At 48.0% G+C, this 139,883-nt stretch overlaps 5 protein-coding genes, 1 non-coding gene and 1 pseudogene across 45 annotated transcripts in view; 5 read left to right on the top strand and 2 right to left on the bottom strand.

Annotated features, from left to right (window-relative positions):
- The window catches only part of CAVIN1 (caveolae associated protein 1), a 21,057-nt gene extending 19,621 nt beyond the window's left edge, over positions 1–1,436 (bottom strand). Inside the window, exon 1 of the mRNA XM_016931785.4 lies at positions 556–1,436. Within this exon, the coding sequence (XP_016787274.1) occupies positions 556–1,026 (471 nt within the window). The 5' untranslated portion in view covers positions 1,027–1,436. The remainder of the gene's footprint in view (positions 1–555) is intronic.
- Positions 1,437–18,148: 16,712 nt separating this feature from the next.
- Positions 18,149–18,210, bottom strand: LOC112206135 (U7 small nuclear RNA). Its single transcript, XR_002940338.1, has one exon. It is a non-coding gene; the product is annotated as a U7 small nuclear RNA (small nuclear RNA).
- An 18,738-nt stretch (positions 18,211–36,948) lies between these two features.
- ATP6V0A1 (ATPase H+ transporting V0 subunit a1) lies at positions 36,949–100,931 on the top strand. 39 transcript variants are annotated; one of them, XR_010152856.1, is made up of 23 exons: positions 36,964–37,080; positions 38,965–39,128; positions 44,537–44,615; positions 46,121–46,218; positions 48,200–48,328; positions 55,784–55,866; positions 56,587–56,713; positions 58,792–58,874; positions 61,151–61,244; positions 65,254–65,466; positions 68,849–68,999; positions 72,691–72,830; positions 73,389–73,543; positions 73,979–74,069; positions 77,296–77,414; positions 79,076–79,292; positions 79,566–79,673; positions 85,853–85,960; positions 92,198–92,315; positions 92,626–92,797; positions 93,155–93,319; positions 95,113–95,290; positions 99,364–100,930. XR_010152856.1 is itself a non-coding variant. In XM_054670877.2 (23 exons), the coding sequence occupies exons 2-23, from the start codon at positions 39,012–39,014 to the stop codon at positions 99,455–99,457; spliced, it is 2,610 nt and encodes an 869-aa protein (XP_054526852.1). In that variant the 5' UTR covers positions 36,967–37,080; positions 38,965–39,011; the 3' UTR covers positions 99,458–100,931. The 39 variants fall into 39 exon arrangements, 19 of the variants coding, with proteins under 19 accessions (XP_001165063.1, XP_016787273.1, XP_063654632.1 ...); XR_010152850.1 differs by having other exon boundaries at positions 36,967–37,080; positions 55,763–55,866; positions 92,626–93,027; positions 95,113–95,238; XR_010152847.1 differs by lacking the exon at positions 93,155–93,319 and adding an exon at positions 86,905–86,922 and having other exon boundaries at positions 36,967–37,080; positions 55,763–55,866; positions 95,113–95,238.
- Positions 100,932–111,759: 10,828 nt separating this feature from the next.
- LOC134808859 (protein tyrosine phosphatase type IVA 2-like) lies at positions 111,760–112,453 on the top strand (annotated as a pseudogene).
- A 2,113-nt stretch (positions 112,454–114,566) lies between these two features.
- NAGLU (N-acetyl-alpha-glucosaminidase) lies at positions 114,567–122,595 on the top strand. Its single transcript, XM_523654.8, has 6 exons — positions 114,567–114,982; positions 115,725–115,872; positions 116,667–116,813; positions 116,998–117,083; positions 119,258–119,514; positions 121,174–122,595. Exons 1-6 carry the CDS (start codon positions 114,600–114,602, stop codon positions 122,382–122,384), a joined length of 2,232 nt encoding a protein of 743 aa, XP_523654.2. The 5' UTR covers positions 114,567–114,599; the 3' UTR covers positions 122,385–122,595.
- Positions 122,596–124,469: 1,874 nt separating this feature from the next.
- LOC100614183 (estradiol 17-beta-dehydrogenase 1) lies at positions 124,470–127,060 on the top strand. The gene is given in 7 exon segments (XM_016931783.4): positions 124,470–125,006; positions 125,099–125,266; positions 125,413–125,583; positions 125,752–125,845; positions 126,342–126,519; positions 126,606–126,646; positions 126,648–127,060. Coding segments are annotated over 7 exon segments (1,041 nt in total). The 5' UTR covers positions 124,470–124,909; the 3' UTR covers positions 126,940–127,060.
- Positions 127,061–130,946: 3,886 nt separating this feature from the next.
- On the top strand, positions 130,947–133,346 carry HSD17B1 (hydroxysteroid 17-beta dehydrogenase 1). 2 transcript variants are annotated; one of them, XM_024350290.3, is made up of 6 exons: positions 130,947–131,160; positions 131,255–131,422; positions 131,570–131,749; positions 131,926–132,019; positions 132,537–132,714; positions 132,801–133,346. In XM_024350290.3, the coding sequence occupies exons 1-6, from the start codon at positions 131,064–131,066 to the stop codon at positions 133,068–133,070; spliced, it is 987 nt and encodes a 328-aa protein (XP_024206058.1). In that variant the 5' UTR covers positions 130,947–131,063; the 3' UTR covers positions 133,071–133,346. The 2 variants fall into 2 exon arrangements, with proteins under 2 accessions (XP_024206058.1, XP_016802347.3); XM_016946858.4 differs by having other exon boundaries at positions 132,537–133,346.
- The last annotated feature ends 6,537 nt before the right edge of the window (positions 133,347–139,883 follow it).

Genomic DNA, 139,883 nt, shown 5'->3' with positions numbered 1-139,883 from the left:
GGGCGCAGGGTCTGGGGAGGAGGTTGGCGGTCGCGTTCCCCGCTTGGCACAGCCCCTGCTGGTGCGTGCCTGAGCCCTGAATCACCCGCTATATCAGGCCCGCAGGCGCAGAGGCCCCAGGCCCGGGCCCCGCAGCCAGTGTCCGCTTACAGCGGACCCCAACGATCGCCAGGGACCCCTGAATTTCCTAGAAACTTCCCCCAAGTAGGAAGAAGTTTGACAGAGCCAATTAGGGAGGGAGCGGTCTGCGAGGGGCAGCGTCCTCGAGTCCACCCGCTAATTCGGTTCTGCTACAAGTTTGGGACCGGAGGGAAGGATCTGAGTGGGGCGGTTCGAGGTGCAGAGCGCGCCCCTCTACGAGCCCCAGGAGTCCTCCGCTCCCTCCACCCCATCCCACCCCAGCCGCGCTCACCGGAAGGAGGGTGGATCTCCCGGGCGCCCGGGCCAGGCTGGGAGGGGAGCAGCGCCACAGGCAGGTCTCCCCACCCCAACTCCCAGGCAGGGGACGCGGGCCGGGCGCGGGAGCTCTGGGCGCCTTCCGCCCCGTGGGCTCACCTGGTAGATCATGACTTTAAAGTTGCGGCGCCGCAGCAGCTCGGCCTCGTTGACTTCCAGCTTCTTGATCTGCCCCGCCTGGCGCTCCAGGCTGCCGCGCACGGTCTTCACGTTGACGCTGACCTTGCGCACCTTCTCCAGCAGCTTGCTCACCGTATTGCTCGTGGTGGCGTGCGCCTTGCCCAGCTTGCTCAGCTCGCCCTGGATGCTCTGCACTGCGCCCTCCATCTCCGCCTGCCGCTCCTCCAGCTGTGCTTGGGTCAGCTGGATCTGGTCTACGGCCCCGATGATTTTGTCCAGGAGGCTCAGCACCAGCACGCCGTTCACCTGGTCCGACTTGATCAGCTCTTCTGAGCCGGCCCCCGACGGCTCCTCTGCTGCCTGAGCCCCAGCGGAGGAAGGCTCCGGGGCCTCGGCGTCGGGGTAACCGGGAAGCGGCCGCTCGACAATATAGAGCGTGGGGTCCTCCATGGCTACCCGGAGCCGTGCAGGACCGGCCGGGTGGAGCTGGAGCTGGAGCGGGAGACCCGGAGAGAAGCAGGAGCGGAAGGGGGGAGAGCTAGCGGGCGAGAGCGGAGAGCAGAGGAAACTCGAGCCACGTCCGTGCGCACCGGGACAGCGGCCAGAACTGCTGGGCGGGGGATCGGTGAGCTCCCCAGCTCCCGGGCCAAACTCCGGAGTCTGATCGCTGATTGGCTGGCCCCACCCCAGAAAGGGAGGAACCAGGGCAGAAGGGGAGATCGACGAGGCGGGGCGGCGGAGGGGGACCCAAGAGCCGAGCGCCCCACCCTTCCCGGGATGGTTGGAATAGTTGGAGCGGGAGACTAGGGCCTCCGCTGGCGGCGGGAGCGGGACGGGCGGAGGAATGCGAGCTGAGGAACGGAATCAGGTTCTAAGAGTGTTGCTCTCTGTTCCCCTCTCTTGAATTGCTCATCCGGAAATCCTCAAGATCTGGGAGTCGGGTGGACCAGGAGATTCTGAAATTATAGGCAAAATCTTGTATTTGCCTTTACCTAGTTTTTGAGCGCAAAAGGACCCTTGCCCTTTACAATATTTTCTAAGAGGCCTCTCGGATTTCCTCATCACCAACCCCAACCAGGTTACTAACTCAGGGGTAAGCTTAGGGGGTTGTTTGTGGGCGGGGGGGGGAGAAAGAGAGAACGTACTTGGGGTCACGGTGGTGGTGAAGGGCTGCGAAGCTCCTCTAAGTTCTTTTTAGAATTGCCCTAACAGAGTAGAATTAAGATGGGCAATCAAACAGAAAATAAAGCCCACCTCCCAACCCCCCTTTTTGAGACAGGGTGTCACTCTGTCACCCAGGCTGGAGTGCAGCGGTCCGATCACAGTTCACTGCAGCCTCGACCTCTTGGGCTCAAGCAATCCTCCCACTTCAGCCTCCTGAGTAGATGGGCGCTTGCCACCACGCCCAGCTAATTTTTTTCAATTTTTATTTTTTTCAATTTTTTTTTTTTTAAGAGACGGGGTATACACTATTTTGACCAGGCTGGTCTCGAACTCCTGAGCTCAAGTGATCTGCTGGTTTCAGCCTCTCAAAGTGCTGGGAGCCACCGCGCCTGGTGTAAAGCCCTTTTTAAAAGCCCACCTCTCTTAGGCCAGGGGCGGTGGCTCATGCCTGTAATCCCAGCACTTTGGGAGGCCCAGGCGGGTGGATCACGAGGTCAGGAGTTCAAGACCAGCCTGGCCAAGATGGTGAAACCCCGTCTCTGTTACAAATACAAAAATTAGGCCGGGCGCAGTGGCTCATTTTGGGAGGTGGAGGTGGGTGGATCACCTGAGGTCGGGAGTTCGACCTCAGCCTGACCAACATGGAGAAACCCCATCTCTACTAAAAATACAAAATTAGCCAGGCGTGGTAGCGCATGCCTGTAATCCCAGCTATTCGGGAGGCTGAGGCAGGAGAATCACTTGAACCCGGGGGGCAGAGGTTGCAATGAGCTGAGATTCGCGCCATTGCACTCCAGCCTGAGTGGAATTCTACAGAGTAGAATTCCTCTTTTTTCCAAAAGCTTTTTCAATCCTTAGTAGAAGGAATTTAAATTACTTTAATACATTTCTCCTAAATTCTAAAGTAAGTTGGTAATCTGCCAGTTGGTAATCCATTGTCTGAGTGCAGACAGAGTGAGACTCTGTCTCAAAAAAAAAAAAAAAAAAAAAAACACAAACAAAAAAACAAAAGCAACCCAAAAACCCACCTCTCACCTCTCTCTAAAACTCACCTTTCCCTGTGTTCCCCCTCCCACCGCCCCCTCAGAGGCAGCTGACACCAATCTCAGTGAGCAGGATCTAGGAGTCCATTTCTTTTTCAAGATTCCAGGGACTAACAGTAAGCCATCGGAGAGACCATCAAATCCCACCCCCTCATTTGACAGACAGGAAAAGGAAAGCCTGCAGAAGACAGGTGGCTTGCCAGAGATCACTCGCAGGTTAGTGTTGGCATTGGCACTTGAACCCAGGTCTGGACTCCTGCTTTCATGCTCTTTCCACCTTCTGCTCTAAGCCTTCCACTGGGGCAGGGAGACAGGCACCCACAGCCACTCCCCAACTCCCATGTGCTGTTTCAGAAGATTAACCAAAGCATATTTTCATCCATGCTGGGTACAAGGGAGCAGGCAATTCTGAGCAGGCCCAAGGAGGGTCCTTAGTGCAGAAAGTCCAGAAATAGGGAGGCTGCCCATCCTCCCCCATTTTGCTGTCTAGCACAGCACTGGTGCTGTGAGTGTCTGAAGTGGCGCCAGCTCCCTTTCCCACAGAAAAGCGGCAACCCTTTTCCCTCCTTAGGAAACCACACTTGGGTTTCCCCAGCTGGCTGGATGATGGTCCTGGCAAAAGGTCACTTCTAGTCTGGTATCCATTATCATTAGGAAGAGTGAAAAACTGGTCTATGGGGACCCAGGGCCTCCTCAACCCAGACAGAGAACCCACCAACTCAGAAAGGAGACCGACAGTGCAGGGACTGGGTTAGTGCCCTAACAACATTGTAGGGTTTTTTAAGGGTTTACAACACCATATTTGTTATCCGAAATTCTCATAGAAAATGGAGCCATCAACTAGGGCTGTTTATCAGGTTATCCTGAAGTACTGTTTCTGCTAGAAAGGCAAGATACGTGGTTACTGGTAACCTCTTTTTTTCCTTTTTTTTTTTGAGATGGAGTCTCACTCTCTCGCCAGGCTGGAGTGTAGTGGTGCAATCTCGGCTCACTGCACCCTCCGCTTCCTGGGTTCAAGCGATTCTTCTGCCTCAGCCTCCCGAGTACCTGGGACTACAGGCACGCACCACCACACCCAGATAATTTTTTTTTTGTATTTTTAGTAGACACGGGGTTTCGCCGTGTTGGGCAGGATGGTCTCAATCTCTTGAGCTCGTGATCCACCCACCTTGGCCTCCCAAAGTGCTGGGATTACAGGTGTGAGCCACTGTGCCCCGCCTTTTTTTTTTTTTTTTCTTTTTTTTTTTAAGACAGAGTCTCACTCTGTTGACCCTGCAGCCTCGAACTCCCGGGTTCAAGTGATCCTCCCACCTCAGCCTCCCGAATAGCTGTGACTATAAGCGCACACCACCACACCCAGCTAATTTTTGTATTTTTTGTAGAAATGGGGTTTCACCGTGTTGCCCACGCTGGTCTCAAACACCTAGGCTCAAGGGATCCACCTGCCTTGGCCTCCCAAAATGCTAGGAATACAGGCGTGAGCCACTTCAGCTTTGTGTTTTTTCCAACTTTTTTTTTTTTTTTTTGAGACAAGGTCTTGCTCTGTCATGCAGGCTGAGTGCAGTGGCACAATCACAGCTCACTGCAGTCTTGACCTCCTGGACTCAAGTGATCCTCCCACCTCACCCTCTCAAGTAGCTTGGACTACAGGTGTGCCACCACACCGGGTACCCTAACACTTCAATAACTGTTTTCTCACAAACAAATGGCTTTCTCATTTGAGGCTCAAGTAGAATTAAGCTAGTATATAAGATCATATATACACATATAACTGCTAGAACTGGCAGATTACCAACTTACTTTAGAATTTAGGAGAAATGTATTAAAGTAATTTAAATTCCTTCTACTAAGGATTGAAAAAGCTTTTGGAAAAAAGAGGAGTGACAGTAGAGAACCTTATAGGACCTTCATTTCTTAAGTGTCCCATAAGATCCTTAGATGATGATGATGATGATTATTATCATTTTTTTTTTGAGATGGAGTCTCTCTCTGTCACCCAGGCTAGAGTGCAATGGCACAATCTCGGCTCACTGCAACCTCCACCTCCCGGGTTCAAGCGATTCTCCTGCCTCAGCCTCCCAAGTAGCTGGGATTACAGGTGTGTGCCCCCATGCCCAGCTAATTTTTTTTTTTTTTTTGAGATGGAGTCTTGCTCTGTTGCCCAGGCTGGAGTGCAATGGCATGATCTCAGCTCACTGCAGCTTCCGCCTCCTGGGTTCAAGCGATTCTCCTGCCTCAGCCTCCCAAGTAGCTGGGACTACAGGTGCCTGCCACCACGCCTGGCTAATGTTTTGTATTTTTAGTAGAGACGGGGTTTCACCATGTTAGCCAGCATGGTCTCGATCTTCTGACCTCATGATCCGCCCGCCTCGGCCTCCCAAAGTGCTGGGATTACAGGCGTGAGCCACTGTGCCTGGCCTCGCCCAGCTAATTTTTTGTACTTTTAGTAGAGACGGGGTTTCACCAGGTTGGTCAGCCTGGTCTCGAACTCCTGACATCAGGTGATCCACCCACCTCGGCCTCCCAAGGTGCTGGGATTACAGGCATGAGCCACAGCACCCGGCCTCTAAAAAGTTTTATCTCTATCCCAGCAACTAGTTTCTTTTCCAGGAGACATCAATTATTACTATATTCTCTTTTTTTTTTTAGGTGGAGTTTTGCTCTTGTTGCCCAGGCTAGAGTATAGTGGCACCATCTCGGCTCACTGCAACCTCTGCCTCCCAATTAGCTCCCAATTGTTCAAGCAATTCTCATGCCTCAGCCTCCCAAGTAGCTGAGATTACAGGCATGTGCCACTACGCCTGGCTAATTTTTGTATTTTTAATAGAGAAGGAGTTTTACCATATTGGCGAGGCTGGTCTCGAACTCCTGACCTCAGATGATTCACCCACCTCGGCCTCCCAAAGTGCTGTGATTACAGGTGTGAGCCACCATGCCAGGCCTATTATTACTATTCTCTTGCAGAATCTTCTATAGACTATTTCTGCATATATGATCATACATATATATATAATATATATACACATATATATTTCAGCACTTTCCTGTTTTCAGTTATTAATATGTTTTATGGATAGTTCCATATCAGTACATGTAGAACTGCCTTGTTTTCCAATGTATATGTCTACTATATTTGTTTAACCAGTTCCCTATCAATGGACATTTACAGATTACAATTTAAATCTCATGGGGGAGGAATTGCTGAAGACAAGTGGGATTTTTTTTGTTTTTGTTTTCTGCTTTTGAGGCAGGATCTCATTCTGTTGCCTAGGCTGGAGTGCAGTTGCTCAATCAGGGCTTACTGCAGCCTCGAACTCCTGGGCTCAAGCAATCCTCCCAACTCAGCCTCCAGAGTAGCTGGGACCACAGGTACACACCACCACACCTGGCTAATTTTTAAATTTCTTGTAGAGACAGAGTCCCAGCCACAGGGTTTTGCCACGTTGCCTAGGCTGGTCTTGAACTCCTGGGCTCAAGTGATCCTCCCGTCTTGGCCTCCTGAAGTGCTGGGATTACAGGAATGGGCCACTGTGCCCAGCCTCATCAGGAAAGTATTTCTATACCACTTCTTCAAACAGGAATGTCAGAATTTGTGGATGAGTCAAGTTATGTCCCAGGGGTAGTCCAGTGAATACATCTCTGACTCATTTAATGCCTCCTTAATGGATGGTTTCTGTAAAAGGGCCCTACCCCTGCATGCCTATGTTGGAGAAAAATCTGCATCAACAAGTTTCTCTCACATTCCTTTTCTTACTAAATGCCAGCTAAGTCCAACAGGGGGCATGCTGAAGCTCATTGTACTAGCTCTACCAGCACAGATGCTGCAAACTAGAGCAGAGCAGTCCTTTCCAGAGCATTTCACTCCATTCCAGTGAAAATAAGCAGTTTCTCTTCATTTGTAACTGCATTCAGCATGCCATTGCCTGCATTCAGGGTTGTTGGTTTGCATTTTCCATTGCTCACTCTATTTGCTTGCTGAAAGGCACACTGTTCCATTGTGTGCTTTCAGCCACTGAGACAGAATCCATTAAAGGGATAGTGAGGTCAAAGCAAACAACCCCTTTGGCCCAGAAAAAGGACACCAGGATGCAACATGTCAGCAGTTAGAATCTTACAGGGTGCTCTATCGTATTCTTCCATCCATCTACTTCTTCAATAAAACATGACTACTTAGCACTAGCTATTTACTGGGCTAGGGACTTTAATGAGGATAAATCAAGTCTAGTCCTTTTTTTTTTTTTTTTTTGAGACGGAGTCTCACTGTTGCCCAGGCTGGAGTACAGTGGCGCCATCTCAGCTCACTGCAACCTCTGCCTCCCAGATTCTCCTCCCTCAGCTTCCCAAGTACCTGGGATCACAGGCACCCACCACCACATCTGGCTAATTTTTATAGAGTTGGGGTTTCGCCATGTTGGCCATGGCTGGTCTTGAACTCCTGATCTCAGGTGACCCGCCTGCTTCGGCCTCCCAAAGTGTCGGGATTATTGGCGTGAGCCACTGCACCCGGCCTTTTTTTTTTTTTTTTTTTGAGACGGAGTCTCGCTGTGTTGCCAGGCTGGACTGCAGTGGCGCAATCTTGGCTCACTGCAACCTCCGCCTCCCGGGTTCAAGTGATTCTCCTGCCTCAGCCTCCTGAGTAGCCGGGATTACAGGCACACAGCACCATGCCCAGCTAATTTTTGTATTTTGAGTAGAGATAGGTTTTACCATGTTGGCCAGGCTGGTCTCAAACACCTGATCTCAGGTGATCCACCCAAAGTGCTGGGATTACAGGCATGAGACACCACGCCTGGCCACCCCCAGCATTTTTTTTTTTTTAAAAGACAAAGTCACATTCTGTTGCCCAGGCTTGAGTGCAGTGGTGCGATCTCAGCTTGTTGCAGCCTCGACTTCCTGAGCTCAGGTGAGCCTCCTATCAGCCTCCCATGTAGTTGGGACTACAGCTGTATGCCACTACACCTGGCTAAATTTTTTTTTTTTTTTTTTTTTTTTTTGTAGAGATGGGGTTTTGCCATATTTCCCGGGCCACTCTTGAACTCCTGGGCTCAAGTGATCTGTTCACCTCGGCCTCCCAAAGTGCTGGCGTTACAGGTGTGAAACTCTGCACCTGGCCAGATGCATAGTGTCTGACACAGCTGAAAGCTCCCCCCCCAGCATAGGGAAAGCAGTCGCTACTCTCAGGAAGAGTGGGGAAGGGTTCACAGGTGAGGGTAGGTACAAAGGAGGGGGAAAGGACCCCCTCCCAAACCCAGTATCTTGCGGTGTGAAAGGGCACTGGGGAATAGCCAAGCACTGCTCATCTCCTCTTATCATGGTTCTGCCATAAGTCTTATCAGTTTACATTTAGGGAGATCCAGCAAAGGGTGTAATATGTAATATGTTCTGTTCAGTTTTGAATCTGTGCTGGGAGAGATCCCAGGGAGACTGTGTGTTTTGTTAATAATAAACAGCTGGGACGAATGATGTATCTTCACATTGGGACAACCGTCTCACATGGGAGGCTAGCCCTCAGCAACTGGCTCACAGCTGCCACAAACAACAGTGATTTTTTTTTTTTTTGCCAGTTTTATAGGCACTATTCTTGTCTCTCTGATATACATATATGAAAAATGCCTATAATATTTGTATATTTCTCTTTCTCAAAATCCCTTCCTTTTTTTGCCTTCAAATATTAATATATAGGGTAACTTCCCTGAACCAGAAAACAGTCAAAATTATTTATTAAGTGCTAATTTATGCATAGTTTGGTGCTAGAAACCATCCAAAGGACACAACCAGCACTTTTGCTGTGGAGTGGGAATTTTAGTTTCAGAGAAGCAGTGATTCAGGCTAACAAACAGAAAATACAAAAAAAACAGGAGAAGGGGGCTGCAGAAAATAAAGCAAAATACATACAGTTTTACCAGCCTGGGCAAAGTGGTAAAACCCCATCTCTACTAAAAATACAAAAATTAGCCAGGCATGGCAGCGTGTGCCTGTGGTCCCAGCAACTCGGGAGGCTGAGGTGGGAGGATTGCTTGAGCCCAGGGGGCAGAGGCTGCAGTGAGCCAAGATCGCACCACTGCACTCCAGCCTGGGTGACAGAGTGAGAACCTGCCTCAAAAAAAAAAGCAAAACTAAGAAACCCTAGATTCCACCAATTGTTTCTCCTTTTCTTTTCTTTCTTTCTTCTTTTTTTATGTTGTTGCCCAGGCTGGTCTCAAACTCCTAAGCTCCTGCCTTTGCCTCCAAACTGTTGGGATTACAGGCATGAGCCACCACACCCAGCCTTTTCTAATTTTATTTGAACTCTGATTTAGCACTGCTGACCAATTTATCTTTGAGATTCTTCCCTCTTAGCCTTGGACACTGTACTATTTTTATTTACTTCTTGTCCCATTTGCTAGCTTATTTTTTCTTCCTTTCATTTTCTTTTTTTAAATAGCTTTATTTATTTATTTATATTGAAACAGGGTCTTGTTCTGTTGCCCAGGCTGGAGTGCAGTGGCATGATCACAGCTTACTGCAGCCTCAACCTCCCAGGCTCAAGCAATCCTCCTACCTCAGCCTCCCAAGTAGCTGGGACTACAGGCATGCACCACCACACCTGACTAACTTTTGTATTTTTGTAGAGACAAGGTCTCACTATGTTCTCCAGGCTGGTCTCGAACTCCTGAGCTCAAGCGATCCACCCACCTCAGCCTTCCAAAGTGCTGGGGTTACAGGCATGAGCCACTGTACTCAGCTAATTTTCAAAAATTGTAGAGCTGGGATCTCGCTGTTTCCCAGGCTGGTTTCAAACTCCTAGGCTCGGCTTCCCAAAGTATTGGGATTACAAGCATAAACTGGTACATTTGGACAAAAAAAAAAAAAAAGCTTTTAATACTGCTTTAAAAGGTTAAACAATATAACTTTATTGAGGTAGAATTCACATACCACACAATTCACCTAAAGCATACAATTGAATAGATTTTACCATATTCACAAAGTTGTGCAAGAATCAACTTTCATCAGCCCCCAAAAAGCCCCCGACAAAGAAAACACACTAAAGGGACACTTTATCCTAAAGAATGTTTGCAAGGAGGGGAAAAAGACTGTTGCAATACAGGGAGGGAGTCTATTGCAATAGGGAGAAGGATCGGCCCATAGTTCTGCAAATGTCTTAAGGGCCAGACCTTTTTCCTTTTATAGAGAGGAGTAAACAAAGCTAGAAAGAACCAGGTGTAGAGAATAGGAGGAAAGTGGCCTGATGAGAGAATAGATCAGAGAATGTTTTACCCTGAGGTTAGGGTATCCTCAGGAGGGATTGTGTGCTGGCTCAGGCCCAGTGAGGGTGGGCCAGAGTTCAGGGCCTGGAGGAAGAAGAAAAGCTTAAACAAAATGTGTTGTTTTTTTTTTTTGAAACAGAGTTTCGCTCTTGTTGTCCAGGTTGGAGTGCACTGGCGCTATCTTGGCTCATAGCAACCTCCGCCTCCCAGGTTTAAGAGATTCTCCTGCCTCAGCCTCCCGAGTAGCTGGGATTACAGGCATGTGCCACCACGCCCAGCTAATTTTTTGTATTTTTAGTAGAGACAGGGTTTCTCCATGTTGGTCAGCCTGGTCTCGAAGTCCCAACTTCAGATTACAGGCTTAAGCCACCGAGCCCAGCCTTTTATTTATTTATTTATTTTTGAGATGGAGTCTCACTCTGTCACCCAGGCTGGAGTACAATGGCGTGATCTCGGCTCACTGCAACCTCCGCCTCCCGGGTTCAAGTGATTCTCCCACCTCAGCCTCCTGAGTAGCTGGGATTACAGACACACGCCATCATGCCCGGCTAATTTTTGTATTTTTGTAGAAACGGGTTTCACTATGTTGGCCAGGCTGGCCTTGAACTCCTGACCTCAGGTGATCTGCCCACGTTGGCCTCCCAAAGTGCTGAGATTACAGGTGTGAGCCACCACGCTGAACCAACAAAATTTGTTTAATGAGCATTTTGTTCATCGTGATCAGTGTTGGGAAAACCAGTTTAGCTGGTCATTCATGAGGCAGAGAATAAGAATTTGAAGTTCTGTGTCTGTTCCTGTCACAGGTAAACAATGGGGGGGCATCTGCGAGTCACATGGGGAAGGGTGGTTCTTGGCAGTAAACAAAAACATAGGGGATTCCTTTAACCTTGGATGTTTTCCAAGAGCACAGGGCTCAGGTGAAATTCACCACTGTTACCCCATACCCATTAGCTGTCACTCCCCACTCCTCTCTTCCCCGTCCCCTAGCAACCAGTAAGTTTTAAGTCTCTATAGATTTTCCTGTTCTGAACACTTCATATGAATGGAATCATACAATTTGTAGCCTTTTGTGTCTCGCTTCTTTTACTTAGCATGTTTTCAAGGTTGATCTATGTGTAGCATGTATCAATACTTCATTCCTCTTTATGGCTATATTCCATTGTATAAATATGCCCCATGGTGTTTATCCATTCATCAGCTGATGGACGTTTGAGTTGTTTCCATTTTTTTGTTTTTTTAAGAGACAGTCTCCCTGTTGCCCAAGCTGTTGTGCAATGGCACAATCATGGCTCACTGCAACCTCAAACTACTGGTCTCTAGCCATCCTCCTTCCTCAGCCTCCCAAGTAGCTTGGACTACTGGTCACAACAGGCTAATTTTTGTTTTTAGACGGAGTCTTGCTCTGTCACCCAGGCTGGAATACAGTGGCACAATCTCGGCTCACTGCAACCTCTGCCCCCTGGGTTCAAGCAATTCTCCTGCTTAAGCCTCCCGAGTAGCTGGCATTACAGGTGCGCATGACCACGTCTGGCTAATTTTTGTATTTTTAGTAGAGATGGGGTTTCACCATGTTGGTCAGGCTGGTCTCGAACTCCTGACCTCGTAATCCACCCACCTCAGCCTTCCAAAGTGCTGGGATTACAGGCGTGAGCCACCATGCCCAGCCTAAACCAAATATCTTTCCTCAAAAACTAGAATGCTTCTTGGCTTATTTCTGTTGATGGTGGGACCGTCCTATCAAACACCAGAGACTCCAACCTTAGAATTATATTTATCTCCTCTCTTTCTCTCATCTACTAAAGCAAATGAAATCCCAAATCCTGCCTTCCTTCCTTCATTATCACTCCCCTGTAATTCCCATTTCTGTGACTGTCTGTCTGATCCTGTTGTTACCAGCTGATGGCTGTTACTGTACTTTCCTAGTTTGTCTCTGTGTCTCCAACCTTTTCCTTCCAATTCATAATGCATTTTAGAATGAAAATTGATTTGAAAAACTGTAAATGATAGTTTGGAAGGTGCTGGGACTAGAAAAAAGGAGATCTAACAGGAGACTACTGCAATAGTCCCAGCAGGGGAAGATGATCATTTGAACTAGAGCATTACGGGGCACAGAGAGAGGACTGATGGGTGAGCACTATAGCATGAAAACCATCAGGGCTTGATGAATGAGTACATGTAGATACTGAAGGAGAAGGAGGAGTCTAAAATATTACAATTTTGGCTGGGTGCAGTGGCTCACGCCTGTAATTCCAGCACTTTGGGAGGCCAAGGCAGGCGGATCATTTGAGGTCAGGAGTTCAAGATCAGCCTGGCCAACATGGTGAAACCCTGTCTCTACCAAAAAATACAAAAACTAGCCGGGTGTGGTGGCGCATGCCTGTAGTCCCAGCTACTTGGGAGGCTGAGGCAGGAGAATCACTTGAACCCGGGAGGTAGAGGTTGCAGTGAGCTGAGATCACGCCACTGTATTCCAGCCTGGTTGACAGAGGAAGACTCTGTCTCAAACAAACAAACAAATTGGCAAATAAAGAGAATCAATGAAGCATTAATCCTACCTTTTCTGGCCGGATGAAGTAGCTCACGCCTGTAATCCTAACACTTTGGGAGGCCGAGGCAAGAGGATCACTTGAGGTCAGGAGTTCAAGACCAGCCTGGCCAACATGGTGAAGCCTCGTGTCTACTAAAAATACCAAAATTAGCTGGGCGTGCTTGTGCACACCTGTAATCCTAGCTATTCGGGAGACTGAGGCAGGAGAATCACTTGAGCCCAGGAGGCAGAGGTTGCAGTGAGCCGAGATCACTCCATTGCACTCTTGCCTGGTGGACAAGAGTGAAACTCTGTTCCAAAAAAAAAAAAAAAATCTTACCTTTTCTGTTTGGATTGTACCTCTGTGTAACCAAATAGCGGCTGGGTGAAGGAAAGCACTTATTTATAAAATAATTTCAGCTCATAAATAAAGAAGGAATGATGGATTTAGAATGTCACTATTTTGTAGCCTCTAGTGAAAAAATGAGCTAATGATCATTAATGCCCGCTAAAACTATTAGGCAGAAAATTGTGGGGAACTCTATTATATCAAAGTAACAACTCAACCCACTCACTAATCTTTGTATTTATTTATTTATTTTTTTTGAGGCGGGAGAATGGCTTGAGCCTGGGAGGTCGAGGCTGCAATGAGCTGGGCTTGTGCCACTGCACTCCAGCCTGAGCGACAGAGTGAGACCCTATCTCAAAAAAAAAAAAAAATTAAGTATGATAGCAGCATTGTGGTTATGTTTTTAAAAAATTCGTACATTTTTTAGATATATACTGAAGTATTTACAGATGATATGATATCACATCTAAGATTTGATTCACAATAATTCTGGCGGAAGTAGATGGGATATAAATGAAACAAGCTGGACTATGTTGATTATGGTTGAAGCTGGGTGATATGTACATAGGGATTCATTATCCCGTCTCTGCCTTCTGTATCCTTAGGTTCCACACCCATGGATTCAACCAACTGTGGATAGAAATTATTAGGAAAAAAATTCCACAAAATTCCAAAAAGCAAAATATGCATTTGCCAAGTACTGTGTTGAATCCACAAAAATGAAGTGATGTGTGGGCATCGTATTAGGCCTAAGTAAGCTAGAGATGATTTAAAGTATATGAGAGGATATGCATTAGGTTATATGCCAATACTACACCATTGTATTGTATTGTATTGTATTGTATTGTATTGTATTTTTTGAGACAGGGTCTTGCTCTGTCTCCCAGGCTGGAGTGCAGTGGCACGATCTCGGCTCACTGCAACCTCCGACACCTGGGTTCAAGCGATTCTCCTGCCACAGCCTCCCGAGTAGCTAGGTTTACAGGCACCCACCACCACGCCTGGCTTATTTTTGTATTTTTATTAGAGACAGAGTTTCACCATGTTGGCCAGGCTGGTCTCCAACTCCTTACCTCAAGTGATCTGCCCGCCTCAGCCTCCCAAAGTGCTGGGATTACAGACGTGAGCCACCAAGCCCCGCCTGAAGTTTCCCATAATAAAAAATACTAAGGTTGTTTTAAGGATGAAATGTGTTCACATCTGTAAAGGGACATATCAAAATGTTTGATACACAATGTGTGGCAAATAATGTGCATGACCCTTTTCCCTTTCTCTCACTTGAACCAATTCAGAACTGGTGTTCAAAGAGACTGTTTCTGTTAAACCCATTTTGTTGCACAAGAGAAGAGCCCCTTCCTTTCAACTTTCCAGTTGGAACCAAGACCAGACCTTTCAAACAAGCCACTTTCAGTAAACGCAGTAAGTGTTTAGCAGCTGTGCATATTAAAGCAAAACCATTTCATTTGTGGAATCGGGCCCTTTTCCCAGGAAACGGTGTTTCCATTTCACAACCTAACAGAACAGGAAGAGTGTAAACTCTTGTTCAGTTACAGATTCCTTGTGCTTCACTTAGATTTCCACATTTCTATTGTGCTCTGAGTGTGAGAGTCCAGCTGTGCGTTGGTGGAGTGACTCATTTTTCCATGGAGACATGTATTCCTATGAATCCCAGGGGCCTCTGATTGGTATGAAAGAGCAATCAGCACAGATGTAGTCCACAGATCCATCATATGACTTAAGAGAGATGATTTAAACGGTTTTTCCATGGGCTTAAATTGAAAGCAGCAACTGAGCTAGTCAGATTATTCATATGCTCCAAACCCTTTAGTGTTTACAAGTGGCTAAGAGTGGCTACTTGAGACCACAAAGGAATATTAATACAAGAGAAACAAAAGCATAATCTGTATTCTTTGGGTGTTTAAAAATCTCAATGAGGGCCGCGCGCGGTAGGTCATGCCTGTAATCCCAGCACTTTGGGAGGCCGAGGCAGGCAGATCATTTGAGGTCAGGAGTTTGAGACCAGCCTGGGCAACATGGCGAAATCCCGTCTTTACTAAAAATACAAAAATTAGCTGGGCATGGTGGAGCGCGCCTGTAATCCCAGCTACTCGGGAGGCCAAGGCAGGAAAAGGTTGCTTAAACCTGGGAGGCAGAGGTTGCAGTAAGCCAAGATCATGCCACTGCACTCCAGCCTGAGTGACAGTGAGACTCCGTCTCAAAAAAAGGCCAGGCGTGGTGACTCACGCCTGTAATCCCAGCACTCTGGGAGGCCGAGGCAGGTGGATTGCTTGAGGTCAGGAGTTCGAGACCAGCCTGGCCAACATGGTGAAACCCTGTCTCTACTAAAAACACAAAAATTAGCCAGGTGTGGTGGTACATGCCTGTAATCCCAGCTACTTGGGAGGCTGAGGCAGGACAATCGCTTGAACCTGTGAGACGGAGGTTGCAGTGGCCAAGATCGCATCACTGCACTCCAGCCTGGGCGACAGAGCGAGACTCTGTCTGAAAAAAAAAAAAAAAAATCTCATTGAGGAAATAAATGTTAAGAAGTAGAGGAAGAATTCCCAAATAAGCAAATTATATACAATACAAATGGATATAAAATATATCAATCAATGTTTAGCAGCTCCAGGATAAGAGTAATCAAAATTGAAGTGGCTATCTGGAAAAAAAATTCACTTTTATTTTTTTTTATTTATTTTATTTTTTGAGACGGAGTTTTGCTCTTTCGCCCAGGCTGGAGTGAAGTGGCACAATCTTAGCTTAATGCAACCTCCACCTCCTGGGTTCAAGCAATTCTCCTGCCTCAGCCTCCCAAGTAGCTGGGATTATAGGCTCCCGCCACCACGCCCAGCTACTTTTTGTATTTTTAGTAGGGATAGGGTTTTGTCATGTTGGCTAGGCTGGTCTTGAACTACTGACCTCAGGTGATCTGCCCACCTCGGCCTCCCAAAGTGCTAGGATTACAGGCATGAGCCACTGCGCCCGGCCAAAAAATTCACTTTTAAAACGTTTAAATTATTTTAAACTTACAGTGTTTTTTTTTTTTTTTTTTTTTTTTTTTTTTTTTTTGTGAGATGACGTCTTGCTCTGTCGCCCAGGCTGGAGTGCGGTGATCTTGGCTCACTGCAACCTCCACCTCCCGGGTTCAAGCAATTCTCCTGCCTCAGCCTCCTGAGTAGCTGGGATTACAGGTGCATGCTGCCACATCTGGCTAATTTTTTTGTATTTTAGTAGAGATGGGGTTTCACCATGTTGCCCAGGCTGGTCGTGAACTCCTGAGCTCAGGCAATCTGCCCGCCTCGGCCTCCCAAAGTGCTGGGATTACAGGCGTGAGCCACCGCTCCCGGCCCAGAATTGTTTTTTAAAGTACAAAAGTATTATTTCTTCATGAACTATTTGCAAGTAAGTTGACAACCTGACAAGTTTTATCACCCCCAAATACTTTAGTGTGTATTTTCTCCAAACACACATACATAACCATATAGACAACATACATTTTGTAACCATAATACAATAATCAGTATCAGGAAATTAATCCTCAGCAGCTGATAAAATTTCACCATTTATCCCAATAATGTCTTTTATGCATAAACGATCCAATTAGACGTAATGCTTAGCAGTTACTGCATCGTTTTAGTATCCTTCAGTCAGGGAAATATTCTTTCTTTGGCTTTCATAACCTTGACACTTTTGATGATCATAGGACAGTTAATCTGCAAAATGTTGCTCAATTTGGACTTGTCTGATGTTTCCTCATGATTAGATTTAGGAAATGTATTATCTTTAGCAGGAATAGCATGAAAGGGATGCTGTGCTCTCATTGCATCCTGTCAGGTGGTACACAATTTTGATTTCCCCATTACTAGTGATGTTAGCCTTGATCATTAGGTTAAGGTGGTATCTGCCAGACTTTTCCAGTGTCAGGTTATCTTTTTTTTTTGAGATGGAGTCTCGCTTTGTTGCACAGGCTAAAGTGTAGAGGCACGATCTCGGCTCACTGCAACCTCCACATCCTAGTTTCAAGTGATTCTCCCACCTCGGTCTCCCAAGTAGCTGGGATTATAGGCAAGCGCCACCACCCCTGGCCAAATATATATATATGTATATGGAGAGATAGAGAGAGAGAGAGAGAGATGAGGTTTTGCTATGTTGCTTAGGCTGGTCTAGAACCTCTGGGCTCAGGCTGGGTGCTGTGGCTCAAGCCTTTAATCCCAGCATTTTGGGAGGCTGAGGTGGGCAGATCACTTAAGGCCAGGAGAGACCAGCCTGGGCAACATTGGCGAAACCCCGTCTCTACTAAAAATACAAAAACTAGCCAAGTGTGGCAGTGCACACCTGCAGTCCCAGCTACTCAGGAGGCTGAGGCAACAGAATCACTTGAGCCTGGGAGGCAAAGGTTGTAGTGAGCCTAGATGGTGCCACTGCACTCCAGCCTGGGCAACAGAGGAGACTCCATGACAAAAATAAATAAATTAATTAAATTAAATTAAAACAATAAATAAAACCCCTGGGCCCAAGTGATCCTCCTGCCTCGGCCTCCCAAAGTGCTGGGATTACAGACGTGAACCACCTCACCTGGCCTTATTTATTTATTTATTTATTTGAGATGGAGTCTCGCTCTGTCCCCCAGGCTGGGCTGGAGTGCAGTGGCACAATCTCGGCTGACTGCAACCTCTGCCTCCTGGGTTCAAGCAATTCTCCTGCCTCAGCCTCCTGAGTAGCTGGGATTACAGGTGCACACCACCATGCCCAGTTAATTTTTGTATTTTTAGTAGGGACGGGGTTTCATCATGTTGGCCAGGCTGGTCTCAAACTCCTGACCTCAAGTGATCCGCCCTCCTTGGCCTCCCAAAGTGCTGGGATTACAGCCACTGTGCCCAGCCCTTATTTATTTTTTTGAGACAAAGTCTCACTCTGTTGCCCAGGCTGGAATGCTGTGCCATGAACATGGCTCACTGCAGCCTCAACCTCCTGGGCTCAGCAATCCTCCCACCTCAGCCTCCCAATTAGCTAGGACTACAAGTACATGCCACCTTACCTGACTAATTTTTTGTGTTTTTTGTTTTTTTTTTGTAAAGACAGGATTTTTTTTTTTTTTTTTTTTTTTTGTAGAGACAGGATCTCCCAGGCTGGTCTCAAATTCCTGGGTTCAAGCAATCCTCTGGCCTTGGCCTCCCCAGCTGTTGGGATTACAAGTGTCAGCCACTATGCCCGGACTATTTAAAAAAAAATTTTTTTGGAGAGTTTTCTGGTAAAAACTGGAAAACCTGCTAGACAGATTCTAAAAGAGCTGTAATACTTGATTTCTTTGACATTTTAATTTTTAGTCTGAAATTTTCATTTCCAAATTTTCAATTTCTATGCACAAAATTCTTTTTTTTTTCTTTTTTTTACAGTTTTTCCTCCTCTGCTGAGGTTTCTTTTTTTTCCTTTTTTTTTCTTTTTGAGATGGAGTCCCACTCTGTCGCCCAGGCTAGAGTGCAATGGCGTGATCTCGGCTCACTACAACCTCCACCTCCCCGGTTAAAGCGATTCTCCTGCCTCAGCCTCCCGAGTAGGTAGGATTACAGGCACCCAGCATCATGCCCGGCTAATTTTTGTATTTTTGTAGAGATGGAGTTTCACCATGTTTGCCAGGCTGGTCTTGAACTCCTGACCTCAGGTGATCTGCCCAAGTTGGCCTCCCAAAGTTCTGGGATTACAGGCAGGAGCCACTGCGCCCGAGTGGAAAGTTCTAAAATTAATTGTGGCTATGGTTGCACAATTCTGTGAGTATTAAAAATTGTTGACTTGTATGCTTTAAATGGGTGAGTCATATGGTATATGAATTATATCTCAATAAAGCTATTACAACAAAAGATTCAGCAGTTTTCAAAATAGAACATATATATACTTTTTTTTCCTTTTCTTTTTTTTTCTTTTGCAGAAACAGGAACTATGTGTCCCAGGCTGGTCTCAAAATCTTGAGCTCAAGTGATCTTCCTGACCCAGCCTCCCAAATCGCTGGGATTACAGGTGTGAGCCACCATGCCTGGCCTGAAAATAGAATATTTGGAAATAAAATGATAAATTCAATAAACGAAATCCCCAAGATTGGAGGAGACCCTAAACTGAATGAAAACAGAAATTAACTCATGTTACAAATGAACAACAAAACTGTACTGAAGGAGAAGTGGTATGGGAATAGCAATTATGACATTATATTGTGCATATTATAGAATTAAGCAAATGACATATAAAAGAATGTGGAAGCTAGAGTTCTCACTGTAGGAAAAAAGTAGATTTAAATATGAATTAGGGAATACAAAGGAATCTTAGATGGGTAGAACTGGTGTTAGAGGCATCAGTATAAACCCATAATTTCATATACATCTGTAGAGATAGAGCTAGAGGTTTGGCCTCTGTGTGTTGAAGGCTTAGAAGCAATAACACAATGTAACAATGAGCAGGCTTGGTACCAAGATCTTGGTTTCTAAATATTATTCCTCACAACAAGGAAACAGCTTCTTAGAGAAATGGATGACTTTAGGGCTGGAACAGGGAAAGTATAAGCTAAGCTTAAAATATCCTGTTGTGATAGAAATTAAGGAAGTCCCCTGCCACCCCCAACACCCCAGCAAAATGATGGGAATATGTCAAAAAACACAGGAGGAAGTTCCATTTCCAATTATGGCTGAGTAATTCCCATCACACCAAGTCTTCTGTAAATAAGAATGATAGACTCAGAGCAAAATATTAAAGAACAAACAAAAACTACCTGAAGGCATTAGCAAATAACAGGAGGAATATACTGCACAGAGGTGGATACCTGGAAGAGAAGAGGACTGAATGGGTTTCCTGTGTTTTTACAGCTTTTAGTCTAAGGGAAGTCCAAAGTCTGCAAAGTGAGTGGTTAAAACAAAGCTGGGGGTAGTGGTGTGCGCCTGTAGTCCCACCTACTCAGAAGGCTGACGTGTGAGGAAACCCTGAGCACAGGAGTTCAAGGCTGTAGAGCACTAAGATTGTGCCTGTGAATACCCACTGTATTCCAACCTAGGCAACACAGTAAGACCTCATCTCTTTTTTTTTTTTTTTTTTTTTTTTTTGAGACAGAGTTTCACTCTGTTGCTCAGGCTGGAGTACAGTGGCGTGATCTCAGCTCACAGCAACCTCTGCCTTCCGGGTTCAAGTGATTCTCCTGCCTCGGTCTCTTGAGTAGCTGAGACTACAGCTATTTTTAGTAGAGACAGGGTTTCACCATGTTGCCCGGGCTGGTCTTGAACTCCTGACCTCAGGTGATCCGCCCGTTTCAGCCTCCCAAAGTGCTGGGATTACAGGCATGAACCACTGTGCCCGAGATCTTATCTCTTAAAACGACAACAACAACAACAAAAACAAAACAACAAAAACCCAAACCCCGCAGTCTTACTAGCTTGAATTGTTCAGGGCAACCCCAGCAGGTGGAAATAATGGGAGGAAATCCTATCAAAATAAGAGCCACAGAGAGGGAGGCTCAAATTCTGTGCATAAACTATAGTCCCAGCTACTCGGGAGTCCCAGTACCTGTAGTCCCAGCTACTTGGGAGGTTGAGGTGGGAGGCTCGCTTAAGCCCAGAAAGTCAAGGCTGTAGTGAGCTGTGATGATGCCACTGCACACCAGCCCGGGTGACAGAGTGAGACCCTGTCTCAAAAAAAAAAAAAAAAATTCAGAACTTTAAAAAATCACCCTGAAAAGAAACCCCATGCCCTTTTATTATTTTTTTCACTTTTTTGACTTTATTATTTTTTCTTTAAAACAATATTTATTCTTTTTTGTTGAGACTGGGTGTCACTATGTTGCCCAGGCTAGTCTTGAACTCCTGGGCTCAAGCCATCTTCCTGCCTCAGCCTCCCAAAATGCTGAGATTACAGGTGTGAGCCACTGTGTCTGGCTAAGAAACCCCATGCCCTTTAGCCATCACGTTCCATTCTCCCCATCACCCCAGCCCTAGACATTAATAATCCACTTTTTGCCTCTATAGATTTGTCTACTCTAGACATATCATATAAATGCAGTCACATATGTGGTCTTTTTTGACTGACTTCTTTCACTTACTATGTTTTCAAGGTTTTTGTTGTAACATGTGTCATTACTTCATCCCTTTTTATTGCTGAATAACATCTCATTGTATGGCTATATGACATTTTCTTTATCCATTCATCCATTGTTGAACATCTGGGTTGTTTCCAATTTTGGGCTATTGTGTATAATGCTGTTATGAACATTTGTGAACACGTTTTTCTGTGGACATTTGGTTTTTATTTCTCTTAGGTGTATACCTAGGAGTGGAATTGTTGGATTATATGGTAACTCTATGATAAGCCTTTCAAGAAATTGCCAGACTATTTTCCAAAGTAGTTGCCCCATTTTACATCTTCACCAGTAGTGAATGGGGGTTCTGATTTCTCCATATCTTCACCATGAATCTTTTTAAGAAAATAGATTATTGACCAGAGGTCAGGCATTCGAGGCCAGCCGGGCCAACATGGCGAAATCCCTCCTCTAATAAAAATATGAGTATTATTGGCTGGGCACGGTGGCTCATGCCTGTAATCCCAACACTTTGGGAGGCCGAGGCGGGTGGATCACGAGGACAGGAGATTGAGACCATCCTGGCTAACACGGTGAAACGCTGTCTCTACTAAAAATGCGAAAAATTAGCCAGGTGTGGTGGCGGGCGCCTATAGTGCCAGCTACTTGGGAGGCTGAAGCAGGAGAATCGCCTGAACACAGGAGGCGGAGGTTGTAGTGAGCTAAGATCATGCCACTGCACTCCTGCATGGGTGACAGAGTGAGACTCTGTCTCAAAAACAAAACAAAACAAAAAACAAATATTAGCAGGCTGTGGTGATGCATGCCTATAATCTCAGCTACTCAGGAGGCTGAGGCAGGAGTATTGCTTGAACCCGGGAGGCAGAGGTTGCAGTGAGCTGAGATTGTGCCATTGCACTCCAGCCTGGGCAACAGAGCAAGACTCTGTCTCAAAAACAAAACAAAACAAAACAGATTATTGATATATAATTCACATACCACACAATTCACTCAAAGAGTGCAATTCAATGGTTTTGGTATATATCATGTTAATTTTTAAAATTGTGGTAAAATATAAAAGTTGCCATTTTAACCATTATATATATACGTGTGTGTGTGTGTGTGTGTGTGTGTGTGTGTGTGTGTATATATATATATATATTTTTTTTTTTTGAGACGGAGTCTTGGTCTATTGCCAGGCTGGAGTGCAGTGGCATGATCTTGGCTCACTGCAACCTCTGCCTCCCAAGTTCAAGCAATTCTCCTGCCTCAGCCTCCCAAGTAGCTGGGACTATAGGCACACAACACCATGCTCAGCTAATTTTTGAATTTTTAAATTCTTACTCCTTCTAGGACTCTGATGACATAATTTTCTTTCTTTCTTTCCTTTTTTTTTTTTTTTTTTGAGGCAGAGTCTCACTCTGCTGCCATGTGAACTATGTTGGCCAGGATGATCTTCTTGATCTCTTGACCTCGTGATCCGCCCACCTTGACCTCCCAAAATGCTGGGATTACAGGTGTGAGCCACTGTGCCCGGCCATATATATATATATATATATATATATATATTTTTTTTTTTTTTTTTTTTTTTTTTCTTTTGTAATATAGAGACGGAGCCTTGCTATGTTGCTCAGGCTACTCTTGAACTCCAGGCCTCAATGTATTCTCCCGCCTCAGCCTCCTAAAGTTCTGGGATTGTAGAAATGAGCCACTGTGCCTGGTCCCCATTTTAACCTTTTTTTTTTTTTTGAGATGGAGTCTTGCTCTGTTGCCCAGGCTGGAGTGCAGTGGTATGATCTCGGCTCACTGCAACCTCCGCCTCTTGGGTTCAAGCAATTCTTCTGCCTCAGCCTCCCGAGTAGCTGGGATTACAGGCACTCGCCATCACACCCAGCTAATTTTTGTATTTTTAGTAGAGATGGGGTTTCACCATGTTGGTCAGGTAGTGCTCGAACTCCTGATCAAAGGTGATCCACCTGCCTCAGCCTCCCAAAGTGCTGGGATTACAGGCGTGAGACACCGCGCCCAGCCTTAACCATTTTTTAATGTACAATTCAGTGGCATTAATTACACTGACAATGTGCGTAACTATCACCACTATTTATTTCCAAAATAAAAGAGAAATTCTGTTCCCATTAAACAACAATTCTCCATTCCCTGCTTCTCCTAGCCCCTGGTAATCTGTAATCTACTTTCTGTCTCTATAAATTTGCCTAGTCTAGTCTAGTCTAGATATTTCACTTAAGTGGAATCATACAATATTTGTCCTTTTACAATCTGGCTTATTTCACTTAGCATGTTTTCAAGTTTCATCCATGTTGTAGCATGTGTCATACTTTCATTCCTTTTTATGAAATTTAATTTTAATATTAAAGAATATTTCAGTCCAGGTGTGGTGGCTCATGCCTATAATCCCAGCACTTTGGGAGGCTGAGGTGGTCAGATTGCTTTGAGCTTAGGAGTTTGAGACCAGCCTAGGCAACATGGCCGAACCCTGTCTCTACTAAAATACAAAAATTAGCCGGCCATGATGGCGGGCGTCTGTAATCTCAGGTACTCGGGAGGCTGAGGCAGGAGAATTGCTTGACCCCGGGAGGCAGAAGGCGGAGGTTGCAGTGAGCCGAGATTGTGCCACTGCACTCCAGCCTGGGCAGCAGAGCGAGACTCTGCCTCAAAAAAGAAAAGAAAAGAAAGAAAGGGGAGAGAGGGAGAGGGAGAGAGGGAGAGAGGGAGGGAGAGAGAGAGAGAGAGAGAAAGAGAGAGAGAGAGAGAGAATTATGTCGTCAGAGTCCTAGAAGGAGTAAGAATGTAAGACCGAAAACTTATTCAAAGAAATAATGGGCTGGGTGCGGTAATTCACGCCTGTAATCCCAGCACTTTGGGAGCCCGAGGCATGAGGATCACCAGGTCAGGAGATCGAGACCATCCAGGCTAATACGGTGAAACCCTGTCTCTACTAAAAATACAAAAAAAAATTACCCGATGTGGTGGCGGGCGCCTGTAGTCCCAGTTACTCGGGAGGCTGGGGCAGGAGAATGGCGTGAACCCGGGAGGCGGAGCTTGCAGTGAGCCGAGATTGTGCCACTGCACTCCAACCTGGGCGACAGAGCGAGAGACTGTCTCAAAAAAAAAAAAAAGAAGAAATAATGGCAGAAAATTCCTCAAATTTGACAAGAGACCTAGAACTACAAGTTCAAGAAGCTGAGAAAACCACAAACATGATAAACTCAAAGAAATCTATGCCAGGACACGTAATAATCTAACTCCTGAAAACTAATAACAAAGAAAAAATCTTGACAGCAGTAAGAGAAAAACATCTTTCTCATAAGGGAAAAACAGATTGAACCACAATAGATTTCTCACCAGAAACTAAAAAAGGCCAGAAGAAAGTGGCACAACTTTTTTCAAATGCTAGAAGAAAAAATCTATCAAAAATGAAAGAGAAATCAACACATTTTCAGATGAAGAAAAACTAAGAGAATTTGTCATTTGTAGATCTACCCTTTAAAAAAGTGGCTAAAAGGGGGCTGGGTGCAGTGGCTTATGCCTGTAATCCCATCACTTTGGGAAACCGAGGCAGGCGGATCACTTGAGGCCAGGAGTTTGAGACCAGCCTGGCCAACGTGGCAAAACCTAGTCTCCACTAAAAATACAAAAATTAGGCAGGCATAGTGGCACATGCCTGTAGTCCCAGCTACTCTGGAGGCTGAGGCAGGAAAATCGGTTGAACCTGGAAGGTGGAGGTTGCAGTGAGCGGAGATCACACCACTGCAATCCAGTCTTGGTGACAGGGCAAGACTCCATCTCAAAAAAAAAAAAAAAAAGAAAAAAAAAAAGCTAAAGGAAGTTCTTGAAAAGAAAGGGAAATGATAAAAGAAGGGACCTTGGAACATCAAGGATGAAAAAAGAACGTGGAGTGGCCCACACTTGTAATCCCAGCACTTTGGAAGGCCGAGGCGGGCGGATCACGAGGTCAGGAGATCGAGACCACGGTGAAACCCCGTCTCTACTAAAAATATAAAAAATTAGCCGGGCGTGGTGGCGGGTGCCTGTAATCCCAGCTACTCGGAGAGGCTGAGGCAGGAGAATGGCGTGAACCCGGGAGGCGGAGCTTGCAGTGAGCTGAGATCGCGCCACTGCACTCCAGCCTGGGTGACACAGCGAGACTCTGTCTCAAAAAAAAAAAAAAAAAAAGAAAGAAAAAAGAACGTGGAAAGCAAATATATGAGTAATTGCAATATACTTTCCTTCTTGTATTAGTCATCTAGGGCTTCCATAACAAAATACTGCAGACTGGGTAACTTAACCAACAGAATTTATTTTCTCACAGTTCTGGAGGCTGGAAGTCTAAGACCAAAGTGTTGGTAGGTTTGGTTTTTCCTGAGGCCTCTTTTCTTGGCCTGTAGATGGCCACCTTCTTGCTGTGTCCTCCCATGGCCTTTTGTCTGTGTGTGACCACTCCTGGTGCTTTTTCCTCTTCTGAAAAGGACACTGGGCCGGGCACGGTGGCTCACCCCTGTAATCCCAGCACTTTGGGAGGCCAAGGCAGGCGGATCACCTGAGGTCGGGGGTTCGAGACAAGCCAACATGGAGAAACCCCGTCTCTACTAAAAAAACAAAATTAGCCGGGCTAATCCAACAGGACTGGTGTCTTGCTCTGTTGCTCAGGATGGAGTGCAGTGGCACAATCTCAGCTCACTGCAACCTCCACCTCCCAGGTTCAAGTGATTCTCCTACTTTAGCCTCCCGAGTAGCTGAGATTACAGGCATATGCCACCACACCCAGATAATTTTCTTTCTTTTTTTTTAGTAGAGACGGGGGTTTCAACATGTTGGCCAAGCTGGTCTCAAACTCCTGACCTCAAGTGATCCTCCCACCTCGGCCTCCCAAAGTGCTGAGATTACAGGTGTGAGCCACCAAGCCCGGCTGGTGTCCTTTTTTTTTTCTTTTTTTTTTTTTTGAGACGGAGTTTCACTCTTGTTGCCCAGGCTGGAGTGCAATGGCATAATCTCGGCTCACAGCAACCTCTGTGTCCCGGGTTCAAGCAATTCTCCTGCCTCACCTTCCCGAGTAGCTGGGATTATAGGTGTGTGCCACCACTCCTGGCTAATTTTTTTGTGTTTTTAGTGGAGACAGAGTTTTGCCATGTTGGTCAGGCTGGTCTCAAACTCCTGACCTCAAATGATCTGCCCATCGTGGCTTCCCAAAGTGCTGGGATTACAGGCGTGAGCCACCGTGCCCGGCCCTCATTTAATCTTAATTACATCTTTAAAGGCCCTGTCTCCAATGTACAGTCACAATAGGGGTTAGGGATTCAACATATGAATTTGGGAAGACAAAATTCAGTCTATAACACTTCTCCTCACTCTCCCTCTCCCTCTCCCCACGGTCTCCGTCTCCCTCTCTTTCCACGGTCTCCCTCTGAGGCCGAGCTGAAGCTGGACTGTACTGCTGCCATCTTGGCTCACTGCAACCTCCCTGCCTGATTCTCCTGCCTCAGCCTGCCGAGTGCCTGGGATTGCAGGTGCGCGCCGCCATGCCTGACTGGTTTTCGTATTTTTTTGGTGGAGACGGGGTTTCGCTGTGTTGGCCGGGCTGGTCTCCAGCTCCTAACCGCGAGTGATCCGCCAGCCTCGGCCTCCCGAGAAGCCGGGATTGCAGACGGATTCTCGTTCACTCAGTGCTCAATGGTGCCCAGGCTGGAGTGCAGTGGCGTGATCTCGGCTCGCTACAACCTCCACCTCCCAGCCGCCTGCCTTGGCCTCCCAAAGTGCCGAGATTGCAGCCTCTGCCCGGCCGCCACCCCGTCTGGGAAGTGAGGAGCGTCTCTGGCTGGCCGCCCATTGTCTGGGATGTGAGGAGCCCCTCTGCCTGGCTGCCCAGTCTGGAAAGTGAGGAGCGTCTCTGCCCGACCGCCATCCCATCTAGGAAGTGAGGAGCGCCTCTTCCCGGCCGCCATCCCATCTAGGAAGTGAAGAGCGTCTCTGCCCGGCCGCCCATCTTCTGAGATGTGGGGAGCGCCTCTGCCCCGCCGCCCCGTCTGGGATGTGAGGAGCGCCTCTGCCCGGCTGCGACCCCATCTGGGAGGTGAGGAGCGTCTCTGCCCAGCCGCCCCGTCTGAGAAGTGAGGAGCCCCTCCGCCCGGCAGCCGCCCCCTCTGAGAAGTGAGGAGCCCCTCCACCCGGCAGCCACCCCATCTGGGAAGTGAGGAGCGTCTCTGCCCGGCAGCCACCCCGTCCGTGAGGGAGGTGGGGGGTCAGCCCCCCGCCCGGCCCGCCGCCCCATCCGGGAGGGAGGTGGGGGGGGTCAGCCCCCACCCGGCCAGCCACCCCATCCGGGAGGTGGGGGGCACCTCTGCCCGGCCGCCCCTACTGGGAAGTGAGGAGCCCCTCTGCCCGGCCACCACCCCGTCTGGGAGGTGTACCCAACACCTCATTGAGAACGGGCCATGATGACAATGGCGGTTTTGTGGAATAGAAAAGGGGGAAAGGTGGGGAAAAGATTGAGAAATCAGATGGTTGCTGTGTCTGTGTAGAAAAAAGTAGACATGGGAGACTTTTCATTTTGTTCTGTACTAAGAAAAATTCTTCTGCCTTGGGATCCTGTTGATCTATGACCTTACCCCTAACCCTGTGCTCTCTGAAACATGTGCTGTGTCCACTCAGGGTTAAATGGATTAAGGGCGGTGCAAGATGTTTTTGTTAAACAGATGCTTGAAGGCAGCATGCTCGTTAAGAGTCATCACCACTCCCTAATCTCAAGTACCCAGGGACACAAACACTGCGGAAGGCCGCAGGGTCCTCTGCCTAGGAAAACCAGAGACCTTTGTTCACTTGTTTATCTGCTGACCTTCCCTCCACTATTGTCCTATGACCCTGCCAAATCCCCCTCTGCGAGAAACACCCAAGAATGATCAATAAAACAAAAAACAAAAAACAAAAAAAACACTTCTCCTCTTGAGTTTTCTCAATTATGTTTGATGGTTGAAGCAGACTGTGTAACATTGTCCAATGTGGTTTGCAAAGTATGTTGAGGAAATATTTAAGACAATTATGTTGTAAATGGGAAAGTAAAAAGACTAAAATGGAGGTAAGAGTTTTATACTTCACTCAAGCTGATAAAAATATTGACATCAGTTGGCCAGGCACAGTGGCTCACGCCTGTAATCCCAGCACTTTGGGAGGCCGAGTCAGGTGGATCACCTGAGTTCAGGAGTTCAAGACCAGCCTGGTCAATATGGTGAAACCCTGTCTCTACTAAAAATACAAAAGTTAGCCGGGCATGGTGGCACATGCCTGCAATCCCAGCTACTCAGGAGACTGAGGCAGGAGAATCGCTTGAATCTGGGAAGCAGAGGTTGCAGTGAGCCAAGATTGCGCCACTGCACTCCAGTCTGGGCAATAGAGACTCCGTCTTAAAAAAAAAAAAAAAAAAAAAGAAAGAAAGAAAAAAGAAAAAATATTGACATCAGTTGACCGTGATAATTTATATATGTATAATATGAAACCCATTACAACCACTTAAAAAATCTACACAAAGAGATACACTCGGGCCAGGCGCGGTGGCTCACGCCTGTAATCCCAGCACTTTGGGAGGCCGAGGCGGGCGGATCATGAGGTCAGGAGATTGAGACCATCCTGGCTAACACGGTGAAACCTCGTCTCTACCAAAAATACAAAAAAATTAGCCGGGCGTGGTGGCGGGCGCCTGTAGTCCCAGCTACTCGGGAGGCTGAGGCAGGAGAGTGGCATGAACCTGGGAGGCGGAGCTTGCAGTGAGCTGAGATCGCGCCACTGCACTCCAGCTTGGGCGACAGAGCGAGACTCCGTCTCAAAAAAAAAGAGATGCACTCAAAAACACTATAGGAAAATTAAAATGGGATTTTAAAAAAAAAGGTACAAGTAGCCCACAGTAAGCCAGAAAAAATAAAACACAGAGACAACAAGAGGAACAAGCAGAAAACAAAAAATAAAACAGCAGACTTAAACCTTTTATTTATTTACATACTTATTTTTTTAGCAATGGAGTCTTGCTGCAAGAGAGCAGTGGCATGATCGTAGCTCACTACAGCTTCGGACTCCTGGGCTCTAGTAATCCTCCCACCTCAACTTCCCAAGTAGTTGGGACTACAGGTGCACCTGCCACCACTCCTGGCTAGTTAAAAAAATTTTTTTTTTTTGTAGAGATGAGGTCTTGCTATGTTGCCCAGACTGGTCTCAAACTCTTGGGCTCAAGTGATCCTTCTGCCTCAGCCTCTCAAAGTGCTGGGGTTACAGGCATGAGCTACCACACCTGGCCTTTAAGCCTTAACGTATCAATAATTACATTAAATGTAAACAAAGTGCACCAATTAAAAAGCAGACTTTGGCCGGGCACGGTGGCTCATACCTGTAATCCCAGCACTATGGGAGGCCAAGGCAGGCGGATTACTTGAGGTCAAGAGTTTGAGACCAGCCTGGCCAACATGGTGAAACCCCGTCTCTACTAAAAATACAAAAAAATTAGCTGGGTGTGGTGGTGGGCGACTGTAATCCCAGCTACTCAGGAGGCTGAGGCAGGAGAATCCCTTGAACCCAGGAGGCAGGGGTTGCGGTGCGCTGGGATGGTGCCACCACACTCCAACCTGGGTGACAGAGCGAGACTCAATCTCCAAAAATACAAAAATAGGCCAAGGGCAGTGGCTCAGGCCTGTAATCCCAGCACTTTGGGAGGCCTAGGTGGGTGGATCACCTGAGATCGGGAGTTCGAGACCAGCCTGACCAACATGGTGAAACCCTGTCTCTACTAAAAATACAAAATTAGCTGGGCGTGGTGGCTCATGCCTGTAATCCAAGCTACTTGGGGGCTGAGGCAGGAGAATCGCTTGAACCCGGGAGGCAGAGGTTGCGGTGAGCCGAGATTGCACCATTGCACTCCAGCCTGGGCAACAAGAGCGAAACTGTCTCAAAAAAATTAATTAATTAATTAATTAATTAAAGTTAAAAAAGCAGACATTGACAGTGGATTAAAAATATGACACAACAATATGTTTTCTTTTCTTTTTTCTTTTTCTTTTTCTTTTTTTTTTTTTTGAGATGGAGCCTTGCTGTGTTGCCCAGGCTGGAGTGCAGTGGCACTATCTCGGCTCATTGCAACCTCCGCCTCCCAAGTTCAAGGGATCCTCCTGCCTCAGCCCCCCTAGCAGCTGAGATTACAGGCATGCATTACCATGCCTGGCTAATTTTTGTGTTTTTAGTACAGATGGGATTTCGCCATGTTGGCTAGGCTGGTCTCAACTCCTGACCTCAGGTGATCCACCCACCTCGGCCTCCCAAAGTGCTGAGATTACAGGCATGAGCCACTGTGCCTGGACAACAATATGCTGTTTTCAAGAATCTCATTTCAGGCCAGGTCCAGCGGATCACATCTGTAATCTCAGCACTTCAAGGGACTGAGTAGGAAGGATCATTTGAGTCCAGGTGTTTGAGTGCAGCCTGTGCAAGATAGTGAGACATTGTCTCCACAAAGAATCAAAAAATTAGTCTGGTTTGGTGGTGTGTGACTGTGGTCCCAGCTACTCAGGAGGCTGAGGTGGGAGGACTGCTTCAGCCTGGAAGTTGAAGGCTGCAGGGAGTCATGATTGCACCATTGCACTCCAGCCTGGGCAACATAGCAAGAGAGTCTTTAGAAAAAAAGAAATGGTTTGGGCGCCGTGGCTCATGCCTGTAATCCCAGCACTTTGGGAGGCAGAGGCAGGCAAATCGCCTGAGGTCAGGAGTTTGAGACTAGCCTGACCAACACGGTGAAACCCTGTCTCTACTAAAAATACAAAGATTAGCCAGGTGTAGTGGTGTGCACCTGTAATCCCAGCTACTCGGGAGGTGGAGGTTATGGTGAGCCAAGATCGCAGCCCTGCACTCCAGCCTGGGTGACAGAGCAAGACCCCATATCTTAAAAGAAGCAAAGAAAATTTTACTAAGTATATACTGAATACCAGGTACCAAAATAGGCAGTGAGAATACAATAAGTGAGATACGCAGGGTCCCTTCTCTTGGAGCTTTATGTTCTACTGAAAGTTAGATCTCTCCTTTGAACATTGAATCAACTAGATCTTTTCTATTAGAATTTTCCGATGTATTCATTCCACGTCTCCCTTTCTTTCTCGAAGTCACTAGAAACCCAATATAGAAACATTTGCCAGATTTTCCACTTCAGAAATCTCGAACTAGTTTCTCATTTTCCTGGACAAATATTTCAGGTCTAGTGTCACAGATGTTTTTCAGCCTTGTGTCACTCAGCCCTTTCCCTCATTCCCATCCCAAGATTTCTCATGTTTTCCAAATTTCATTTCCTTAAAAAGCCTCTGCATAGCATTCTTAACTTCCACAAGTTAAGAGGCTCACTGCCTCATGTGTCTGTCACAGGAGTCATGAGGGTTGCATAAAATAAAATGTTACATGCCTTAGGCTCATTTATATCTCCTTGTTCATGCAATCATTAGCAGAGCTTCAGAGGAAGTCTCAAAATCTATTAGGTTTTTACTTTTTACCAAAAGGCCTTTATCTTAAACACTCACAGGTTTGAAAGTAAAAGCAGAAGTATTTTAAGGAACTCACAGTGAAGTTGTAAAAGGGACTACTTCTATGGAAACAAACTGCTAATCAACAGGTCACCTAAAGGTTGTAGTGGTAGAAATGTCTCAATGAACGCTCATATCAGATTCTTGGTAGAATAGTTTTAAGAATCAGAATTCATTTTCACATAAAAAGAAAACTTTTAAAAATGGAATTCTGGTTGCAAAAAGGAAAACATAGGGCAGGTGTGGTGGCTTACGCCTGTAATCTCAGGACTTTGGGAGGCAGAGGAGGGCAAATCACTTGAGGTCAGGTGTTAGAGACCAGCCTGGCCAAGATGGTGAAACCCTGTCTCTACTAAAAATACAAAAAAATTATCCGGGCGTGGTGGCAGGCCCTGTAATCCCAGCTACTCGGGAGGCTGAGGCAGGATAAATGCCTGAACCCAGGAGGCAGAGGTTGTAGTGAGACGAGACTGCGCCACGGCACTCCAGTCTTGATGACAGAGTGAGACTCCGTCTCAAAAAAAAAAAAAAGGAAGAAAAGAAAAAAAAATTCATGTATAACGGGGAACCTGTGAAGGTGGCCTCATTTGGAAATAGGATATTTGCAGATGTAATCAGGTTAAGATGGGATCATACTGGATTAAGTGGTGCCCTAATCTAATGGCTGGTGCCCCTATAAGAAGAGGAGAATTTGCCTACAGACAGAGACACATAGAGAAGGCCGGGTGCAGTGGCTCACTCCTGTAATCCCAGCACTTTGGGAGGCTGAGGCGGGTGGATCACTTGAGGCCAGGAGTTCGAGACTAGCCTGAGCAGTATGGCGAACCCCCGTCTCTACTGAAAATACAAAAATTAGCTGGGCGTGGCGGTGCACACCCGTAATCCCAGCTACTCAGGAGGCTGAGGCAGGAGAATTGCTTGAACCTGGGAGGTGGAGGTTGCAGTGAGCTGAGATTGCGCCACTGCACTCGTCTGGGCGACAGAGCAAGACTCTATCTCAAATAAAAAAAAAAAAGACATATAGAAGAAAGAATACCATGTGACGATGGAGGCAACAATTGAAATGATGCATCTATAAGCCAAGGAACACCAAGGATTTCTGGCAACCACCAGAAGCCAGGAAGAGGGAAGAAAGGATTCTTTCCCAGAGCCTTTGGAGATACCATGCTCTGCAGACACCTTAATTTCAGACTTCTAGCCTCCGCTGTGAGAGAATAAATTTCGGTGTTTTTGTTTTTTTGAGACAGGGCCTCACTGTGTCACCCAGGCTGAAATGCAGTGGCTCAATCACGGCTCCCTGCAGCAGCATCAACCTCCCTGGCTCAGGCTCAAGCCATCCTCCCACTTCAGCCTCCTGAGTAGCTGGGTCTACAGGCACGTGCCACCATGCCCAGCTATTTTTTTTTTTTTTTTACAGACGTGGGTCTTGCTGTGTTGTCCAGGCTGGTCTCAAACTCCTGGGCTCAAGCCATCCTTCTGCCTCGGCCTCCCAAAGTGCTGGGATAACAGGAGTGAGCCACCGTGCGTGGCCAATTTCTGTTGTTTTTTGTTTTTTTGAGACACAGTTTTGCTTTTTCATCCAAGCTGGAGTGAGGTGGCGCAATCTTGGCTCACTGTAGCCTCTGCCCCCTGGGTTCAAGTGATTCTCCTGCCTCAGCCTCCCAAGTAGCTGAGACTACAGGCGCCCACCACCACGTCCTGCTAATTTTTGTATTTTTAGTAGAGATGGGGTGTCCCCATGTTGGCCAGGCTAGTCTCGAACTCCTGACCTCAGGTGACAGGCTGGCCTCGGTCTCCCAAAGTGCTAGGATTACAGGCGTGAGCCACCTCGGCTGACCTGATTTCTGTTGTTTTAAACGCTACCCAGGTTGTGGTTATTTGTATGGCAGCCTTAGGGAAACGAATACTGGAAGCCTGTGGAGAAGACACTGGAGCAGATATGTATTTCAAAACACCGGGCTTAACGTTAAAACTCTCCTCTAGGCCCCATCTAGGAATCTAAGTGGGATAAGCTAAGATGAGCTAGCTGATTCTTCACTGGTGGAAATTTGGACAATTGACACGGATTCATTCAAACTAAAAATTAAAGATAAAAAACCACATTTAATAATTTCACTACAGTGACAATTCTTGTAACTTTTTGAGACTCTATCAGTTAGATCCCTACCTCTGTTCTATTCTTTTTGTGGTAGTGAAGAACTAATCTTTATAACTGTTTTTTTTTTTCAGACTCAGTTTTGCTCTTATTGCCCAGGTTGGAGGGCAATGGCGCGATCTTGGCCACTGCAACCACCGCCTCCTGGGTTCAAGTGGTTCTCCTGCCTCAGCCTCCTGAGTAGCTGGGATTATAGGCGTGCACCACCATCCCCAGCTAATTTTTTGTATTTTTAGTAGAGACGAGTTTTCACCATGTTGGCCAGGCTGGTCTCAAACTCCCGACCTCAGGTAATCCACCCGCCTCAGCCTTCCAAAGTGCTGGGATTACAGGCGTGAGCCACCACACCTGGCTTTAATTGTTTTTTAGCCATTTTCACAAATGCTAGGGAATAGCTCGGTTTAGATACTCGGAACTGTGTCACTGGCCAAGCCTCATATGGAATTGCTCATGTCTTCTAGGGCTGTAGGTGTGGTCAACAGCATTTTAAATTTGATCTTATTGGACATATGCCTCAGTTTTACCATATCATCTGTTATATGGGGATAATAATAGTAACTGCCTCCTAATGTTGTTGTGAGGATTAAATGAGTTCGTATTTACCAAGCATGTAGAAAAGTGCCTGGCACATAGTAAGTATTAATCACTGGACTCCTCTCTCTCTTGCCATTTGGGAAGTTTCTTTCTCACTGAACCATGAGCTCTCCAAGGATAAGAAGCATGTCTGTTTCATTTTCTATCCCCAGCACCTAGTACCCCTCTCTGGCACACAGTAGGCCCTCAGCAAGCATCTGCTGCCTAAAAGGCACTATCAAGCAGGCAGTATGAAATTCCATTTCTGAGTCTTGAAGAAGGAAGTCAGGTGGAAAAACAGATATGAGTCCTACACATAAACGTTTAAGCTTGACAACACGCAAGACCATCAAGGAAGACAGCATGGAGGGAAAATAAATAGAACACTGAGGAAAGATTGATGGCAGGAGATGGAAGCAAACAGAAAAGGAGTTCTGAAACAATATTCTTTCAAAGAAGCCGTGAAAAGAGTTCAAGGGAATTGAAGTAAGTCCACAGGAAAGGCTGTCTTAAAAGTGGAGTATGAAAAATTTGTGGTTAGCAAGCAGCTGACTGAGGTTAATTTTTTTTTAAGTCTCAGAGGAAGGAAATGACATTGTGTAACAGTTTTCTCTAACTTGGCAGGCTTTTAAATGTGGGTCCCGATCTGTCTTGCCAGAAGGGTTGAGAGCTAGGGAGCAGGGAGAAGGAGGGTATGGGTCTCTCCAAGACTCTGTGTCTTAAGAAGGTTGTATTGAAGTCAGGTTATATCTTCACTCACAATATGAGACAATAAATTCAAATAAAACATCCATTTTTGTCCCCTTATTATTTTGTTTAGGCTGGTAAAGCAGGTTTGATGATGTTTTTGTCAGGTTGACAAAATTATCAGCAACAAGTTTTTATCTGGAATATCTCCCTCATTACACTTGAATTTCAACAGAGTTCCACTACCCAGGAAGACAGAATAACCGGTTTTCTGAGTTTTTCCTGATACGATTCTGGTTATCACAAACGACCTGAGATCCCTACTCTTCTTTAAAAGGGCAAGAAAAGGCCGGGCGCGGTGGCTCACGCCTGTAATCCCAGCACTTTGGGAGGCCGAGGCGGGCGGATCACGAGGTCAGGAGATCGAGACCATCCTGGCTAACACGGTGAAACCCCGTCTCTACTAAAAATACAAAAAATTAGCCGGGCGTGGTAGCGGGCGCCTGTAGTCCCAGCTACTCGGGAGGCTGAGGCAGGAGAATGGTGTGAACCCGGGAGGCGGAGCTTGCAGTGAGCCGAGATCGCGCCACTGCACTCCAGCCTGGGCGACAGAGCGAGACTCCGTCTCAAAAAAAAATAAAAATAAAAAAAAATAAAAGGGCAAGAAAAGGGAATCAATATCAATATTTGATAATGGCATTTAAAAAATAATAGACATCACTTTTGCGTTTAAAAAATGTTTTTCAATATTTAATTTACAAGTTGAGTACAAGCCATAAAAAATGTTTTAAAAATAAATTTGAGGAATTGAAAACTCCTAAGTGGTCAATTGAGCCCACATGTATCTACCAAACAAGACTGAAATGTACTTTCACAACATATGGTCTGATGAGGTTTTTCCTGTTAAACAGAGAAAAATAGACCCAGGGAAGTTGCTGGAAGGCATGAACCATGTACCATTTAAAGAGAGGTTTTCCATACTTATGCGAATGAGACCCCGTTAAAGACTCTACTACAGGATCTAAAGCTAGCCGCTCCCCAGTCTGGGGCTCAAATGTTCTCATCTGTAAAATAAGGGAAAAGAGAAAGGGTGGTATATGTGTCTGCGTATTAATTATTTGGGTGTGTCTGTGAATTCTTTGGATATGAAAATAAAGAGAGGGCCGGGCGCGGTGGCTCACACCTGTAATCCCAGCACTTTGGGAGGCCGAGGCGGGTGGAGGCCAGGACCAGTCTGGGCAACATGGCGAAACCCCATCTCTACAAAAAATACAAAAATAGCCGGGTGGCGTGGTGCGTGCCTGTAATCTCAGCTACTAGGGAGGCTGAGGCAGGAGAATCGCCTGAACCCGGGAGGCGGAGGCTGCAGTGAGCCGAGAACACGCCACTGCATTCCCGCCTGGGAAACAGACCATCTAAAAAAAAAAAAAAAAAAAAAAAAAAAAGGCCGGGCGTGGTGGCTCACGCTTGTAATCCCAACACTTTGGGAGGCCGAGGCGGGTGGATCACGAGGTCAGAATTCCAGACTCAGCCTGGCCAACATAGTGAAACCCCGTCTCTACTAAAAAAAAAAAAAAAAAAAAATACAAAAATTAGCCAGGCATGGTGGTGCGTGCCTGTAGTCCCAGCTACTTGGGAGGCTGAGGCAGGAGAATCGCTTGAACCCGGGAGGTGCAGGTTGCAGTGGGCCGAGATCACGCCACTGCACTCCAGCTTGGGCAACAGAATGAGACTTCAAAAAAAAAAAAAAGAAAGAAAGAAAGAAAGAGAAAAGACAACCTACCCCAGTATAAGGGGTAAGAAAAAGGATTCAGGGAGGCTCAGGAACTTAAGGCCTCGAGCACCTGCACCTCCAGCCCCACCCGCTAACCCTCCTCCCCAGCCTGGAGACACAGCACAGGGGCCAACATGGCGTCAGCACGCTGGGTCTCGCCTGCGACCCCCGTGACTCCGCACTGCTGCAGCCCGGGCGAGGCCGCGCCCCATTGGCCAACTGCAATGAGGTAATTGCGGGGGCGGGGGCCGGCGGCGGCGCAGGGGCGGGGCTTTGCGGACGCAAGCACGTCGAAGCGCTGCTCCTGGAGCCGCGGAGGCTGCGGGTTTGGCTGCGGCGGTTTCTGTGGCGGTTGCTGTGGCGGAGTTTGGAGGTGAGCGGGGGTTGTAGGTTTAGCGCAACAGGGAGCGGCCCTCGATGGACGTAGGAAATCCTTCTAAGAGCCCCCTTGATTATCAGAGGAATTAGCGGGGATCTGACGTCTTCGAGATAAAATGGGGGTTCGCCCCCTCCTTGAGCACCCCTCCTCTGCCCTGAGGAACCGGAGGCTTACTGCCCTTTGGAAACCCCGCATCTATTCCCTGCTTTAAGGGGTAGGCGGAGGAACCGGAGGTTATTGGATAGGCAGAAGAATTTAGGGGGCTTCTTAAAGGGTTTCTCAGTTTGGGGGTTTTCCTCTCCTTTTTTCCCATCTCAAGGTAGATGAGCCTGAGTCCAGAGAATTCCTGCTCATTGGGTAGACAGGAAATGAAGCAGGTGAATACCGTGGGAGGAGGCGAGGACCGGATGACAGGAGTGAGATTCTTCGAGGCAGGGCGCGGGGGCGCTGTAGTTGGACTCATCTTTTGCAGAATTGCTGTTTCTTCATATTTTGTTTTGTGATCGTCCAGAACTACTTTGGCCTAATTAGTTTTCTGTTAGCCTCCATTGCTATAGAGATATTCTTGGGAGACCTATAATCATTAAAGAGCAGGAGGAGGAAGGCGACTCGTTGGAGGCTTATCATTATCCACAGCTCCTGAACTATGCTGACCAGGCCTAATTTTATGTGTTTAGAGGTTGTAGAATCTCTCTTTGTTTAAGGGTGGTGCCGGTAACAGCTGATTTGGATGATTCAGATGTACAGAATCTTAAAGTCAGCCTGCATATTCTCTTGAGAAGTCCTTGCTTATGTCTGAGCGTGTGTTACTGTCTTGAACATCACATGCACAAAGGTTTGTTCGTTCAGATTTCTCAAAATGTCTCCCAGCCTTCCAGAAGAGTAAATCTTCCTTTGATGTCAGACTCATCTATCAGTACTCAGTATAGATGCCCTTATGACACTAAAAATACTGTGCATTTTTCTGAGTTTGGATACTGGACAGGCTGTGCCTTACATTAGCTGATCGAGAATAAATAATTGCAGTTTCAGGACCACTGATAGCGCCAGTTGTCTCATACCCGGCAACAGTAAGACAGCACTAAAACGAAACCTTTATTGGCTCATGAGATTTGACAGATGGAAGAATGTAATTAATCTTGAAGGTAGGGATGAGAAACAGAAAGCTGCAGAGGTGGAAGGCTTATTCTCTGTGGCTTGATAAAACTGCTTTGTCATTATCAGTGTGTTCCTGTCATGCTTGATTTGAAATTGAGCTTAATATGCAAACTGGTTGCTTTTTCCAGATGATGGTTATTTGTTTGAATTCCTAAGTGGGGAAATATTGTTTTCTGAGGAATCTGGAAGATTAAACCCTTTAGTGTAGCCATAGCTTTAGGATAGTGCCAGAACTTTGGGCTTTTAGAAATGCGCATTGTCAGTAGAAGGGAGAAGGATAGTTACAAGGCAGACATCTTTATGAGAGGGTATTGAAGGCCTCTTCTGTTTGTTTCCTGCACTAGCAAAAACAGATTGAGCAGTGTGAAAGTCACTGCCTCAATATTGTGTCCTGGGTATTTAAAGAGTTGTTTGAGGTTCCCAGTTCCTGTCTTTAATCTGGATACATTCTTATCTGTTGAGTTGCCCAAAATAAGTGTCATTTGATCCTGATGTTGACTGGAATGGAAGTGACTTTTCATCTGACACTCTGTGGGACAGAATTCAGGAACTGCCTTTGCAATTTCTCCTTTCCATCTTTCTAGACAGGGTGTCAAAAACAGTTGTTGACCTGTCCTCATGGGGTGTTAGAAATGTAAATGCAAGAGCCGTAGTGGGGTGTCATTTGCTCTTAGCCCTCGTGGTAATTTCCAAAGTTATGTCATTTTCTCTTTGCTTCAGGTTGGAGAGAAATCCAGGTACTCACTAGACTGGTACCTTCTGCCACCATGGGGGAGCTTTTCCGGAGTGAAGAAATGACACTGGCCCAGCTTTTTCTACAGTCAGAAGCTGCTTATTGTTGTGTCAGTGAATTAGGAGAACTTGGAAAGGTTCAGTTTCGTGACGTAAGTAGTTGTGGGGCTGCGACTTGATTACTGCTGAACTCTATTGCTATCGTGGTCAGATGCCTTGTGATGAATGTTTTGTTTTTTATTTGCAAAAATAACATTATAGCACTGACTTCCTATTGGCAGAATGCACATTTTGAGTTGTCTTTCTAAAGGTGAGAATGTTTTGTGCCAATCTTTACATGCTTTTGCTAGCTCCCACTTTCAGAACAGTCCTAAGCATTCTCCAGGTAATTGTTTGGGATGCAGGGAGAGGTTACCAAACTAACCTGATCAAGGCTTTCACTTGCTAAATAGCAAGGTATTTAAAAATATATATTGCAGTTTTTCCATATAGTAGGACATTTAAAAAAAAATAAAATTTGAGGTATCCAGCTATAGATATATAGTATATAAATAAGCATATACTGAATATTCATTATTTTGGAATATTATACTGGGCACTTGGAGAAGCTATCTAAAGAATATGGACAATCTAGCCTGGGTACAGTGGCTCATGCCTATAATCCTAACACTGGGAGGCTGAGGCGGGCGGATCGGGAGGTCAGGAGTTTGAGATCAGTCTGACCAACATGGTGAAACCCCGACTCTACTAAAAATACAAAAAAAAATTAGCATGGTGGCGCAGGCCTGTAATCCCAGCTACTCGGGAGGCTGAGGCAGGAGAGTCACCTGAACCTGGGAGGCGGAGGTTGCAGTGAGCCGAGATTGTGTGATTGCACGCAGCCTGGGCGACAGAGCAAGACTCCGTCTCAAACAACAACAACAACAAAAAACTTGTCATCCTTAATTTGCAGTTCTTCATCTGGTCCTATGTTGTCCCTCTGCTTAACATCTATTGGCTCTATTCAGCCTTCTTTTCTTTTACTTACGCTGTACTTCAGTCATACAAAAAAAAGAGATAGGGGCCAGGTGCAATGGCTCACACCTGAAATGCCAGTACTTTGAGAGGCCAAGGCAGGAGGATCGCTTGAGCCCAGGAGTTGGAGACCAGTCTGGGCAACATAGGGAGATCCCGTCTCTGCCAAAAAAAAAAAAAAAAAATGCCGGATGTGGTGGCACGTGCCTGTGGTCCCAGCTGCTTGGGAAGCTAAGGTGGGAGGATCGCTGAAGCCCGGGAGGTCGAGGCTGTAGTGAGCTGTGATTATGCCACTGCACTCCAGCCTGGGTGACAGAGCATGACACTGTCTCAAAACCAAAAAAAAAAAAAAGAGGTGGGGGGAATATTATAATGACCACCTATGTTTCTACTATCTGCTTAAGAGGGAAACATTCCGTGTATAATTGAAACCTCTGTTTCTCTTTGCTCCATGCCAGTCCTTTCTTCCACCCCAGAGGTAACCCATACAGTGATTTGTTTTGCTTTTATTTCTCCTATGTGTGGTTTTTGTTGTTGTTGTTGTTGCTTTTCTTTTTGAGACAGAGTCCACTCTGTCGCCCAGGCTGGAGTGCAGTGGTGCGATCTCAGCTCATTGCAGCCTCCGCCTCCCAGGTTCAAGCAATTCTCCTGCCTCAGCCTCCTGAGTAGCTGGGACTAAAGGCATGCACCACCATGCCCAGCTAATTTTTGTATTTTTTGTAGAGACGGGGTTTCACCACATTGGCCAGGCTGGTCTCGAACTTCTGACCTCTGGTGATCCACCCGCCTCGGCCTCCCAAAGTGCTGGGATTACAGGCATGAGCCACCATACCTGGCCAACAGATATTTCAGTTTCTTCTAGTTCTGTTAATTTTTTTTTAATAATAAAATTTATAACATCAAGAAAAAAAATAGAGATGGGGGTCTCGCCATGTTACCCAGGTTGGTCTTGAACTCCTGGACTCAAGCGGTCCTCCTGCCTCAGCCTCCCAAAGTGCTAGGATTACCGGTGTGAGCCACTGTGCCTGGCTGAAATGTACACATCTTAAGAGCACAATTTGCTGAATTGATAACTTTATGCACCTCTGTAACCAGCACCCCAATCAGGATATGGAACTTTTTTTTTTTTTTTTGGAGACAGAATCTTGCTCTGTCGCCCAGGCTGGAGTGTAGTGGTGCGATCTTGGCTCACTGCAACCTCCGCCTCCTGGGTTCAAGCAATCCTGCCTCAGCCTCCTGAGTAGCTGGGACTACAGGCGCACACCGCCGAGCCCGGCTAATTTTTTTTTTCTATTTTAGTAGAGATGGAGTTTCACCATGTTGCCCAGGCTGGTCTCGAACTCCTGACCTCAGGTGATCCACCCCCCCCCCCCCCAGCCTCCCAAAGTGCTAGGATTACAGACGTGAGCCACCAGGCCCAGACTGAACATTTTCATCAGTCCAGAAAAGTATCTGTGTCTACTGCTAGTCAGTTGCTACCCTTCATAGGTAACCTCTGTTTTGATTGCTGTCATCATAGGATTAGTTTTCCCTGTTCTTGAATTATATGTAAATGACTCATACATTGCAAACTCTTATGTCTGACTTCTTTCACTCTGCCTCTGTTTCTTGCATGTATCTGTAGTTCATTTTTAAAAATTGCCGAACGGTAAGTAGTTCATTGTATGATTACACCACAGTGTTTTCGTCCTTTCTTTTGTCATTACTCTTTTGGGGCTATTATGATTAAAGCTGAAGTAAACATTATCATAAAAGTCTTTTTTTTAGTTTACAAGTTTTGATTTTTCTTAAGCAAATACAGTTGATCCTTGAAAATGCAGGGGTTAGGGGTGCCAATCTCCCCATGCAGTCAAAAATCTGCATACAATTTTGACTCCTCCAAAACTTAACTATTGATAGCCTGCTTTTGACCAGAAGCCCTACCAATTTCATAAACAGTCGATTAATACATATTTTGCATGTTATATGTATTGTACACTGTATTCTTACAATAAAGTAAGCTAGAGGAAAGAAAATACTGTTAAGAAAATCATAAGGAAGATAAACTGTATTTACTGAAAGTGGATCATCATGAAGGTCTTCATCCTTATTGTCTTTATGTTGAGGAGGCTGAGGAGGAGGAAGGGGAGGGGTTGGTCTTACTGTCTCAGGCTGGCCGAGGTGGAGGAAAATCTGTGTGTTAGTGGACCAGCAGAGTTCAAACCCACATTGTTCAAAGGTCAACAGTAACTGAGTAGTGGAATGTTCAGTCATGGGTTGCGTAGGTGTATGTTTAACTTTGTAAGAAACTGCCAACAGTTTTCCACATCTTTTACTTCCTTTTTAATAGCATTTATCACAACAAATTGTAATAATTGGTTTGTGTCCGTCTCTTCTGTAGAGCTGAAGACTGGGACATAGCTTATTATTAATCTTAATTGCTAATAAAAATTTTTGCCTTAGATTCCTCTAATATTAATATATTGAGTTCTCGAAGAGAGAAGTGTTGAATACATGGATATGTATGTGTGTGTTTGTATTTTTTTTTTCTTTTTTTTGAGACTGAGTCTAGTTCTGTCACCCAGGCTGGAGTGCAGTGGCACGATCTCGGCTCATTGCAACCTCCGCCTCCCGGGTTCAAGCAATTCTTCTGCCTCAGCCTTCCAAGTAGCTGGGATTACAGGTGCCCGCTGCCACGCCCGGCTAATTTTTTTGTATTTTCAGTAGAGACGGGGTTTCACTGTGTTGGCCGGGCTGGTCTCGAACTCCTGACCTCATGAACTGCCTGCCTTGGTCTCCCAAAGTGCTGGGATTATAAGCGTGAGCCACTGTGCCCGGCCAATGTGCTTGTATGTTTCTATGTGTGTATGCATATAATATATATACACACATACATGATTAAGCTAATAAATTGTGTTGTTCAGCTTTTCAAAGCTAGGACATAGCTTATTCTTTGTATTTTCCCCAGTGCCTAGTTCAGTATCTGACACCTATTTGGTGCTTCATAAATGTTGAGTAAATATAGTTCTTTATTTGTGTTACTTTTATGGAATTTATCACATACTATTTTATTGGTTGGGTTCATCTTCTTCTCTATTAGATTGCAAGCTTTTAATTTAATTTAATTAATTTATTATTATTATTTTTTGAGACAGAGTCTCGCTCTGTTGCCCAGGCTGGGGTGCAATGGCACGATCTTGGCTCACTGCAACCTCTCCCTCCCAGGTTCAATTGATTCTTGTGCCTCAGCCTCCTGAGTAGCTGGGATTACAGGCATGTACCATCATGCCCGGCTAATTTTTTGTATTTTTAGTTGAGACAGGGTTTCGCCATGTTGTCCAGGCTGGTCTCGAACTCCTGAGCTCAGATAATCCTCCTGCCTCAGCCTCCCAAAGTGCTAGGATTATAGGCGTGAGCCACCGCATCCGGCCTATTTATTTTTTTGAGACAAAAGTCTCACTCTTGTCACCGAGGCTGGAGTGCAGTGGCATGATTTTGGCTCACTGCAACCTCAGCTTCCCGGGTTCAAGCGATTCTTCTGCCTTGGCCTCCCGAGTAGCTGGGATTACAGATGTACGCTACCATGCCCGGCTAATTTTGTATTTTTAGTAGAGATGGAGTTTCGCCGTGTTGGCCAGGCTGGTCTTGAACTCCTGACCTCATGTGATCCGCCCACCTTGGCCTCCCAAAATGCTGGGATTACAAGCGTGAGCCACCGTGACCGGCCAGATTGCTAGCTTTTTAGTGAGTTGTTACTTGTTTTGTTTTTATTTGTATATTCCAGAACATCTGTCATATTGCTTTGAAAATTACTTATGGTGCCAGACGTGGTGCCTCATGCCTGCAATCCCAGCACTTTGGGAGGCCGAGGTGGGTGGATCACCTGAGGTCAGGAGTTCGAGACCATCCTGGCCAACATGGTGAAACCCTGTCTCTACTAAAAATGCAAGAAAATTAGCTGGGCATGGTGGTGCGCACCTGTAATCCCAGCTACTCAAGAGGCTGAGGCGGGAGAATTGCTTGAACCTGGGAGGCAGAGGTTGCAGTGAGCCAAGATCACGCCACTGCACTCCAGCCTGGTGACAGAGCAAAACTCTGTCTCAAAAAAAAAAAAAAGCAATTACTTGTGGTGTATGAATGAATAAACTAAAGCCTGTCACTGAGAAGGTAAAGGCCTTGGGACAGAAAAACAAGAGAAGTTCCTCTTGTGCTTGGAAAGAAAGAAGGAAAACCAGAGAGAGCTTCTGTGATATTCATTGCCCAAATTTTAGGTGGTGGGAAGGAAGCTCACTGAGACTCTTGCCTAGGAAGAACATTTTTGTACCATTGTGTTTTACCTAATTTGCCTCCATTCCAGTAATGTTGCAGCAACGAAGGAGGAAGTTTTTATCCTTAGCTGGTGTGACTGGCCATAAAGCAGTTTTTTTGGATCAGTAGACAGTTTTGATTAGTGTTGCATCATGCATTGACACAAAATTAGTTTTTCGCTTTGCAGAATGTGTTGCTTGAGAAACAGAAGAAATAGATACAATATTTCAATGTTTGGTATTGTGTTTTTATTTTTCAGTTAAATCCAGATGTGAATGTTTTCCAACGGAAATTTGTGAATGAAGTTAGAAGATGTGAAGAAATGGATCGAAAGCTTCGTATGTGCACTTTGGTCTTGTGTAATGTTCCTTTAATGAATCATTTGTCTTAGATTAGTGACATTAGTCCTCTTAATAGAGGAAGAAAATGTTATAAGAGAAAAGGGAAAAATCTTGCAGTTAAGATGCCAAGGTGTATTTCTCGTATACGAGTAGATTTTGTGGTCTTTGGGCTAAGTAGTGCTTAATGGAAACCTCGTTTGAAATAACATGCTGCAAACTGAAAACTGGTTGTTTTTTTGTGAGATTTTAATAACAAAACTACATTATAGAATTTTGAGAAATAGGACCCAGCACACCATCAGTTTTTGTCAGCAGAGCCACCTTTTAATTTGAGCTATTTAAGAGGGAAGAAACTGGCTGGGCCCGGTGGCTCACACCTGTAATCCCAGCACTTTGGGAGGCTGAGGCGGGTGGATCACAAGGTCAGGAGATCGAGACCATCCTGGCTAACATGGTGAAACCCCGTCTCTACTAAAAATACAAAAAATTAGCTGGGCGTGGTGGCAGGCGCCTGTAATCCCAGCTACTGGGGAGGCTGAGGCTGGAGAATGGCATGGACCCGGGAGACAGAGCTTGCAGTGAGCTGAGATCACACCACTGCACTCCAGCCTGGGCGACAGAGCGAGACTCCGTCTCAAAAAAAAAAAAAGGGAGGAAACTAACATTTATCTAAGTTCTCTTGAGGGCTAGGTTGCTCATATACATTACTTTATTCATTCTCCACAACATTCCTTCAAGATGGGTGTTATCTTATTTAATAATTGAGGAAACTAAAGATCAGAGAGGCTTAATGACTTGCCCTAGATCATAAACAGTTATGATGGAATCAGTATTTGAAGCCAGGTTGCTCTCTCTGGCTCAAAAATCCATGATCTTGCCACTCTACTAAGCCAGCTTATGGTTAGCTGATAAGTGAATTTGGTCCCCACTCTAAAAAACAGTTGTAGTTGTTACCTGAAACACTCTTCTCTTCTGGTATTTTGTGTCCTTATTACCTGTTCTGCTTTTTCATTTTTTTTTTTATGCTTAAAACTGACCTGATTGTTTTCAAATTTAATGAACCCCTTTAGATCTAGAGTTGTCTCACTAGTGTGTTAAGTGTCAAATATTCTATTGCATTATACTCTTCTTCATAACTCTGCTTTGCCAATAATATCTATAAGCAGAACTGTCATACTTTGGAGTGGCATTCGGGTATGGAGGAGAGGTGTGGCCTTGAAGGCCAGTGTTAAGACCTGAAGAAGGAAAGAAGGCAGTTGTGGGATGACCACCCTTTGGAGTAGCTTTAGAGAATGTGAGGAAGGAGAAAGAGGGATGGGGAGAAAAAAGATGCTTCTTTCATGTTAAAAGATATTATATCTTCTATATATATATATATATAAAGTATCTTTTTTGAATAAAACTTTTTGTAGCCAGGTCTTAGATGTTAATTCTTTTCCTTAAATAATGGCAATTACGAGCATGTGCAGTTAGACATGAATGTTTTGATTCTGTCATTTTAGGATTTGTTGAGAAAGAGATAAGAAAAGCTAACATTCCGATTATGGACACCGGTGAAAACCCAGAGGTTCCCTTCCCCCGGGACATGATTGACTTAGAGGTAAACACTTCTGGGAAAACCAGAAAAGTTTCTTTCTACTTGAACGCAGAAATTACTTTCCTGAGCAGATAGAGAGTAAAGTAATTCTTGCTAACTTTGTCAGCATTATCTACTGATTGTAAGTTTCTTGTAGGTGGGATTTTGATAGATGATATTTGTACACATTTATGGTGTACATGTGATATTTTGGTATATACATAGAATGTGTAATGATCAAGTCAGGGTATTTGGAGTATCCATCACCTTGAGTATTTACCATTTCTATGTGTTGGGAACATTTCAATTCTTCTCTTCTAGCTATTTTGAAATATATACAGTACATTGCTGTTAACTATAGGCACCCTACTCTGCTATTGCGCATTAGAACTTATGCCTTCTATCTAACTGTATGTTTGTCCACATTAACCAACCTCTCTTCATCCCCCCACAAACCCACACACCCTTCATAGCCTCTGGTATCTATCATTCCACTCCCTACCTCTATGAGATCAACTTTTTTAGCTCCCACATATGAGTGAAAACTTGTATTATTTGTCTGTGCCCTGCTTATTTCGCTTAACATAATGACCTCCAGTTCTATCCATGTTGCTGCAAATGACATGATTTTATTCTTTTTTTATGGCCAGACCATATGAATCCCCTCTTTTATGGTGACAAACAGCACTCAAACAGTATTATATGCCACTAAGTAAATGTTTATTGGTTTATCGAAACCTTATTGGAGTAAGTTATCTACTATTTTATTTTATTTTATTTTATTTTATTTTTGAGACATAGCTATCACCTAGGCTGGAGTACAGTGACCCCATCTTGGCTCACTGCAACCCCTGCCTCCCAGGCTCAAGCAGTTCTAGTACCTCAGCCTCCAGAGTAGCTGAGACGATAGCTGTGTGCCAACATGCCTGGCTAATTTTTTTGTATTTTTTGTAGAGATGGGATTTTCCCATGTTGGCCAGCTTGATCTCGAACTCCTAACCTCAAGCAATCTGCCTGCCTCAGCCTCCCAAAGTACTGGGATTACAGGTGTGAGCTACCACACCTGGCCTATCTACTAGTTGGTTAATCTTGCAATCTTGCAGACTAAATGGGCAGCCAGTAGACTTCTCAGTAATTATTTTATCCATCTGAAATCGCCTGAGAAAGTTACCAAGTGTACAATAGAATGTGTAAACAAAGAAAGACTATTTTTTTGACTTCTACAATGACTTAGAAAGGAAAGACTTTTTTTTTTTTTTTTTTTCAGACAGAGTCTTGCTCTCTCACCCAGCCTGGAGTGCAGTGGTGTGATCTTGGCTCACTGCAACCTCCGCCTCCCGGGTTCAAGCCATTCTCCTGCCTCAGCCTCCCAAGTAGCTGGGATTACAGGCATGCACCACTGCACCCAGCTAATTTTTTTTTGTATTTTTAGTAGAGACGGGGTTTCGCCATGTTTGGCCAGGCTGGTCTTGAACTCCTGACCTCAGATGAGCCACCCACCTCAGACTCCCTAAGTGCTGGGATTACAGGAGTGAGTCACCATGCCCGGCCAGGAAAGACTATTTATTTATTTATGAGATGGAGTTTTGCTCTTGTTGCCCAGGCTGAAGTACAGTGGTGTGATCTTGGCTTACTGCAACCTCCACCTCCCGGGTTCAAGTGATTCTCCTGCTTCAGCCTCCCAAGTAGCTGGGACTACAGTCATGCGCCAGCACACCCAGCTAATTTTGTATTTTTAGTAGAGACGTGGTTTCACCATTTTGGTCAGGCTGGTCTCGAACTCCTGACCTCAAGTGATCCACCCGCCTCGGCCCAGGAGAGATTATTTTAAGCAAAAAAATTTCCATAAAGAAAATTGCTCTAGTAAAATCACAGTATTTGCTAGGCAAGTCCAAGATCTCTTTGAACTATCGGCTTGGCAACAGTTCTGTGGGATGAATTCATTTAATGTCTTTCAGAGCAAACATATTGAGCTTAGCTTAATATATTTTCTTATTTCGTCTAGGCCAATTTTGAGAAGATTGAAAATGAACTGAAGGAAATCAACACAAACCAGGAAGCTCTGAAGAGAAACTTCCTGGAACTGACCGAATTAAAATTTATACTTCGCAAAACTCAGCAATTTTTTGATGAGGTCAGACTATTGTTTCTTTTAGTATTTGAGCAGCTGATATTACACTCACACAAGTGGGCCATATTTTTATTCCAGTAATTATTTTAATTTGCTAGTTTGGAAGCAATGCCATTTTTGCACCCTGTTTTAGTTAAAGAAATGTGAGATTATGTTCCGTTTTTCATGCAGTACACAACCAGCCATGGTTTTGCATTTTTTCACATTTTCTTCAATTTTTCATCTCAATATGAGGAAAAGAACCCTGAAGTAGTTGTATAAACATAGTATAAATTTTTACATTATATTTATACTTATAAGGTAAGTATATGCTTAAGGTCAAAGCTGAGGAAGCAAACATTTGGTTATAGACAAAATTATAACAAAGGTTTAATCACCAAACCTTTTGTCATCAAATTTTTATTTCATTGTCTATGTTTGCTTATAAACCTTCGAGCACATTTTTCAGTACTTCAGATAGCACACATCACACTAATTTTTCAAGAGTTTTTCATTGTATTTATTGTATGGAAAATATTGGTAGGATGCTTGTTTGAAACTTCTGGATTATCACATAAACTTAGATGCATTACCTCAGAGGGAAAAATGTTAGTAAAGTTCTTGGGTTAAATATGTAGGTGAGGCCAGGCATGGTGGCTCATGCGTGTAGTCCCTGCACTTTGGGAGGCCGAGGCAGGTGGATCACCTGAGGTCAGGAGTTCGAGATCAGCCTGGCCAACATGGTGAAACCCGGTCTCTACTAAAAATACAAAAACTAGCCGGGTGAGGTGGTGGTTGCCTGTAATCCCAGCTACTCGAGAGGCTGAGGCAGGAAAATCATTTGAACCTGGGAGGTGGACGTTGCAGTGAGCTGAGATTGCTCCACTGCACTCCAGCCTGGGCGACAGAGTGAGACTCTATCTCAAAAAAAAAAAATGTAGGCTGGGCGCGGTGGCTCATGCCTGTAATCCCAGCACTTTGGGAGTCCGAGGCGGGCGAATCACGAGGTCAGGAGATCAAGACCATCCTGGCTAACACGGTGAAACCCCGTCTCTGCTAAAAAAATACAAAAAATTATCCGGGCATGGTGGCGGGCACCTGTAGTCCCAGCTAATCAGGAGGCTGAGGCAGGAGAATGGCGTGAACCCGGGAGGCGGAGCTTATAGTGAGCCGAGATCACGCCACTGCACTCCAGCCTGGGCGACAGAGCAAGACTCTGTCTCAAAAAAAAAAAAAAAAAAAAAAAATGTAAGTGACTTGGTTGGGCATGGTGGCTCACACCTGTAATCCCAGTACTTTGGGAGGGTGAAGTGGGCAGATCACTTGAGCCCAGGAGTTCAAGATCAGCCTGGGCAACATGGTGAAACCCCGTCTCTACAAAAAATACAAAAATTAGACAGGCATCGTGGTGCACACCTGTAGTTCCAGCTACTCGGGAGGCTGAAGTGAGGGGATTGCTTGAGCCCAGGAGGCAGAGGTTGCAGTGAGCAGAGATTAAGCCACTTTACTCCAGCCTGGGGGACAGAGCAAGACTGTCTCAAAAAAAAAAAGTAGGTGACTTAGTCCAGGTGACAATGTGCTGAGGTGACTCCATGGAAAGGATCTGGAGCAAGGCTTCCAGAATGCTCCCTTCTCCTAACTCAGTCTGGGGAGGAGTCTTAGCTTTCAACTTGGATGTGGTTTTTCTGATGGCCTAAAGTACAGTAACTGTCTTCTTGACAGGTGTCTTTGCCACCAGATTGACAATATTAGACACTTTAGGGATTGTTACAGTCACTGTTCAGTGTGCCTTCCCATAAAGTTCTTTCATTCCTTTGCTCAACAAGAAAACTTGGCAAAGCTTTTAAATATAGAGGCCCTTTTTTTTTTTTTTTTTCGAGACAAAGTCTCACTGTGTTGCCCAGGCTGGAGTGCAGTGGAGTGATCTTAGCTTACTGCAACCTCCACCTCCCAAGCTCAAGCAATTCTCCTGCCTCAGCCTCCTGAGTAGCTGGGATTACAGGTGCTCACCACCACCCCCAGCTAATTTTTGTATTTTCAGTAGAGACAGCGTTTCACCATGTTGGCCAGGCTGGTCTCGAACCCCTAGCCTCAAGTGATCCATCCACCTCTGTCTCCCAAAGTGCTGGGATTACAGGTGTGAGCCACTGTGCCTGGTAGAGTCCCATTTTAGTTAGCATCTGCTGTGTTCTCAGTTGTACTTTAAATTTATATATATAGTTTTTATTTTTATTTTTTATTGTTTTTAGGCCGGGCGCGGTGGCTAACGCCTATAATCCCAGCACTTTGGGAGGCCGAGGCAGGGGGATCACGAGGTCAGGAGTTCAAGACCAGCCTGACCAACATGGTGAAACCCCGTCTCTACTAAAAATACAAAAATTAGCCAGGCATGGTGGCGGGCGCCTATAATCCCAGCTACTCATGAGGCTGAGGCAGGAGAATCGCTTGAACCGGGGAGGCGGAGGTTATAGTGAGCTGAGATCGCACCACTGCACTCTAGCCTGGGCGAAAGAGCGAGACTCCATCTCAAAAAAAAAAAATTGTTTTTAACTGCCTCATCTCAGAAATTTTTCTCTTTTGAGGGGAGATCAAATATCCAGAATTCTCTAGACTGGAGCAGGGGTTTTTCAAACAACAGCAGCAGACTCACCTGTAATCTTGTCAGAAGTATGAATTATCAGTCTCCACCCTAGACTTACTGAATCAGACACTGTGGGAGTTAGGCCTAGCAGTCTGTATTTACTAGGTGATCCGGAGGCGTGCTAGTTTGAAAACTGCTGGGCTAGAGAAAGTCTGCTGAGGATGTGATACATTCCTCACTAATGTAAGGATTTGACTCAGAAGCCATTTAATTAAAAGGATCTGCTGGGTCAAGGGAAAGGGGAAAAACTCATATGAATTTAATTGCCTGGTCCTTTCAAGAGTCAGAAGGTACAAATATTTATTTAGTTTGCTCACGGAGTCGAGAATTTTGAGACTAGTGGTAACTTCTTTCGCCAGTCCCTAATGACATCACGTTAGAGGGTGTGGGACAGTGTGATTAACTCTAAGTGTTTAAGGTCTTTTGCAATAGGCATTGCCACTTAAGCTATATGTTTTTAATGAACCTGGAATTCCAGCATGCTCACTGCCCAGACGTTATTGTATTTTTGTTCACTAATTCACTGAGCATATAATGAGCACCTACTCATTGTGAGACACAAGATGAGTAAGACATGGTCCCTGTGTTCAAGGAATGTATCATTCAGTCTTAAGAAATACCCCAGAACATGACGCTTTCATATGCTCACAGATGTGTGCTTTTCTAAACATATCCAAGCTGCTACCCACAGATCTGATGTAAACCTGGTCTTGTAGTCAGAGCTCAGCTACCTTTTAGCATTATTTGGAGCTTAATTCTTTTACCTTCCCTGTCCCCATTTTTTTCCCTTTTGATATACTGTTTAGTTTACTGCTGAGATATTGCTATCTCATATGAAAATGTCTTTCAAGACCTCGTAAGTTTAAGAATGAGAGCCAGCTTCCTATTATGGTTCATTTTTGGAGAAATTCCGAATAAAGACTGATAGATGGATTCCCTTAAGGGAAATAATTATTTAAACTATTAATTTTCTAATGAAAAGAACTTAGTAAAAATGAAAATAAGAGGAACCACTTGGAAAAATGATATTTTAAAATCATAATTTATGGATTTAGGACTTTTATTTTGTGAATAATAAGTCTAAACACTAAATGCCTATTTTGAGAAGGCAGACTCTAAGTCTTCATGATCTTTGTGCCCTATTCATGCTGGGGTTGTTTTCCCTCTCCTATTTTTTTTTTTTTTTGAGACAGAGTCTCGCTTTGTCATCCAGGCTGGAGTGCAGTGGTGCGATCTTGGCTCACTGCAACTGCCGCCTCCCGGGTTCAAGTGATTCTCCTGCCTCAGCCTCCCGAGCAGCTGTGACTATAGGTGTGTACCACCATGCCCAGCTAATTTTTGTAGTTTTAGTAGAGACGGGCGTTTCACCATATTGGCCAGGCTGGTCTCGAACTCTGACCTCGTGATCTAGCTGCCTCAGCCTCCCAAAGTGCTGGAATTACAGGTGTGAGCCACCGCACCCAGCCTCCCCCTCCTATTTTATTCAAAACTTTTTTTTTCTTTCCAGTCTCTGGAAGTACTTAGAGCACAAGACCGTGGCTATGAGAGGTTCTCACGCTGCTTTTGTCATCAATTCCCCTTCCATTCCCAGCAGTCTCACTGCATTGCAAGAAGTCTCCTGGCAAGAACCTCTCTGCCTTGCCTGTTCTTGCACTAGCTCACAGCCTCAGCCAGGTTCCTTTCCATAGACCTTGCCCTGCTGCTGCGTAGCAGCAGGCTCAGGTGTCACTGCCACAACTTTGCATCTGCACATGCACGTGCACTTCAAATAATGCGAAAGATAGGACACTTGGGACCCTCAAATGTTGGAAACTTAGGATTTTTAATGAGATTTTCTTCTGTGTCTGAAATTATAATATTTGCAAAGGGCCTAAAACACTACCAGTTTTAAACCCCTTATTTTGTGTAATTTGGTGACTATAATCAATAATTCACAGTAATGAGTTAGCAGAAGTGGCTAAATCAGAAAATGATTCTATATTTAGGCATAGGAGTTATGATTGGCAGGGTGTGTGTAAGGTGAAAAATAAACATATATTGAATAGTCTTATGATTAAAGATGATTACAAATTTGACTTAGTCATTTCTTATCTAGGGCATTTAAAATGACTTGTTAATGATTATCCTTTTCTAAGTCTTCTTGCTTATGAAGAACTGTAAGAGCTGGAGAGATTTCTCTGCATCTTTTACCATAAGCACCATAACATATGAGAACATAAAGAAGACTGGAAAAGTAATGGTTAATGGCATGCAGATTCCCTGCTTTCCTTTCCTTCTCAGTTTTCCATCCATCTGCTTTCTTTATTTTTTTCCCATCTGCCATTTCCTTTGGGGCCTGGGTGAATACCTTAAGTAATGAAATATAATTTTTTTCTCGATGTAGATGGCAGTAATTGTTTGTTCTTGGTAATTGACATAGCTTGAACTGGATGTGCTATTTATACTTAATTGCTGTAGAAACAGAACTGAAGTTCTTCTACTTCCTTTTTGTAAGGCGTGGTTTTCAGTATCTGAATGGAGAAACCAGAGGGCATAGCAAGTAATATAGAGGAATATTCACAATGTTGTTATTAGAGAACCCAGATACCCTTAAGACAAGCTTGTCCAGCCCATGGCCTTCAGGCCTCAGGACAGCTTTGAATGTGGCCCAACACAAATTCGTAAACTTTCTCAAAACATTATGAGATTTTTTTGCAATTTTTTTTTTAGCTCATTAGTTATCATTATAGTGTATTTTATGTGTGGCCCAAGACAGTTCTTCTTCCAATGTGGCCCAGGGAAGCCAAAAGATCAGACACCCCTGCTCTAAGATTTAGATACTCTCAACCACATGGTTTTAGATACTGCTTTAAAGGCCTTCAGTTAGTGAGTGGTTCTAGTCATCCTAGTTTCTCACCAGGCACAATTTTACTTAAAAATTTGTAACTTTTCTCTCTAAGATAGAATTCTTAAGTATGAAGTGGTGAAATTAGCAATTCAAATATTATCGCAAGTTTCTGTTGAATTTTAATTTTGTTGTTTTTTATTCTCAGAGAGTCCTAGATAGAGTCTTTGAAGTGGTCTAGTTGCTAAGTACTGTTTGCTTTTCCATCAGTTAGAGCACATGTGTTTGCATTGAGTCCGATATTTAGGGTTGACTTAAACCACGTCTTGTGAGACATGCAGGCAAGTAGGATGGAGTCTTGTGAGTAGTAGTCAGGCTCACTGGTTTTTGCCAAGGGATAAACCAAGAACAAGTTGAAATGTTGTAATCATCGGGATCCTGAAAACAAGTTGCTTGTAGTCAGCTAATTTGATTGCAAGTAGAAACCGAAAGAACCCCCTCAACTTCCATGTAACAGCAAGTGGTAACCAGTGTCTCCATGATCTCATCTTAAACTTTTCCAATCTCATGACAGTATTTCTCTGCGCTCCTGGTGTTGATCCTTACTTTCCAAAATGATTGCTTTCTATTTTTTAGGCCTTCAGACTTATCATCTGGTTTATACACAGTTTTTCCCCCTTTTTGCTATGTTTATGATCCCATGACTTTATCAAGTTATGGTCCCTGTGCCACTTCTTAAGAGTGTGGCTGACAGGAGTAGAATCAAATTGAAATTTGGAATGAAAATGATAGAGAAAAACTCTTCTGACTTTTTGTCTTATTGTGCTTTTGAAGAGGATGATTGTTCTGGTTTACTCCTAGTTTTTGGTCAAACAAGTATTGCCTGGGTATTAGAGTTGGGGAGATGAGGCAATGGAGAAGTTGATTGGACTGGTTTTTGTTTTGTTTTGTTTTGTTTTGTTTTGTTTTTTGGAGCAGCTTCTCCTTTCTGATGGGAATAAAGGGTGGTAGGATGAGTTGGGTAGAGAGAGGCTAGGAAATGTAGACCTGCGTGTGGGAAGATCCTTCTTCATTTCATTGTATAAACTGTCATGGTGGAAGTCATTTTAAATCTTACCAATTAAACCAGCCCATGAACTCTAGTTTGGTTTATTATCTGTTGTTTTTCCTTCACTTTACTTGATTCTTGAGCTGTGTTCTCAAGAATCCTACAACTGTAAAGCCTATGTGAACTTATTTAGAAGATTCCTAGTCAGAAAATGGGACATTCAGATATGTTTTTACAGGCCTGCCCAGCTATTGTGCTTCTTATCCTTTTGAAGACATAAATACTCTTTAAATCCCATGGCTTGGATCATTCTATAAGTGGCCATGCTGAAAGTTCTCATATTCTGAATTTTAAAGGGGCTGGAAACGTAGATACCTGGAGCTGCCCCTTCTGTCTTTCTCCAGACTTCACAGCATTCAAAGACAGTGGCAGTGCCTTGCTTCTTCCTTGGAAAGAGAGCCTCTATCTTTCACATTCTCACATAGGGAAAATTCTAGTTTGTAGCTGCCTAGAAATTAAATGTTGAGAGTATCTGCAGAGCCTCTTCATTATTGCACAGAAAGAAGAGATATTTTAGCTTCCTATCTACATGCAGAGGTATTTCCTGGCACTTTCATCATTCATTCAGGGAAACGTAGGAGAGAAAATGGCTTCCACCAAGTAACAGATTTATACATGTCACCATCACTTAATTTTTTTTCCTTTTGCTCCTTATTTCTAAAACCATTTCCCCAGATGCTTTACTGGGGCAATTATGCTTTCTTTACCTCAAATTTATTTTCTTTGTTTTCATCCCCTATTCTTCTTGTCTTTTTATGGGTATATCTTGTCTTTTCGTGGTTTGTTTTCTTTTTCATCCTTATTTTCTGAACCTGTCTCCTGGTTCCTCGTTGCCTGCATGCCACTAACTATTTTCATTAGATATTAATTGATTTGTGAATTCAGGCTGAATTGCATCATCAGCAGATGGCGGATCCAGACTTGTTGGAAGAGTCCTCATCCCTCTTGGAGCCAAGTGAGATGGGAAGAGGCACGCCTTTAAGACTTGGGTAAGTGCCATGTCAACTTTTCTGTATTCAGTGGGGCCATGTTCATCTCTTCTGTTCAGAAGAGCAGTGAGACTGGGGATTCACTTGCTACCAGGATATGCCCTCTTCTGAGCCTATTGAGATAGTCCTACAACTCTGGATTCATGCCTGAGTTGCTCTGTCAGCTCTCTGCTGGGTCCAGAAGTGAAGCTGGGAATAAGACTTGTATTAAACCAACCCAAATGTCCATCAGTGATAGACTGGATTAAGAAAGTGTGGCACATATACACAATGGAATACTATGCAGCCATAAAAAATGATGAGTTCCTGTCCTTTGTAGGGACACGGATGAAGCTGGAAACCATCATTCTCAGCAAACTATCACAAGGACAAAAAACCAAACACCGCATGTTCTCACTCATAGGTGGAAATTGAACAATGAGAACACTTGGACACAGGAAGGGGAACATCACACACCAGGGCCTGTTGTGGGGTGGGGGGAGGGGGGAGGGAGAGCATTAGGAGATATACCTAATGTAAATGACGAGTTAATGGGTGCAGCACACCAACATGGCACATGTATACATATGTAATGAACCTGCACGTTGTGCACATGTACCCTAGAACTTAAAGTATAATAAAAAAAGATATATATATAAATATAAATAAAAAAGACTTGTATTAAAACCTTCCATCCCATGACATGGAATAGAGTTTCCAATCTGCCTCTTCTCCCCACAGCTTCGTGGCTGGTGTCATTAACCGGGAGCGCATCCCTACTTTTGAGCGCATGCTTTGGCGGGTATGCCGGGGAAATGTGTTCCTGCGACAGGCTGAAATCGAGAACCCCCTGGAGGATCCTGTGACTGTAAGACAAGGAGATTGCATCCTGTGGAGTAGGTCTTGTAAAGGGAGCCCAGAGCAGTAACATAGCATGGGGCCACCTGAATCCAGTGCTTCCACAGAGGAGCCATTATCTTTAGCTCTGCTCTAATTGGAGAATTTGAAGTACTTCCTCTTAGTTAATTCCTGTCATATATACATATGGATGTATGATGTATACATGACATATACATATTTTCAAGTTTACCCGTGTAGATGTTATTCTGATTGGAAATTTTTATTTTCACTCATTTGCCTTTTATGAAAATTAACTTTAAAGCAAGACATCTGGTTCCAAATTTGGTAATTTTTTTTTTTTTGAGGTGGAGTCTCACTCTGTTGTCCAGGCTAGAGTGCAGTGGCGCGATCTCGGCTCACCACAACCTCCGCTTCCTGGGTTCAAGCGATTCTCCTGCCTCAGCCTCCCGAGTAGCTGGGGATTACAGGCATGTGCCATGATGCCTGGCTAATTTTTTTCTGTATTTTCAGTACAGACAGTGTTTTACCATGTTGCCTAGGCTGGTCTTGAACTTCTGATCTCAAGTGATCTGCCTGCCTCGGCCTCCCAAAGTGTTGGGATTATGGGCGTAAGCCACCATGCCCAGCCCCAAGTTTGGTAATATTCATGTATAAAAAGAGAAGGAGAGATTTCCTAGACTGTGATCTTAATAAGCTGATGAAATTTTACTTGGTAAAGTTTTTTTGTTTGTTTGTTGGAAGGATTAGAAACTTAGTTTAAGAATAGATATCGCACAAAATAGGATGATCTTCCCCACCCAGTACTTCAGGAAGTAGAAACAGTTTAACATCTTGGCATTTGCCATAATGGGACAGAGTTTATTGTCTAAACCTGCATTTAGGTATGGTGAGTCCTGATTTCAGGGAGTACCAGTGAAAATAAATGTACTGCAAAAATTTTGCTTTGCTTTTGTACTAGTATTATTTAGAAACCTAAAGTTAGTTTTTCTGTTCTAAATTATCTTGTGAATTTCTTAAATTCGTGTTCTTTACCTAAAAAGAGAGAGATTGAATTGTGAGATTTCTCAGATTGGGTGGGCTGTGCAGCTGCAGGGCTTTCATCCTCCATGCAGTGGAGGAGTGTGGTTACCCTTCAGGTGAACCCCCTGCCTAGGGGTGTAGTTTCACAATCTTGCCAAAGGCCATCAGGTTGTGGAAACATTGTAATTTGTAGTCACATTAATGAGGAACTTTTCTCAGGAATATTCAGTCAAGTTTCCTCTTGGCAACAGAAAGGTTATTTTATCAACAAATCCAGAAATGGGGACCCTGGGTATCTGTAACAGAGCAGGCTGCACAAAGAATGGGTTCTAGTTTAGCCTACAGAATTTAGGGATTTCAGACCCTTGAGCCTAATTTTCTTCACTCCTCATCCCCTTTTATCCTTCTAAAGTTTTGTTTGTTATTATAAAAGCTCTACATGCTGTGTATGACTATGAGAAAATACAGGCAACCTGAGACAATCCTGGTTAACACGCCATACACCTTTTTTTCTGATCTTTCCTTCCAGTCCTTGCATCATACTTCAGGTATAAATTTGGTATTTGGAATGGATTACCTTCCTCCCTGCCCCATAAAGTCCAGATTAGCTTGAATTGTGAGATTCTATATCAGCATTCTTTCCAGGGACTCAGTTCCTTGTAGTTATTCAGCCCCTTTTATCTAAGAATTTCTAAGTCCCAGAACAGGCAGAAATGGCTTCCTTCTCTTTTCTCTCCTATACTTTCATCATTCAGGCAATATAAGATTTAAAGCTGAATTGGTAAATAAGTCTAAACAGTGCTAAGAGGAGCATCATCTTAGCTTCAAGCTCCTGGTTGAGTCAAAAAAACAAATAGAGAAAGATTTTTGTGAATTAGAGATTATAGGGCAGATGTTCTTGTAGTGAAGCTTAGGAAATGGAGTGAGGGCAGTGGTTAAAGTGCAGGACTGCCATGTCCTTAAAAGATGCCTGTTGTTCTTGCATCACCAAAAAAGTGGGTTATTTAAGAGATTTTCATCCAGATACAGAAGTCTGAACTCTTGTTTTTTTATTCTGGGGCCTAGGGCGACTACGTGCACAAGTCTGTGTTTATCATTTTCTTCCAAGGCGATCAGCTGAAAAACAGAGTCAAGAAAATCTGTGAAGGGTAAGAGAGGCATGCCTCTACCAGTAGTGCACAGCCATGCTGCCCAACTGTTGAGTCTTAAAGTTCACAATAGTGAAATACAAATCCTTTTTAGTATACCTCAACACAGTTAATTTTAATAATGTTAGGGGCTATTTTAATCAATTAGAAATAGCCTGAATTCATTTTTATTTTTATTTTTGTTGTTCAGATGGGGGGGTCTCACTCTGTTGCCCAGGCTGGAGTGCAGTGGCATGATCATGGCTTACTGCAGCCTTGACTGCCTGGGCTCACGGGATTCTCCTGCCTCAGCCTCTAGGGTAGCTGGGACTACAGGCGTGTGCCACCATACCTGGCTAATTTTTTGTATTCTTTGTAGAGACGGGGTTTTGCCATGTTGCCCAGGCTGGCCTGGAACTCCTGGACTCAAGGAATCTGCCCATCTCAACCTCCCAAAGTGCTGGGATTAGAGGCGTGAGCCACTAAATTCTTTTTCTCTTTTTTTTTTTTTTCTGACTGAGTCTCACTCCACGCCCAGGCTGGAGTACAATGGTGCGATCTTGGAGCACTGCAACTTTTGCCTCCCAGGTTCAAGTGATTCTCCAGCCACCCGAGTAGTTGGGATTACAGGTACCTGCCACCACACCTGGCTAATTTTTTTTTGTATTTTTAGTAGAGATGGGGTTTCGCCATGTTGGCCAGGCTGGTCTTGAACTCCTGACCTCAGGTGATCCACCCACCTCAGCCTCCCAAAGTGCTGAGATTACAGGTGTGAACCACTGTGCCTGGCCCTAAATTCATTTTAAAAAATACCATCAGAACCACAGTTGTGGCCAGATACAATGGCTCATGCCTGTAATCCCAACACTTTGGGAGGCCAAGGCAGGAGGATTGCTTGACCCCAGGATTTGAAGACCAGCCTGGCCAACTTAGTGAGACCCCATGTCTATAAAAAACTAAAAACTGAAAAAAAAGGACCATAATTTCCTTAACTTGGGGAAAAATAACTCTTAAGGACTCATGGTTTATAAATGCCATATTATTCTGGGACAGTGAGTCTCCATACTTAGCGTAGATGCTATGTCCTTAAATTTTCTGAAATTCTGCCTTAGGGACAGATCTTTTTTTTGAGACAGAGTCTTGCGCTGCCACCCAGGCTGGAGTGCAGTGGCACAATCACAGCTCACTGCAACCTTCACCTCCAGGGTTCCAGCGATTCTCCTGCCTCAGCCTCCCGAGTAGCTGGGACTGCAGATGCGTGCCAGCACGCCCGGCTAATTTTTGTATTTTTAGTAGAGATGGGGTTTTGCCATGTTGGCCAGGATGATCTCGAACTCCTAATCTCAAGCAATCTGCCCGCCTCAGCTCTCAAAGTACTGGTATTACAGGTGTAAGCCACTGTGCCTGGCCTTTTTTTTTTGTTTTGAGGCAGGGTCTCACTCTATTGCCCAGGCTAAAGTGCAGTGGCATGATCACAGCTCACTGCAGCCTTGACTTCCTGAGCTCAGTTGATTCTCCCACCTCAGCCCCATGAGTAACTGGGACTACAGGCATGTGCCACCATGCCCGACTAATTTTTGTATTTTTTGTGGAGATGAGGTTTCACCATGTTGCTCAGGCTGGTCTTAAACTCCTAGACTCAAGCAATCCACCTGCCTCAGCCTCCCAAAGTGCTGGGATTACAGGCGTGAGCCAATGCACCTGGTCTAGGGGCAGAATTTTTTCCATGCCATCTTACTCCGTTAATTTACAATATAATTTGCTTTACTTTTTATTTTTAATCACAAAGGAATTTCATAGCTACAGAGAATGTCAAGATAGTTCGGATGCTATAATTGCTCCGTCTGCAGGTCATTTCACATAAGTGTTGACTTAGGCCGGGCATGGTGGCTCATGCCTGTAATCTCAGCACTTTGGGAGGCCGAAGTGGGTGGATCGCCTAAGGTCAGGAGTTCGAGATCAGCCTGGCCAACATGGTGAAACCCTGTCTCTAGTAAAAATACAAAAATTAGCCAGGTGTGGTGGCAGGCGCCTATAATCCCAGGTACTTGGAAGGCTGAGGCAGAAGAATCACTTGAACCCAGGGGCAGAGGTTGCAGTGAGCCGAGATCGTGCCACTTCACTCCAGCCTGGGTGACAGAGTGAAACTCTGTCTCAAAAAAAAAAAAAAAAAAAAGTGTTGACTTAATACATCGGTCTGACCTAATCCTGTTTTGGTCCTTCTGGTACATTAGGATTACTTTCTGAGATTATTTAAATTAGATAAGTTAAGAAACTTCGATGTTCCTATATTCCAGGTTCCGAGCCTCACTCTATCCCTGTCCTGAGACACCACAGGAGAGGAAGGAAATGGCTTCTGGAGTGAATACCAGGATTGATGATCTCCAAATGGTATGCAGAAGGCTGGAGGGAATTTGTTTTTGTGAAATACTGGAATACGAGACCATCTCCTTCCTTGAAATGCTGATATTCTGTAAGGCACCTGTAGCAAACCAGGATACCAAAAAAAGAAATGTCCATGGGTAATATGTCCTTCTGGGAGCTGAGAAAGTATCAGGGAATGATGGTTAAAAATAGCATTAGCCATCCTCAAATGAGACAGGAATGCAAAGCATCTAGAATCGTTGTTGCCTAGCATATTCAATTCCTCTCCACCTCATGGGTCTGAGATTTTTTTTTTTTTGAGACAGAGTCTCACTCTGTCACCCAGGCTGGAGTGCCATGGCGCTGTCTCAGCTCACTGCAACCTCCGCCTCCTAGGCTCAAGTGATGCTCCTGCCTCAGCCTCCTGAGTAGCTGGGATTACAGGCGTGTGCCACCATGCCCGACTAATTTTTGTATTTTTATTTATTTTTTTGAGATGGAGTCTTGCTCTTTTGCCCAGGCTGGAGTGCAGTGGTGTGATCTTGGCTCACTGCAACCTCTGCCTCCCAGGTTCAAGCGATTCTCCTGCCTCATCCTCCCAAGTAGCTGGGATGACAAGCATGTGCCACTAAACCTGGCTAATTTTTGTATTTTTAGTAGAGACGGGGTTTCACCATGTTGGCCAGGCTGGTCTCAAACGCCTGACCTCAAGTGATCCTCCCACCTTGGCCTCCCAAAGTGCTGGGATTTCAAGTGTGAATCACTATGCCTGGCCTAATTTTTGTATTTTTAGTAGAGATGGGGTTTTACCATATTGGCCAGGCTGGTCTTGAACTCCTGACCTCAAGTGATCCACCTGCCTCAGCCTCCCAAGGTGCTGGGATTATAGGCGTGAGCCACTGCGCCCAGCCAAGTCTGAGATAGTTTTTTTGTTTTTTGTTTTTTGTTTGTTTGTTTGTTTTTGAGACGGAGTCTCACTCTGTCACCCAGGCTGGAGTGCAGTGGCGCGATCTCAGCTCACTGCAAGCTCCACCTCCCGGGTTCACGCCATTCTCCTGCCTCAGCCTCTCGAGTAGCTGGGACTACAGGGGCCCGCCACACGCCCGGCTAATTTTTTGTATTTTTTAGTAGAGACAGGGTTTCACCGTGTTAGCCAGGATGATCTCGATCTCCTGACCGTGTGATCTGCCTGCCTCGGTCTCCCAAAGTACTGGGATTATAGGCGTGAGCCACCGCGCCCAGCCGATAGTTTTTATAATAATAATTTTTTAAAAGTATGCTTAGTTAAGAAAAATATATATCAAACAATCTAAAAAGACATGAGAAGTCAGTTCTGCCCTCTCCCACACACCCTCCTGAGGCAGCTGGTCCCAATAGCTCGGCATGCATCCTTGCGGTCACCTTTGATCTTAACCACACAGACTAGCCAAAAAGCTCTGGTGTGACTTTTGTACCCAAGAAGAGACTGTGTTGGAGTTTTGCCAAATTGCAGTAAGTGTGGTTTATGCACACCACGGTTATCACAGGGCTCTGAGGGAGGAGTTGTGAACTGTGTGTACATGGAAGGAAAGGCTGGTGAGTGGGGCTTTGTTCCCTTTGAAAGAATGAAAGTGATGATTGCCCCCTTAGAATATTAATAAACATACTTAATCCCAAAGGCAGTTCCTTTTGGCAGTGGCAGAATTGTCAGGAATTGTCAGGGGTATGTTGTAACTTCCATTTCTTTTTTCTTTTCTTTTCTTTTTTTTTTTTTTTTTTGAGACAGAGTCTTGCTCTGTCTCCCAGGCTAGAGTGCAGTGGCGCGATCTCGGCACACTGCAACCTCTGCCTCACAGATTCAAGCGATTCTCCTGCCTCAGCCTCCCGAGTAGCTGTGATTACAGATGCCTGCCACCACACCTGGCTAATTTTTGTATTTTTAGTAGAGATGGGGTTTTGCCATGTTGGCCAGGCTGGTCTTGAACTCCTGACCTCAGATGATCTGCCTGCCTCGGCCTCCCAAAGTCCTGGGATTACAGGTATGAGCCACCGTGCCCAGCCTGTAACTTCCATTTTAACTCTCAGTGACCTCCATCATATATGACCCACCAACCTGACCTATTGCTGGCTCCTTTGAGATACACTTAACCTGTTTAAGCAGAGAGAGAGAGTTTTAGAACTGCTGGTGAGTGATAGGCTATATTAGTATATTCTGGGTTCTAAGGCTGTCTTAATCTCCTTCCAGACCTATGGGTAGATTTAAAGAGCATATGTGGTAGTCATTATAACTGACCAGAATTTGATTTTTTAAAAATCTAGCTGTAGGAACTGAAAGTTTAAAAAGGGATTGAATACCAAGGAATGGGATGAGGAAAGAGAACGGCAAATAGAACATTGCTTGCTGGTTTCTTTAGCATCCTTCTAGAAGAAGGGTTTTTTTGTGTTTTGTTTGTTTGTTTTGTTTTGTTTTAAAGACAGATCTCACTCTGTCACCCAGGCTGGAATGCAGTGGCACAGTCTTGGCTCACTGCAGCCTTGACCGACTAGGCTCAAACAATCTGTCTCAGCCTCCCAAGTAGCTGGGACTACAGGTGCCTGCTGCCATGCCCAGCTAATTATTTTTTGGTATGTTTTTGTAGAGATAGGGTCTCACTATGTTGCCCAAACTGGTCTGGAACTCTTGACCTCAAGCAATCCTCCTGCCTTGGCCTCCCAAAGTGCTGGGATTACAGGAGTGAGTAATAGTAATTGTGAAATAGTCCACAACCAGAAGGAAAGAAAGTAGCTATCTTCAAGTGATGTGTTTCCTAGCATGACATGGCTTCGCTTTTAAAAACAAAGCAAAACAAAACGAAGTCACCTTCCTCTGCCCAAGACAATTTTTCAGGGAGTAGTTACTGCTTTGTTCTGAACTAACTTGAAGAATTGTCTATGATGGAGACTTGTGCTTTGGGTTGCTTGCCTAATTTCTTCCAATTGGAAGCAACAGGCTTAGCCACACCTGCTATTAAAAACTTAAATATGGGCTGGACACGTTGGCTCATGCCTGTAATCCCAACACTTTGGGAGGCCGAGGTGGGTGGATCACGATGTCAGGAGTTCGAGACCAGCCTGACCAACATGGTGAAACCCCGTCTCTACTAAAAATATAAAAATTAGCCGTGCATGGTGGCGCGCGCCTGTAATCCCAGCTACTCAGGAGGCTGAGGCGGGAGAATTGTTTGAACCCGGGAGGTGGCGGTTGTGGTGAGCTGAGACCACGCCACTGCACTCCAGCCTGGGCCACAGAGCGAGACTCCATCTCAAAAAAAAAAAAAAAAAATTAAATATTTGGTATTAAGCCAATGGAATGTAAAATGTTCCTGTACCTTCCTCCCACCTTAGTCTTGGCACTGTAATTCCTCTGAGGGAAATCTGTACTGATTTCAAAAGGATCAACACTGAACCATTTTTTCCTCTGATGAGAAGCCTGACATAAAGGTAACACCTTAGCTGCCCTCTTGATGGCAGTGGTATGTGGCAGTCCAAGCCCCCTGTAAAGATCACAGGTGCTCCTGATCCCATGGTGTCTCCTGGCCCATGTTCCCAGTGTAGGCTGGTGGTGGTATTCAGCACTGCCTCTTTCCACCCTCTCCTGATGCTGGCCCATGTGCAAAGGATTCTGTGTGGATTTGTTCATTTGTCAGCTCCTGGGCTTGTGATGCCTACTGAGTTACATTCCCCACATAGAAAGTCGTTGCTCTTTAATAAGCCAAGTTAAAGGCAGTGACCTACATTTGTTGTGCCTTGGATTGGTGGTAAGATTGAACATATATAGAAAAGCTAAAAAACTATTTTCTCAGGTTTCTTTTCAGGTTGAAGCTAAATAAAAGTGAATGTTAGTAACTAGAACTCTAATTTCTTGTAATTTGGAAAAAAGAAACCATTCTAGCCAGAGGAAGAAAAAGACAATTCCCTGGCAACTCTTTTCAGAAAGCTATGCCTCTTTGCCATTCATACCCTGAGATCTAAAACTGGTGTTAAAAGGATCCCTCGCTTGTTCCTTTTCTCCCCAAAGGTTCTGAATCAAACGGAGGATCACCGCCAGAGGGTTCTGCAGGCAGCTGCTAAGAACATCCGTGTCTGGTTCATCAAAGTGCGGAAGATGAAGGCCATCTATCACACCCTGAACCTGTGCAACATAGATGTGACTCAGAAATGCTTGATTGCAGAGGTCTGGTGCCCTGTCACCGACCTTGACTCCATCCAGTTTGCACTCAGAAGGGGCACGGTGAGTCCCCAAAGCTAACAATGCAGCTGGTGGCCCGGAAGAGAGGTTCCCATCAATAGTAACATTAATGTCATTTTTGGCCGGGCGCGGTGGCTCATGCCTGTAATCCCAGAACTTTGGGAGGCCGAGGCGGACAGATCATGAGGTCAAGAGATCGAGACCATCCTGGCTAACACAGTGAAACCCCGTGTCTACTAAAAAATACAAAAAATTAGCCGGGCGTGTTGGCAGGCACCTGTAGTCCCAGCTACTCTGGAGACTGAGGCAGAAGAATCAAGTGAACCTGGGAGGCGGAGCTTGCAGTGAGCCGAGATTGCGCCACTGCATTCCAGCCTGGGCAACAGAGCGAGACTCTGTCTCAAAAAAAAAAATAATAATAATAAATAGATAAATAGTAACATTAATGTCATTTTTATGGCATTTCACCTTCAGAGTTCTTTAATATATTTATTTGTCTTTTAACTTGACAGCACATTTCATACATAGCCTGGCATATAATATGTATATCATAGCGTAGCATAGCATATCTTTATTTTGCATATGTGGAGACTGCAGTTCAGAGAGCTGAAATAATTTGGTCATATGCCCATGATTCTTCAGGGTTGCTCATGGCCAGGGCATCAGTTTCCTGATGCCCTCTCTGTATATGAGTGTTTCTGTTTAGTAGTTAATTAGAACAACTACTCTGTCCACAGAACTGCTGTAAGTGCCTGGAGGAGTACAGAGATGTACAAAACATGCCCTCGAGTATCTTACAGTTTATTAGGAGAGTTCCAACTATGGAGTTGGAAAAAGCTTTAAGCAGGTGGCATTTGATCAGGTCTTTGAAGAATGATAAGTTGTTGGTAAGACTGCTGAATGAAGAGAAGAAAACAAAGGCAGGAAGTATGGTTAGACCATGTATGTTTGGACAAGAACAGGATTTACAGTGGGTTAGCTGAAGAGAAGTACCTGTCTGCATCAGGTAGTTTGGAACTTAATTGTGAAAGGTTCTTAAATAATAGCTTAGAAGATTTAAATTTTATTCCAGAGGAAGTTGAGAGACATTGGAAGTTCTTTAGGGGTAAAGGAACATGATCAAAGCAGTTTGGGTGGTTTTTTACGTTTTTTATTTTGTGTTTGAGACAAGATCTTGCTTCGTTACCCAGGCTGGAGTGCAGTGGTGCCATCTCAGCTCACTGCAGCTTCCAACTCCTGGGCTTAAGCAGTCCTCCCACTTCAGACTCCCGGTAGCTGGGACTACAGGTGCCCACCATCATGCGTGGCTAATTTTTTGTAGAGACAGGGTTTTGCCATGTTGCCCAGGCTGATCTCAAATTCCTGGGCTCGAGTGATCTGCCTTCCTTGGCCTTCCAAAGTGTTGGGGCCAGGCGTGGTGACTCACTCTTGTAATCCCAGCACTTTGGGAGGTTGAGGCGGGTGCATCACTTGAGGTCAGGAGTTTGAGACCAGCCTGGCCAACATGACAAAACCCCGTCTCTACTAAAAATACAAAAAAGTTAGCCAGGTATGGTGGTGGGTGCCTGTGATCCCAGCTACTCAGGAGGCTGAGGCAGGAGAACCACTTGAACCCAGGAGGCAGAGGTTGCAGTGAGCTGAGATCACGCCACTGCACTCCAGCCTGGACAGCAGAGTGAGACTCTGTCTCAAGAAAAAAAAAAGTGGGTCACCACGCCTGGTGGATCAAAGCAGTTTTTTTGTTTTTTGGTTTTTTTTTTTTTGAGATGGAGTTTTGCTCTTGTTGCCCAGGCTGGAGTGCAGTGGCATGATCTCGGCTCACTGCAACCTCCACCCTCCACCTCCCTGCTTCAAGTGATTCTCCTGCCTCAGCCTCCTGAGCAGCTGGGATTACAGGTGTGTGCCACCACACCCAGCTATTTTTTGTATTTTTAGTGGAGACAGGGTTTCATCATGTTGACCAGGCTGGTGTCGAACTCCTGACCTCAGGTGATCCACCCGCCTCAGCCTCCCAAAGTGCAGGGATTACAGGCATGAGCCACTTCTCCTGGCTCAAAGCAGTTTTAATTTTTTTTTTTTTTTTTTTTTGAGACGGAGTCTCGCTCTGTTGCCCAGGCTGGAGTGCAGTGGCGCGATCTCGGCTCACTGCAAGCTCCGCCTCCCGGGCTCACGCCATTCTCCTGCCTCAGCCTCCGGAGTAGCTGGGACTACAGGCACCCACCACCACGCCCGGAGAATTTTTTGTTTTTTTAGTGGAGACGGGGTTTCACCGTGTTAGCCAGGATGGTCTCGATATCCTGACCTCGTGATCCACCCGCCTCGGCCTCCCAAAGCAGTTTTAAAAGAGTAATCTGCTGATAGTATCTAGGTTGGATTGAGGAGTGAAGAGATTCTGTAGGTAGGGGTTCAGTTAGGAGGTTATTGTAGACATAGAGTAGTAAATGATAAGGATCCCCAGGTAGGACTTGACAATGGGAAAAAAAATGATGAATTGTGAGATGTTCTGCAGGAAAAATCAGTAGGGCTACCTGGTTCCTAGCAAGGTGCAGGAGAAATACAAGGAGAAAGATTTAAACATCTTTTTGAGGCATCAAAGCTGACTGGCCAGGAGAATTAGGGTTCCAATGAGGGAAGTAAATGTTCAGCCAGAGAAGCTTATTGATTGGGGAGAGATGGTAAGTTCAGTTCCGGGCACATTGAGGTCTATGTGGAAATGTCAAGCAGACAAGGGAACAAAGCTAAGGAAATGGGAGTCATGAGAATGGAAGGGAATGAGACCTCCAAGAGGGAGGTCATAGAGAGAAAAAAAAGGTTGGGGTCTTGCAATCCTATGAGATAGGCAGAGCAGAAATAACCAGCAAAGATAGAAAAGGAATGGTCAGCGAGCAGGAGGAGAACTCCTAAGGAAGAAGGATTTTCCCCAAAGATCTCCAATGTCAGGGGCGTGCATGGGGTAGCTCTTTGGTCAGGATCCAGTCACTTTGCCTAAGCATGCTCAGCCAGACTGCAAGGGATCAGGAAGTTAAGGTAGTGAAGAAGGAGAGCCAGAGAACATACTTTGCTTTCTCCATGAAAGGGGGAGAACAACTTTCATAAAAAGGCAGATATGGAGGCAGTTCCACATTTTCTTTGGTGACATATTTTAAAGTTAAATTTTTTTCACATTAAGGATGTATTTCAGAGGATCTAATAGAAATCTTCCATTATAAATGTTATACCTTTTCCCAGTTTTCCCAAAAGCTGGGAAAGATAATCTAGTTTTATTTTTAGGTTTATTAGTTTTATTGAGATATAATTTACATGAAAGAAAATACATACATTTTATGTGTACCATTTGATGAGTTTCAAGAAATGTACACCTATGTAACCACCACCACAATTAGGAGGATAACCTAAGTTTGATAAATGTGCTAATGTTTTTCAGGAACACAGTGGTTCCACTGTACCTTCCATTTTGAACAGGATGCAGACAAACCAGACTCCCCCAACCTATAACAAAACCAACAAGTTTACCTATGGCTTTCAGAACATAGTAGATGCTTATGGAATTGGAACTTACCGAGAGATAAATCCAGGTAAAAAAAAGCTTGTTATCTTTTTCCTCTAGAGTTTTTTTTGTTTGTTTGGTTGGTTTGGTTTGTTTTGAGACAGAGTCTCCCTCTGTCACCCAGGCTGGAGTGCAGCAGCACGACTGTAGTTCACTGCAGCCTCAAACTCCTGGCCTCAAGAGATCCTCCCAACTCAGCCTCCTGTATAGCTAGGACCATAGGCGCACAGCACCACACCTGGCTAATTTTTTATTTTATGATTGTTTTTTGACTGGGTCTCATTCTGTTGCCTAGGCTGTAGTGCAATGGTGAAATCACGGCTTACAGCAGCCTCAACCTCGTGAGCTCAAGTGATTCTCCCGCCTGAACCTCTGGAGTAGCTGGGACTACAGGCATGTGTCACCATGCCTGGCTAATTTTTAAAATTTTTTTAGAGATGGGTTTTGCTATGTTGCCCAGGCTGATAATTTTTAATTTTTTTTAGAGACGGGGTCTTGTTATGTTTCCCAAGCTAGTCTTGGACTCCCGGGCTCAAGCAAGCCTCCTGCTTCAGCCTCCCAAAGTGCTGGGATTACAGGTGTGACCCACTATGCCTAGCCTTTTTATTCATTGTTTCTTCTAATGCCTCACTTTAAATGCTGTTGAACAACTGAATTAAAATTAAAGATGTTAATCCTAGCACTGTTTTTTTAATTTAATTTTATTTTTAATTTTTTTTGAGACGGAGTCTCACTGTGTCACCCATGCTGGAGTGCAGTGGCGTGATCTTGGCTCACCGCAAGCTCTGCCTCCCAGGTTCACGCCATTCTTCTGCCTCAGCCTCCCGAGTAGCTGGGACTTACAGGCACCCTCCACCATGCCCGGCTAATTTTTTTTTAAATTTTTTTTAGGTGAGACAGAGATTTACTCTCGTTGCCCAGGCTGGAGTGCAATGGCACAATCTCAGCTCACCACATCCTCTGCCTCCCAGGTTCAAGCGATTCTCCTGCCTCAGCCTCCCGAGTAGCTGGGATTATAGGCATGTGCCATCACGCCCGGCTAATTTTGTATTTTTAGTCGAGACGGGGTTTCACCGTGTTGCCCAGGCTGATCTCTTAACTCCTGACTTCAGGTGATCTGCCTGCCTCTGCCTCCCAAAGTGCTGGGATTACAGACGTGAGCCACTGCGCCCGGCCATTTTTTTGTATTTTTAGTAGAGACAGGGTTTCACTGTGTTAGCCAGGATGGTCTCCATCTCCTGACCTCATGATCCACCCGCCTTGGCCTCCCAAAGTGCTGGGATTACAAAGTGCTGGGTGGCGTGAGCCACTGCGCCCGGCCAATCCTAGCACTTTTAGAGGCCGAGGTAGGAGGATTGCTTAAGCCCAGGATTTCAAGATCAGCCTGGGCAACATAGTGAGACCCCATCTCTATTAAAAAATAAATAAACATGTTGACACCTCAGATCTTGTGTACTCCCTGTGAAGAGGCGCTCATTCTGGCAGGGCATGGTGGCTCACGCCTGTAATCCCAGCACTTTGGGAGGCTGAGGCATGTGGATCACATGAGGTCGGGAGTTTGAGACCAGCCTGGCCAACATGGTGAAACCCTGCCTCTACTAAAAATACAAAAATTAGCCGGATGTGGTGGCATGCACCTGTAGTCCCAGCTATTCGGGAGGCTGAGGCCTGAGAATCACTTGAACCCAGGAGGCGAAGGTTGCAGTGAACCGACATCATGCCACTGCACTCCAGCTTGGGCAACAACAACAACAAAAAGATGCCCATTTAATGTAAGGGGCAGGTTTACTGTCAGGTAGCGTTCCTTTAAGAGTTCATCGGCTGGGCCAGGTGTGGTGGCTCACGCCTGTAATCCCAGCACTTTGGGAGGCCGAGTCAGGTGGATCACCTGAGGTCAGGAGTTCGAGACCAGCCTGACCAACATGGAGAAACCCCGTCTCTACTAAAAATACAAAATCAGCCAGGCATGGTGGCTTTTGCCTGTAATCTCAGCAACTCGGGAGGCTGAGGCAGGAGAATCACTTGAACCGGGGAGACGGAGGTTGCCATGAGCCGATACTGCATTATTGCACTCCAGCCTGGGCAAAAAGAGTGAAACTCTGTCTCAAAAAAAAAAAGTTCATCGGCTGGGCGTGGTGGTTCATGCCTGTAATCCCAGCACTGTGGGAGGATCACTTAAGGTCAGGAGTTCGAGACCAGCCTGGCCAACATGATGAAACCCTATCTCTACTAAAAATACAAGAAAATTAGCCAGGCCTGGTGGTGCATGCCTGTAATCCCAGCTACTCAGGAGGCCAAGACAGGAGAATTGCTTGAACCCAGGAGACAGAAGTTATAGTGAGCCTAAATTGTGCCACTGCACTCCAGCCTGAGTGACAGAGCAAGACTCTGTCTCAAAAAAAAAGTTCATGAGACTGGATTCTTTCATGTGCCCTCACAGCCCTAAAACACCTGGACTTCTCTAGCAAATCATTTGCAGGAACTGTTTTAAGCAAAATGTTTCTTCTAAGATGTCTGATATTTTTAAATGGCTTTTTTTTTGGCTTCCCTGTTCCAAGGTTAGACAGAAAAAATGTAGCAAGTATTGGCCACTTTAGGTACAACACAGATTTCTCCTATATTTGGAGAGTTAATTATTAAATCAAGAGTGTGAGTATTCATTTTCAGTTGGAGCCCTATGCAAGAACTGCTTTGCTCTGGGCTCTCTCCATCTGTACGTTATCTGATATTTAGCTTTATACCACTGGGACATGGTTGCTGCACAAAGAGAAGACAGCTGGCCTGCCCTGGGAGCAGGGTCCCACGAGTTACAAGAGAGTCAGAGAACAAACCAATGTTGTCAAGGTTACACCTTCATTTCCACTGTTCTTTGTTTGAAATGTTATCAGAGCTGCCAGGCACAGTGCCTCATGCCTGTAATCTCGGATATTCAGGAGGCTGAGGTGGGAGGATTGCTCAAGGCCACAAGTTCAGGACTAGCTTGGGCAAAATAGTGAGATTCCGTCTAAAAAAATATTATTTATCAGTAATTTTAAAACAAAATGAACCGGGCATGGTGGCACATACTTGTAGTTCCAACTGTTTGGGAGGCTGAGGTGGGAGGATAACTTGAGTCCAGGGGTTGCAGGCTGCAGTGAGCTGTGATGAAACCACTGCACTCCAGCCTGGGTGGCAGAGAAAGACCCCATCTCTCTTTTTAAAAAAGTTATCAGTAGCTCAAATTTCATTAGCTACTTTGTGAAGATGTGTTGATTCTGCCATGAAAGATTTTCTCTGAGAGTCCTGTCTGTCTGGCAGCTGGGGAGTAAGTCACCTTATATTGATCTTAAGATTATGGAAGCCTGGGCACTGTGGCTCACGCCTGTAATGCCAGCACTTTGGGAGGCCGAGGCAGGTGGATCACTTGAGGTCAGAGTTGGAAACCAGCCTGGCCAACATGGTGAAACCCTGTCTCTACTAAAAATACAAAACTTAGCTGGGCATGGTGGTGGGCACCTGTAATCCCAGCTACTCAAGAGGCTGAGGCAGGAGAATCACTTGAACCCGGGAGGTGGAGGTTGCAGTGAGCCAAGATTGAGACATTGCTGGCTGACAGAGCAAGACTCCATCTCAAAAAAAAAAAAAAAAAAAAGGTGGGGGGTATGGAAAAGAATGTAATATTTGTGGAATTGCTATGGTTTAATGTACTTTGTATTTTTCTTTTTTTGGTTTCTTCATAGCTCCGTATACTATTATCACGTTCCCTTTTCTATTTGCTGTGATGTTTGGAGACTTTGGTCATGGCATTTTAATGACCCTTTTTGCTGTGTGGATGGTACTGAGGGAGAGCCGGATCCTTTCCCAGAAGAATGAGAATGAGGTAATGTTTAAGTTACATCTGCATTGAACTGAAATTTTATAATTTCCCAAGCATTCATTATGAAAACTATGATCTGGAAGTCTTTTATCCATGAATTTGTCAAAAGGAAGTAGAGAAGTTATGTTCATTTTAACACCAAAGACGACATGTGCAAGCTGGAAGTGGTAGTGTGTGCCTGTAGTCCCAGCTACTTGGAGGCTGAGGCAGGAGAATCACTTGAGCCCAGGAATTCGAGACCAGCATAGGCAACATAGTGAGACCCCATCTCTAAAAAATAAAAATTATTTAGGTTGGTGCAAAAGTTATTGCGGTTTTGGCCGCCAAAAGAAATGGCCCAAACCGCAGTAACTTTTGTGCCAACCTAATAAAAAAATAGAGGCCACATCCTGTGAAAGTGACTGTCTCATTAGCATTGTATTTTGGTTTTTACTTCAAGCTCTCTGAATCAGGATGGGGTAAAGTAGTGCTGGAGAAAGGGGCAGGTATATTCTGAATAACATTGTCACAATGTGAGCTGCAGTGAGTACATTCTCATTCCTTCTTTCTTCTGGTTCCCAGATGTTTAGCACTGTGTTCAGTGGTCGATACATTATTTTATTGATGGGTGTGTTCTCCATGTACACTGGCCTCATCTACAATGATTGCTTTTCCAAGTCTCTTAATATCTTTGGGTCATCCTGGAGTGTACGGCCGATGTTTACTTATAATTGGACGTAAGTTGCAGAAGAAGCTAAAATTCAAAGCTTATTCCTTTCATGTGCAGCCCTGATTTTTAAGACAAGTGGTAAACTGACACTTCTTTAGGAAGTGGTGACAGTGTCTCCTCATTCATGCTCCACACTGTGAGTTGCTTTGTGATTTGTTCAGCAAGTATCCAGGAACTAAGATTAGAAATGATTTTTTTTTTTTTTTGGAAACTAAAACCAGATTCCCCAGTTCCCTACTTGATTGTGTGTTTGTGTGTTTAATTTTTCTTTTTGTCATTTTGGATCCCTCAGTCTCAGCTGCTAGTCTCTCCTCTTTATTTTTCCCCTCCCATTTTATTGAAGAGACAAGATAGCTATAGTAATTTATTTTGGGGTCAGTTTCTGGACCCTTGTTTCCCTCTCTTGTTCAAAAATAATGTGACTTTTTCCCTGTCATGGTAGTGAAGAGACGCTTCGGGGGAACCCTGTTCTACAGCTGAACCCAGCCCTCCCTGGAGTGTTTGGTGGACCGTACCCTTTTGGCATTGATCCAGTAAGAGGACTTCCTTCCTATATGTAACCTCAAATTTTTTAACACTAACCCTGAAGCAAGAGAATTAAAATGAAGATACATAGTTACGTGGGCTTTCACTGGGCATGGTCGCTCATGCCTGTAATCCCAGCACTTTGGGAGGCCGAGGAGGTGGGATCACCTGAGGTCAGGAGTTCGAGACCAGCCTCACCAACATGGTGAAACCCTATCTCTACTAAAAATACAAATATTAGCCGGGCGTGGTGGCGCATGCCTGTAGTCCCAGCTACCCGGGAGACTGAGGCAGGAGAATCGCTTGAACCTGGGAGGCAGAGGTTGCAGTGAGCAAGCTGCACTCCAGCCTGTGTGACAGAGCAAGACTCCGTCTCAAAAAAAAAAAGAAAAGAAAGAAAGAAACAAACAAACAAAAATAGTTATGTGGGTTTTCGTTGACATATTTTTGGGAAACCTTGATGTATGTATTCAGAGGACTTCTAAGCCATAAGAGACCCAAGTGCCTTGAGGAGCCACATACTTTTCCCTGCGCTGCTTATTTCTGAGGTGGTTAATAATATCGACTCTGGGAAGATTGATTTTTCAAGACTCCTTCCCATTTCTTAATTTATTTCTGCTTACTTAGTTTGGTTTTTTATTTTTAGCAGACATTTTAGCAAAGCAGAAATATATTTTTCCTGTGGATTTTAGACTTGCATTCTTATATTTACAAACTTACAAAAACTTATCCCAGAATTAATTTTTTTTTCAAATGCTTAGGCAAATTAAGTATGATCAAGTCTTCTTTATTGTGTGCTGTAAAAATGGAGTGGCGGCAAGAATGTAATACAGGGCATCTGACTGCTGAGGAAAAGAAAAAAATAATACAGGCTGGGCGAGGTGGCTCATGCCTGTAATCCCAGTACTTTGGGACACAGAGTCAGGTGGATCACTTGAGGTCAGGAGTTCGAGACCAGCCTGGTCAACATGGTGAAACCCCATCTCTACTAAAAATACAGAAATTAGCTGGGCACGGTGGCATATGCCTGTAGTCCCAGCTACAGGAGGCTGTGGAAGAATTGCTTGCGCCTGGGAGGAGGAGGTTGCAGTGAGCCCAGATCGTACCACTGCACTCCAGCCTGGGGGACATAGCAAGACTCCATCTCAAAAAAATAGATGGAATGACAGCACCACAGGGCTACAATCAGCAAAACATAGACTGTGGGAAAATATGTAAGATAAACAACCCAATTTCTTCAAAAGAAATTTTGTAATGAATGAAAAAGGAAAGATGGAAGGAGAACCTGTAGTTTAGAGACTCAAGAGATATATCTACAATCATAATGTATAAGCCAGGCACGGTGGCTCACGCCTGTAATCCCAGCACTTTGGGAGGCCGAGGCAGACAGATGACTTGCGGTCAGGAAATTCCAGACCAGCCGGGGCAACATAGTGAAACCCCATCTCTACCAAAAGTATAAAAATTGGCTGGGTGTGGTGGTGCACGCCTGTAGTCCTAGCCACTCGGGAGGCTAAGGCAGGAGAATAGCTTGAACCTGGGAGGCAGAGGTTGCAGTGAGCCGAGATCACGCCACTGCACTCCGGCCTGGGTGACAGAGTGAAGACCCTGTCTCAAAAAAAAAAAAAAAAAATGGTTTGGACACAGATCAGAGAAATTTGCATATTGACTATATATTTTATGATATTAAAGAATCATTGTTAGCTGGGCACGGTGGCTCACGCCTGTAATCCCAGCACTTTGGGAGGCCGAGGCTGGTGGATCACGAGGTCAGGAGTTCAAGACCTGCCTGGCCAAGATGGTGAAACCCCATCTCTACTAAAAATACAAAAAAAAATAGCCGGGCGTGGTGGCCAGCACCTGTAATTCCAGCTACTCGGGAAGTTGAGGCAGAGAATTGCTTGAACCCAGGAGGCAGAGGTTGTAGCGAGCCGAGATCATGCCACTGCACTCCAGCCTGGGCGACAGAGTAAGACTCCATCTAAAAGAAAAAAAAAAAAAAAAATCATTGTTAATGCATTTACGTGTGATGACAATATTGTGGTCATGTTTTAAAAATAAGTCCTGGCCGGGCGCGGTGGCTCACGCCTGTAATCCCAGCAATTTGGGAGGCCAAGGCGGGCGGATCATGAGGTCAGGAGATCGAGACCTTCCTGGCTAACAGGGTGAAAACCCAACCTTGCAATAGGCCGAGATTTCACCGCTGCACTCCAGCCTGGGCGACAGAGCGAGAGTTCATCTCAAAAAAAAAAGAAAAAAAAAAAAAGCCTTACTGGCCGGGCGCAGTGACTCAAGCCTATAATCCAAGCAGTTTGGGAGGCCGAGGCAGGCCTCAGGCCAGACCTGAGGTCAGGAGTTTGAGACCAGCCTGGCCAACATGGTGAAACCCCATCTCTACTAAAAATACAAAATTAGCTGGGCATCGTGGCCTGTGCCTGTAATCCCAGCTACCTGGGAGGCTGAGGCAAGGCAGGAGGTGGAAGTTGCAGTCAGCGAGATCATGAACACTGCACTCCATCCTGGGCAAAAAGAGCGAAATTCCATCTCAATAAATAAATAAATAAATAAATAAGTCTTTTCCTTTTAGACATCCACACTGAAATATTTACAGGTAAAATGACATGATATCTGGACTTTACTTTGTAGTAATGTGGAGATGAGTGAGTGGCAGTAATCTTTTTTCACGACTATAAGGTGATGTTAATTTTTGAAGCATTCTCCTCAAAAGCAAGATTAAAAAAAAAATTTTGTCAAAGCAGAGTGATAGGTGCCTGGGAGTTTGTTATACCATCCTGTCTGCTTAAGTATCTGTTTAGAATTTTCCATAATAAATAATATTGATTAATAAATAAAAATTGTCGACCGGGTGCGGTGGCTCACACCTGTAATCCCAGCACTTTGGGAGGCCGAGGCGGGCGAATCATGAGGTCAGGAATCGAGACCATCCTGGCTAACACGGTGAAACCCTGTCTCTACTAAAAATACAAAAAAATAGCTGGGTGTGGTGGCAGGCACCTGTAGTCCCAGCTACTTGGGAGGCTGAGGCAGGAGAATGGCGTGAACCCAGAAGGCAGAGCTTGCAGTGAGCCGAGATCACGCCACTGCACTCCACCCTGGGCGACAGAGCGAGACTCGTCTCTAAATAAATAAATAAAAATTGTTTTTTAAACAGAGGAATATTTTTCCCTTTGAGAATTCTTTATAATACCTATTTGTTTTCTCGGGTTATGACAGATTTGGAACATTGCTACCAATAAACTGACCTTCTTGAACTCCTTTAAGATGAAGATGTCTGTTATCCTTGGTATCATCCATATGCTGTTTGGAGTCAGCCTGAGTCTGTTCAACCATATGTGAGTTGTTCCATTTCTGTCATAAGAATGTGCATAGTTTAGAGAATGCTTTTGCGTAAAGAAATCATGACATCTTTGGGGAGGGATTAATAACTCAGAACCTCATTCTACATTATAGAAGCGCTTTTCTAAAAATTTAATGGTGTGGCCAGGCGCGGTTGATCATGCCTGTAATGCCAGTACTTTGGGAGGCCAAGGCCGGTGGATCACCTGAGGTCAGGAGTTCGAAACCAGCCTGGCCAACACGATGAAACCCCGTCTCTACTAAAAATACAAAAATCAGCCAGGTGTGGTGGCATGCGCCTATAATCCCAGCTATTCGGGAGGCTGAGGCAGGAGAATTGCTTGAACCTGGGAGGCAGAGGTTGCAGTGAGACAAGATGGCACCACTGCACTCCAGCCTGAGCGACAGAGTGAGACTCTGCCTCAAAAAAAAATAAATAAATAAATTTCATGGTCTGGCCGGGTGCAGTGGCTTACACTTGTAATCCCAGCACTTTGGGAAGATGAGGCGGGCAGATCACTTGAGGTCAGGAGTTCAAGACCAGCCTGGCCCACATGGTGAAACTCCGTCTCTACTAAAAATACAAAAAATTAGCCGGGTGTGGTGGCGTGCACCTGTAATCCCAGCTACTCTGGTGGCTGAGGCAGGAGAATTGCTTTAACCCAGGAGGCAGAGGTTGCAGTAAACCAAGATAACACCACTGCACTCCAGCCAGGGTGACAGAGCAAGACTCCATCTCAAAAAAAAAAAAAAAATGTTGATGGTCTTAAATTAGACTTAATATTAGTCCTTTAACAATTTACTGTTCCAGTAAAGATACTTGAAAAAAACTTGAGCAATTTTCATCAAAATAAGTGAGGTCTCTTTTTTTCCTTGATGTGCAACTCACATAAAATTACTAGCTGTGGACTGGGTGTGGGGGCTCACACCTGTAATGCCAGCACTTTGGGAGGCCAAGGCAGGCGGATCACTTGAGCCCAAGAGTTCAAGACAAGCCTGGGTAACACGGCAAAAGACCCCATCTCTACAAAAAAAAAAAAAAAAAGTTATGAACTGTGGTCTCAAAATGTGCTAGATTTTTCCATTCTCTTTCTCATGGAGAGAATGGTGGGGATGGTATTGGAGCCGTTCAAGGTTCAAAAGTTTAAGGCCTGGCACAATGGCTCACATCTGTCATCCTGCACTTTGGGAGGCCAAGGCGGGCAGATCACCTGATGTCAGGAGTTCAAGACCAGTCTGGGCAACATGGCAAAACCCCATCTCTACAAAAAAATGTAAAAATTAGCTGGGTGTGGTGGCGCATGCCTGTAGTCCCAGCTACTCGAGAGGCTGAGGTAAGAGGATCGCCTAAGCCCAGGGAGGTTAAGACTGCGGTGAGCCAATATTGCACCACTGTACTCCAGGCTGGGTAGCAGAGTGAGACCCTGCCTCAAAAAAGAAAAAGCAACAGCAAAACAAAACCAAGGTTCAAAAGTTTGACCGTGATAGTTAATCCTGCATTGTCTCTGTTGTCTCCAGCTTCTAGTTGCTGCTGCTTAAAGTGATAAAGACAGAATTGAGGGGGTATTAAGTAGAAAAATCTAGTGAATACTCCATTCAGTGTAGGAGTGGCCCTAGGCCCATTTACCCTTAACATTTTTTTCTCTCTCCTTTTTAGCTATTTCAAGAAGCCCCTGAATATCTACTTTGGATTTATTCCTGAAATAATCTTCATGACCTCTTTGTTTGGCTATTTGGTTATCCTTATTTTTTACAAGTGGACGGCCTATGATGCTCATACCTCTGAGAATGCACCAAGCCTTCTGATCCATTTCATAAACATGTTCCTCTTTTCCTACCCAGAGTCTGGTTATTCAATGTTGTATTCTGGACAGGTACGTCAGCCCAGAGGCGGGCTGTCTGAGATGATTATACTTGATCAGGAAGCCAGATGTTTCTCTGACCCTAAAAAATTTATAACTGCCCTTCTATGGGACAATTCTAGGGCTTTGCCACAAAATGTGATAATTATTTTGAGAAATTGGATAGTGTTATTCATAGATTAGTAAGAAAGTACTGTTGGGGGAAATTTGTGCCATATTTGGAAACTGCGTATGTGATCGGTAGACTTTTATATGACGTACCTTGTCCTTCTTCTTACTCTGCAGAAAGGAATTCAGTGTTTCCTGGTAGTGGTTGCACTACTGTGTGTACCTTGGATGCTGCTGTTTAAACCATTGGTCCTTCGCCATCAGTATTTGAGGAGAAAGCATTTGGTAGGTGTATTTCTATTGCTAAAAGTTACTAGACTTTTGTTTTGTTCAAGATCAAGGCAATTCCCCAGTGGATATAATTAATTGTGCACAAATCTATATATTCTTTTTCTTTTTCTTTTTTTTTTTTTGAGACGGAGTCTCGCTCTGTCCCCCAGGCTGGGGTGCAGTGGTACGATCTTGGCTCACTGCAACCTCCACCTCCCAGGTTCAAGCAATTCTCTTGCCTCAGCCTCCTGTGTCACTGGGATTATAGGTGTACGCCACCACACCTGGCTAATTCTTGTATTTTTAGTAGAGACGGGGTTTCACTATGTTAGCCAGGCTGGTTTCGAACTCCTAACCTCATGATCCGTCCACCTTGGCCTCCCAAAGTGCTGGGATTACAGGCGTGAGCCACCATGCCCGGCCACAAATCTGTATACTATTAAAACGCATTTGTGGCCGGGCGCACTGCCTCACTGCTGTAATCCCAGCACTTTAGCACTTTGGGAGGCCGAGGTGGGTGGATCACTTGAGGTCAGGAGTTTGAGACCAGCCTGGCCAACATGGTGAAACCCCATCTTTACTAAAAATACAAAAATTAGCCAAGCGTGTTGGCACGTGCCTGTAGTCCCAGCTACTTGGGAGGCTGAGGTGGAAGGATCGCTTGAATCTGAGAGGCGGAGGTTGCAGTCAGCCAGGATTGTGCCACTGTACTCCAGCATGGGGACAGAGTGAGACTCTGTCTCAAAAACAAAAAACCAAACAAACAAAACGCATTTGTGTTATGTCCCAGCACGAGCACTGGGCCTGCCAAGTCAGAGAAACATGTCTGCTGCTCAAGACATCTGGATTCAGCTTTGAGTAGCTAGAGGAGAGAAAAGTCACAAATTTTTACCTTTCCTGGTCATGCTTTTGCTCACGCTGCGCTCAGGAAAATGTAGGCCTATGCCTGTCTAGATGTAGCATCAGCCAAAGCCAAGCAAGGCTGCAAGAGCTGCAGACGGGTAAACTCACTCATGCGGTTTGCCTGGGCAACCACAGGACTGACATTGAGACATTTTCCTTTCAAATGAGACTGTGATACTTTCACTGACCAAAACATCTGGGAAAAAGGTTTGGTTTAAAGCACGTTGATTTTTTTTCTTTTTAAAAAGCAGCATATGTATATACGTTTACTTAATGTCTGTGTGTATATGAATTCTGCGCACACACGCACACGCACACACACACACACACACACAGAGTTAAATTTGCTAGATGTTCAGTATCATGCATAATTTCTGGGTATCCAATAGCACTTACTTTACACTGCCTGGGAAAACCCAAACGATCTTGTTGCATGACTCTTAAACGGCTGTTAGATGACTCCTGTGGAGAGCAGCTGAGTTACAAGACCCTCCTTCTCCCTTTTCTGACCATCTTCATCCTTCCATGTACCCTCCATTCGTCTCCCCACTTCACTCCCTCCCTCTTTTGTTTTCTTTCCCCTTCCTCTTTTCTTCCATTCACTATCAGGAAGGGCAACCTGTGGAGGCCCCAGTCAGCCCAAACCCGAGCCAACAGGGACTAGAGGCAGCAGCGGCTGCAACAGTGAGTGAATTAAAACCAACAAACCATCACATTTCATTTAAAGAGGTGGCAAACAGTGCAGCAGAATTCTTTTTAATTAAATTGAGAGCATGGGACATGTGTACTTTTGGGAAATATGTCCTTGTTACTCACTGAGACGATGACAGAAGTTCCACCTCTTAAGAATAGATTCTGGCATCATCTTTAGCATTGGTCTACTAAGTTTCTATTCAAAAATGTAAGTACAGGCATGTCCATGGCAACAAAGTGGCTTGTTGTACCCTCACTGAGTCCCATCATCTTAATCCAAGATGACAGCTCTTGGACTCACCCACTTTCATGTCTGTATTTTGTGACCATGTATTGGATGATTTTTCAGCATGGAAGCGAGAATATCTCTGTGATTCTTGAATTGATTTCCCTGCACTTTAGAGTTCTACTTTAGAGTGATGCTTGGACATTTGATCTTTTTTAGTAGTAACTTACCTTCTTTTTGAAAGTGAAAGTTTATACATGTTTAGTTTTTTGTGAGAAACTCAGAAGACCTCACATGTCCTCAGCTGTTCCAGTGAGACCTCTGCTCTCCGATGTGTCGTGTGTACTGTCATCTGGTGTCATAACCAAAGTGATCTGTCTTGATCCTTCCCTCTTCTGATACTAATTCAAGATTCAGTAACAGCACTTTGAATATTTGTCCTTAAAAACATCTTTTAAATAAAATCTTACAATGCACAAATATATTAGCCTAATATATTCTAAGTTATGAATGAATCTGTAAGATTGTAAAAGTCTCACCAGTAGTGATTACGCATTACTTCTATGTGCTCGAAGCATATACTTCTTTAAATAAAATGAAAGATTTAGATGGATAACCATTTCCTTCATTAAGTGTTTCTGATGATTTTAAACTTGGAAAACTTCTTATGGTCATCCTTCTGGAACTAGTCTAAAAGGGCTGACATTTTGAGTCAGAAAAAATTTTAATCTTGCTGCTTAAAATACATTTTCAAGTAGGGACTTCCCTGTAAGACATTTAACAAACCTTTAGAACACATATTACCTATTGTCAATGTCCTTAACACATACTCTTTTTTCTGCTAGTCTTAGCATATATAAGATGTGCTTCTGACAAGATCTTAATGCATTTAAGTCTGGCAACTTCTTCTGTGATAAATTCTAAGTTAAAAGTCCCCTGTTTGGAAACCTGCACATTCATAGGGTCTTCTTACCCCACTGGTTCTTTAGCCAAACATCTGTTCCTGGAGAGCAGCCTGCATCAGGATGATCAGTCTACAAGAAAGTCTCTGGATTTTTGACCCCAGAGGGCTGAGGATATGAACAGTGATCTGGTTTTGTTCTGTTCTTTGTCCCCTTGGTTGTCTGTGAGTGATATATCACAGTTTAATTTTTCTTTTCTTTTTTCTGCTGACATGTGTCTCTCATCCCCCTTCCTGTAACTCTCATTCCTGTGTTCTGAAGAGATCCTTATTAGTGTTTGGCTGGGAGATTTAACCTGTCTGCTGCTCAGTTTATCTGCTAGTTGGAGAAAGCTTCAGAAATGGCCTTCTACTTTGGGAGCCTTGAACCTTGAAGCCCTCCTCCTATATCCTATAACCCAGCCCAGGATATGCAGGAGTCCCCTCCTGTGCCCTTCGTTGCATTTTCAGTCCACCTTCTGAGGGTTGCCAGGTGGAATATGTGCATGACCTGGAGGTGTCCAGGCTCTGGTGGCCCACAAGTCTGACTGCACATCACAGTCACCTGGTAGACTTTGAATTTGTTTCTTAGGGTATTAAAACAAATAAGTGGAAGAAGAAATAAAAGTGGCCCATAATTTCATGGTCCTGACAATCCCCTACTGACATTAAAAAAATAAAGCAATAGGTGCACTTGGCTAGAGAATGCATATAGTGCTAACTAAGAAGAAAACCACCTGCCCCCACTACAGTCCTCCTCTTCAGGGGGCATTGTTAACAGGTGGGGGCCTTGCCTCTGACAGATATCTGCCTGTCTTCTATTGATAGGTGTGTGTGTGCTCTATGCATGTAGAAAAAGACACATGAGAAATTGTGTTTTAAACTGTGGCACTGTTCTGCCTCTCGATCTATTACGTTTTTTAAAAGTTAGTGTATCTTGAAGTTTGTTTCATAGTGATAATCACTTTTTTTTTTTTTTCTGAGATGAAGTCTTGCTCTGTCACCCAGCTGTAGTGCAGTGGCACGATCTCAGCTCACTACAACCTCCACCTCCCAGGTTCAAGCAATTCTCCTGCCTCAGCCTCATGAGTAGCTAGGATTATGGGCATGCACCACTACGCCTGGCTAATTTTTGTTTTGTTTTTTTTTTTTTGAGATAGAGTCTTGCCCTGTCGCCCAGGCTAGAGTGCAGTGGCACGATCTTGGCTCACTACAACCTCCGCCTCCCCAGTTCAAGCAATTCTCCTGCCTCAGCTTCCTGAGTAGCTGGGATTACAGGCACCCACCACCTCCCCCGGCTAATTTTTGTATTTTTAGTAGAGACAGGGTCTCACCATGTTGGCCAGGCTGGTCTTGAACTCCTGACCTCGTTATCCACCTGCCTCAGGCTCCCAAAGTGCTGGGATTACAGGTGTGAGCCACTGTGCCTGGACTAATTTTTGGATTTTTAGGAGAGACGGGGTTTCACCATGTTGGCCGGGCTGGTCTCGAACTCCTGACCTTGTGATCCGCCCGCTGTGGCCTCCCAAAGTGCTGGGATTACAGGTGTGAGCCACCGTGCCCAGCTGACTATCACTCTTTTTTATGGTTGCCTAGAATTCCATAGAATATTCCACTGGACATGCCAAAGTCATTATCTCTTTGATGGATGTGTTGGTTGTTCCCAATTCTTTGCTATCACAAACAGCAATTCAGGGAACATCCTTTTTCATATGTCTTTTTTTTATTTTTCTTGAGACAGAGTCTCGCTGTGTTGCCCAAGATGGAGTGCAGTGGTACGATCTCAGCTCACTGCAACCATCACCTCCCGGGTTTCAGCAATTGTCCTGCTTCAGCCTCCAGAGTAGCTGGGATTACAGGCGCCCACCTCTACGCCCAACTAATTTTTGTATTTTTAGTAGAGACGGGGTTTCGCCATGTTGGCCAGGCTGATCACGAACTTTTGACCTCAGGTGATCTGCCTGACTCGGCCTTCCAAAATGCTAGGATTACAGGCATGAGCCACCGCGCCCAGCCCCTTATCCATATACCTTGCCAAAGTTTTGCAAGCCTAGATGTTCCAGCAGTGGGATTGCTGAATCTCAAAGGGTTCATGCATTTAAAATTTTGATAAACCCTTCACAATGATTATACAATTTGTACTTGGGAATATATTTTTAAAATACAGATTTATTGGGCCCCACCCCAGAACTACTAAATTTACAATTTCTGGGAGTAGTATATGAGAATTTCTATTTAAAATGCAGCTTTTGGGGTAATTCTAATGCAACTAGTTCTCTGACCAGCATGTTAAGGACCACTGCTAGAGTAGGAGGGAGGATTTGTGCAAATAATTAGATCTGAGCTGGGCATTAAACTGTGACGAGAGCTGTGGCAAAAAATGGCACACCAGGAGGTGGAGCTGAGGATGAGGAGCGCAGGGCAGCTGCGCAGGCCTCCTGCACACTACTCATGCTGCTGCCCGAAGGCCAGGTTGCAGGAGAGCTGCCCTTGAGCTCTTGCCTTGTTTGGCCCCCTGGACAGAAACCATATGAAGTGATTCTGGGGGCTGCTGTTTAAATTCCTTTTCACGCTGTGGCAGGTTAGCACTAATTGGGATCTGTGAGACTTAACTCATTTCTGCCTGGTTTTTTTTCCCAGAGTCTTTTTTGCTTTGGGTTTGGAAAAACTCAAGTTTTTTCAAATCAAGTTGACTTTAAAATCTACTTTTGGAGACCCTACAAAAGACTGTGCTTGTGAACTCAGAAGAAGCAAATGCCCCGTCAGCGTCTGCCCACGTGCCTGTGGAAGAATTGTTCTAACATTCCAGAGCTCTCTGCTGAAGAAAAGGAGCCCCATCTCATCTTTTTAAGCTCAGCATTCTCTAGCCACAAGTGAATGTACATTAAGCTTTTTTTTCCTTCTCTGACCTTGGAAGCTCTTTGTTCCTGGGCAGAGACATGGTACATTTCTGGAAGAAGTTGCTGGAATTCTTGGGCTCCTGTTAAAAGCTTATCAGACTAGGGTACAATCACAATGTCACTTGGCCCCCCTTCCTCTTAGAAAGTCTAATCGTTAGGGCCAGAAAAGCTTAGGCCCTTGCAGCCTTTACTTGTTGTGAGAATCTGTTCGTATTAAGGTTTTCATTCAAGCAGGATTCTCAATTAGTGTTGACCCAGGTGAGGCTGGTGCCTCTTGGCACAGCAGACAGAACTGCATATTTCCTCTGAAGCAGGGTAAGGTGGTAATTGTAGGTTGGGCTGGGGCTGGGGAGGCGGTGGTTGGGGTGGATCAGTTGTTTGATTTTACTTAGCCGTTCAGTCAGTGGGTTTTGTTTTTGTTGTTAAACATATGCTTTTCTGAGGTTTGTGTTACTAACCATCGCCCTTCCCACCTCACAGAATGTCATGTTAAAGCCCAGGCAAATTCTACTCTTTCTGTTCATCTGTGTAGGGAACTCTCAACTTTGGTGGGATCAGGGTGGGCAACGGACCGACAGAGGAGGATGCTGAGATTATTCAGCATGACCAGCTCTCCACCCACTCAGAGGACGCAGACGAGGTAAGATCCCGTGGTGTGGGCTTTCTCTCCTTCCACCTCGGGTCAGCCCTAGTCTTGTGTACCTAAGAGACCTCACTCCAGTCTTCTCCTTGAAAAATAAAAATACTAATTAATATTCAGCCTGCCTTCTGGACCTCTTAGGGCACCACAGCTTTTTCCAGTGGGCCCTGCCCTAAGCTCCAGCTGTTGCCCCCAGAGCCCGCAGCAGTTTTGCTCCTGTCTTGAATTCCAGATTTTGCCTGCAGTGCTCTGCACGCAGGTCTCCATTACTGACTGCTCTCTCACCTGAGGCAGAGCAGGCCTCAGCATCCCAGCTCTTATGACCTGAAACACAGGTCACTAAGCACAGTTTCTTCATCCATTGACCCTTCCAAGGATCGTTCCAATTACATTACTGACCAGCTATAATCACTGGTACTTTTGAAGTCCTACACCACTGATGTGTTCTTGCTGCAGATATTTTGTTTGAGCTTTTTTGGTGTCATTTGCCTACTTTTTACAGGGAGAGAGAGAATTAGGCCAAACTAGACTTTTCCTTAAGATACCACCTCCAAGCCCACTCTCCTTGCCTGACCCCTTGTAGCACAAAGCCTCTGAACTGAACTATTAAATCTCATCTACTCATTATGTTCTTTTTAAAGCAAATAAAATAGGAGTTGAGGACTCAAGTTGGACTTTTCAGTCTGTCTGACCACTTTCACTATATATGATTTTTTAAAAAAGAAATCACAAGGGTTGTGGATGCCTTTAAAAAATATGTATCTTAATGCTCTAAATTCCTGCTGATTTCGCTTTGTGTATATGCTGAGGAGGCCTGCCTCCAATGTGCTAGCCCATTTAACATGAACAGTCCTCCCCAAGAAGCATTCAGTAGCCTTGTGCTCCTAACTTGTGACCTTGTGTGTGGCGTGGCTCCCCACTAAGTGTAAATTTGTGTTTTCAAGCCTTCCGAGGACGAAGTGGTAAGATGAAAGCTGGCGTTGCCTTCATGTTTATCCGGGCCTCTCTCTTCCCATCCTTGTGATCACTCTGCTGACCCTGCCACACCCTGGGGCCATACACATGACTCCTGTGCCTCTGCATCTCACTGGCCATTTCAAACCAGTTCGTGAGCCTGTGTTCTAAAAAGCTCATCTCCATTAACTGCATCTCATGTCGGTCACCTCTGTCTTTGTTTCATTGACTTTGCTGATTTAACACCTCTGAGAATGGCTTTGAAAGGAGCTACAAGTAATGTCTTCACTGGCATTCTTGAAGTGACTCCTCTTGGGGGTTAAGTCCCATTGGCCTCTGCCTTCCTCTCCTGTGATGTTGTGGTTGATCTACTCCCAGCCACCGGGAGTAGCCGTTTCCTCCCTGCTCCTCCTAGTGCTTGTGAGCAAACCTTACCCTTCCTCCCTGTCTGAGCCGGCCTCTTCCTGCTGCCCTCCTCAGCTTGATGATGCTTCAACTTAGAAGTGGTGGACCCTTCTCGGGGTCAGCTCTACCTCCATGTGACCCAGGTGAGAGGGAGACAGCTTTCAAAAGGAGGCTTTGCCTTCCAGATGCATCCCAAAGGAAATAATCCATCTGTGTGAAAGGAGTTCATATTATATCAGCCACATAGAGAATAACGGAGACTGGAAAGCAAGTTGGCTAACTGTTCAGGCCACATCTTGAGTAGAAGGCCCTCTGGCTCAGCAGTAATTCACTTAGCAACATACACTCTTTAAACTGGGTTTTTAAAACACCTTGCTGCACTGTTTGCATCTTCCCCCAGCACTTCTCTCTAAAATGCCTAGACCCACAAACCATACCCTTCCCTTCCTGACTCTCGGTCCTCTCTAGGAGGGCAGTGGGATGGGAATGGGAAAGCCTTTGCTGTTCTGTGTAAACACAGGTAGGGCCTGCTCTTCCTGAAGCCTAGAGAGGCTCCTTTGCTGGCATCAAAGAGTGTCTGTGTTCCTGGACTGCTCATCTATGCAGTCCCTGGCTGAGCTACCTGGCAGGGATGGGTGGGGCGTGCTCCATGTTAATGAGGAGCCCAACCCTTTCCCTGGCTCACTACCTCCAACAACACTGCTTTTTAAATGTTTTCCTAGCCGAGCACCCACATTGTCAGAGTGGTCTGACCAACTGTTGTGTACCAGCGTTCTCGTTTGTAGCCATGTCCCAGGAGGTTGGACATCCAACAAGATAGACTCTAATTCAGCCTCCCCAGTCTCTGGCCACCCAGCTCACTCAGGGATTCAGCTACCCTTGGCTACCCAAGTAGTCTAAACATTTTATCTTTATCAGGCACATATACAGTCTGGTTCTCTGCAGCCAAATTTAGATACCCATGACATTTATCTAATGATTTCAAACCAAACAGGTTCCTAAAAAAACGTTCAGCCTACTTCTAGAACTTCCCCATTTTGCTTGGCTGTGAAAATGTATTTGTCCCATGCAGGCCCTTGCTCCAGCCCAGTGGAAGCATTAGTACCTCTTCCTAGCGGGGACTCAGTCCAGCTACACACCAGAGCCAGGCCAGTGGTTGTCTGGGAAATCTTCAAAGGCCGTGACCACTCAGCAAGGGTCAGTGGCACCTCTCCCCACTGTCTCCTCACCAGGTGCATTCATCCCATCCATCCATGCATTCACTCACCCTCCGTGTGTCCAGCACTATGTATAGTGCTGCAGAAACAAGAAGAATATAGTGCTTGCCTTCAAAGACCTCCCAAAGTGGGGAGATAGTCTGGATGACAGGTGCTGTAATAGAAGTGTGCCCAGGATGCTATGGGAGCACAGAAAGAGGGCAACTGACGAACACTGGGGTGAGAGTGGAAGAGGAGACCCTGGAAGACTCCCTAAGGAAGTTGTCTTACTCTGGTCAAGCAGGAGGCCCTGTAGAGGGAGTGGTGCAGACCCACCAGCATATGCAGCTTCACAGGGGCAAAACACCTGCAGGTCCATCACGTGTTGGGGACTAGCAAGTATTCAGCTTGGCTGGAGCAGAGGTAGGAGTGGGGAACTGGGGACAGGTGAGACTAGAGGTTGGCAGAAACCAGCCATAGTAGTTTTTGCCTCATTTGGACAACAAGGAGCCATCCAAGAGAGGGCAGTGAAGCTGATGGTGACACAGCCATGGCGCATTGAAATACCCCCAGTGGCTGTGTTGTAGGGTATATTGGGTTGGGGAGGGACAAGGTCAGGAGGCATGGACTCGACATCATCTGATGTGATTCAGGACAGAATGGCGAGCCTGAAGTGAAGTGTCTGTAGGATAAGTTGGAAAGGAAGGAACCAATATGAGATATTAAAGAAGTGAAAGCTATAGGTCCCAGTGCCTTAATAAAGATAAGGAGTAAGAGAAGATTCGAGATTGACTCCCAGACTGTCCAGTCTGCTGGACATGGGAGATGGAATAGAAGTTGATCTCGGTGTGGTCAGAGGAGAGCAGTTACTGTGTTGAGCATGGAGAGCCTGTGGTTCCCCAGGAGAAGGAGTACAGCTGGCTGGAAATAGGCAAGGCAGAGATGGAGAGATCCACCTTGGAGTCACTCCTAGGGGCGACCCTTGAAGCCCTGAGTAGCAATCCCACCAGAAAGATGCAAGGGCTGAAGCTGAAACTTCAGAGAGCATTGGCATTTAAGGAAGAACCTTGGCTGGGCGTGGTGGCTCACGCCTGTAATCCCAGCACTTTGGGAGGCTGAGGTGGGCGGATTGCTTGAGCCCAGGAGTTTCAGACCAGCTGGCCAACATGGTGAAACCCCGTCTCTACTAAAAATACATAAATTAGCTGGGCGGTAGTGGCATGTGCCTGTAATCCCAGCTACTCGGGAGGCTGAGAGAGGAGAATCACTTGATTCTCCTGGGAGGCAGAGGTTGTGGTGAGCTGAGATCGTGCCACTGCACTCCTGTCTCGAAAAAAGAAAAAAAAAGGAAGAACCTCGATGGAGACTAAAAAGAACTGTCCAGAGAGGTAGGAGGAAAACCAAGGGATGGCAGGTATTTCAAAAAGGAGGAAGAGGCTATGGTGACAGACACTGCAGGAGCATGGACAAGGGCACAGAACATCTGTTAGCTTTAACAGCTGGGCCAGGCGCGGGGGCTCACACCTGTAATCCCCAGCACTTTGGGAGGCCAAGGTGGGTGGATCACCTGAAGTCAGGAGTTCGAGACCAGCCTGGCCAACATGGTGAAACCCCATCTTTACTAAAAAATTAGCCGGGTGTGGTGGTGCGTGCCTGTAATCCCAGCTACTGAGGAGGCTGAGGCAGGAGAATTGCTTGAACCCGGGAGGCAGAGGTTGCAGTGAGCTGAGATTGCACCAGTGCATTCTAGCCTGGGTGACAAGTGAAACTCTGTCTCAAAAAAAAAAAAAAAAAAAGTAACAACTGGGAGGTTAGGGTGACCTTGCTAAGTAGAGGCATTTTGTGGAGGAGTGAAGGTGGAAGCCAGGGTGCAGTAGGGTGAGGACTGGCTGGGCAGAGAGGAAACTGAGGCAGAAGATGTGGACAAGGACTCTGCAGCGATTCATGGTCGGTCATGGCCGATTGATACGGGCGTGTGCTGAGTGGCAGACTCATAAGTGCTGAGCTGGATTTCTCACCCAGTCCTTGCTTCTCCTGAACACCTGCAGGAAGCTGGGAATGAAGGAGAGAAGGCAAGGGTAAGGCCTGGAAGCGAGGCTTCTCTCCTGTCCTGCAGTTTATTCGGTGGGAGAAACTTGAGGTAGAATAAAAACACTGAAGGGATTGGCTGTAAGGGAGCCCAGTGGTCACTGCCCTCCCAGCCCATAGGAGTAGAGATCAGCACTCCTGGGAGCCATGGACTTCTTCCTCTCAATGCGGGCCCTGGGGCGGCAGCCAGCAGTGGTAGGAAAGAGCTCTTAACCACGGTGTTGGGATTTAGGGAACTCAGGGAACTAGGATTACCCTAGTTTTCAGGGTAAGTAAGGTAGCTTGAAGAGCCTGTTCCAGAAGAAAAGCCCAGAAATAGGCTAGGTGTCGACAGAGGTGAGGGAGAAGCAGACGTTCGCCCAGAGATGGCATGGTGGAGCCAGCCCCCTCCACGCTGGCTGCACCCCTGTGGCCTGGGCTGTTGTGGCTTTACCAGCCGAGCCACTTTCTCCCATCCCCATGTTCTCAGTGATTTCCCAAGGCATTTCTGGTGTCCTTTGGGAGTGGAATCATGTGGGTTTTGAAAGGAACTGCGGTGAAAAATAGACCCTGACCTGAGGGCAGGGGCCAATGGGGAGGCCACTGAGCCCTCAGGAGTGTCTGAAAGCTCAGAAGATTCTGGTCTGGGCTCTGTGGGGGAAGCCCCATAAGGGAGCGCCTCCTGGTCTTTGGTCAGCTTGACAGAGAGGCCCAGGGAAAGTACCTGGGGCTTCCAGAATATACCAAATTCAGAAGCCCACATTCACTCCTGACTGTGCTTGGAGCAATCCTGAAAGTTCACTCCCAAGAGCTTGTTCCAGCCCATTCCTTTATTCTGGAAATAATTCTTGGTATCGAAAGGAAAACTGGGACAAAGGGAGCTTGAGGAAAACGAAAACAAACAAGAAACTGGAGATATGCTATTTGGCCTTAACCCAAACAGATATGCTGTTTGGCCTTAACCCATGTGGAAATTTGTAAACTTTGTCAGGATTTCCCTGTGCATGGTGGTGAAATCATGTAGGGAAAAAAAAATTCACCGTGTAATCTCCTTAGAAGTCACAAAAGAAAAAGAAGGTTATCTTGCTCCCAAAAGGCTGTAAAAAGAATAAGTAAAGTGGCTGTAGAGGCCTAGTCTTCTCAGAACAGTGTCCGGGTTGAGAGTCCGTCTCCTGAAGCGCACTCTGGGGAAAATCCCTTCCTGCCCTCCTGCAGGTCCTTAGGGTCCCAGACCCAGACAGTCACTTTCCCAACAGAGTGCCGTCAACTCAGCACACATTCCTCTCTTGAGCACAGAGCCCCAGAGGGAGAAGAACAAATGTGTTGAAAAGAATCTTATTAAGATGTAGTTAATTAAAATGTAATGTATTGAGGGGAATGGAGGTGTCCCAGGTGAGGGCTAAGTCAGGCAGGATTTTTGGGGAAGGCATTGCCGAAATCACCACCTGAGCTCAACACTGGGTGCTTCTGGCCCCTCCAGAGTTGAGGTGCCAGCCATGGGAAGTGCAGTCCCCTGCCCTGGCCCAGGTTCAAAGCGCCAAGTAGCCACAACTCAGAATGCCTGCACGTTCCCCTCCTAGCCTTATATCTTCTCTCTGGTTTCCTCCCACGACAGTTCGACTTTGGGGACACCATGGTCCACCAGGCCATCCACACCATCGAGTACTGCCTGGGCTGCATCTCCAACACTGCCTCCTACTTGCGGCTCTGGGCCCTCAGCCTTGCTCATGCGCGTGAGTACCTCTCTCCGGGATCCGGAACTCTAGTTTCCCCCTCTGTGGGCGCACTGTCAGTTGGGGGGCTTAAGTCAAATGGAAATTACATGAAGGTTCTGGAATTATTCAGGTTCCTGAACCCAAGGAGAATGAGTACAGACAGGAGGCTCAGCACTTGTGCCAGGTTAGCTCTGCATGGTGGTCCCACTAAGGCAGTGGGAAGCCAGGATCCAGGGAACCCTAGAGCAGGGGGATGGCAGAGCAAAATTCATGGCCTACAGCTGCCTCTTGCCAAACTGCACTGGATTTTGTGTCTCCCATTCCCCAGAGCTGTCTGAGGTGCTTTGGACCATGGTGATCCACATCGGCCTGAGCGTGAAGAGCTTGGCGGGAGGTTTGGTGCTGTTCTTCTTCTTCACTGCCTTTGCCACCCTGACCGTGGCCATCCTCCTGATCATGGAGGGCCTCTCGGCCTTTCTCCACGCACTGCGCTTACACTGGTGAGGGGCAGTGGGGCAGGGTGGGCATGGGGGTGGATGTGTCCTTAGCTGTGGTGAGAGGGCAGCTTTTCTCCCACACACAGCCCTGCAGCTCTGTGCAGGAAAGATGAGCTGGCCCTGCACTAGCTTCACCTCAGGACACCCCAGCACCGGCATTGCCACTGAGTTTCGGAAAATGGTCACAGAAAAGCACAGCTCAGCCTTCCCTAGACTCTAGGGAGATGTCCCTGGTGAGTGGTGTCAGGTCCCGCTCCCTGCCTTTAGCTGTCCCCAGTGCTCCTGATTTTGGCTTAAAGGGGCTGCTGGGGTCTTAGGGTTTCTGGTTTTCTCTCTGATGTGTAACTCTTCTGTCTCCAGAACAGTGGAAGCAGCTCCGGAATGTATGTTAAGTGCAGGAAAGGCTAGAACACGCTGCACCCCAGCTTTGTCCTCTTTGTTCTGTCATTGTGCCAGGGGTCTTTGAGTTGGACCCCTGGCAGCTCCATTGTGGACCGGAGGGATTCCTGGCTCTATAGGGTGGAGGTCGGTACACTCACGCAGCTTCTTCACATGGGCAGGTTTGGGGTGGTTCTGTTTGTTTTCTTTAATGAAGCTTGTGACTCTTAATGGCTGTGTGTGGAGAGAGCATGAGTTCAGCCTCTGGGACTGGGAGAGCGGGGGTGTGGTCTGGGCTGTGACCACCTCAAACCAGCGTTGCCAGATGTAGCACATAAAAGTACAGTGTGGCTGGGCATGGTGGCTCATGCCTGTAATCCTAGCACTTTGGGAGGCTAAGGCAGGTGAATCACCTGAGGTCAGGAATTCGAGACCAGCCTGGCCAACATGGTAAAACCCCGTCTCTACTAAATATACAAAACTTAGCCAGGTGTGGTGGCACATGCCTGTAATCCCAGCTACTCAGGAGGCTGAGGCAGGAAAGAATCTCTTAAACCCAGGAGGCAGGGGTTGCAGTGAGCTGAGATTGTGCCACTGCACTCCAGCCTGGGCAACAGAGCGAGACTCTGTCTCAAAAAAAAAAGAAAAAAAAAAAATAGGGGAGGGGTTGGGGGCCAGGCACGGTGGTTCACTCCTGTAATCCCAGCACTTTGGGAGGCCGTGGCAGGTGGATCACCTGAGGTCGGGAGTTCGAGACCAGCCTGACCAACTTGGAGAAACGCTGTCTGTACTAAAAATACAAAAACATTAGCCAGGCATGGTGGTGCATGCCTGGAATCTCAGCTACTTGGGAGGCTGAGGCAGGAGAATCGCTTGAACCCAGGAAGTGGAGGTTGCATTGAGCCAAGATCGCGCCATTGTATTCCAGCCTGGGCAACAAGAGCGAAACTCGGTCTCAAAAAATAAAAATACAGGGTGTATTTCACATAAACAACAAATAATTTTTTTAGTATGAGTATTTCCCAAATGTGCATGGGATATGCTTATACTAAAAACTGGGGCAGTCTGTATTTTCTGTGGCTGTTCTACCTCAGACTCCACTTCTTTGGGTCTCTATTTTCTCCTTTATGTTGTGATTCTCTTTTTGGGGGTCTCAAAACCCCAATGTCTCTGGAAGTTCTGGCCCCTCTCCCCAGAGGAGCACTCACACACTTCTCCTGTTTTACAAGCATAGGGGTCTGACTCACTGGTGTGCCTTAGAGGCCCCTGGATGGGATGCTCTGTGGTGTTCATGATCTCAAGGCCAGAAGAGGACTATGAATGTCTCTCTTCGTTCTCAAAACCTGAAGAAAATCCAGCATCTGAACCTGAGAAACTCATTCCCCACTCCCCTTTATCTTTGATTATTCTCATGGCTGGGTGACCCCTGAGCCTCCTCAAAGATTCAGCTGTGGGTTTTTCTGAATGATGGGCGGAGAGTGAGGCATGGAAGGGCAAGACGTGGCTAGGGTGCACTCTTCTTCAAAAGCCCTGCTGCGTCAGTAGACCTGGCTTCCTCTGGCCTGGCTCTCTCCCTCCTGGCCTCCCTCCTCCCCACCCAGCTCATCTGGCTGGCCCCCCTGTTCTAAGCTTATCAGCCGACCCCCGCAAGCACACTTCCTCAGCCCTCCTCAGTGCACAAGAACCTCTGAGGACTCACTTTTTCTTGCCCCTTGGCCTTCTTTCTTTTCTTTTCACTCCTGTCTCTTGAGCCCTGGGTTTGAGGGAACAGTGACCACCTCACCTTGATTCCAGCCCACGTGGGTAGCCGGTCATCTCCCTGGGCAGGGCGGGAGCAAGGCACTGTTGCAGAGCAAGGCCGCCTGGGCTTGAGCCTCGTTTTGTTGCCAGAAGATTGCTTCCTCCTCAGGCTCACCTGTGGCCTCCCCGTGTCTTCCCAGGTCCCCCTGAACTGAAGTGATGAGTGGCAGGACAGCAGGCTTCGGAATTGGGCGACCTGGGTTGGAATTCCAGCACTGTCACACCAGGCAGGGGACCTGAGCAGAACATTCACTGCCAAGATTACTGTGAGCAAGTAGGAAGTAATGCACACACCAAGTGCTGCCACAGCAAAAGCAGGTGCTCTAGGATGGGTAGTGGCTGCTCTGCTTAAAAGTGGGATGCCCTTTCTGGGTGCGGTGGCTCACACCTATAATCCCAGCATTCTGGGAGGCTGAGGCAGGCAGATCACCTGAGGTCAGGAGTTCGAGACCAGCCTGGACAATATGGTGAAACCCCATCTCTACTAAAAATGCAAACATTAGCTGGGCGTGATGGTGGGCGCCTGTAATCCCAGCTACTCGGGAGGCTGAGGCAAGAGAATCGCTTGAACCCAGGAGATGGAGGTTGCAGTGAGCCAAGATCGCGCCACTGCACTGCAACCTGGGCGACAGACCGAGACTCCGTCTCAAAACAACAACAACAACAACAAAAAAAAAACCTGGGATGCCCTAGAGAGAGGGTGTCTGCCTGGGGTCCCCCATAAAGAGACTGCTTTTAGCCTGTCTAGAGTGAGAGGAGACCCCAGAGGAGGCAGAGGATACCATCAGAATGCCCTCAGGTGCTGTTTGCAAGGAACAGCCTCCCCATATATGTCGTATTTATTTTGGCAATAGGAGTATTGGGTAGGAGAGGAAAAAACAGTGCAAACCTCCTTTGTGCAACTTCCAGAATCTCGTCTTTGGAGGGCTGTTCCTGTGACACGAGTGGGGCGCCTCCCCCACCACTAAAACAGAAGTGAATGAAATTGGTGCTTGTGCGCCCCCTCCTGGCAAAATGCGGCTGTGCGTCCAGGATGCCTGGATCTTCCCTGTGGCCCAGGACTGCAGAAGGCGTTCTGAGCTGTGGCCCTCTTACCAGGGGTGGAGCCTCTGGGGCTGCTGAACCAGCTGTAGGGATGGTGCTGCTGTTCTTCCTGGCATCCGGCCTAGGCATCTTCATACCTCCCACTTTATCCCTGCTGTTTCCTGATTCAAGGGCTGCCCCATTATACAAGTTCTGGTCTCTTCAGTGGGGACAATAAGAAAAACATTTGATTCGATAACATATAAACCACTAGTGTGAGATTCATGCAGCGTCATAGGAAGCAGGGTGATGTGTTTGAAAACAGTGAGCAGGCTAATGTATTAATCTGCTAATTCTGTCTCCTGAGTTTTCTCTCTTTTCTTCCCTCCTGCCACATGAAGTGTGCTTGGCTTCTTACCTAATTAGACATCTTTTCTTCCTCAGAGAAGGTATGAGACAGGGATTTGATTGTAGTTATCACTGTAAACATCAAACTGATTTTTATGCAGAACTATTGCCCCAGGGCATACCTTCTAAGGAACCTGGTCTCTCCTTACCTAGCGAATTCCACATACACATAGATGTACACCTACCTGTACACTCACAGATTGGGTGGTGATTAAAGGGACGGAATCGGGGACCAGCTTCTTGTTAGGAATGCAGTGTTGCCACGGCATGACAGCATGGAGCAGTTGAGGGAATGGCTGCCCAGGAGAACTCAGAACTCTTGAAATGTAGTTCCAGGCTGCCATCATTGCCCTGATATTCAGGCCGTCAGACGGATGTGTGTTGTAGGCCCTGAACGGCACAGAGAGTGGCAGAACAGGCTACATAAACAGCTCAGCCCAGAATTGTCTTTCCAGACTGCCTGCCCTCAGTCACAACCCCCACCAGGGAAGGGAAGTGGCCCCAAGACTCCTTCCTCCTTCACCCACTCGAGGAAACAGAGTTCCTGTTACGTGGCATGAATGATGTCTTTTGGCCCCAGTTAATCCCTCTGAGTCACCAGGTGGCCTTTGCCAAGTGCTGGAGCTGGAAGAGATGATAGAGACACTCATCTGGCATCCTGAGGCTCTCCTCACAGCTGTTGAATTCTAGAGGTGCATTTCAGTGTCTTGGGGCATGGCAAGACCTTGGAGGCTCCCTGAGCAGAGCAGTGGAGATGCCCAAAAAGAAGGAAGAACCTAGGATGGCAGATGGGGCCCCCCTTGCCCTGGGGAACTTCATGTTTGTACTTTCTCAGGAAGCACACATTTCCCCAGTTCAGCGGGAGAGAGAGTGGGGAGACTAGCAGGGAAATTGCTTTCCAGCTTTGTGCTGGGTGGTTGGGGTGAGGGTGGCCACGGAAGGAGGTGAAATCAGGCTGACCTCAAGATAGACCCAAGATGTCCCAGTTCTGGCCGCTCTAAGTCTCTAAAGCAGCAGCTGGTGGGAGGGGCAGTATTGGGCAGTATGTCAGGGAGGCCACCTGTCTGCTCACACAGTACAATTGATGTGCCCCCCCCCCCAGGCATATATCCCTCTTCCTCCTTGCTGGGCCCCATGGGTAGATAAGGTGACTGGAGGGGTGCCAAGAAAAGGGCGGTGCCCCCACAGGCATCTGAAAACAAAGCTGCTGCTCCATTTGCCCAGTTTGAAGATTAGAATGGTTTTGTGATTAGCCAGGAGGGGGTGGGGGTCAGAGTTCTGGACACCTCACTGGAGTTGGGGGTCAGCATACCCTACCAAGGCTGACATTCACTCCTAGGTAATGGCCTGGGACCCTCAGGTGACTTGTCCACTCTCTGGCTATGTATTGTTGAATGAAAAGGGGACATGTAAATCTCCTTTCAGCTGTTCTGAAATAACCCTTGCCACATGGGAACACAGTCTATTCAACATGAAGAATTCAAACCTAACACAAGTGGGTGAGAAGCAGGAACCCACTGCTAGGCCCCACCGCGTTCCCTCAGAGGTGGTCTCAGTAGCTGGAACTTGGAGAAGTAGTTTTGGTGGGGTGTTGGGACATGGGTGAATCCAGGTCCTGGTTTGGAATTGCTCTGGCGGGAACCGTCAGCTAACATCAGTTGGAAGCTCTGTGTCCTCCCCCTCCTGAGTCCTGTTTTTCCTGGAGGACCTTGGCCCACCCCTGTGGAATGTGGGGATGTGGGGAAGAAAGCTGACTGCTTTTACTCCCACTCAGAAAATTCGGTTGCGCTCTTCTTCAAGGGGGTGCTCCTCAGCCTGCACCCCAGTGAAGGGGCCTTTGAGGAACTCCCAGTGCCACTGGCAAACAGTCTGTAACCTTTGGGACCCAGCCACCTCCCAGCCCCTGTTCTCTTAATTCCTGCCTTCTTGGGTTGGAGAGAGGAATCTCCATTTGTAAAAGCTGAGTTAGGGAACTAGAGGGTTCCTGAAGCTTTAAAGCGCCTCAAAGCCCTCACCCTGCACGTGACCTGTCACCTGGAGCCTGCCCCAGCCCCCACCCCTGCCTGTTCTTACAGGGGCTCCGGTGCCTCCAGGGTCACACAGCACCATGTGGAAACTATTCCTCAGGGCAGCTCTCCTTGGCCTTTTTATCCCCTGAATCATGCATTTTTCTGCCCTAATTTGGTGTGGTTTGGTTACTGGGCAGCTGTCCAGGGTGAGTTTGCAGGAGGAAGCACAGCCAAGCAGCCTCGCTCTGCTTATGGGACAGTCTTCCTCCCACCCTCCCTGAGAGTGAAAGGGCCCCACAGAGACCATCAGGCATGGATGCTGAACTGCTGGGAAGGGAGCTCAGGCTTTTTCTTTTTAGTCCCCAAGAGAAGAATTCTTTCTCAGATGTTTTTGTGGTTGGAGAATATTTTTGCCATTGCTTTGAGAAGACTTCCCCTCCTAACTCCCCCTCTTTCCTTGGAATTTCCTTCCTTAAATGGAAAGCCTTCAACATTCACTCCAAGCTCGCCCTTTTGCTCCCCCCAGGAAAAATAACAAGCAAACAGAGGTGCTTGCCCAGTGTCTCTGGAGGGGCTTCCCTTAGAGGTGGGCTGTGTGATCCCCTGCCAGGAGGGGGCGATGGGGGCCACTTGTTCATTAACGATGTTAGGCTCAAGGTAACTGAACTTTTTTTGCACATGCCTCTCTGCAGAGAGTTGTGCATAAACACACTGCTCGGCAGGACAGAGCAAGATTGGGAACTGAGGGCAAATCCCTTCCTCCGTGCGTCGAACTCTTGATCCCAGGCCTTAAAAGTGGGATCTCTGCACTCTGGGCTTTCTCCAGCTCCCCCAGGGAAGGGAGGCTCGGGGTGAGGTGGGCACGGGGCATCTTTCCTGCCCAACTGTGAAGTCTCAAAAAGTTTCACAAAGTTTCTATTGAATGACAGCTTTCTTCTTCTCTTTCTCCAGGGTTGAGTTCCAGAATAAATTCTACAGCGGGACCGGTTTCAAGTTCTTACCCTTCTCCTTCGAGCATATTCGGGAAGGGAAGTTTGAAGAGTGAGTCCCTGTGAGGGCCGTGTGCCCCATGCTACCCTCCCCGCCTCCCTCCACAGTGATCAGCTGTGCCTCTCTGCCTGTTGGTTGTGATCTTGGGCACCAGCTCATTCGTGTCACCCTGTCTGTGAGTCATTTAGATAGAATAGTCCTCCTTGGGTCTCCCACCACCCCTAGCTTTGTGTGTAGTGTAGTGATTTTCTGGCTGTCACTCAAACTCACTGGGCACCAGCCTTGCCCTCTTAGCCTCCATCCATCCAGACAGCCCTTCCCACCTCCTGGTGGTGAGCCAGTCTGCATTCCCACGCCATCCCAAAGCCCTTTCATCTTCCCTGTGCATTGTAGATGGAAGGAGCACCCATGCCATTCACATCTAGACTTTGAGTTCCCTGCATCTGCCACCGTAGTTTCTAGCAGGAGTAGTGGGGGGAGTAATACGGATTCTTCCCTAGAAGGGGACACTGGTAACATGTCCCACTCTTGGATTAGCAGGGGTGGGTCCAGGAAGATGATATTTGCGTCTTTTGCCCACCCCCCTCTCGTGCTTGTTAATCAGGCATTCAGCTGGACCCAACTAGGCCATCATGAGTGGCTTCTCCCTGTCATCCCCAGGGGTCATAGGATATCTACACCTCCTTTCTGACCCCACCCTGCACTCCCATCCTTTCCTCTCTCCCCGTTCATGCCCTGTACTACATAGCACAGCCGGGATGCTTGGAACAGAGGCCTTGGCTGCTCCGCAGTGCACAGGGCTTCCCTCTCTCGGGGTTGGCTTCTTCCCAGGCCTTGCATGGGCCCTGCCCACAAGCACACCCTCAGGCCGAGGGTGCAGACTGATGCTCTTCCCTGGTGGAGACCCTGAGATCTTCCCCACCCCCAATCATGATGTCTTCAATGTGGGACTGGGGTCCTCTTGGTTCTGCCTGCAGCCTGCCTGGCTCCGCCCCTAGTGCCCCCTCCTCACCACACTGGCCCCAGGTCTCAGGAGGGGTGTCCTGGGCAGGGAAGGTCAGTGTCACTGATGGTTTGCTGTTTGGAAGCCATTGGCAGGGCTGCCGTGCATGTGGCTGTGAGGGCTGCACAGTCCTGCCAAGGGGCTTCCTCCTTGTCACCCCGAACCTTGTAATCGTGTGCTGGCGTGGCAGCCCTGGCTAAGTTAATCCCCACCGCTTTCAGTGGTAGAAAGAATTCCCTGAGTGGGCCAGGCTGGTGCCCTCCTCCTACCCTGGCTTTTCTGAGTGAGCTGCCTGGAGCCCTCATCCCCTCTCCCAGGCTGGGCTGGCCCTGGGCGGGGCCACTGTGTGCTGGCCCACTGTGACCTGACCCGACCTTGTGCAGCCCCCCTGCCCTGGTGTCCTGGGTTTTCGTGATGATCTTTGCTCTGTTTCCAGTGGGGTTTGAAGCAGAGTTCAGGGAACCCTGCCCAAGGTCCTCCTGTTCAGACATTCCTATGTTGAATAAAGTATGTTTGACTCCCCCAGAGAAGCTGCCTGTCACTGTGCCCACAGCCCCTGCGTCGCTCCAGGCTCAGCCATCTTGAGCCCCTGTGGACCCCTGACCTTCGCCTCCCTCCTCCAGCATTGCTGCTTTTCCTTCTATCAACGGCCACAGCTTCAGTAGGCCTGGCTGGGCAGTTGGTTTGGGAAATTCTCACCTTGTCCCAAGTTTCCCAGGCGCCTTCCCACTCACAGGATCCAAGTCAGCTCTGCAGACACTACCTGTGGGAAGAGGGGACTGGGCAGCCCATCTTCGTCTCCCGTTTACTCATTGCACATCCAGACAGCATGGGGGCAGAGGGGCACTGAGTATCTCCCCATGCACCTCTCCCTCTTCTCCAAGTGTGCCCTCCAGGGCCCAGTGGCCTGGCTATGTTGAGCCCTGATACCCCGGCCTTAGTGTAAGTGGAGGCTCCACACAGGTTCCTCAGGGCAGCTGGGGAATGTGAGGTGCTGGGATTGGCAGGCGGCAGGGTGGAGAGCAGGCAGACCGTCCAGGGTGGCAGGCTGGGCAGGAGGCCCCCTCCCCACTGCCTAGTGAGGCACTGCATTCTCGGTACCCTCCCTCTTCACTCCTCCCTCCAGGGGCCTCCAGGGCAGGGGCTGCCCAGGAATGTGACCTGGGCCCCAGACAGGTGAAGGGGCCACAACCCCCTGTTCATTCCATGTTCCAGCCTAGCCTAAAGCCCTTCCTCCTCCCTAACAGTGCTACCTGTCCCTGGAGTCGGCCCTGAGAGGCCCACCCCACCCAGCTCCTCAAAGATAAGGTCCCAAGTGGAAACTCTGGTCATTGAGGTCTCAGCTTCTGCTCAGTGGGAAGGGAAGGCCTCATAAGAATAGATATTTGGAATCACTGGATTCGAATTGAGAGTCCAGGAATAAATCCTAACATTTATGGTCACTTGATTTTTGATAAAGGGGTCAAGATAATTCAATGAGGAAAGATCTCTCTTTTTCAACAAATGACACTGGTACAATGGGGTTTCCACATGCAAAGAAACGAATTTGGGCCACTATCCCCACCATATGCAAAAATTACCTCAAAGTGGATTCCAGACCTAAAATGTAAGTGAAAACGACAAAACTCTTAGGGGAAACCATAGGAGTACATCTTCCTAACCTTGAGTTAGCCAGTGATTTCTAGATATGACACTCAAAGCACAAGTGATAAAAAATTAAAAAAACACATGGATAAGTTAGCCTTCAGCAAAATTAAAAGCTTTTGTGCTTCGCCGGGCACGGTGGCTCACACCTGTAATCCCAGCACTTTGGGAGGCCGAGGCAGGCGGATCACCTGAGGTCAGGAGTTCAAGACCAGCCTGGCCAACATGGAGAAACCCCGTCTCTACTAAAAATACAATTAGCTGAGTGTGGTGGCACATGCCTGTAATCCCAGCAACTTGGGAGGCTGAGGCAGGAGAATCGCTTGAACCCGGGAGGCAGAGGTTGCAGTGAACCGAGGTCATGCCACTGTACTCCAGACTGGGCGACGAGTGAAACTCCATCTCAAAAGAAAGAAAAAGGGTTTGTGCTTCAAAGATCAGAATCTAGAAACTGAAAAGACAACCCTCATAGAAGAAAATATTTGTAGATCATATATCTGATAAGGGACTTGTATCTAGGATATATAAGTAACTCTTACACCCAATAATAAAAACAACTCAGTTTTTTTAAATGGGCAAAGGGGTTGAATAGGCATTTCTCCAAGTAAGCAATATGAATGGCCAATAAACCCATGAAAAGATGCTCAACACCATTAGTCATTACAGAAATGCAAATGAAAACCACAATGAGATACCACATCACACCCACTAAAAAGGCAATAAGAAAATTACAAGTGTTGGGCCGGGCGCAGTGCCTCATGCCTGTAATCCTAGCACTTTGGGAGGCCGAGGCAGGTGGATCACGAGGTCAGGAGATCGAGACCATCCTGGCTAACACGGTGAAACCCCGTCTCTACCAAAAATACAAAAAATTAGCCGGCCATGGTGGCGGGTGCCTATAGTCCCAGCTACTCGGGAGGCTGAGGCAGGAGAATGGTGTGAACCTGGGAGGCGGAGCTTGCAGTGAGCCGAGATTGCGCCACTGCACTCCAGCCTGGGCAACAGAGCAAGACTCCATCTCAAAAAAAATGAGAAAATTACAAGTGTTGGCAAGGAGAAATTGGAACCCCAATTCACTGCTGGTGGGAATGTAAAATGGTGCAGCTGCTTTGGAAAGCAGTCTGGCAGTTCCTCAACATATTAAACAGAATTGGCTGGGCACAGTGGCTCATGCCTATAATCCGAGCACTTTGGGAAGCCGAGGTGGGTGGATCATGAGGTCAGGAGATCAAGGCCAGCCTGGCCAAGATGATGAAACTCCGTCTCTACTAAAAATACAAAAATTAGCCAGGCGCAGTGGCAGGTGCCTATAATCCCAGCTACTCAGGAGGCTGAGGCGGGAGAATCTCTTGAACCCGGGCGGCAGAGGTTGCAGTGAGCTGAGATCGCACCACCGCACTCCAGCCTGGATGACAGAGTGAGACTCTGTCTCAAAAAAAAATATTAAACAGAATTAGCGTAAGACCCAGCAATTCCACTTTCTTATCTACCCCAAGAAAAATGAAATCATACCCACAAAAACTTGCACAGAAATGTTCATGGCAGCATTATTCATAATAGCCCCAAAATGGAAACAGCCCGGTGTCCACCAGCTGATAAATGGATCCATAAAAGGTGGGATGGGCATGATGGATATTATTCTACAATTAACAAGAATGAGGTACTGATGCATGCTACAACATGAATGGACCTCAAAAACCAGCCACAGAAGACCAACAATTTATGATTCCGTGTATCTGGAATGTCTAGAATAGACAAACCCATAGACACAGATTTGGTGGATACCAGGAGCTGGCTGCCAGATGGGGCTGGGGAGAGAGTTACGATGGGGAGTGACTCCCAAGGAGTATGGAGTTTCTTTTTGAATGATGAAAATGTAAAGTTAGGCTGCTGATGGCTGCAAAATTATGTGAATATACTAAAACCCATTGAATTGTACACTTTACATTGGTAAATTTTTTTTTTGAGATGGAGTCTTGCTCTGTTGCCCAGGCTGGAGTACAGTGGCACAATCTTGGCTCACTGCAACCTCTGCCTCCCAAGTTCAAAGGATTCTCCCACCTCAGCCTCCTGAGTAGCCAGGATTACAGGCACGCACCACCACACCTGGCTAATTTTTTTTTTTTCCTGAGATGGAGTTTCACTCTTGTTGCCCAGGCTGGAGTGCAATGGCACGATCTTCACTCACTGCAACCTCTGCCTCCCGGGTTCAAGCGATTCTCCTGCCTCAGCCTCCTGAGTAGTTGGGATTATTGGCATGGGGCACCACACCCTAATTTTTGTATTTTTAGTAGAGACGGGGTTTGGCCATGTTGGCCAGGCTGGTCTCGAACTCCTGACCTCACGTGATCTGCCCGCCTTGGCCTTCCAAAGTGCTGGGATTACAGGCGTGAGCCACCGCGCCCAGCCTTACATTAGTAAATTTTATGGCATATAATCTGAATAAAGTGGGAGTGGCCTAGGACTTCCTTGGGAAGAAATTCCTCCCATGTCTCTCTGATGAACTGGGAGGAAGCAGGGCCAGTGAGTCCTTGGCTAGACTGAGTTCTCAGAATCTAGTGGCCTTGGGCTGCTTCCAGCTAAAGATGGGCTGACCAAGACTGAGCTGTGGAGTGTGCAGGAAGTCCCAGAGCCCTGTGGTAGGGGGTGGGGAACAGGATGGCTGCATCCACTTGTTCCTGGGGTTTTTATTGTTTTTGTTTTGTTTTGCTTGGTTTTGTTTTGTTTGAGACGGAGTTTTGCTCTTGTTGCCCAGGCTGGAGTCCAACAGTGCGACCTTGGCTCACTGCAACCTCTGCCTTCCGGGTTCAAGCGATTCTCTTGCCTCAGCCTCCCAAGTTGCTGGGACTACAGGCGCCTGCCACCAAGCCCGGCTAATTTCTTGTATTTTTAGTAGAGATGGGATTTCGCCACGTTGGCCAGGCTGGTCTGTAACTCCTGACCTCAAGTGATCCACCCACCTTGGCCTCCCAAGTGCTGGGATTACAGGCGTGAGCCACTGCGCCTGGCCATTTGCTTCTGTTTTTTTTGTTGTTGTTTGTCTGTTTTTTGTTTTTTGTTTTTTTGAGACAGAGTCTCGCTCTGACACCCAGTCTGGAGTGCAGTGGCGCAATGTCAGCTCACTGCAAGCTCCGCCTCCCGGGTTCATGCCATTCTCCTGCCTCAGCCTCCTGAGTAGCTGGGACTACAGGCGCCCGCCACCACGCCTGGCTAATTTTTTGTATTTTTAGTAGAGACGGGGTTTCACCGTGTTAGCCAGGATGGTCTCGATCTCCTGACCTCGTGATCCGCCCGCCTTGGCCTCCCAAAGTGCTGGGATTGCAGGCATGAGCCACCGCGCCCGGCTGCTCCTGTTTTTAAGAGATGTGCCTTTACCCTGATCCCCCTCTTGTGGAACCCCAGGACCCCAGACATCTGTCTGATGAGTCTGTGCCCCGGTCCAGGAAATGCCCCTCATCTTGAGGTCCTAGAACCAGTGTGGGAGAGGGTGGCCTTGGCATGCTTGGCCTGGGGAGTCCCAAGCTTTGTAGAGATAGGGGACAAGTCTATCACCACCTTCACTGGATGGGACTGTACTTCTTTCTGCCCCAGGAACCTTGGGTAGAGGGGGCATTGGACCTCAAAGCCAGCTGGCAGCCTCAGCATTTCAGATCAAAGTGGCCTGCCTCTTCAACGTCTCAGCCTACCCAAGGCATGTCCTAGGTGTAGGCTGCTCTCTGGTGGCCAGATAGGGAAGTACTCATTCATCCTTTGGCAAGGTGGGCCGGGATCTGAGCTGGGCTGTGTGATAGGCAGGCAACTGGATTAGACGGGCAGAGACGAAGCAATCCTGGGGTATTCTGGAGCACATGAGCAGAGGGGTAGGCTAGCCAGGAGCAAAAGATGAGATGGGCTGGAGAGCACGCAGAGAGCCCAGCCAACTTGCTTCACACACACTACTGGAAAAGTAATGAGTTGTGTCACAACTCAGGCTAGGCGCAGTGGCTCATGCCTGTAATACCAGCACTTTGGGAGGCCAAGGCGGGTGGATCACCTGAGGTCAGGAGTTCAAGACCAGCCTGGCGAAACCCCGTCTCTACTAAAAATACAAAAATTAGCCAGGCAAAACCCCGTCTCTACTAAAAATACAAAAATTAGCCAGCCAATGCATGACAGTAGTCCCAGCTACTCTGGAGGCTGAGACAGGAGATGGCGCCACTGCACTCCAGCCATGGGGGACAGAGCCAGACTCCATCTCAAAAAAAAAAAAAAAAAAAAGGCGATCAAACAGTACTAAAGGGCCTATTATCAAATAAATAAATAAATAAATAAATAAATAAAGGCTTTCACTCACAGTGTGACTCTCCCCCTCCCTCCCACAACCACTGTTTACAGAGCCTTAAAAAAAAAGCAAACAAACAGATGATAATGTGTTATCTTGCTCTGTCACTCTGTGGCCTGGCCTGCAGTGCTGTGGTGCCATCTGGACTCACTGCAGCCTCGACCTCCCAGGCTCAAGCGATCCTCCCCTCTCGACCTCCCTAGTAGCTGAGACCACAGGTGCATGCCACCATGCCGGGCTAATCTTTGTATTTTTTGTAGAGAAGGGGTTTTGCCATGTTGCCTAGGCTGGTCTCGGACTCCTAGATTCAAGTGATCCGCCTGCCTCAACCTCCTAGGATCAGGGGCCGCCGCAACGGGCTAGACTTTTTTTTTTTTTTTTAAGTCGGGGTCTTGCTTTGTTGCTGCCGAGACCAGCTGGGTCAGAGAGACCGTAACCCAGCGGCGCTAGAGGAATTAAAGACACACATACAGAAATATAGAGGTGTGAAGTGGGAAATCAGGGGTCTCACAGCCTTCAGAGCTGAGATCCCTGAACAGAGATTTACCCACATATTTATTAACAGCAAGCCAGTCATTAGCATTGTTTCTATAGATATTAAATTAACTAAAAGTATCCTTTATGGGAAACGAAGGGATGGGCAATTAAAGGAATAGGTTGGGCTAGTTAACTGCAGCAGGAGCATGTCCTTAAGGCACAGATCGTTCATGCTATTGTTTATGGCTTAAGAATGCCTTTAAGCAGTTTTCCACCCTGGGCAGGCCACGTGTTCCTTGCCCTCATTCTGGTAAACTGACAGCCTTCCAGCGTGGGCGTTATGTCCATCCTGAACATGTCAAGTGCTGCAGAGATTTTGTTTATGGCCAGTTTTGGGGCCGGTTTATGGCCTGATTTTGGGGGGCTTGTTCCCAACAGTTGCCTGGCTTGGAGTGCAGTGGTGTGATCATGGCTCACTGCAGCCTCAAACCCCTGGGCTCAAGCCATCCTCCCACCTCAGCCTACTGAGGAGCTAGCTGGGACCACAAACACAGGCCTCTGTGCCCAGATGATTTTTGTAGAGACAGGGTTTTTCCATGTTACCCAGGCTGGTCTCAAACTCCTGGACTCAAGTGTTCCACCTGCCTCAGCCTCCCTAAGTGCTGTGACTACAGGTGTGAGCCACCACATCTAGCACACCTAGTGCAGTCCTTCTAGAGACTGGGCCACTCCCAGCCCCGGAGCAACCTTACTTAAGCCCTCCCCGATCAGATAGGCAGCCTGACAAGTTGCATTTCCTGGGGAAGAGCAGCAAGAACCCTGCTCTGGGAGTCAGGAGTTCCCGATTCTAGCCCAGAGCTGCTTTCCTTACTAGTTATTGATCTTGCCCAACTCACTTCCTGTCTCTGGCTCTGTTTCCCAATCTGTAAAATTGTTACTGGAAAGGGGTCCCAATCTAGACCCAAAGAAAGGTGAGGAGAGCAAAAGTCACCCCCCCAAGACAAAAAGTTCTTATCTGAGCAATTTAGATAAGGAGCAATCCACCAGGCGCAGTGGCTCACACCTGTAATCCCAGCACCTTGGGAGGCCGAGGCGGGTGGATCACGAGGTTAGGAGATCGAGACCATCCTGGCTAACATGGTGAAACCTCGTCTCTACTAAAAATACAAAAAATTAGCTGGGCGTGGTGGCGGGGCGCCTGTAGTCCCAGCTACTCGGGAGGCTGAGGCAGGAGAATGGCATGAACCCGGGAGGCGGAGCTTGCAGTGAGCAGAGATCGAACCACTGCACTCCAGCCTGGGTGATAGAGCAAGACTCCATCTCAAAAAAAAAAAAAAAAAGGAGCAATCCAAGGAGCAAAGACCACCTGTTGACCATCAAACAGGCCATCTGGAGGCGAAACTCCTTGCCTGGGGAATTTAGAAGTAATAAAGGCCAGGCATGGTGAATCACACACACTTTGTGAGCACTTTGGGAGCCAAGGCAGGTAGATCACTTGAGGTCAACAGTTAGAGACCAGCCTGGCCAACATGATGAAACACCCTCCCTACAAAAATTAGCCGGGCGTGATGGTGCATGCCTGTAATCCCAGCTACTCAGGAGACTAAGACAGGAGAATTGGTTGAACCAGCAGGCAGAGGTTGCAGTGAGCTGAGATCAGGCCACTGCACTCCAGCTTGGGCGACAGAGGGAGACTCTGTCTCAAAAGAAAAAAACAAAAAAAAATTCCCTAGTATTTAAAGTCGGCATCTGATTCCAAGCCTCTTTCAACTTTTATAAGTAACTAAAATGTCTATACATTCTTTTTAAAAAAAAAAAAATACAACAAACACTTATTTCTCACACTTCTGGAGGCTAGGAAGTCCACGATCAAGGTGCTTATAGATTCAGTGTCTGGTGGGGGCTCACTTCCTGCTTTATGAGCTATGCCTTCTCACTGTGGTTTCACATGGTAGAAAGGGGTAGGGCTTTCTCTCTGGCCTCCCTTACAAAGGCACCAACCCCATTCCTGAGGGCTCTGCCCTCACAACCTAAAATTTCTGTACATTCTATGCCATGCTGAAGCTCATTTTACAACCCTAAGCTCTCACCTTAAGGTCCATACATGCTCCTAAGGAAAATCCACCACAGCGCACTCAGTCCTCCCGTGGAGGCACCTGCTGCACTCTGCTGCAGTGTTCTTCCTTTCTAATAAACTTTCCTTTTCCAAACCTATACTGTTGTCAGTAAGTTCTTTCTTTTTTGAGACCCCTCCCCCCACCCCAAGACATGCCAGTAGTCCCAGCTAGTTGGGATGCTGAGACAGGATATGGCACCACTGCACTCCAGCCTGGGCAACAGAGCAAGACTCCATCTCAAAAAAAAAAAAAAAAAAAAGGATCAAACAGTACTAAAGACCCTATTATAAAAGTCTTTCACTCACAGTGTCCCTGAATCTCCCCCTCCCTCCCACAACCACTGTTTACAGAGCCTTAAATAAACAGATGATAATGTGTTACCTTGCTCAGTCCCTGGCCTGGAGTGCTGTGGTGCCATCTGGACTCACTGCAGCCTTGACCTCCCAGACTCAGGCGAGCCTACCCTCTCAACCTCCTGAGTAGCTGGGACCACAGGCGCATGCCATCATGCTGGGCTAATCTTTGTATTTTTTGTAGAGAAGGAGGGGTTTTGCCGTGTTGCCCAGGCTGGTCTTGGACTCCTAGACTCAAGTGATCTGCCTGCCTCAACCTCTTAGGATCAGGGGCCACTGCAATGGGCTAGACATTTTTTTTTTTGAGTCAGGGTCTTACTCTGTTGCCTGGCCTGGAGTGCAGTGGTGTGGTCATGGCTCACTGCAGCCTCAAACCCCTGGGTTCAAGCCGTCCTCCTGTCTCAGCCTCCTGAGGAGCTAGCTGGGACCACAAACACAGGCCACTGTGCCCAGATGATTTTTGTAGAGACAGGGTTTCTCCATGTTACCCAGGCTGGTCTCGAACTCCTGGACTTAAGCACTCCACCTGCCTCGGCCTCCCTAAGTGCTGTGACTACGGGTGTGAGCCACCACATCTAGCACACCTAGTGCAGTCCTTCTGGAGAGTGGGCCACTCCCAGCCCCGGAGCAGCCTTACTCAAGCCCTCCCTGATCAGATAGGCAGCCTGACAAGTTGCACTGCCTGGGGAAGAGCAGCAAGAACCCTGCTCTGGGAGTTAAGAGTTCCCGGTTCTAGCCCAGAGCTGCTTTCCTTACTAGTTATTGATCTTGCCGAAGTCATTTCCTGTCTCTGGCTCTGTTTCCCAATCTGTAAAATTGTTACTGGAAAGCGGTCCCAATCTAGACCCTAAGAAAGGTGAGAGAGCGAACAGGCCCCGGAGACAAAAAGTTCTTATCTGAGCAATTTAGATAAGGAGCAATCTAAGGAGCAAAGACCACGTGTTGACCATCAAACAGGCCATCTGGAGGCAAAACTTGTCTGGAGAATTTAGAAGTAATCCCAGCACTTTGGAAGGCTGAGGTAGATGGATCACTTAAGGTCAAGAGTTCGAGGGAGCGGCAGCGGCGGCCGGGCACGGCGCGAGGCGACGCCACAGGACAGCAGCGGCAGCAGGAAACGCAGCGGCGGCCGCAGCAGCAGCAAAACGGATCGGTGGAGAGGCGCCGCCGCCGCCGGGCCGGGCGTCGCGCGCCGAGGCTCGGGGGGAGTCGTCGCAGCCGCCGCCACCGCTACCGCAGCCGCCGCCGCCGCCGCCCAGGTGACTGAGGAGAGAGGCACCTCCTCGCTCCCGCCGCCGCCGGACTTCAATGCCCAGTGCCCAGCTCGCCAGCGTTTTTCGTTGGAATATACGTTGCACATTTATGGCGATTCTGAATGTGAGAGCAGATTTCTGCCAGGCTGAGCACAGCGTTTTCGCTGACAAGTGAGCTTGGAGGTTCTATGTGCCATAATTAACATTGCCTTGAAGACTTCTGGACACCGAGACTGGCCTCAGAAATAGTTGGCTATTTATTTATTTATTTATTTATTTATTTATTTATTTTGAGACGGCGTCTCGCTCTGTCGCCCAGGCTGGAGTGCAGTGGTGCGATCTCAGCTCACTGCAACCTCCGCTTCCTGGGTTCACGCCATTCTCCTGCCTCAGCCTCCTGAGCAGCTGGGAGCACAGGCGCCCGCCACTACGCCCGGCTAATTTTTTGTATTTTTAGTAGAGACGGGGTTTCACCATGCTAGCCAGGATGGTCTCGATCTTCTGACCTCGTGATCCACCCGCCCTGGCCTCCCAAAGTGCTGGGATTACAGGCGTGAGCCACCGCACCCCGGCAGCTTTTTTTTTTTTTTTTTTTTTTTGAGAGAGAGAGTTTCCCTCTGTCGCCCAGGCTAGAGTGCAATGGCGCAATCTCGGCTCACTGCAAGCTCTGCCTGCCGGGTTCAGGCCATTCTCCTGCTTCAGCCTCCTGAGCAGCTGGGACTACAGACGCCCGCCACTGCGCCCGGCTAATTTTTTGTGTTTTTAGTAGAGACGGGGTTTCACCGTGTTAGCCAGGATGGTCTCGATTTCCTGACCTCGTGATCCGCCCGCCTCGGCCTCCCAAAGTGCTGGGATTACAGGCGTGAGCCACCGCGTCCGGCCAGCTTTTTTTTTTTAATTGCAAGCATATTTCTTTGAATGACTCCAGTAAAATTAAGCATCAAGTAAACAAGTGGAAAGTGACCTACACTTTTAACTTGTCTCACTAGTGCCTAAATGTAGTAAAGGCTGCTTCAGTTTTGTATGTAGTTGGGTTTTTTGGAGTCCGAAGGTATCCATCTGCAGAAATTGAGGCCCAAATTGAATTTGGATTCAAGTGGATTCTAAATACTTTGCTTATCTTGAAGAGAGAAGCTTCATAAGGAATAAACAAGTTGAATAGAGAAAACACTGATTGATAATAGGCATTTTCATGGTCTTTTTAATGTTTTCTGTTGTGAAACATTTCAAGATTTATTGATTTTTTTTTTCACTTTCCCCATCACACTCACAGGCACGCTCACACTTTTTATTTGCCATAATGAACCGTCTAGCCCCTGTGAAGATCTCCTATGAGAACATGCGTTTTCTGATAACTCACAACCCTACCAATGCTACTCTCAACGAGTTCACAGAGGAACTTAAGAAGTATGGAGTGACGACTTCGGTTTGAGTTTGTGATGCTACATATGATAAAGCTCCAGTTGAAAAAGAAGGAATCCACGTTCTAGATTGGCCATTTGATGATGGAGCTCCATCCCCTAATCAGATAGTAGATGATTGGTTAAACCTGTTAAACACCAAATTTCATGAAGAGCCAGGTTGCTGTGTTGCAGTGCATTGCGTTGTGGAATTGGGAAGGGCACCTGTGCTGGTTGCACTTGCTTTGATTGAATGTGGAATGAAGTACGTAGATGCAGTTCAGTTTATAAGACAAAAAAGAAGGGGAGTGTTAAATTCCAAACAGCTGCTTTACTTAAGATGCGATTACGCTTCAGAGATACCAGTGGGCATTGCTGTGTTCAGTAGAAAGAAATGTAAATGAAGGCTGACTTGATTGTGGCATTTAGAGGGAACTCCTGGTACCTGGAAATGTGAATCTGGACTCTTACCTGTGTCATGAAAGTAGTGATGGGTTCAGTACTCCTCAACCACTCCTAATGATCAGAACAAAAGCAAACAAGAAATCTCTCTATAAAATGAATAAAATGTTTACGAAAAAAAAAGAGTTTGAGACCAGCCTGGACAACATGGTGAAATCCCATCCCTACAAAGGTTAACTGGGCTTGGTGGCACGTGCCTGTAATCCCAGCTACTCAGGAGACTGAGACAGGAGAATGGCTTGAACCTGGGTGGCTGAGGTTCCCGTGAGCTGAGATTAAAAAAAAAAAAAAATCATACTTCCCTAGTATCTAAAGTTGATATCTGATTCCAGGCCTCTTTCAACTTTTTTTGTTTGTTTGTTTGTTTTTTTGAGATGGAGTCTCGCTCTGTCATCCAGGCTGGAATGCAAATGGCACGATCTTGGCTCACTGCAACTTCCACCTCCAGCGTTCAAGCGATTCTCCTGCCTCAGCTTCCCAAGTAGCTGGGACTACAGGCGTGTGCCACCAAGCCTGGCTAACTTTTTTTTTTTTTTTGAGAGGGAGTCTTGCTCTGTCCCCCAGGCTGGAGTGCAGTGGTGTGATCTCGGCTCACTGCAACCTCCGCCTCTCCGGTTCACGCCATTCTCCTGCCTTAGCCTCCCGAGTAGCTGGGAGTACAGGCGCCCGCCAACACGCCCGGCTAATTTTTTGTATTTTTAGTAGAGATGGAGTTTCACCGTGTTAGCCAGGAGGGTCTCGATCTCCTGACCTCGTATCCGCCCGTCTTGGCCTCCCAAAGTGCTGGGATTACAGGCGTGAGCCACCGCGCCCAGCACCTGGCTAACTTTTGTATTTTAGTACAGACGGGGTTTCACTGTATGTTGGCCAGGCTGGTCTCAAACCCCTGACTTGAGGTGACCTGCAAGCCTCAGCCTCCCAGAGTGCTGGGATTACAGGCGTAAGCCACCGCTCCTGGCCTAAGGTTGGCTATTTTTATGGTTATTTCTTGATTATATGATAAACAAGGGGTGGGTTAGTAATGAATTTTTCAGAAAAGGGGTGGGGATCCCCCCCAACTGAAGGTTCCTCCACTGTTTAGACCATATAGGGTAACTTCTGGACGTTGCCATGGCATTTGTAAACTGCCTGGCGCTGCTAGGAGTGTCTTTAGCATACTAATGCATTATAATTAGCGTATAATGAGCAGTGAGGACGATCAGAGGTCACCTTCCTGTCTTGGTTTTGGCAGGTTTTGACCAGTTTCTTTGCTGCATTCTGTTTTATCAGCGGGGTCTTGTGACCTTTTACCTTGTGCTGACCTCCTGTCTCATCCTGTGACGAAGAAGGCCTAACCTCCTGGGAATTCAGCCCAGCAGGTCTCTGCCTCATTTTACCCAGCCCCTGTTCAAGATGGAGTCGCTCTGGTTGGAAACTTCTGACAAAATGACAGCTCCTGTCATGTTGCTGCTGCTGCCGCCAATGGACAGCCTTTAACGTGCCCGCCAGCCCTGCTCCACGGCCGGCCTGGGCTCACATGGCCCCATCCCTCCTCGAACCTCCTAGCCTGTTACTCAAATCTGCAAGTTCTCTGCCTTCTCAGGGCCTTCAATAAATGCATTTCTTCTGTCTGGAAGGCTCTTCCTTTCCCTCTTCTAGCCAATTCCTATTCATCCCTGAGTTTCAGATTAAAAGTCACTTCCTTTGGAAACCTTACTTCGTTACTTCGCTACTTACTGCACTACTTCGCAGCATCACAACTATGATGGAAATCCTTACTTACGTTAAATATCTGGTTTCTAGGTCACCTCCCTGACGGGGACGGTAGGGACCGTCTTCTCGTTCATCAGTAGGGAAGTAGCTATGGCAGTGCCTGATACAAAATAAACTCCAAATGTGTATTTATTAGATGGTTGGATGGAAGTTATTTGCGTGTGAAAGCGCGTTTTACCCGAAGGCGCTCTGTGAGGGCCAGCGGGTCCCCTTCGGCCCTGGAGCCAGGGTCACACGCTCCCCACCGCGTGCGGTCACGAGACGTCCCCAAGGGAGTATCCTGGTACCCGGAAGCCGCGACTCCTGGCCCTGAGCCCGGGCTTGGCCTTCGGGTCCACGTGGCCGGAGGCCGGCAGCTGATTGGACGCGGGCCGCCCCACCCCCTGGCCGTCGCGGGATCCGCAGGACTGAGACCATGGAGGCGGTGGCGGTGGCCGCGGCGGTGGGGGTCCTTCTCCTGGCCGGGGCCGGGGGCGCGGCAGGCGACGAGGCCCGGGAGGCGGCGGCCGTGCGGGCGCTCGTGGCCCGGCTGCTGGGGCCAGGCCCCGCGGCCGACTTCTCCGTGTCGGTGGAGCGCGCTCTGGCTGCCAAGCCAGGCTTGGACACCTACAGCCTGGGCGGCGGCGGCGCGGCGCGCGTGCGGGTGCGCGGCTCCACTGGCGTGGCGGCCGCCGCGGGGCTGCACCGCTACCTGCGCGACTTCTGTGGCTGCCACGTGGCCTGGTCCGGCTCTCAGCTGCGCCTGCCGCGGCCACTGCCCGCCGTGCCGGGGGAGCTGACCGAGGCCACGCCCAACAGGTACCGCCCCGAAGCTTCCCCGCGTCCGCCCGAGGCGCTTACCCCCTCCCGGAGCCGCTGCCACCCAAATCGGGAGGCTGAGCGGGGAGCGCTGGCCGGAAGGCCCAGCTGCGCCGCCTCCAGCAGCTGTGTGGCCTTGAGCCAGCCACTGTGCCTTTCAGAGCCTCGGCTGGCCCACCTGAAAAACGGAAAGAAGACGCCTACCGTGCAGTGTTATTGTGAGGATTTGCACGATGATGGGCATAGAATTTGTGGTGCACAATTGGTGATGAGTGAATTTTCTTGCCTTCCTCCCCCACCTTCTCTTTGAACCTGCGGGCTGAGGAAGGACGCCTCCATCCCCCACCCCACAGGCCTGTGTTCCAGCGCCTGCCACACTATGGAGTGATGTGTTCACACAGCTGTCCTCCCCTGCCCATCTGTTAGACTGTGGGGGCAGGGATTCCCCGTTCCAGGAAAACACCGTGCAGAGGAGGGGCTCTGGCAGTGTGGCATGAAAGTGGAATATGCCACCCAAATACCCGCCAGGCTAGAGGGCCCTGGGAGAGTGCAGGGGACGAGTGCCTCAGAAGCCCAGCCCGGGTACCTGGTCTCAGCTCCACCTGGGGTGGGTCCCAGTGTGCAGCAGAAGGGCCGAGTTTGGAGCCCCTCTCCTCTCCTCTAGGTGGGGGATGGGGGATTTGTTCCAGGGCCGTGTACCCTCCAGGGTGGGATGCGCCCCTGCTCATGACACTGCCCGCAGGTACCGCTATTACCAGAATGTGTGCACGCAAAGCTACTCCTTCGTGTGGTGGGACTGGGCCCGCTGGGAGCGAGAGATAGACTGGATGGCGCTGAATGGCATCAACCTGGCACTGGCCTGGAGCGGCCAGGAGGCCATCTGGCAGCGGGTGCGTGCCCACTGTCCCCTCCCCACCCTCCTCTATGGCGGGAGCCACCCTAGGTGTTTTCACCCGCCCCCCAGCATGGGCGCAGTGTCTCTCTCTAGAAGTGCTTTCAGCGTGCACAATGGCTTGGGCCTCCTAAAAACTGAGGCTTCCGGCCGGGCGCGGTGGCTCACGCCTGTAATCCCAGCACTTTGGGAGGCCTAGGCGGGCGGATCAGGAGTTCAGGAGATCGAGACCATCCTGGCCAACATTGTGAAACCCCGTCTCTACTAAAATACAAAGAATTAGCAACCTGGGCAACAGAGCGAGACTCTTTCTAAAAAAAAAACAAAAAACTGAGGCTTCCAGTTTGAGGAGTGGGGCTCCTTCCCCCATCTCCCCTATGCAGCCAATCACCTGGTCCCTTGGATCCAACTCATGGGCAGCTCTAGATCTGCCTCCCTGGAAGCTTCTGTGCTGCAACGGCTGCTCCAGGCGCTGCTTAAGCTCTTCACACAGCTGCCCTGCCCTTCCATCTGGCACTCTTGCTCCATGAAGCCTTCTAAGGCCTTCCTCTTGGGGGAAAGCCCCTTTGTGCCCCATCTCCTCACCCATGCGACAAAGGCGACACAGTGAACTCACCTACTCACAGGTCTCTTTCCTCTGGGCTGTGGGCTCCTTGATGGCAGGGTTCGGATTTTGTCTCAGTAGCCCTAGCGCCCAGCACAAAGAAGCAATGAGTGAATGGTTGTTGAATGAATGAATGAATGAATGAACGAAGATGAATATATTTCTATGTGTGGGCCCTTCTTCCTCAGGTGTACCTGGCCTTGGGCCTGACCCAGGCAGAGATCAATGAGTTCTTTACTGGTCCTGCCTTCCTGGCCTGGGGGCGAATGGGCAACCTGCACACCTGGGATGGCCCCCTGCCCCCCTCCTGGCACATCAAGCAGCTTTACCTGCAGGTAAAAGGATGGAAAAGGGAAGGGGCAGAATCGGTGATAGATGGTCATGGGCCCAGGAAGGGTGGTATTAGGCCGGCCCCAGGGCTCTTAACTGAGGCGGGGGGCTCCGTGTATCCTGGGAGATGAGGGCCTTCTCATAGGACAGCAGTGGCCATGCTCACCACCCTTCCTTCTGTTCTTCCAGCACCGGGTCCTGGACCAGATGCGCTCCTTCGGCATGACCCCAGTGCTGCCTGCATTCGCGGGGCATGTTCCCGAGGCTGTCACCAGGTGAGGTTCCGCTCACCCCCTCCACTTAGCTCAGAGAGGGAATTTTATTCCCTTCTAGAACATGATTTAAAAACTTAAGCTCTGGGCCGGGCGCAGTGGCTCACGCCTGTAATCCCAGCACTTTGGGAGGCCGAGTTGGCTGGATCACCTGAGGTCAGGAGTTCGAGACCAGCCTGGCCAACATGGTGAAACCCTGTCTCTACTAAAAATATAAAAATTAGCTGGGCATGGTGGCATGCGCCTGTAATCCCATCTACTTAGGAGGCTGAGACAGGAGAATTGCTTAAACCTGGGAGGCAGACGTTGCAGTGAGTAGAGATCACGCCATTGCACTCCAGCCTGGGCGACGAGCGAAACTCTGTCTCAAACAAACAAACAAGCTCTGGACGTAGGCCTGGGTTTGATTTCTGACTCTGCTACTAATTAGCTGTGTGACTTCGGGCAGATGACATGACTGCTCTGTGCCTCAGTTTCCTTACTTGTAAAATGGGATCTCTACCCACTTTGCTGTAGGGTTTGTAATTATCTCTCGATCTATCTGTGACTTTGCACAGAGTGCTAGCAAATGGCAGCCCTTAGGAGTGGCAGCAGGGGTGCTGCAGTGTCCCTTGTCCCTCCTGTTCCTCTGTGCTTCCCAGCCATCCTCTCACATGTGGTTGGGAAAAGTCTTCAAGGCCCACCTGAGACCTCCCCTCCTTCAGGAAGCCTTGCTAGTGCCCCCCATGACCTCCTTTGCACCTGCTAGTGTCTGGCTCCCATACTCTCGTAGGACTTAATGCATGCCAGTGGCCTCCCTGCCCGCCTCTTTGCCCCCATCACCAGGTGGCAGGAAACTCACTCATTCATTCAATAAACTTGGTCCAGCTGTCTGAGGCTGCCAGAACTGGCTGTGCTGGGTCCTGGGAGGCGGCAAGAAAGGTGCCCAAGGGCTTACCCCTGATAGGGGAGATATGTTGGCTGAAGGATACAATGTGGGGACAAAGACAGGAATATATGTGTGTTCCGCTCTCCTCTGCCGGGAGAGAGGGGCAGGAAGGGCTCAGGGCAGAGCCCAGCCTTGAAAAATGAGTGTTGCTTGGACGGACGCTTGGCTAATGCTTGTAATCCTAGCGTTTTGGGAGGCTGAGGCGTATGGATCACCTGCGGTCAGGAGTTAAAGACCAGCCTGGCCAACATGGCGAAACCCCATCTCTACTAAAAGTACAAAAATTAGCCAGGCGTGGTGGCGGGCTCCTGTAATCCCAGCTACTCGGTAGGCTGAGGCAGGAGAATCTCTTGAAGCCAGGGACCAGAGACTGCAGTGAGCCGAGATCACACCACTTCACTCCAGCCTGGGTGACAGAGTGAGACTCCGTCTCAAAAAAAAAAAAAAAAGAAAGAAAATTAAACACCTCATGTTCTCACTCATAGTGGGAGTTGAACAATGAGAACAACATGGACACAGGAAGGGGAACATCACACACCAGGGCCTTTCGCGGTGTGGGGGTCAAGGGGAGGAGTAGCATTGGGACAAATACTTAATGCATGCGGGGCTGAAAACCTAGATGACGGGTTGATGGGTGCAGCAAACCACCATGGCACATGTATACCTATGCAACAAACCTGCATGTTCTGCACAGAACTGAACTGAAAGTATAATTAAAAAAAAAAAAAAAGCTGGGTGCGGTGGCCCACACCTGTAATCCCAGCACTTTGGGAGGCCGAGACGGGCGGATCACAGGGTCAGCAGATCGAGACCATCCTGGCTAACACAGTGAAACTCAGTCTCTACTAAAAATACAAAAAATTAGCCGGGTGTGGTGGCGGGCACCTGTAGTCCCAGCTACTAGGGAGGCTGAGGCAGGAGAAGGGCATGAACCCGGGAGGCGGAGCTTGCAGTGAGCTGAGAATGCGCCACTGCACTCCAGCCTGGGGGACAGAGTGAGACTCTGCCTCAAAAAAAAAAAAAAGAAAGAAAAAGGAGCGTTGCTTGTTTCAGGCCACAGGAAGGGGAGAGATAGTGAAAGTTTTTCAGAGAAGGTGGCCAGGGAAGGAGAAGAAAGGACTGTAGGCAGAGAGCATAGCCTGTACAAAGCCATAGAGGCAAGAGAAACCAGGAGCTGTAGAGAAGTTGGCAAGGCTGGTGAACACTATGGCGGCTTCCATGAAATGTCTGAGCTTTTGCTCCCCACTAGGGTGTTCCCTCAGGTCAATGTCACGAAGATGGGCAGTTGGGGCCACTTTAACTGTTCCTACTCCTGCTCCTTCCTTCTGGCTCCGGAAGACCCCATATTCCCCATCATCGGGAGCCTCTTCCTGCGAGAGCTGATCAAAGAGTTTGGCACAGACCACATCTATGGGGCCGACACTTTCAATGAGATGCAGCCACCTTCCTCAGAGCCCTCCTACCTTGCCGCAGCCACCACTGCCGTCTATGAGGCCATGACTGCAGGTACAGTGCCTGGGTGGGGTGGGAGAGCCCCCCAGACCCTCAAAAAGAAGGGAGTAGCAGATGTCAGTAGGGGTAGGCAGAGGGACTGGAATAATGCCTCGCCATAACACACAGTACTTTATAGTTTACCAAGCACGTGTACACATGCGTTGTCTCAGTGAATCCCACTGTGGTTGAGAGGTGAGCTCTGGAAGCCGACAACCTGGGTCACACCTCGCGCTCCTATTTCCTGGCCGTGTGACTTATGACTCATGACCTCCTTCCCAGTGTCTCATTTGCTTTTCCTGTAAACTGGGACTACCTCATAGGTAGAATAACGCCTGGCCCAGAGCAAAGGCCACTAAGAGCTAGCTATGAACAGGGATTTTGTTTCATCTCTGCGTGGTTGCTGAAGTAGGCACTGCAGGCAGGAGGTGAGTGGATGTGCCTAAAGGCACTAAGTGCGCATCCTGCTACAAAACTGTGAAGCCAGGGCTCCTTCCTGCCACTTAAAGGAGGAGTGGAGGGGAGGGCGCCCAAGTCAGGAATGACTTAGTGGAGAGGCGTCTGTGTTGGCCAGGAAGGGAACAGATCAGCTCAGCCTTTCTTGAGCAGTACTGTTCCAAGTGTGACCCAAAACCAGCAGCAGCAGCAGCAGCAGCCCGAGCTGTGAGATGGCAAATTCTCAGGCCCTACCCAAGACCTGAAGCAGAAGCTACATTTTTTTTTTTTTTGAGACAGATTTCACTCTGTTGCTGAGGCTGGAGCACAGTGGCACAATCTCATCTCACTGCAACCTTCGTCTCCTAGGTTCAAGCGATTCTCCTGCCTCAGCCTCCCGAGTAGCTGGGATTACAGGCGCCCCCCCACCACACTCGGCTAATTTTTGTATTTTTAGTAGAGACGGGGTTTCGCTATGTATGTCAAGCTGGTTTCAAACTCCTGACCTCAAATGATTCGCCCACTTCAGCCTCCCAAAGTGCTGGGATTACAGGTGTGAGCCACCTTGCCTGGCCAATTTTTGTATTTTTAGTAGAAACAGGTTTCACCATGGTGGCCAGACTGGTCTCAAACTCCTGACCTCAGGTGAACTGCCCACCTCAGCCTCCCAAAGTACTGGTATTACAGGCGTGATCCACTGCGACTGGCCTTGATTTTGTTTTTGAGACAGACTCTTACTCTGTCGCCCAGACTGGAGTGCAGTGGCACAATCTCAGCTCACTGCAACTTCTGCCTCATGGGTTCAAGTGATTCTTGTGCCTCTGCCTCCCGAGTAGCCGGGATTACAGGCACCTGCCATTACGCTAGGCTAATTTTTGTATTTTTAGTATAGACAGGGTTTCCCCACATTGGCCAGGCTGGTCTGGAACTCCTGGGCTCAAGTGATCCACCTGCTTCAGCCCCTCAGAGTACTGGGATTATAGGTGTGGGCCACCACGCCCATTCAGAAACCTCCATGTTTTAAGGAGCCCTCTGGGTAACTCTCATGTTCACCCAAGCTGCTGAACCCTGTCCTGGAGTTTTCAGGGGGACGCGTATGTGCCACAGAGCGTCCCGCTGGTGGGGGTCATGGGAAGCCATGACCTGGGATAGACAGTCATCTGTAGAGTGGGGTGAACATTCCCTGGGCCCTCTGTTTCATCACTCCTCTTCTCTGTTCCCCCTACCTCCTGTCCACAGTGGATACTGAGGCTGTGTGGCTGCTCCAAGGCTGGCTCTTCCAGCACCAGCCGCAGTTCTGGGGGCCCGCCCAGATCAGGGCTGTGCTGGGAGCTGTGCCCCGTGGCCGCCTCCTGGTTCTGGACCTGTTTGCTGAGAGCCAGCCTGTGTATACCCGCACTGCCTCCTTCCAGGGCCAGCCCTTCATCTGGTGCATGCTGCACAACTTTGGGGGAAACCATGGTCTTTTTGGAGCCCTAGAGGCTGTGAACGGAGGCCCAGAAGCTGCCCGCCTCTTCCCCAACTCCACCATGGTAGGCACGGGCATGGCCCCCGAGGGCATCAGCCAGAACGAAGTGGTCTATTCCCTCATGGCTGAGCTGGGCTGGCGAAAGGACCCAGTGCCAGATTTGGCAGCCTGGGTGACCAGCTTTGCTGCCCGGCGGTATGGGGTCTCCCACCCGGACGCAGGGGCAGCGTGGAGGCTACTGCTCCGGAGTGTGTACAACTGCTCCGGGGAGGCCTGCAGGGGCCACAATCGTAGCCCGCTGGTCAGGCGGCCGTCCCTACAGATGAATACCAGCATCTGGTACAACCGATCTGATGTGTTTGAGGCCTGGCGGCTGCTGCTCACATCTGCTCCCTCCCTGGCCACCAGCCCCGCCTTCCGCTACGACCTGCTGGACCTCACTCGGCAGGCGGTGCAGGAGCTGGTCAGCTTGTACTATGAGGAGGCAAGAAGCGCCTACCTGAGCAAGGAGCTGGCCTCCCTGTTGAGGGCTGGAGGCGTCCTGGCCTATGAGCTGCTGCCGGCACTGGACGAGGTGCTGGCTAGTGACAGCCGCTTCTTGCTGGGCAGCTGGCTAGAGCAGGCCCGAGCAGCGGCAGTCAGTGAGGCCGAGGCCGATTTCTACGAGCAGAACAGCCGCTACCAGCTGACCTTGTGGGGGCCAGAAGGCAACATCCTGGACTATGCCAACAAGCAGCTGGCGGGGTTGGTGGCCAACTACTACACCCCTCGCTGGCGGCTTTTCCTGGAGGCGCTGGCTGACAGTGTGGCCCAGGGCATCCCTTTCCAACAGCACCAGTTTGACAAAAATGTCTTCCAACTGGAGCAGGCCTTCGTTCTCAGCAAGCAGAGGTACCCCAGCCAGCCGCGAGGAGACACTGTGGACCTGGCCAAGAAGATCTTCCTCAAATATTACCCCCGCTGGGTGGCCGGCTCTTGGTGATAGATTTGCCACCACTGGGCCTTGTTTTCTGCTAATTCCAGGGCAGATTCCAGGGCCCAGAGCTGGACAGACATCACAGGATAACCCAGGCCTGGGAGGAGGCCCCACGGCCTGCTGGTGGGGTCTGACCTGGGGGGATTGGAGGGAAATGACCTGCCCTCCACCACCACCCAAAGTGTAGGATTAAAGTACTGTTTTCTTTCCACTTAAACTGATGAGTCCCCTGGGTCTGTCAAAATGAGAAGGTCACTGCTGCCACGCTTGGGAGGATTCAGGGCTATAGCATGGCCCTGGGGTGGGACCTGTTCTCCCATCCCTTGCCTCACGTCCCTGTTTTTGTTTGTTTGTTTGTTTGTGACGGAGCCTTGGTCTGTTGCCCAGGCTTGAGTACAATGGCACAGTCTCGGCTCACTGCAACCTCCGCCTCCTGGGTTCAAGCAATTCTTGTGCCTCAGCCTCCCGGGTAGCTGGGACTATAGGCATGCACCACCACGCCAGGCTAATTTTTTTTTTTTCCAAGATGGAGTCTTGCTCTGTCGCCCAGGTTGGAGTTTAGTGGCACCATATTGGTTTACTGCAACCTCTGCCTCCCGGGTTCAAGCAGTTCTCCTGCCTCAGTCTACCAGGGAGTTAGGACTACAGGCCTGTGCCATCACGCCCGGCTAATTTTTGTATTTTTCATAGAGATGAGGTTTCACCATGTTGGCCAGGCTGGTCTTTAACTCCTGAACTCAAGTGATCCACCTGCCTCGGCCTTCCAAAGTGCTGGGATTACAGGAGTGAGCCACCGTGCCCGGCCACGTCTCTCTTTTTAACACTAATGTTACCCTGACCTTTGAACGTAGAATGCCCTTCTGTTGCAGGAAAACCTCTTTTCAAACCATGTTTGTCCTTTGCTGGCATGCCACAGCAACAGTCACCAACACAGAAGACTTCTGTGACCAAATATTTGGAGGATTTTCCCCACACACACCAAGCAGCAGACATCAGCTGGGTGTCCTCCAATTCAGTTCCAATGTAATCAACCAGAGACAGCATCAGATCCCACAGGGTTAGGGTGCAGACCCATGAGACTACCCCCTCCTTCCCAACGGTTACAAGTCCTGATCCCTGGAACTTCTGACTAACTGGCTTCAAGTTGGAGTTCCCATGACCCCCTTCCCCTCTTTGGAGTCAACTCATTTGCGACAGCGACCCACGAAACACAGGGAAACCCTTATTATGTTTATTGCTTTATTACAGAGGAAAAAATTTTTTTCTTTCTTTTTTGAGACAGGGTCTCACTCTGTCATCCAGAATGACTGCAGTGGCAGGATCTGGCTCCGTCACCCAGGCTGGAGTGCAGTGGCATGATCTCGGCTCACTACAGCCTCCATCCCCCCAAACCCCACGCCTCAGCGCCCCACCCCGCAAGTGGCTGGGACTCTAAGCATACACCACCACACCCAGCTAATTTTTTTGTAGTTTTTGCAAAGACGGGGGTCTCATTCTGTTGCCCTGGCTGGTCTTGAACTCCTGAGCTCCAGCAATCCCCTTGCCTTGGCCTCCCAAAGTGCTGGGATTACAGGCATCAGCCACCGTGCCCAACCTCAAAGGATATTTTAAAGGATAGAAATAAACAGCCATATGAAGAGATACAGACGGGGCGGTCTGGAAGGGCCCAGAGCAGGAGCTTCTATCTCCATAGAGTTGGGGTTACATCACCCTCCAGGCACATGGATGAGTTCTTCACCTTCTGTCAGCCTCCACACATTCAGCTCTCAGAAGCTTCCCGAACCCTGTCCTTTGGGCCTTTTATGGAGAACTCCATTGGCTGTCCATGACTGAAGCATGGACAACTGTGATAATGTGATTGGGCAAAAAGGGTCTGATCTAAGCCCAGCAAGGCCAGTCCAGATTCTTTGGGCCTTTGTGCAGCATTCCTTTCTCCAGGGTATGGGGCAAGGACCCACTCTGGAATGAGGATCCTACAACCCACAATCAGATTAGAGTCCTGCCTTGGGCAGCTGAAAAGAGGACAGGAGAAGGTCAGAGAGAAGAAAGGCTGCTTTTTGAGGCCTGAGGCGCCCCAACATGACAACGAAAGACTGTAACCATGGTCATGTGAGTTATGAGCTAGGAACCCTGGACGAAACCAACACATATACAATCATCTCCCACTTCCCAACGCCTTTACTTTCACAGCCTCTGCAGCAAACTGCGGTCACTATAATCGCTCCTGTGGCACAGAGGCATACCCAGGGGAATCTGCCCAGGGGGCCACTCTGTGCCCACATGGGAACCCACACCTGCTTGTAAAGCCTCCCCTCCCTCTGACCAGAAACGAGGACAGTTTGTTGTTCCAAGCAGTGGGCTCATGTCTGTTTTGGCTCAGAACAGGGTGGGGAGAGTGGGCCAGGGACCCACAGGAGGGCTTACCTTGAGATTGTGTGGGAGACACAACAAGGGGTGGGGGCCTGCAGGCGGGGCGGGGTGAAGCAGGTGATATCCAGCCCAGAGCCCCAGCCTCTCCCCACAGTCTCACCATGGCCTGCACCGTGGTGCTCATCACCGGCTGTTCCTCAGGTATTGGCCTGCACTTGGCAATACATCTGGCTTTGGACCCATCCCAGAGCTTCAAAGGTATAGATAGGTAGGACAGGGAGGGAGAGAAGGGAAAAGCCCTTGGAGGCCAGAAGAGAAGTCAGATCTTCCTCCTCTCCCAAAACCTCCAGTGTATGCCACGTTGAGGGACCTGAAAACACAGGGCCGGCTGTGGGAGGCGGCCCGGGCCCTGGCATGCCCTCAGGGATCCCTGGAGAGGTTGCAGCTGGATGTAAGGAACTCGAGCTCCCTGGCCACTGCCCGGGAACGCGTGACCAAGGGCCGTGTGGATGTGCTGGGTGAGCCTCCTGGAAACATATGGGCTCCTAGGAGCCTTCTCCGCCCTGCGTTGAAACCAACATGTCCCCAGGCCCCTGGAGCATGAGGGGACAGGCCGTGCTGAGGGTGATGCTGAGGCGGGCTGGTTGGGCCTCTGTCCCCGCAGTGTGTAACACAGGCCTGGGCCTGCTGGGGCCGCTGGGGGAGGACGCCGTGGCCTCTGTACTGGATGTGAATGTAGTAGGTACTGTGCGGGTGCTGCAGGACTTCCTGCCAGACATGAAGCAGCCGGGTTCGGGACGCGTGTTGGTGACTGGGAGCATGGGAGGATTGATGGGTGAGTGGCAGGGACCGGGCCCCGGAGCTCCAGATTCTTTGTGTGCGGAGCTGAGCCTTGAAGGCAGGCTCCTTAGGGGGTGGGGTGCAATCAGCTTGGAGGGGCACTGCCTGCCGGGGGATGACCCCCTGGCCGCTGCGCCTCAGGAACCTTGTCTTCCCACCCAAGGGCTGCCTTTCAATGACGTTTATTGCGCCAGCAAGTTCGCGCTCGAAGGCTTATGTGAGAGTCTGGCGGTTCTGCTGCTGCCCTTTGGGGTCCAGTGAGTCAACACCCCCGTCTCCTCAACCCTCTTAACTCTGACCTAGAGATGCCGAGCACCCTGTCCTGCGGAAGCCGCTCTGGTCTCTGCCCGGCTTACATTTGCTGTGTGCCAGGCACTTAGGCTGGAGCATTGGCACGCATTGTGCCACTTGCTGACCTGGCTGCTGAAGTGTTGGTATTGTTATGGGGAAGCTCCAGCCAAGAGAGGTTAGGTGACTGGCCCAAGGTCATGCAGCGGCCGGGGACCCCGCCAGGTTCGAATTCTGACACCAGGGCTTCCTGGCAGCCTCAGATGGGTTTGGGACGGCTGTCGAGCAATAACCCGCTATTCAAATGTTCTGGTTATCCCCAGCGCTCTTTCCACCTTCGGGACGCAGCGGTGCTGTTCCGGGTCGTGGCCAGGGCCGGGGTCGGGGCCGGTGCTGGGGCAGGGGATGGGACTTGGCGCCTGGGTCGCCTCCGTCCCTGCCCACTTGCGGCTCTCGGGCCAGCAGCGTGAGCCTGATCGAGTGCGGCCCTGTGGACACCGCCTTCATGCAGAAGGTGTTGGGCGGTCCCGACCAGGTGATGGACCGCACGAACACCCGGACCTTCCGCCTCTTGCACTAATACCTCCACCACAGCAAGGAGATCTACCGCGAGGAGGCGCAGCACCCTGAGGAGGTGGTGAAGGTGAGCCGGGGGCGGGACTCCGGGAGCGGGGGCGGTGCGTCCTCCTGCGCGCAGCCGGGGCCAGAGCTCTTCTCCCGCCGCCGCAGGTCTTCCTCACCGCTATGCGCGCCCCGAAGCCGACCCTGCGCTTTCACAACCAGGCGCTTCCTGCACCAGCTGCTGATGCGCCTGGACGACCCCTTTGGCTTCGACTACGCCGCCGCCATGCACCGGGACGTGTTCGCCGACGATCCCGCAGAGGCCGAGGCTGGGGCCGAGGCCGGGGGCGGGGCCGGTGGGATGGGAGACCCTGAGCTCAGCGATCCTCTGGCCGCCCCGCAAGAAAGGCTCCGTCAGCCACTGTCTCCCGCGCCCTCCTTTGTCTCCTGGGCCTGTGCGGTCCCTGGGGATGGGACGGCGGTGGCGGCTGTGGATGGCTAATTAAGACAGATCACGTTAGCCCGTTATATCTGCGCGGCTAGGCACGATGGCTGTCGCCTATAATCCCAGAGCTTTGGAAGGCCGAGGCAGGAGGATCGCTCCAGGCCAGGAGTTCCAGACCAGCCTGAGCAACATAGTGAGACACCTCATCTCTAAAATAAAAAAATTAGCACAGTGGCACCATTCCTTGAGCTCAGGAGTTGGAGGCTGCAGTGGGCATGATCGAGCTACTGCTCTCCAGCTTGGGCGATAGAGTGAGACACTGTCAATTAATTAATCAAATCAACCAACCAACCCAACAACTCAGAAACCAAGGTCCAGAAAGAAGCCAGCCCAGGATCATGCCTCAAGTCCACAGTAAAGCCCAGACACAGTCACTGGATACCCAAGGGGCATCTGCAGGAGGAGTTAGGTGGGACTTGGGTTGGGGTAGAGTCAGGTTGTGACCTGCACTCCATTAGCCATGAGACCTCAGGCAAGTTCCTTGCTTTCTCTGAGTGCTTTCCTTTCCTCTCCCTTTTCTTTTCTTTTTTGTTTTTCTTTTCTTTTGAGACGGAGTTTCGCTCTTGTTGCCCAGCCTGGAGTGCAATAGCGCGGTCTCGGTTCACCACAACCTCTGCCTCCCGGGTTCAAGTGTAGCTAGGATTGCAGGCATGTGCCACCACGCCCAGCTAATTTTGTATTTTTAGTAGAGACGAGGTTTCTCCATGTTGGTCAGACTGGTCTTGGACTCCCGACCTCAGGTGATCCGCCCGCCCTGGCCTCTCAGAGTGGTGGGATTACAGGCATGACCCACCCCATCCGGCCCTCTGAGTCTTTCTTATCTGTAAAATGGGTATAATAATACCTATCTAATGGATTTTAGTAATGGTGGAGATAATGCCTGAAAGTGCTAGTATAGAGGTTTAATAGCCAGCAAGGACTGTTATTAGAACGAATAGTAATATGACTACTGTCACATTTTGCAAATGTGTAAAGAAGAAAGAGGGCTAAGTGAATCAAAGGGAGACAGCCCCACTCACCCTGTTCTGCCCCAGAAGACTGAGCGATCCCCACCATCTGGGAAGCTGCCTCACCAGGAGGTTCAGCTGGGGCTACAGGACTGGCTACTTTGCTACAATGGCCCGTCTTTCCCAAGCCCAGTGGAGGGTCCCAGGGGGGCAGGAGTCATTGATAGGGGCCAGTAGGGTTGTAGAGCCACTATCTGAACTTCTGTGGAGGTCTGGTGCAGGGGAGGTGTGAACAGATAAGAGGCTAGGTGAGGATGCAGCAGAGGAAGGGGACAGGAGTGCCCCAGGAGGGGGCGGTACCGAGGCAGGGATTCAGCTGGGTCTGAGAGGGAGGCAAGGCTGAGGGGGATGGCCCTTTGGAGTGGGCAGGGACATGACCACAGAAAGCCTGGGAAGTGGAAACAGACAGGAGCCTGTTGGAGCTCTTGGAGCTTTGTGTGGGGCACTAGGGGAAGGAGGCAGGCACTCCACCCTGACCTGCCCCTACCTCTGGATGAGGGTCTTCTCTGCCTGTTGGATGATGTGCTGCCCCTGCTCTTGGAGGAAGAGGCCTCCCAGCCACCCCCTCCTGCCAGTCGCCTTGCCCTGCTGACCCAGACAGATCTGCTATCCCTACAGCATGCAGGAAGGCCACAGGGAGGGGGCCCAGGTGGCATGGGTTTCTGAGGCCTGGGATCTGCTCTCAGTCCCGCTCTCGCCAACCCCCTTTGCCCCTCTGTGACAGTGTGTGTACATATGCGTGCATGTGTGTACCTGTGTGGTGTGGCTCACAAGGTCACCCCTGGGGGTGGGATGATAAGAGGTAAAGTGTGACCCCCTCTCTTCCGTACATTCATACTTTTTTTAAGCTTGTGAATATTCACATTGTTAATATAATCTTCTGCAGTCCCATGACTTCGAATAGCACTTAGATGCCGATGACCCCCCCACCAAAGAAACCCCACTGTCTCCCACAGACTCCAGGTCTGTATCTCCAACTGCCTGCTCAATACAACACGTCCACCTGATGCAATGAACTTAATATGTCTAAACCCCAATTCCACATTTCCAGTCCTCCTACCGGCTCCTCCCCCAGTCTTCTCTACTTTACTGTATGACAACTCCATTTTTCCCAATACTGGTTTTAAAAACCCTGGAGTAGTCCTTGACTCCAGTCTCTCTCACCTTTCAACCAATTCAGCAGCAAATACTGACAGCTCTACCTTTGCTCATCAAAGCATATCCCCAAATCACCCTATTCCAGACTGCACACTGTCATCTCTCCCTTCAATTACAGCAGTAGCCTCCTAACTAGTTTTCTTGATTCCACTCTTGCCCATCAGCAGTGAAATTACCCCAGAGCAGTTAAAATGATCTTTTAGGATGGGCACAGTGGCTCACGCCTGTAATACCAGCACTTTGGGAGGTGGAGGCTGGCTGATCCCCTTAGGTTGGGAGTTCAAGACCATCCTCACCAACAGGGAGAAACCCCATCTCTACTAAAAATACAAAAATTAGCCGGATGTGGTGGGACGTGTCTGTAATCCCAACTACTTGGGAGGCTGAGACAGGAGAACTGCTTGAACCCGGGAGGTGGAGGTTGCAGTGAGCCAGAATCGTGCCACAGCACTCCAGCCTGGGCAACAAGCGTGAAACTCCATCTCAAAATAAAATAAAATAATCTTCTAAAAATGACAGGGCCAGGTGGGGTGGCACTTTTTTATAATCCGAGCACTTTGGGAGGCTGAGGTGGGCAGATCGCTTGACATCAGGGGTTTGAGACCAGCCTGGCCAACATGGTGAAACTCCGTCTCTACTAAAAATTAGCTGGGTGTGGTGGCGGGTGCCTGTAATCCCAGCTACTCGGGAGGCTGATGCAGGAGAATCGCCTGAACCAGGGAGATGCAGGATGCAGTGAGCCAAGATCAGGACACTGCACTGCAACCTAAGCAATACTTTGTCTCAAAAATAAAAAAAGCCTGGGAAACAAAGTGAGACCCCGTCTCTACAAAAAAGTCAAAAAATTAGCTGGGTATGGTGGCAGTGATGGCACACACCTGTAGTCCCAGCTACTTGGGAAGCTTTTTAATATTTTTTGCAGAGACCGGGTCTCACTCTGTTACCTGGCCTGGTCTTGAACTCCTGGGCTCCAACAATCCCCTTTCCTGGGCCTCCCAAAGTGCTGGGATTACAGGCATGAGCCACCGTGCCCAACCTCAAAGGATATTTTAAAGGATAGAAATAAACAGCCATATGAAGAGATACAGACAGGGCGGTCTGGAAGGGTCCAGAGCAGGAGCTTCTATCTCCATAGAGTTGGGGTTACATCACCCTCTGGGCACATTCTGTCAGCCTCCACACGTTCAGCTCTCAGAAGCTCCCGAACCCTGTCCTTTGGGCCTTTTATGGAGAACTCCATTGGCTGTCCATGACTGAAGCATGGACAACTGTGATAATGTGATTGGGCAAAAAGGGTCTGATCTAAGCCCAGCAAGGCCAGTCCAGATTCTTTGGGCCTTTGTGCAGCATTCCTTTCTCCAGGGTATGGGGCAAGGACCCACTCTGGAATGAGGATCCTACAACCCACAATCAGATTAGAGTCCTGCCTTGGGCAGCTGAAAAGAGGACAGGAGAAGGTCAGAGAGAGGAAAGGCTGCTTTTTGAGGCCTGAGGCGCCCCAACATGACAACGAAAGACTGTAACCATGGTCATGTGAGTTATGAGCTAGGAACCCTGGACGAAACCAACACATATACAATCATCTCCCACTTCCCAACGCCTTTACTTTCACAGCCTCTGCAGCAAACTGCGGTCACTATAATCGCTCCTGTGGCACAGAGGCATACCCAGGGGAATCTGCCCAGGGGGCCACTCTGTGCCCACGTGGGAACCCACACCTGCTTGTAAAGCCTCCCCTCCCTCTGACCAGCAACCGGGACAGTTTGTTGTTCCAAGCAGTGGGCTCATGTCTGTTTTGGCTCAGAACAGGGTGGGGAGAGCGGGCCAGGGACCCGCAGGAGGGCTTATCCTTGAGATTGTGTGGGAGACACAACAAGGGGTGGGGGCCTGCAGGCGGGGCGGGGCGAAGCAGGTGATATCCAGCCCAGAGCCCCAGCCTCTCCCCACAGTCTCACCATGGCCCGCACCGTGGTGCTCATCACCGGCTGTTCCTCGGGCATCGGCCTGCACTTGGCCGTACGTCTGGCTTCAGATCCATCCCAGAGCTTCAAAGGTATAGATAGGGCAGGGACAGGGAGGGAGAGAAGGGAGGAGCCCTTGGAGGCCAGAAGGGAAGTCAGATCTTCCTCCTCTCCCAAAACCTCCAGTGTATGCCACGTTGAGGGACCTGAAAACACAGGGCCGGCTGTGGGAGGCGGCCCGGGCCCTGGCATGCCCTCCGGGATCCCTGGAGACGTTGCAGCTGGACGTAAGGGACTCAAAATCCGTGGCCGCTGCCCGGGAACGCGTGACTGAAGGCCGCGTGGACGTGCTGGGTGAGCCTCCTGGAAGCATATGGGCTCCTAGGAGCCTTCTCCGCCCTGCGTTGAAACCAACATGTCCCCAGGCCCAGGGAGCACGAGGGGACAGGCCGTGCTGCGGGTGATGCTGAGGCGGGCTGGTCGGGCCTCTTGTCTCCGCAGTGTGTAACGCAGGCCTGGGCCTGCTGGGGCCGCTGGAGGCGCTGGGGGAGGACGCCGTGGCCTCTGTGCTGGACGTGAATGTAGTAGGGACTGTGCGGGTGCTGCAGGCCTTCCTGCCAGACATGAAGCGGCGCGGTTCGGGACGCGTGTTGGTGACCGGGAGCGTGGGAGGATTGATGGGTGAGTGGTAGGGAGTGGCCTCCGCAGCTCCAGATTCTTTGTGTGCGGAGCTGAGCCTTGAAGGCAGGTTCCGCGGAGGGGGGTGGAGGGGGGTGCCGTCAGCTTGGAGGGGCACCGTCTGCCCGGGGATGACCCCCTGGCCGCTGCGCCTCAGGAACCTCGTCTCCCCACCTAAGGGCTGCCTTTCAATGACGTTTATTGCGCCAGCAAGTTCGCGCTCGAAGGCTTATGCGAGAGTCTGGCGGTTCTGCTGCTGCCCTTTGGGGTCCAGTGAGTCAACACCCCCGTTCCCCGAACCCTCTTAACTCTGACCTAGAGACGCCGAGCACCCTGTCCTGCGGGAGCCGCTCTGGGGCGATCTCCCTGGCCCTCTCTGCCCGGCTCACATTAGCTGTGTGCCAGGCACTTGGGCTGGGCGCATGGCACGCATTGTGCCACCTGCTGACCTGGCTGCTGAAGTGTTGGTATTGTTATGGGGAAGCTCCAGCCCAGAGAGGTTAGGTGACTGGCCCAAGGTCACACAGCGGCCAGGGACCCCGCTAGATTCGAATCCTGACACCAGGGCTCCCTTGTAGCCTCAGATGGATTTGGGAGGGCTGCTCCGGCAGGAACCCGCGTTTCAAATGTTCTGGTTATCCCCAGCGCCCTTTCCGCCTCACTTCCCAGCGCAGCGGTGTTGCTCGCGGACGGGGGCCGGGACGTGGTTGGGGCTGGGAATGGGGTTGGGGCTGGGACTGGGGCCTGGCTCGCGTCCGCCCCCTCCCACTCGTTGCTCTCCGGCCAGCAGCTTGAGCCTGATCGAGTGCGGCCCAGTGCACACCGCCTTCATGGAGAAGGTGTTGGGCAGCCCAGAGGAGGTGCTGGACCGCACGGACATCCACACCTTCCACCGCTTCTACCAATACCTCGCCCACAGCAAGCAAGTCTTTCGCGAGGCGGCGCAGAACCCTGAGGAGGTGGCGGAGGTGAGCGCCGGGCTGGACTCCAGGAGTGGGGGCGGTGCGTCCTCCGGCGCGCAGCGGTGGCCACAGCTCTCCTCCCGCCGCCGCAGGTCTTCCTCACCGCTTTGCGCGCCCCGAAGCCGACCCTGCGCTACTTCACCACCGAGCGCTTCCTGCCCCTGCTGCGGATGCGCCTGGACGACCCCAGCGGCTCCAACTACGTCACCGCCATGCACCGGGAAGTGTTCGGCGACGTTCCGGCAAAGGCCGAGGCTGGGGCCGAGGCTGGGGGCGGGGCCGGGCCTGGGGCAGAGGACGAGGCCGGGCCCAGTGCGGTGGGGGACCCTGAGCTCGGCGATCCTCCGGCCGCCCCGCAGTAAAGGCTTCCTCAGCCGCTGTCTCCCGCGCCCTTCTTTGTCCCATGGGTCTGTGTGGTCCCTGGGGATGGGGCGGCGGTAGCAGCTGTGGGTGGCTAATTAAGATAGATCGCGTTAGCCAGTTTTACCAGCGCAGCTAGGCGCGATGGCTGTCGCCTGTAATGCCAGCGCTTTGGGAGGCGGAGGCAGGAGGATCGCTCAAGCCCCCGAGTTGGAGACCAGGCAGAGCAACACAGTGAGACCCCCATCTCTACAAAAATAAAGAAAATTTAAAAATCAGCACAGTGGCACCATTCCTTGAGCCCAGGAGTTGGAGGGTGCAGTGAGCATGATGGGGCCACTGCACTCCAGCCTGGGTGACAGAGTGAGACCCTGTCAATTAATCAAATGAACCAACCAACCGAAAAACTCAGAAACCAAGGTCCAGAAAGAAGCCAGCCCAGGATCACACCTCAAGTCCATATTAAAGGCCAGACACAGTCTCTGGATATCCAAGGGGCATCTGCAGGAGGAGTTAGGTGGGAATTGGCTTGGGGTAGAGTCAGGTTGTGACTTGGACCCCATTAGCCATGAGACCTCAGGCAAGTTCCTTGCTTTCTCTCAGTCTTTCTTTTCTTTCTTTTTTTTTTTTTTTTTTTTTTTTTCTGAGACAGAGTTTCGCTCTTGTTGCCTAGGCTGGAGTGCAATGGGGCAATCTCGGCTCACCACAATCTCCGCTTCCCAGATTCAAGTGATTCTCCTGCCTCAGCCTCCCAAGTAGCTGGGATACCGGCTAATTTTGTATGTTCAGTAGAGACGGGGTTTCTCCATGTTGGTCAGGCTGGTCTCAAACTCTCGACCTTCGGTGATCCGCCCGCCTCGGCCTCTCAGATTGCTGGGCATACAGGCATGAGCCACCGCGTCCGGCCCTCTGAGTCTTTCTTATCTGTAAAATGGGTATAATAATACCTATCTAATCGGTTTTAGTAATGGTGGAGATAATGCCTGAAAGTGCTAGTATAGAGGTTTAATAGCCAGCAAGGACTGTTATTAGAACGAATAGTAATATGACTACTGTCACATTTTGCAAATGTGTAAAGAAGACAGAGGGCTAAGTGAATCGAAGGGAGACAGCCCCACTCACCCTGTTCTGCCCCAGAGGACTGAGCGATCCCCACCATCTGGCAAGCTGCCTCACCAGGAGGTCCAGCTGGGGCTACAGGACTGGCTACTTTGCTACAATGGCCTGTCTTTCCTGAGCCCAGTGGAGGGTCCCAGGGGGGCAGGAGTCATTGATAGGGGCCAGTAGGGTTGTAGAGCCACTGTCTGAACTTCTGTGGAGTTCTGGTGCAGGGGAGGTGTGAACAGATAAGAGGCTAGGTGAGGATGCAGCAGAGGAAGGGGGCAGGAGTGCCCCAGGAGGGGGCGGTACCGAGGCAGGGATTCAGCTGGGTCTGAGAGGGAGGCAAGGCTGAGGGGGATGGCCCTTTGGAGTGGGCAGGGACATGACCACAGAAAGCCTGGGAAGTGGAAACAGACAGGAGCCTGTTGGAGCTCTTGGAGCTTTGTGTGGGGCACTAGGGGAAGGAGGCAGGCACTCCACCCTGACCTGCCCCTACCTCTGGATGAGGGTCTTCTCTGCCTGTTGGATGATGTGCTGCCCCTGCTCTTGGAGGAAGAGGCCTCCCAGCCACCCCCTCCTGCCAGTCGCCCTGACCTGCTGACCCAGACAGATCTGCTATCCCTACAGCATGCAGGAAGGCCACAGGGAGGGGGCCCAGGTGGCATGGGTTTCTGAGGCCTGGGATCTGCTCTCAGTCCCGCTCTCGCCAACCCCCTTTGCCCCTCTGTGACAGTGTGTGTACATATGCGTGCATGTGTGTACCTGTGTGGTGTGGCTCACAAGGTCACCCCTGGGGGTGGGATGATAAGAGGTAAAGTGTGACCCCCTCTCTTCCGTACATTCATACTTTTTTTAAGCTTGTGAATATTCACATTGTTAATATAATCTTCTGCAGTCCCATGACTTCGAATAGCACTTAGATGCCGATGACCCCCCCACCAAAGAAACCCCACTGTCTCCCACAGACTCCAGGTCTGTATCTCCAACTGCCTGCTCAATACAACACGTCCACCTGATGCAATGAACTTAATATGTCTAAACCCGAATTCCACATTTCCAGTCCTCCTACCGGCTCCTCCCCCAGTCTTCTCTACTTTACTGTATGACAACTCCATTTTTCCCAATACTGGTTTTAAAAACCCTGGAGTAGTCCTTGACTCCAGTCTCTCTCACCTTTCAACCAATTCAGCAGCAAATACTGACAGCTCTACCTTTGCTCATCAAAGCATATTCCAAAATCACCCTATTCCAGACTGCACACTGTCATCTCTCCCTTCAATTACAGCAGTAGCCTCCTAACTAGTTTTCTTGATTCCACTCTTGCCCATCAGCAGTAAAATTAGCACAGTGCATTTAAAATGATCTTTTAAAAATGACAGGGCCGGGCGTGATGGCTCATGCCTATAATCACAGCACTTTGTGAGGCCGAGGCGGACGTTATTGCTTGAGGTCAGCAGTTTGAGACCAACCTGGCCAATATGGTGAAACCCTGTGTCTACTAAAAATATAAAAATTAGCCAGGCATGGTGGTGGGCGCCTGTAATCGCAGCTGCTCCAGAGGCTGACAAAGGAGAATCTCTAGAACCAGGGAGGTGGAGGCTGCAGTGAGCCAAGATTGGGACACTGCACTCCAGCCTGGGCAACAGAGACTTTGTCTCAAAAAAATAAAAATTGGCCGGGCGTGGTGGCTCATGCCTGTAATCCCAGCACTTTGGGAGGCTGAGGCGGGTGGATCACCTGAGGTCAGGAGTTCAAGACCAGCCTGGCCAACAGGGTGAAACCTTGTCTCTACTAAAAACCCAAAAAATTAGCCAGGCGTGGTGGCACGTGCCTGTAATCCCAGCTACTCAGGCGGCTGAGGCAGGGGAATTGCTTGAACCCGGGAGGCATACGCTGCAGTGAGTGGAGATTGCGCCATTGTACTCTAGCCTGGGCAACAAGAGTGAAACTCCATCTCAAAATAATAATAATAAAATTTAAAAAAAATTAAAATAAAAAAGGGAGCCTGGACAACAAAGTGAGACCCCGTCTCTAAGAAAAAACAAAAAAAAAATAGTTGGGTGTGGTTGCACACATCTGTAGTCCCAGCTTCTTGGGAGGCTGACATGGGAAGACTGTTTGAGCCCAGGAGGTTGAGGCCACAGTAACCTGTGGGCACACCACTGCATTCCAGCCTGGGCAAGAGAGGGAGACCCTGTCTCAAAAAAGAAAGAAAGAGGCCAGGTGTGGTGGCTACGCCTGTAATCCCAGCACTTTGGGAGCCCAAGGCCGGTGAATCACTTGAGATCAGGAGTTCGAGACCAGCCTGGCCAACATGGTAAAACCCCGTCTCTACTAAAAATACAAAAATTAGCTGGGCGTGGTAGTTTGTGCCTGTAATCCCAGCTACTCGGGAGGCTGAGGCAGGAGAATCGCTTGAACCCGGGAGACGGAGGTTGCAGTGAGCTGAGATTTCTCTACTGCACTCCAGCCTGGGTAAAGAGTGAGACTCGGCCGGGTGCGGTGGCTCATGTCTTTAATCCCAGCACTTTGGGAGGCCGAGGCGGGTGGATCACCTGAGGTCAGGAGTTCAAGACCAGCCTGGCCAACCTGGTGAAAGCCTGTCTCTACTAAAAATACAAAAATTAGCTGGGCGTGCTGGTGGGTGCCTGTAATCCCAGCTACTCAGGAGGCTGAAGCAGGAGAATCACTTGAACCTGGGAGGCAGAGGTTGCAGTGAGCCGAGATCACGCCGTTGCACTCCAACCTGGGTGACAGTGAGACTCTGTCTTAAAACAAAACAAAAAAAAGAAGCAAAGTTTATTTTGCTCAGAGCTTCACAGTTTTAGGGGCTGGAAAGTGCAAGAACCTCATGCAGTATCTGGCAAAGGGCTGTCCCAGGATGGAAGGGCAGAAGATGGAAGCAAATGAGAGACAGGAAATTGGGCCAAATGTCATCCATCCACCAGGAGCCACTCCCATGATAACAGTATTTATCTATTCAAGAGGGCAGAGCCCTCATGATCTAATTATCTTTTTTTTTTTCTCTCCTGCCTCGGCCTCTTGAGAAGCTGGGATTTTAGGCGCATGCCACCACACCCCGCTAATTTTTGTACTTTTAGTAGAGACAGGGTTTCACCACGTTGGTCGGGCTGGTTGCAGACTCCTGATCTCAGGTGATCCACCTACCTTGGCTTCCCAAAGTGCTGAGATTACAGGAGTGAGCCACCTCGCCCAGCTGACCTAATTACCTCTTAAAGGCCCCACTCTGCCCAGTGCAGTGGCTCAGGCCTGTAATCCCAACACTTTGGGAGGCTGAAGTGGGAGGACTGCTTGAGTTCAGGAGTTGGAAACCAGCCCAGGCAACACAGCAAGATCCTGTCTGTATGAAAAAAAAATTTTTTTTTTTAATTAGCCAGGTGTGGTGGCACACATCTGTAGTTCCAGCTGCTCAGGAGGCCAAGGCAGAGGACTGCTTGAGCCCAGGCAGTTGAGGCTGCAGTGAGCCATGATCAACCCACTGCACTCCAGCCTGGGGGACAAGAGTGAGACCCTGTCTCAAAGAGAAAAAAAGTCCCATCTCTTAAGACAGTAGCAATTGAATTTTTTATTTCAACGTGAGTTGTGGCAGGGACATTCGAACCATAGCACCAAGGTTCTCCCCAAAGGTCTCCAAGACCTTCTTTGATCTGGCTCCTGCCCCCTTTCTGATCTCATCTCCCACCAATCTCCATCTACATCACCCAGTTCAGCCCTCCTGCCTCAGGGCCTTTGTACTTGGCCCCCTCTGGGTCACATTCCCTGATCTCTGATTCTATGTCTTCCTTCAGATTTTTGCTGTTTTCCTGAACCACCTTATCTAAAATAGCCTCTCAGATTCTCCACTATAGCTCCCTTACTCTGCTTTACTTTTGTTCTTATCCTTTATCACCAGTAGATATATTATGGATTTGGGTTTTTTAATTTAATTTTTATTTTTTTTGGAGACGGAGTCTCTCTGTCACCCAGGCTGGAGTGCAGTGGCGTGATCTCGGCTCATTGCAATCTCTGCCTCCCAGGTTCAAGCGATTCTCCTGCCTCAGCCTCCTGAGTAGCTGGAATCACAAGTACCGCCACCACACCCAGCTAATTTTTTGTATTTTTAGTAGAGACGGGGTTTCACTATGTTGGCCAGGCTAGTCTTGAACTCCCGACCTCAGGTGATCTGCCTGCCTCAGCTTCCCAAAGTGCTGGGATTACAGGTGTGAGCCACCGCGCCTGGCCATGTATTGTAGACTTATTTACGGTGGCATGATTCCTGTCTGCAACCCCAAGACACACAGTACTCTATACCCCAGGATGGCAGGGACATTGTTTTGTTCACTGGTGGGAGGCACTAAAATACACATTTACTCAATAAAAGTGACTCTGTATGTGGTGTGTCAGACTGTGTGTCCAGATGTCTTGGGACATTCTCTGGCAGCCTTTGCTGTTTGCGTCTTCAAATCAGACCCTATCTTTAAATCTAACATGTCTCCTGTGAGAAGCCTGGTCCCTTAATACCTTTGTGGCTCTACAACTCTTCCCTCCTTGACTGTATCTCTTCCTCCAGGTCTTTGCTGTTTTCCTGAATCACCTTATCTAAAATAGCATCTCCTTTTCTCCACCATAAGCCCAGGTTTTGTGGGGCTGGGGGCTTATTTGCTTTTGGAGACCGTCTTCAAGAATACAAAAGATAAACACAAAATTACATATAAAAGTGAGTTTTTTTTTTTTTTTTTAAGTTCCGGAAAATAAACCATGGCACGTTACTGGAATCTTGGAGATTGGTTTCTCTCCCTTTTGATCTCCATGGACAACTTACCTGAGATGTATTCTAATAGCAACCTGGCTTCCCCTCCACACTCAGCCTTTCAAGCGCCCATTAGCTTCGCAGTAAATCTCCCACACTAGGTATCCAGCCTTTGCCTTTTTCTTTTTTCTTTTTTTTTTTTTTCAGAGGGAGTTTCGCTTTTTTTTTTTTTTTTTGAGACGGAGTCTCACTCTGTCACCCAGGCTGGAGTGCAGTGGTGCGATCTCGGCTCACTGCAAGCTCTTCCTCCCGGGTTCACGCCATTCTCCTGCCTCAGCCTCCCGAGTAGCTGGGACTACAGGCGCCTGCCACCATGCCCGGCTAATTTTTTTTTGTATTTTTAGTAGAGACGGGGTTTCACCGTGTTAGCCAGGATGGTCTCGATCTCCTGACCTCGTGATCCGCCCGCCTCGGCCTCCCAAAGTGCTGGGATTACAGGCGTCAGCCACCGCGCCCGGCCAGGAGTTTCGCTCTTGTTGCCCAGGTTGGAGTGCAATGGTACAATCTTGGCTCACCGCGACCTCCGCCCACGGGTTCAGGCGATTCTCCTGCCTCAGCCTCCTGAGTAGCTGGGATTACAGCCATGCGCCACCACGCTCGTCTAATTTTGTATTTTTAGTAGAGACAAGGTTTCTCCATATTGGTCAGGTTGGTCTCGAACTCCCGACCTCAGATGCTCTGCCCACCTCGGCATCCCAAAGTGCTGGGATTACAGGCGTGAGCCACCGCGCCCAATCAGCCTTTGCCTTTTTCTCCTGTCCACAGAGACCCCGCAAACAAGCGCATCAGAGGATCTGGGTGGTGCGAGAGCCTCCTACAGCAGCCAGGTACACACAAGGCCTCACTTTTTCCATCTGTGAAATGGGTACGTGGACAGACCTGTCCAGTAGCCTCCCATGTGAGA

Source organism: Pan troglodytes, chromosome 19, assembly GCF_028858775.2.
Source record: "Pan troglodytes isolate AG18354 chromosome 19, NHGRI_mPanTro3-v2.0_pri, whole genome shotgun sequence".
In the NCBI taxonomy this organism is placed as follows: domain Eukaryota; kingdom Metazoa; phylum Chordata; class Mammalia; order Primates; family Hominidae; genus Pan; species Pan troglodytes.
Note: the sequence above shows the minus strand (reverse complement) of the source record. Positions and strands in the feature narration are given on the sequence as shown.

What these genes read in the sequence shown, in the direction of transcription:
- ATP6V0A1 (XM_054670877.2), top strand. Translation starts at nt 39,012, where the DNA reads ATGGGGGAGCTTTTCCGGAGTGAAGAAATGACACTGGCCCAGCTTTTT. An exon ending in CTCAGCAATTTTTTGATGAG is followed by an intron (nt 48,329 to 55,762) that starts GTCAGACTATTG and finishes TTGTGAATTCAG; the next exon opens with GCTGAATTGCATCATCAGCA. An exon ending in ATTTGAGGAGAAAGCATTTG is followed by an intron (nt 79,674 to 81,170) that starts GTAGGTGTATTT and finishes ATTCACTATCAG; the next exon opens with GAAGGGCAACCTGTGGAGGC.
- NAGLU (XM_523654.8), top strand. Translation starts at nt 114,600, where the DNA reads ATGGAGGCGGTGGCGGTGGCCGCGGCGGTGGGGGTCCTTCTCCTGGCC. An exon ending in AGGAGGCCATCTGGCAGCGG is followed by an intron (nt 115,873 to 116,666) that starts GTGCGTGCCCAC and finishes CTTCTTCCTCAG; the next exon opens with GTGTACCTGGCCTTGGGCCT. An exon ending in CTATGAGGCCATGACTGCAG is followed by an intron (nt 119,515 to 121,173) that starts GTACAGTGCCTG and finishes TCCTGTCCACAG; the next exon opens with TGGATACTGAGGCTGTGTGG.
- HSD17B1 (XM_016946858.4), top strand. Translation starts at nt 131,064, where the DNA reads ATGGCCCGCACCGTGGTGCTCATCACCGGCTGTTCCTCGGGCATCGGC. An exon ending in TCCATCCCAGAGCTTCAAAG is followed by an intron (nt 131,161 to 131,254) that starts GTATAGATAGGG and finishes CAAAACCTCCAG; the next exon opens with TGTATGCCACGTTGAGGGAC. An exon ending in AGGCCGCGTGGACGTGCTGG is followed by an intron (nt 131,423 to 131,569) that starts GTGAGCCTCCTG and finishes TTGTCTCCGCAG; the next exon opens with TGTGTAACGCAGGCCTGGGC.